The 112,619-nt window shown below is 44.7% G+C and overlaps 8 protein-coding genes, 2 long non-coding RNA genes and 1 pseudogene across 40 annotated transcripts in view; 8 read left to right on the plus strand and 3 right to left on the minus strand.

Annotated features, from left to right (window-relative positions):
• The first annotated feature begins 348 nt into the window (after positions 1-348).
• On the plus strand, positions 349-9,224 carry ECSCR (endothelial cell surface expressed chemotaxis and apoptosis regulator). 4 transcript variants are annotated; one of them, XM_058735157.1, is made up of 10 exons: positions 350-483; positions 3,671-3,715; positions 4,022-4,072; positions 4,234-4,293; positions 5,019-5,153; positions 6,570-6,683; positions 7,082-7,180; positions 7,400-7,436; positions 8,612-8,708; positions 8,877-9,224. In XM_058735157.1, exons 1-10 carry the CDS (start codon positions 423-425, stop codon positions 8,883-8,885), a joined length of 708 nt encoding a protein of 235 aa, XP_058591140.1. In that variant the 5' UTR covers positions 350-422; the 3' UTR covers positions 8,886-9,224. The 4 variants fall into 4 exon arrangements, with proteins under 4 accessions (XP_058591148.1, XP_058591163.1, XP_058591140.1 ...); XM_058735165.1 differs by lacking the exon at positions 3,671-3,715 and having other exon boundaries at positions 349-483; XM_058735174.1 differs by lacking the exon at positions 4,234-4,293.
• Positions 9,225-11,380: 2,156 nt separating this feature from the next.
• On the plus strand, positions 11,381-36,589 carry DNAJC18 (DnaJ heat shock protein family (Hsp40) member C18). 6 transcript variants are annotated; one of them, XM_058735120.1, is made up of 9 exons: positions 11,381-11,438; positions 14,332-14,418; positions 16,467-16,653; positions 23,821-23,966; positions 27,102-27,287; positions 27,932-28,047; positions 29,048-29,157; positions 31,404-31,576; positions 36,374-36,589. In XM_058735120.1, the coding sequence occupies exons 2-9, from the start codon at positions 14,379-14,381 to the stop codon at positions 36,496-36,498; spliced, it is 1,083 nt and encodes a 360-aa protein (XP_058591103.1). In that variant the 5' UTR covers positions 11,381-11,438; positions 14,332-14,378; the 3' UTR covers positions 36,499-36,589. The 6 variants fall into 6 exon arrangements, with proteins under 6 accessions (XP_058591103.1, XP_058591117.1, XP_058591095.1 ...); XM_058735112.1 differs by having other exon boundaries at positions 11,414-11,526; XM_058735124.1 differs by lacking the exon at positions 36,374-36,589 and adding an exon at positions 33,479-34,420 and having other exon boundaries at positions 11,414-11,526.
• Positions 36,590-43,795: 7,206 nt separating this feature from the next.
• On the plus strand, positions 43,796-45,822 carry LOC131514871 (uncharacterized). The gene is made up of 3 exons (XR_009263306.1): positions 43,796-43,883; positions 45,329-45,435; positions 45,643-45,822. It is a non-coding gene; the product is annotated as an uncharacterized LOC131514871 (long non-coding RNA).
• Positions 45,823-45,963: 141 nt separating this feature from the next.
• SPATA24 (spermatogenesis associated 24) lies at positions 45,964-51,158 on the plus strand. 3 transcript variants are annotated; one of them, XM_058735185.1, is made up of 6 exons: positions 45,964-46,113; positions 47,291-47,356; positions 47,584-47,714; positions 47,807-47,877; positions 50,803-50,905; positions 50,998-51,158. In XM_058735185.1, exons 1-6 carry the CDS (start codon positions 45,997-45,999, stop codon positions 51,140-51,142), a joined length of 633 nt encoding a protein of 210 aa, XP_058591168.1. In that variant the 5' UTR covers positions 45,964-45,996; the 3' UTR covers positions 51,143-51,158. The 3 variants fall into 3 exon arrangements, with proteins under 3 accessions (XP_058591168.1, XP_058591178.1, XP_058591184.1); XM_058735195.1 differs by having other exon boundaries at positions 45,965-46,113; positions 51,013-51,158; XM_058735201.1 differs by lacking the exon at positions 45,964-46,113 and adding an exon at positions 46,272-46,459.
• Positions 51,159-53,034: 1,876 nt separating this feature from the next.
• On the plus strand, positions 53,035-57,675 carry PROB1 (proline rich basic protein 1). The gene has a single exon (XM_058735028.1). It carries the CDS (start codon positions 53,116-53,118, stop codon positions 56,179-56,181), a length of 3,066 nt encoding a protein of 1,021 aa, XP_058591011.1. The 5' UTR covers positions 53,035-53,115; the 3' UTR covers positions 56,182-57,675.
• Positions 57,676-58,295: 620 nt separating this feature from the next.
• MZB1 (marginal zone B and B1 cell specific protein) lies at positions 58,296-60,753 on the plus strand. The gene is made up of 4 exons (XM_058735216.1): positions 58,296-58,543; positions 59,674-59,798; positions 60,168-60,278; positions 60,376-60,753. The coding sequence occupies exons 1-4, from the start codon at positions 58,340-58,342 to the stop codon at positions 60,530-60,532; spliced, it is 597 nt and encodes a 198-aa protein (XP_058591199.1). The 5' UTR covers positions 58,296-58,339; the 3' UTR covers positions 60,533-60,753.
• A 1,344-nt stretch (positions 60,754-62,097) lies between these two features.
• Positions 62,098-77,974, plus strand: SLC23A1 (solute carrier family 23 member 1). 6 transcript variants are annotated; one of them, XM_058735039.1, is made up of 16 exons: positions 62,153-62,443; positions 63,531-63,592; positions 64,233-64,367; positions 64,829-64,986; positions 65,728-65,816; positions 65,977-66,044; positions 66,348-66,529; positions 66,641-66,761; positions 67,052-67,208; positions 67,511-67,658; positions 68,447-68,552; positions 68,795-68,924; positions 69,024-69,167; positions 69,727-69,822; positions 72,317-72,580; positions 77,580-77,974. In XM_058735039.1, exons 1-15 carry the CDS (start codon positions 62,362-62,364, stop codon positions 72,559-72,561), a joined length of 1,923 nt encoding a protein of 640 aa, XP_058591022.1. In that variant the 5' UTR covers positions 62,153-62,361; the 3' UTR covers positions 72,562-72,580; positions 77,580-77,974. The 6 variants fall into 6 exon arrangements, with proteins under 6 accessions (XP_058591046.1, XP_058591065.1, XP_058591041.1 ...); XM_058735058.1 differs by lacking the exon at positions 69,727-69,822 and having other exon boundaries at positions 62,125-62,443; XM_058735071.1 differs by lacking the exon at positions 72,317-72,580 and having other exon boundaries at positions 62,134-62,443.
• On the minus strand, positions 76,035-98,048 carry PAIP2 (poly(A) binding protein interacting protein 2). 9 transcript variants are annotated; one of them, XM_058735270.1, is made up of 5 exons: positions 95,289-96,303; positions 92,133-92,171; positions 81,219-81,382; positions 79,393-79,572; positions 76,035-77,051 (listed from the first exon to the last, which is right to left on the minus strand). In XM_058735270.1, the coding sequence occupies exons 3-5, from the start codon at positions 81,354-81,356 to the stop codon at positions 76,995-76,997; spliced, it is 375 nt and encodes a 124-aa protein (XP_058591253.1). In that variant the 5' UTR covers positions 81,357-81,382; positions 92,133-92,171; positions 95,289-96,303; the 3' UTR covers positions 76,035-76,994. The 9 variants fall into 9 exon arrangements, with proteins under 9 accessions (XP_058591253.1, XP_058591277.1, XP_058591232.1 ...); XM_058735294.1 differs by lacking the exons at positions 92,133-92,171; positions 95,289-96,303 and adding an exon at positions 98,030-98,048; XM_058735249.1 differs by lacking the exons at positions 92,133-92,171; positions 95,289-96,303 and adding an exon at positions 96,662-96,962.
• On the minus strand, positions 82,305-87,281 carry LOC131514862 (protein BEX5-like; annotated as a pseudogene).
• An 8,642-nt stretch (positions 98,049-106,690) lies between the features above and the next one.
• LOC131503811 (uncharacterized) lies at positions 106,691-107,413 on the plus strand. Its single transcript, XR_009257635.1, has 2 exons — positions 106,691-106,826; positions 107,061-107,413. It is a non-coding gene; the product is annotated as an uncharacterized LOC131503811 (long non-coding RNA).
• Positions 107,414-107,915: 502 nt separating this feature from the next.
• Positions 107,916-112,619, minus strand: part of MATR3 (matrin 3) — a 29,582-nt gene continuing 24,878 nt past the window's right edge. For 7 of the 8 annotated variants that reach the window (XM_058704199.1, XM_058704973.1, XM_058700578.1 and 4 more), the window contains 4 exons: positions 112,503-112,619; positions 110,763-111,129; positions 110,165-110,286; positions 107,916-108,350 (listed from right to left, as the gene is read on the minus strand). The exon at positions 112,503-112,619 is cut by the window's right edge and continues 259 nt beyond it. In XM_058704199.1, the coding sequence (XP_058560182.1) occupies positions 108,300-108,350; positions 110,165-110,286; positions 110,763-111,129; positions 112,503-112,619 (657 nt within the window). In that variant the 3' untranslated portion in view covers positions 107,916-108,299. The remainder of the gene's footprint in view (positions 108,351-110,164; positions 110,287-110,762; positions 111,130-112,502) is intronic. The other variant, XM_058702682.1, reaches the window with a different exon arrangement.

Below are 112,619 nucleotides of genomic sequence, written 5' to 3' on the forward strand. Positions count from 1 at the left end.
GGACCTGGTCTGAAACAGACTGGGGAGGGATTGGAGTTAGACTCCAGGAAAACATCCAAAAGCCTCTAGGTGATAAGTGGAGGGACCTGATGGACCCCTCAGAGGGAAAGAGAGGGGTCACAGACCCACTTTGTCATCACTGATCTTTGTATAAAGGCCTAGAGGACACCATAGTGGCTCTAGCTCAGCCCACAGAGCCCCAGGCACAGTGCCTGCCGCTTCAGCCTTACATCCTCCATCTGGGCTGCAGGCTAATCAGGGCCCCTGGAGCCAGTCCCAATCTGTTTCCTTCTATTCTTTGACAGGAAGCTGCTAGAGAGCCAGCCCCCACCCCCCACCCCGCCCCAGCACTCCCTCTCTCTTTTCCACTATGGACAGAGCCACCGTGGAGCGGCTGCCTGCCCGCCACAGACCCAGCTGACATGGGGACCGTTGGAGCAATGCAGCTATGCTGGGTGATCCTCGGCTTCCTCCTACTCCAAGGTAAGAGGCATTTGCCACTCCGCTTCAGCAGTTCCCCTCCAGCGGTTGGCAGTCCCGGGTGACTGTCCCTCCTTCACAATGTATACCTCACATGCTCTCCATTTAGGCCTGTGCCCAAGGGAAATTCCAGACGCTTCTCATGAAGGGAACGAACGAGTTGAATTGGGGGGGGGGGGGGTCATTACCAGGCAAAGGTAAAGTAGACATGTGGTTAAATCCTTTTGTGGGAAAATTTCCAGGGTGAACTGGGGCCCCCATAGAGTCTGGCCTCCTGAAATGTGGGAATTGACTGTCTTGATGTGAGACTGAGGCCGGAAAGCTCCTTCCAGAGTGTTCTAGCACAAAACTGTCTGCACCTTGGGCTTTACAGGGAATCCTTTTTCTTCTTTCACATGAGGAGTAACAACCTGGGAATTCCAAATGTTGACTTTAAGCTCAAATCACAGCAAGAGGGATGCAGGATAGATACAAAGAACTATTTGCCAAAGAGGATGTATACAACATCCTCGGCCAGGGGGCTGGATGAGATGACCTCCAGAGGAGATGAATGGAAATACCTCTGAGACTGGATTCTGCTAGCTGACGAATGGTAAAGCAGCTCATAAGGGGTGTTCTAGTTAAGGAGCAGTTGCTGGGAACCATGAGAAATCCAGGAGATTCTGACTCACAGGGCAGCAACTTCCCTTTGGTCATCCCTTCCCCACCCCCACCTCACTCTCCATGAGGCCTCTGTTGAAGACTTAGGAGTCTGCCCTCAGAGTAGCAGAAAAGAGTGCAAAGTCCTTGGATGGGGAGAGAGGATGGCCCTTTCTTGGTGGGGGGTGAGGGGGGACTGAGTTCTGGTACTCTGTCTCCTGGAAAGGTCAGACCTTTCTCTGGAAGCCCATGGGCTGGGGGTAAAACTCTGATTGCCCCCCACCCCACCCTGGGGGTGGGCAGAGTCCCACGCTTGATCTGGGGCAGGGGCACCAGGCTTATTGTAGCAACTGCAGAAATGGCAGACGAGGAGATTAAAAGGCAAGATTCATGAGGGGGCACTGTCCCAGGCAAATGGCAGGTGGCAGGGCTGAGAATGCCCTGTGTAAACTCTACATAAACCACACTTGCCTCCTGAGTTTCCTTATCTCTCATCCCAAGATCACAGCATACCCACTGCCTCCCTTGAAGAATCCTTTTGAGGATATTCAGGTCCACAAGGTGACCTGACTTGGATCCACAGAGACTTGGAGGGTTGGAAAGAATGGGGCAAAAATTTAAAAAGTCTAGCATTTGAGTTTTCTTGTCCTAACAACCACTTTTGAGGTATGAAATTCATTTGCACGTTAAAGAAGAGAAGACTGAGAACCTGGTCAGACAGTATGTGGTAGAATCAGGACTTGAACTCAAACCTGTCAGACTCAAAAGCTGTGATTTTCAACTATTACATTATGCTGCTGAGGAAAACAGGGGAGGAGGATGGTGGAGGGGGAGGAAGAAGAGGCTAGAAGGTCGTGAAGCAGGTAGGGATTAGGGAGGGGATACGGGAAAATAAGAAATTTATGTGGCCGGGGTTATTCTGCCCAGTGGTCAGAGGCACCATGGCCTGTAGAAACAGATGTGCCTGAAGTTCCTCTTCACACAGAGGAATCTATTGGTGATGGAAAGTTCTGGTAGGGGGTCAGGGCCAGAAGACAGAGAACACAGGCTACTGGAACTTGGAGCTTGTCACTTTGGAACTCCTTCCAAGATGCTAGTTTTGCTTCCAGCTATGCGGGAAGGCACTGCACAGTGCCCACCCACTAAAAGCTAATGTTATAACTTTATAGGACTTAGATGGTACCTTAGATATGCTTGATCAGTAACTGATAGGTGTTTTTAAGATGTGACTTGAAAGGGTTCTTCCAGGGTCATTTTCAGCTGGGAAGAGTTCTCTCTAGCCTCGGACACCTACGAGTTTTAATACCCCTCTGACACCCCACCCAGTGAGCAGGTGGGGCTACCAGAGACTGGTGCCCTGGAAAAATACAGTCAGGGTTTGGGCAAGCTTGGGCTTGGAAATGATTAATTCCACACTGTCCGAGTGATAGCCCCATGGAGGGAGGCAGTGGCTAAGGAAAATAAACAGTTCAGCAAGCCGCCACAGGCTGTGCGGGCCCTGGCCCCCAGCTGCATCTGTTCACCCAGGCCCAGGCATGGAGCTTCCCTGTGGATGAGGGGCCTGGGAGCCTGAGGGCCAGGCCAGAGGCTACAGTCCCAGCAGGAGCAGAGGGACGGGAACCCAGCTGGGCGGCTCCACTTCCCCACGTTGTTTTCCTTTCACATTGTTCACAGGTTTCAAGAATGATTTCACTGTGGAAAATGAGCAAACACAACTTGACCTCTCAGGTCCCACACACAAAGGGGACGCACATATGGGCACACAAGCACACATACACATCTACACGGAGGCCCACAGACATACACATGTACATTAAAAAAAAAAAAGCCGATGATGGCTTCCGACAGGAGCCTCCTGGTAACTAGCTTCTTCCTGGGTTTGGCCAACAATGGCCATTTCTGAAGTAGCCTCTGCCTGTGAGGGTAAAATTGGCTGCTTGTTCAGAGCTTCCCTGGCTCCTATCTATACCTCAGAACTTACTTGCTGTGTGGACCCCTACCTCCAGCTGGAGGACCTGGTCCTCTTGCTGTGTGGACCCCTACCTCCAGCTGGAGATACCTACCCCAGTCCCTAGCCTCATTTTATTCACCCCATCTTTCCATCCCCTTCCCTTGGGGCAGGACCAGGATGACAGTATACACGGGGAAAATGTTTGGCTAAATGGTAGCGTAGCAGGAACGTCAGCCTACAGACCTGGAGTCCTAGGTCCTTTTCTAGATGTAGCAGGCCACTGGCCCTCTGTCCTTGGACAAATCACTAGTTTGAAATAACCTTCACCTGACCTCATGTCAGGTTGGTATAAAACCCACACGGGATTAAAGAGATGGAAAGGACTCTGGGACACTGAACCACAAGGTGGTGGTGATGGTGCTATTGAGTCGTGGTTAGAGGAAGCCAGCACTGTGAGCCAGAGCCACATTCTTCAGCCCTCTGCCAAGTGTGTCTGCCTTCCAGCATGGGAGGCTTGGAAAGCCTGGGTTCTTCTGTGGGCTCTGCACTGGGCAAGAGACTCACCAAGCTAGTCAAAGTGTTTTTTGCTTTCTCTTGCAGGCCACCATTCCCAACCCATGACAATACAGACATCTAGCCTTCAGGGTAAGACCAAGCTCAAAGGGCCTGCTCTGGCATTTAGGCCTGGCAGCTTAGGAAGGGCGAGAGGAGCACAGATCTCAGGTGATTAGAGCTGGGGCCAGGGCTCTCGGGACATCCAAGGCTGAGTTCATCTCTGGATGTATTTGAGCATGGCCTAGTCACATGTGCCTTGAAAGAGGAGGGAAATGAATGGATGGGGGTCAGGGGTGCGGCAAGGAGAAAGACTAGAAAACTCCAGTTACAGGGAAGAAGAGAGGGAGACAGAGCAATAGGAGGCAGCGACCCTCAGCCTCAGATGATTTGTTTCAGGAGGCTTCAGCAGTCAAAGTCTGACCACAGAGCCACTTTCTTCCAACACAGGTGAGTAAGTGTGGCTGCCGAGGGGCCAGTCCTTCCCCCCTGCCTGACCCCCTGCCCAGCCCTTCAGACCTGCTTGGAACTCAAGGGTTCTTAAATAGGTGAGGGAGTGTGGTGTCACCAAACCTGCCCCCCTCCACCTCCCACTGCCTCTGTCCTTTCAGGAGACAGCCCTTCCTCAGAGCCCAGCAGCCCAAGCCCTCTGGCCAGCACTGAGACCTCAGGTACTCTGCCGCTCAGATCCAGATGCCCTCCAGGGAGGGCCCAGTGAGGGATCAGACTAGTAGAGGAGCAGACAAGTAAACAGGATCTCATGTTGACAACCACAAAGCAGGATAGGAAGGGCTGTGATGAGCAGAAGGAGAAGGTGCTGCAAGAAGGGCACCTGAATGGCTCAGTCGGTTAAGAGTCCGACTTCAGCTCAGGTCATAGTCTCACAGTTCATGAGTTCCAGCCCTTCATCAGGCTCTGTGCTGACAGCTCAGAGCCCAGAGCCTGCTTCAGATTCTGTGTCTCCCTCTCTCTCTGCCCCTCCCCCACTCACACTCTGTCTCTCTCTCCTTCAAAAATAAATAAAACATTAAAAAAAAAAAAAAAAAGGTGCTGCAAGAGCCCGGACAAATATCAACCTTGGAAGCCTTTCCTTGGGAGCCAGGTTGGGAGCCTCACCCAACCATTCCTTGGGAGCCAGGAAAGACATGCTACAGTGTCCTCAGAAGCTAACACCCAAGAGAGAGTTAACCAGAGGAAGACTGTGAGGTAGACAATGCTAAGGTATATTCCAGGCAGTGGGAACTGTACAGGTAAAGGCCAAGGTAGAAGAGAGGATGGCTTCTTCTGGAATTGAAAGCAGTAAAGAAAATGAGAATTTTGGACTAAAGAGGGCCCCCTGTGTACACGCTGGCCAAGGCCCTGAGCAGGTCCACAAATGCTTCCTTATCTACGGCAGCTCTGGAGAAGGCCTCGCAGGTCTTCGATGCAGCCAGTAAACCCAGGACACAGAGCACGAGCACCGTGGATGGTCACTCCCAGTCCCTGTTGGGCCTGACTCAGTCCCAGCCACAGAAGTACACATCAGGACTTGGTGAGTACTTGGGGCTGGGGGTGAAAAGCACTGGGTCATGACTGGTTGGGGTCCTTCTCCCCCTCTTCAGGAGGCCCAGGTTCTGTCCCTCGAGGAGGCATCTCTGGGCCAGGGTCCACATCAGTGGCAGCCTGGTTTGGGAATGAGAGAGGTTTGGTGGGAAGTAGAGACAGAGCCTTGGACCTGATCACAATGAAGATAAAAGGAGCCTGGACTCAGGACTGATAAAGCCATGGAGGGGAAAGAGATGGGTAGAACTCAAAATGATGGAAAGGGAGGCAGAAGAGATTGGACATGGGCTACATGCTTCTGGGTTCACACCACAGTGTGGAGGAAGAGCTGGGAGAGAGTGGACGCCTCCATCCTGGCCCTGCTGTGTCATGGCATGGACCCAGGTGTCCCAAGCAGTAGCAGTATGTCCTGTCCACGCTCTCAGTGAAGAGCATTCTGACCCTTTCTGTCATCCTAACCCTTGGCTCTGGGATTATTTTACACTCATAAATTTATTTGGCAGTCAGGGTGTGGATAAGGAAATGGAATAGCTATCAGACCTGCAGTACAATGAGTGGAAGACAGGGGGCACCTGGCTGGCTCCACTGGTGGAGCTTCTGACTCTTGATGTCAGGGTTATGAGTTTAAACCCCACATTGGGTACAGAGATTATTTAAAAATAAAATCTTTCAGAGGCGCCTGGGTGGCTCAGTCAGTTGGGAGTCCGACTTCAGCTCAGGTCATGATCTCATGGTTTGTGAGTTTGAGCCCTGCATTGGGCTAACTGCTGTTAGCGCAGAGCCACCTTTGGATCCTTTGTCCACCTCTCTCTCTCTGCCCCTCCCCCACTCATGTGCATGCACTCTCTCTCTCTCTCTCTCTCTCTCTCTCTCTCTCAAAAATAAAACATTAAAAATAAAAATAAAATAAAATCTTTAAAAAAAAGGAGTTGACAAGGGGGAAGATATGGGTGATCATACTACCTTTTAAGAGGGCCAAAAACTTGTGCCCTTTGCCCGATTTGTTACATTAGTGCGTAGGGATAAATATCTAGTGTGCTTTTTCCTCCCACTTCAACCTTTGGCAAAACACAGATGGCTCTATCTTGCCCATTTTGGCTTCCTGTCTCTGGAACATAAATGGGCCTTGAGGGTATGGTGGGAAAAGAATAACAGGGGAAGCCTAGAGTCCCCTGGAACTAGTAACATGAGCAACCAGCAGTGCAATTCACCCGAACCCACATCACCCAGTTCTGACCTCCATCCTCCTTGAGAACTAGTCTGAGTAGCAAGGAGGAAGTCTTTTTGGGAAGGCATGACCTGTTCCTGCAATTCTTTACCTGGGGAAGTGGGAGGGGAGCTAACTCTCTCTCTGGTAGGCTATGCCAGTCCCTTCGCTGATACACCCATCCCCACTCCATTTTAGACACTTCTCAAGATGTTATTCCCACATCAACCACCATGAGCCTGAGGACAAGAGATGACTCGACCATCTTACCCACCCCCACATCAGAGACGGTGCTCACTGTGGCCGCATTTGGTAAGAGGGAGGAGAAGGTGCGGAGAGTGGCAGTCCATGTACTGACTTGGACTCTGGATCTAGATACACAAATTTAAATCTCACCTGTTTGTTCTAGGAGGGTTTGGCTGATGAAGAAGGCCCTGGTGGGAAAGAGCCTCCCCTGGCCCTCCCTCCAGGCAGCTCTTTGGGGCTCTGTTGAGTTCCAAGTTCTTATGGGAGGCTGAGGCCAGGCTGTGGGGCTCACTCTGGCCAGGATCAGCTGGCTGAGAGCTCATTCGTTAGGCAGAGAAGGGGAATTCACTTTTCTCTCAGAGCCTACCTACACAGCACTTAGCCGGGAAGGGGATTTGTACTCCTATCACCCCCTTCTGACCCCTCCTCTGACTCTCCTTTACCCTGTCCTTTTCCCTGTTCAGGTGTTATCAGCTTCATTGTCATCCTGGTGGTTGTGGTGATCATCCTAGTGAGTGTGGTCAGTCTAAGGTTTAAGTGTCGGAAGAACAAGGAGTCTGAAGGTACATGCCCTGCCACTCAGGGCCCCACTTTCCCCTCAGCTGAGGGACCCAGAGGTACATTTTGGGATGGACACTGAGCCTGTAGTAGAGGAAAAGAATGGCACATAGGCATCCCTAATGAAATGGGAGGGTAATCCACTTGGGTGGGCTTTGAAGGATAGGCTGGTCTTCTGGGTTGCAGCATGTGACTCCCAATCTGTGCCTTCGGATTTTTTACAGATCCCCAGAAACCTGGGAGTTCAGGATTATCTGAAAGGTAAGACTGTCAGAGATGGAAGGGAGGAATCATTCATTTGACCTCTCAGTCCCCCATTCTGAGAGAGAACTGATACTTCCTGACTTCTTCTTACACACACGCATAAGCACGCATGGAATCTTGACAGCTTGCACTGAGGCCAGGGCTAGGGGCGGGCAGGACAGGGGCAACCCTAAAATAAAACAATCAGGTGACAAGAGATGAACTGGAACTCTTCAGCCCCAGGGCTATGTCTCTATAACCCCCTCAGGAAAAGTATAGGAATTCAGATTCTAACAAACCTATTCAAATAAGAAAGCACTTAGGGGGTGCCTGAGTGGCTCAGTCGGTTAAGCATGCAACTTCAGCTCACATCATAATCTCACGATTCATGGGTTTGGGCCCTGAGTTGGGCTCTCTGCTGACAGCTCAGAGCCTGGAGCCTACTTTAGATTATGTGTCTTCCTCTCTCTCTCTCTCTCTCTCTCTCTCTCTCTCTCTCTCTCTCTCTCTGCCCCTCCCCTGCTTGTGCTTTCTCTCTCTCTCTCAAAAGTAAATAAACATCTAAAAATAAATAAATAAATTAGAAAACACTTTATTTAAGGAGCCACTTACTGAACACCTTATATGGGCCAGGCACTCTGGTAGATATTTTATAATATTATCTCAAATCCTTACAGCGATTCTTCAAAGAGGATATACTGTGTTTTGTATGTTTAAAAACATTGAGACTTGAAGAATTTGTAACTTGGTCAAGATCATACAAGTTGCAAGTAGAAAAACTAAGATTTTGCTTAAGTTTATTTATTTATTTTGAGAGAGAGAAAGGAAGAGAGAAAGAGAGAGCAGAGCAGGGGAGGGGCAGAGAGAGAGGGAGACAATCCCAGGCAGGCTCCGTGCTGTCAGCGAGGAGCCCGATGTGGGGCTTGAACTCACAAACTGTGAGATCATGACATGAGCTGAAATCAAAAGCCAGATGCTTAACTGACTGAGCCACCCAGGCACCCCCAAAACTAAGATTTATATACAGGTGTTTTGGGCTTCAAAGCACACTCCCATTTCATCATGTTCCACCACCAAAATAGAGGTTTATAGAAACAATGTTCAAAGTTCCAATGCTTGACCCCACAGTTCTTTGACCACCACATTGCCCTCCTGCTCCCCCACTTACAACCCATGTTCTTTCTTACCCCTAGCTGCTCTACAGCCAATGGGGAGAAAGACAGCATCACCCTGATCTCCATGAAGAATATCAACATGAATAACAGCAAAGGATGCCCCACAGCAGAGAAGGTACATTTTTCCTGGTTCTTTCCTCCCTTCTCCTCCTTCTCTTACCCTCAGGCTCTAGTTCCTTAGCCAGAAAGGAGATACTCTCAAAGACCCAGGCTCCTCTCTCCTCTTCCCTAGGCTGCCACTCCCGACAAGGTCCCCCTTTTTCATATTCTATTTATTTTGCAGGTTCTATAGAAGCAACGTTGGGTCTTCATGGGTCCAAAGATGACGCAGCTGCCCTGTGACCATAAAGAGGAAGGCGATGGGATTGGTAGAGGCAATGAATCACACATAAATTATTTTATTATTTCACACTTCAAGATCTAAAGGATGCTAGCATTCCTCCAGATCTAGGAGCAAGCTACCAATAGGAGAGACTCCCATATGGGCAGCCATTCTAGAAACATAGCCTGCTCCTCCCACCTGCTCGCAGTCACAGGAAGGAGGAGTCTGTATAGCAAGAGCAAGGAAAATGACGAAGTGGAGTGGTCCTTGCTACTTTGCATTAAAGTTATTTTCTGGCCTGCAGTCTAATTTCTTTGAAGGTCTATGCTCTCATGTGTGTTTGTTAACAGGGTTCTAGCAGCTTTGGGGCCTCTTTTCCTAGGCAAGGCATGTATCCAAGTTTCTGCCCCTGTAAGGAGCTCTTTGAGAAACCTGGGCAGTGGACAGAACATTTTCTAAGGTCCACCTCCATTTATCTGGATTATTATTATTATTTTTTAATTTTTATTTTTATTTTAAGTAGACCCCACACTCAACGTGGGGCTCAGACTCATGACCCTGAGATTAAGAGTCATGTACTCTATCCACTGAGCCAACCAGCTGTCCCTCACAGTTCACCTGGATTATTAAGTAGGAATGAGGTGACTAACTAATCACTTCAATACAGGGGAGAGAAAGGGAGCTGTAAGCAGTGACCAATCATTACCAGGAAAGAAGTTTTGAACCTGGAGGGCGAGAACATGAGAGGCACAGTGCATTCTGACTAGGAAACTCCAGTAGTGAGAGCTGAATAATATGAGGGCAAATGTCCTCTGCCTGCCCCAGGGTAGACATGCCTTACATCGGTCCTAAGCTGTGGGAATAACATGGGTGAGGTTTGCAACTAGGATAGGTCTGTGACTTCATAAGCCAAAATGCACCCACTTTACCCTATTATCTTTGTGTCCTAGAAATAAAATAAAGGGTAACAAACACTGTAAAGTCTTTTAAAGGGAAGGAGGAAGAGGAAGCAGTTACCTATTTCCTTAGTAACCTCTACCATGTCCTGGTTTGGAAATGTATCTTGGCTAGGGAAATTCAATGGAAGACTCATCTGTGTATGTCTGAACAGAGTGGTTAACTTTCTTTTCAAGTTTATTTATTTATTTTGAGAGAAAGAGAGAGAGCATGTGCATGCACAGGGGAGGCAAAGAGAAAGTGGGAGAAAGAGAAGCCCAAGCAGGCTCTGCTCAGCACAGAGCCCGGTGTGGGGCTCGATTGTGAGATCACAACCTGAGCAGTTATCAAGAGCTGGACACTTACCCTCTTACCTGACTGAGTCACCCAGGTGCCTCTGAGTGGTTAACTTTCTAAATATCTGCTAGCTGGCAATTCACAAAACAAAGAGAAGCAACAATATGCTATTTTCTTCTGGATTTAGACTCTGCAAACTGATATGAGAGAGAAAGCCTAGAAGAAAACGTTTCACTCTGTTTCATTGCAACAATTCAAGTGGACTGAAAAATCTATTGGACTCTAAAATCTTCTAGGGCAAGGCTTGAAATCTACTCACGTCTATAGTTCCTGTTTGGCACACCGGGCCCAACACATTGGAGGTCATAAAAACTGGCTCTTGAGTGCAGGAAATCCAGGCTGGGCTGTGCAAACACACTTGCAACTTGACTTGGCACAATCACTCCCCATTTCCCAGCCTGTTTTCTTACTTTTAAAACAAGGTGGCTGGACTATTTGGCCTTCACTATCTTTTCTGCTCCTCATATTATACAGTCTAGATGTAAGAAAAAATGAACACAATCTTTTGAGTAGAGATCATTCTGGGTGAAAACCAGAGACAAGTCTTAGGGGAGTCTGATCAAGTCTTCTACATTCTCCGAACTTAGATTTCCCTGTGTATTAAGGGAAGAATGATCCCTACCTGGCCCTTGGTAGCTACTTGGTAGGTAAATTGGAAGAGTAAATGTGGAGATACTTGGGAAGTAAAAATACTCGGCAACTGCAGCAGACAATGTGGAATAACACCATCCCGGTCCCATTTCAAGATCAGGGCACTTTTTTTCCAGCTGTTAGGAGTGTTGGCTGCCAGGGGCTCATAGCTGGTTGATGACTGGTTGGTGGGGGTGGCAGGAGGATGTGAACCTCTTCCCTCAATTTTCTCCTTTGCCCAACCTTGCTTCCCTCACTCCTCACAGCTCTTCTTCCCAAGAGCAATCACCAGTAAACCTTCAGCATTCAAATCTCAGAGTCTTAGAGTCTATTTCCAACCTATAACAGCAATACTACAGCATTAAAAATATAGCTCAGATATATTTATTTAAGCCACACTGCAAAAAGCACATGACTTCCTAGTCAGATCCAGTACAAAAAAACTCCATCATTGAGATAGAACGCTCCTGATGACATAACAATGTCTAGAAGTACTGGATTATGTTGGAACAGTTATTGTTATTCTGGCTGCCATGGACACTTAATTCAGCTGCTTATCATACTGGACTAATTAGGTCAAGAACATGAGTTTCACTCTAGGTAACTCAGTTGATGTCTCCATTCTAAGGCCACAAACTTCCCCCTGACTCTGGACAATGTCCTGCAAATATGAGCTGTTAGTCATAAGGTATTTATATCTGGGGGAGAGGAGGTGAACTGGTATTAATATGAGATTGCATGGCTTTTATCCTGAAACCGACATTGCCGTAATACATTAGCCATGTTGATTTTCCTGTTGCTAAATAGCTATCTTTTGAGAAGGTGTCAAGGATGAATTCACTTAATGCTGAATCCTGTTCTCTAGCAAACTATATTAGAGGGAGTTCTGCTGGAGGATCCTACTATTTATGCAAATACAAGACCCCACCTCTGACAGGAAATCTGAGCGCAGCCTCCTGCAGCCCCTACAGCTTCCCTGAGACAGTATCTCTTCCTTGATGTCTAGACAACAGGATGGTGGCCATTTACAAGATAGCTTCCTCCCTATTCTAACATAGGATTAGACGGGCTCAAAGCAGAAACAGGTGGTGGGATGGGTGTCTTTCTTTTGCTTCTTCCCCCATCTTATGGGAGGGCAACTGACAAATCAACTCAGGCACACAGGCCCAGTTGGACAGAGGGATCATTTACTCAGTATCTTTCTTCCAGGGCTAGATGGGGCAGCATCTCAATCATATAGGGCACAAGGCAAATCTCCAAAAATCACCACCAAAAATTCACTACAGTTCAACAAATATTTCTAAAAGTAAGTAGAGAAAATTGATAGATGTCTGAGGCCAGCCCTAAGTAAAATAGTTTAGCAGATAAAGGATCATCGCAGGCCTCTTGGTCTACTTCATGCACAAATTCCCCCAAGCCAGGTTACTGCTACTCAATTCTACTTGAATCTGTTGGAAATCATTGTGTGGCTCTGCTCAGCAGTCTCCCTCTGGATTTGTGGGTGTCCGTTATCACTTCTTTGAATTTCTTTCTACACTTACGTTGTCCTCCTTGAGAACTGCCTTAGAGATCCCAATTTCTCTTCTCTTATTTCCTTCCCAGTTGCTTCCTCACTCTTCCTGCTGGTTACTTTCCCCAAGCACCACCATCCTGAACCTTCTGAGCCCATAGCTTCCTTTTTTACCAGAGACTGAATTTGATAATGGGAATTATTTTGTTGAGTGGTTGGTGTGCTTCAGCCAAAGTTGGCACAGAAGTGTTCTAAATGTTGAGGTTTGGAGTTCTAAGTTAGTCCTAGTGCTACAGTCATAGAAAGATTCATCCAGAAGTGTTAATTGAGGTGTAAATGAGATAATGGGTACATCTGCATGGCAATATCTGAGAAGGTTGCCATGCTGAGTCATTTTTTACTGATCTAGGACTAAGTAAGTTGTCTAGAAAAGGAGTGGGGAGTGAGGTTTTAGAGAATAATGAGAAAGGTTGTTGAGGTATCAAACACTTCCAAAAAACTGCAGCTTTCCAAATCTTGTCCAGCATTCTTGATCCTGGACTCTACACCTAAGTAGGCCCATAATTCTCAATCCAATTACTCCCTACAGTGCTCTAGCACCCCCACTCCCAACCAGATACCTCTAACTTCATAGTACTCTGACATCTCTCAGTACCACCAGACCTTAGCCCTGTGCCCCCGGACTCAGAGGCATACCCTACCTTCCCCTGTCCATATTTTAGAGCAGTTTGTTTAATTTACCAAAACCAAATAAATAACCTTTTTACATTCAACCACCTAATGTATATCCCTGATCAGGTCCCTTGTCTGCAGAACACAAGTGGCTTCTTTAGGACCCACCCTTCTGTGAGCACACTGATCTCAAACACCCCAGGGCCACAGCTGACTGCACGGAATGCAGAGAACTCCATAGGACTGGAGCCTTTTACCTTTTCAGTTTGTGTCTCAGGCTGTTCATCTCCCTGTCCCGCCCCAACCTCCTAAATAGCTGCTGGTTGAAATCATAGTTGGCACACTGTTTTGGTCTTCCTGGTAAGATCTCAATGAATTCTAAGTAATATTTTGTTTGTGGATGTATATGATCACATTTCATTTTTGAAACCTGATCTTTAGCCATCCCAACTCAGCTGCAGGCATTGAGTCTGTAATAACACTGAGAACTGCTTTTATTCTTTGCTGGTCCCCATGCAGACCTGAGTGGGAAAAGGCAGGAATATTTCACTTGTCTTTTACTAATTTCCAAGGTCTTCTGAAAAGAAAGGAATGGCCAAGGAAATGACTGGGGTGGAACAGAGGAGAAAATCTCAGGGGTGCCCTGGAGTAGGATGGGATGGATGAAGGATAAAGAAGAGCAAAGATAGGGGATTTAACGCCGGCTCCAGTGCCTGCCCTTTTCTTCTTTCTCTGTCCCTGCCCCTAGAGGGTCCTAGAGGTCCCTCTAATGATGCTGTGCTAGACCAGATGGACGAAAAGGGGTGTATCCAGACTGCTCTCTAACTACGTAAATCGACCTCACTTTTCTATTTTCTTGGCTCTTAAATTATCAGGATTGGATTAGCATCCCCAAAACTTGTCTCTCAATCTCCAGGACCTAACACACTTTGCAGAGAACAGGCATTAGCGTATATTTTTAAAAGACATCCCTGAGATGAATAGTCATACTATCAACCCCTAGACTAGTTTGCAGCATCTTTCCCAGGCAGGATCTCATCGCGCCTCCTTGAATGTCCCCAGTGTTAGGCGACGCCGAAGCCATTATCCCCACTCCACAGAAGCAAGTGTGGTCCGAGTAGCCCATCAGCCAACCAGCAGCAACAAACCACCACAAACCTCACTTCCAAAGACCAAGCCCCTCGTACAGCTACAATTCGGCTGGCCCCTCGCGTGGAGCCTGCCGGGAGTTGTAGTCCAATGCACCGCAGCTCCTATGAGTTGGACTACAATGACCAGAATGCCCCGCGCATCTTGCCCCGTCCCTTTCAGCCTCGGGCGCCGGGGAGGCTCGGCAGACCTGCTGATTGGGGACCGATATGGCTGCGACTCTGGGCAGCGGGGAGCGGTGGACAGAAGGTACCAGGTCCTTGCCGGAGGGTGGGACAAGGCAAAATTCAGGACAGGGATGAGGCTCCTTAAGATGCCTGAGGGCTAAGTTCTTGGGCCTGAGGTAAGGGATGGAGGCCTATGATAAGATGCTGAGCCTGAGTAGTATTACGAATTAGGTGGGGGACCGCCAGGGCAGGGGCTGAGATCTGGAAATCAGGAGCGCTGACTCAAGCAAAGGCACCGTCCAGGAGCCCAGAGTCACCCGTGATGACATTTTTGCCTCCGGCCCCCAGCCCCGCCTCCGCTAGTGCCCAACCTAGGGCCCACGGTGGTCGGGCCCCGTCCGTGCTTAGGTGTCCAGAAGGTTAGCAGAGTGATGAGGACCCCCTCCGCCCGGACTTGCTTTTCAGGCCCTTATCCTCGCCGCCAAACTAGGCCGCCTGACTCTCCCTCTCCGTTTGGTCCTGTCCCTGCAGCCCGCATCAGGACCCGTAGGCTGACCTTTTCCATCCTGCAGTCAAGCAAAGAGTGTTGATTCAATACCTATTATGGGCCCAGCATTATGCTGATTGTGCATCAGGGATTTGACATCGATTTGGGCTCCTGAGATCACAGAACTCTGAGTCCACTGAGGGAGTATGATAGGTAAACAGACAATTATAAAACAGAGCCACTAAGTCCTGGGCTATACAGCAAGATCGTAGGTTTGAGAAGCAAACTGACAGCTTGGGTGTCAGCGGAGGCCTTATGGAGAAAGTGTTATATATGATGGCACGAAGGATGTGTTGGAGTTAGGCTGACTTAGAGGAAGAATGTTGCAGGCAGAGGGAACAGTATGTACAAGGCACAGAGGAAAGAGAAAGCATTGCTGATCTGAAAGGTGTTTGATCTGGCTAGAGCATAGACTGTAAAGGAGCAAGCATGTTGTGAGGGAGGAGGCTGGAAAGGTAGGCTGGGACTATGATATGAAATTTTGGGGAAGAGCAGTCCCTTGGGTAGTCACTAAGGGATTTTCGGCAGGAGAGATGTTTTAAAGCCTTTCCCAGATCTGCCTTCTTTGACTGGATTGCTATGGCCTTTTTTTTACATCCTCTCAGGTGTTAATTGAAACGTTTCCTTCAAACTATAACCTCTTTGTGGTCAGAAGTAAGTCTTATCTGTACATCTCCTTGATCTACCTAGCCAAGTGTCTTATTCTATAGATGTTAGTTTAAAAGAACTGAGGAGGGCCTGGCTGACTCAGTCGAAGAATGTGTGACTGTATTTTTTTTTTAATGTTTATTTATTTTTTGAGAGGGAGAGAGAGACAAAGCGTGAGCAGGTGAGGGGCAGAGAGAGAGGGAGACACAGAATCCAAAGCAGGCTCCAGGCTCTGAGCTGTCAGCACAGAGCCCCACACAGGGCTCAAACTCATGAACCATGAGATTATGACCTGAGCTGAAGTCAAACACTTAACTGTCTGAGCCACCCAGGTGCCCCTGTGTGTGACTCTTGATCTCAGGTTCTGAGTTCAAGCCCCATGTGGGCTGTAGAGGTTGCTGAAATAAATAAAACTTAAATAATAATAATAATAATAATAATAATAATAATAATAATAAAAGGACTGAACTCACCCTACTTTAAATCTTACTGGTAGGAGGCATTGCAACAACAAAAAACTATTTTATGAGCAGTGTCACTTCTGACCGTGGATCACAGAAAAATAGGCTTCTCCTGCACTGCACTAAAGGCAGAGTATTGGGCAGACACCTCCTGAAAGGCAAGCTATTGAGCACACGCCTCTTATGCTCCTTTTCTGGCTCGGATTCAAAATATTTGCTGAATATTTGCTGTGGACGTTATTATGCTTCATGTTTCTGGCATTGTGTGTTTTTCACGGTTGCTTTCATATTTACTATATTGTCTTCTCAAGGAAGATGTTTGTTCAGTTTTATATGGATGCTTAAAAGTCACTATGATTCAGAGGTTTGGCCCTCACACTCATGCCTACAGGCAGCCTCCCTGATAGTTAGGGCAGGTAGCAAAGTTGATTGCAGATCAGAATGAGACCTAATGGAGGGGCTATTGCTTTGCAGCTTACATTGACGCAGTTAGAAGAAACAAATACCCAGAAGATAGACCTCCTGAAAGTCATGACCCCTGTGGTTGCTGTAACTGCATGAAAATGCAAAAGGAAAAGAAGTCTGAGAATGAGTGGAACCAAACCCGGCAGGGTGAGGGGAGTGCCACTTACACTGAGGAGCAGCTGCTTGGGGTACAAAGGTGAGTCTGTGATGGGGCAAAATGAGTGATTTTAATGTAGAGTTCCTGACAAAATGTGTTATCTATTTCTTCTCAAGTATGCATGAAGCATTCTCCAGGATAGATCAGATGTTGGGCCACAAAGCAAGTGACAATAAAAGGATTAAAATCATACAGTGTATGTTTCTGAAATCGACAACAGAAGCAAATTTAGGAAATTCACAAATATGTGAAAATTAGTATGTTCGTAAATAACAAATAGGTCACAGAAGAAATCATAAGAAAAATTAGGAAATAACTTTGAGATGAATGAAAATGAAAATACAACATACCAAAATGTATAGGATACAGCTACAGCAATACTTAGAAGGACATTTATAGCTCTAAATGTTTAAAAAAAATTTTTTTTTCCAACGTTTTTTATTTATTTTTTTGGGACAGAGAGAGACAGAGCATGAACGGGGTAAGGGCAGAGAGAGAGGGAGACACAGAATCGGAAACAGGCTCCAGGCTCCAAGCCATCGGCCCAGAGCCTGATGCGGGGCTCGAACTCACGGACCGCGAGATCGTGACCTGGCTGAAGTCGGACGCTTAACCGACTGCGCCACCCAGGCGCCCCCTAAATGTTTATATATATATATATATATATGTATATATATATATATATATATATTTACATTTATATTTACATTTATATTTAGAAATCTCAAATCAATAAGCTAATCTTCTACCTTAACAAACCAGAAAAAGAGTAAAAAGAATAAACTAAATCCAGGCAAGCAGAATGAAGGAAATAAAACAGAGTGGAAATAAATGAAATAGAGGTTAGAACAACAGAAAATCAATAAAACCAAAAGTTTTTTTTCCTAATGTTTATTTATTTATTTTGAGAGAGAGAGAGAGTGAGCTGCAGGAGGGGCAGAGGGAGAGGAGAGAGAAAATACAAGCAGGCTCCCTGCTGAAAGCATAGAGCCCAACTCAGAGCTTGATCCCATGAACCCTGAGATCATGACCTGAGCTGAAATCAGGAGTTGGACGCCCAACTGACTGAACCACCCAGGCACCCCTGAAAGTTGTTTTTTTTAAACATCAACAAAATTGACAAATCTTTAGCTAGGCTAACCAAGAAAAAGAAGACTCAAATAACTAAAATCAGAAATGAAAGAGGGGACATCACTACCAGTCTTACAATAGTAGTAAAGATTTTAAAAGAATACTATGAACAAATGTATGTCAACAAATTAGATAACCTGGATGAAACAGACAAATTTGTAGAAAGGGACAAACTACTGAACTTATTCAAGAAGAAAAAGAAGATAGGGTGCCTGGGTGGCTCAGTCCTTAAGCATCAGACTTCACCTCAGGTCATGATCCATGGTTCATGAATTAAAGTCCTACATTGGGTGAGCTCGAGCCCTGCTTTGGGTGAACACAAGCCCCACTTCAATTGAGCCCCACTTCTCTCTCTTTCTCTCTTTCTCTCTTTCTACCCCTCGTGGGGTTCTCTGTCTCTCTGCCCCTTGCTCACTTACTACCCCCGCTCAAAAAAAAAGAAGAAGACTGATGTCTGGGTGGCTCAGTTGGTTCTGCATGTGAACACTCTCTCTCTCAAAATAAACAAATATTAAAAAAAAAGAAAAAAGCATATGGACCTACTACAAATACAGAGACTGAATTAACATCAAAAAATTTCCCACAGAGGGGAGCCTGGGTGGCTCAATTGGTTAAGCATTCAACTCTTGGTTTCAGCTCAGGTCATGATCTCATGGTTTTGTGAGTTCCAGCCCCATAGTCAGGCTCTGCACTGGCAGCACAGAACCTGCTTGGGATTCTTTCTTTCTTCCTCTCTCTCTGCCCCTTCCCCACTCATGCTGTCTCTCAAAATAAATAAATAAACTTAAAAAAATTTTTTCCTACAAAGAAAAACCTACGTCCAGAAGCCTTCACTGGTGAATTCAACCAAATGTTTGAAGAAGAATTAATTAATCCTTTATAAACTATTACAAAAAATACAAAGAGAGAGGAATACATCCCAAATCATTCTAGGGGGCCAGTATTACCCTATAACTAAAAACAGACAAAAGACATCATAAGAAAACTAAACTATCAATCAATATCCCTTATGGGTATAGATTCTAGCGACATATAAAAACGTATGAAACGTATGAAGAGGATTATATACCTTGATCAAATGGTATTTATCCCAGGAGGTTAACACATGAAAATCAGTGTGACGCACCATATTAATAGGATAAGGGACAAAAGCCACATGATCATTTTAATAGGCGGAGAAAAAGCATTTGACAAAATTCAACATTTTCTTTCTCTTTTCGAGCACTCTTTCATGATAACAGCGCTTAACACCATAGGAATAGAAGCTTCTCAGCTGACAAAAACCATCTACCAAAAACCCACAGCTAACATCATCATACTTAATGGTAAACAATTGCATGATCTCCAAATCAAGAAAAAGACAAGTATGTTCACTCTAGTCACTTCTATTCAACCTTGTAGTAGAGGTTCGAGCCAGGGCACTTAGGTAAGAAAAAGAAATATAGAAATCATCCATGCAGATTGGAAAGAAATAAAACTGTATTCACAGATGAATGATATAATATAGAAAATCCTAAGGGATACACATGCACACACTCTTAGAACTAATAAATGAGTTCAACAAAGTTGCAAAATACAAGATCAGTATACAAAAATCATTGTTTTTCTATACCCTACAATGAACAATCCAAAAATAGAAAACAATTTCATTTACAACACCATCAAAAAAGTATAAAATGCTTAGGAATAAATTTAATGAAAGAAGTGTAAGATGTACATTGAAAACTACAAAACTTCATTTAAGGAAATTAAAGATCTAAATAAATGGGAAGATAGCCTGTTTTCATGGATTGTAAGAGTTAATATTGGAAATATGGTAATACTACTCAAATTGATCAGTAGATTCAACATATCAAATTCCTCACTGCCTTTTTTTTAATGTGAAATTTATTATCAAATTGGTTTCCATACAACACCCAGTGCTCATCCCAACAGGTGCCCTCCTCAATACCCATCAGTTACCCACCCTCCCATCACCTCACTGCCTTTTTTACAGAAATTGACAAGCTCATCCTAAAATTCATATGGTAATGCAAGGGACCCAGAATAGCCAAAACAGTCTTAGAAAAGAACAAAGTTGGAGAAGTCACACGTCCCAATTCAATTCAAAAACTTATTTCAAAGCTATAATAATGAAGATAGCGTAGACTAGCATAGGATAGACATGTAGATCAATTGAATAGACTTGAGAGTCTAGAAGTAAGTCTTTATATTTAGGGTCATTTGATTTTTTGACAAGAGTGCCAAAGCAGGGACGCCTTGCTTGCTCAGTCAGTAGAGCATGTGACTCTTGATCTCGGGGTCCTGAGTTTGAGCCCCACACTGGTTGTAGAAATAACTTTAAAAAAAACAAGGCAAAAAAAAAAAAAAAAACAAGGCAAGGCAATTTAACAGAAGAAAGAATTGTCTTTAATAAATGTGTTGAGACGCCTGGGTGGCTCAGATGCCTGGTTAAGTGTCTGACTCCTGATTTTGGCTCAGGTTATGATCTCACAGCTGGCGAGTTCCAGCCTCTCCCAGGGCTGCCTGGGAGTCTCTCTCTGCCCCTCTTGTGCCCCCTTCGGAGCAGTCTCTCCCTCTCTCTTTATGCTTCTCCCCCACTCACGCATGCACCCTCTCTAAACAAAAAAAAAAAAAAGATAAAAATGGGCAAAGGATCTAAATAGGCATTCCTCCAAAGAATATATACAAATGGCTCTAAAAAAAAAAAAGAAGAAGAAGATATACAAATGGCCAATAAGCATGTGAAAAGTTGCTCAGTATCATTATCATTAGTCATTAGGGAAATACAAACGAAACCCACAATGAGATACCACACCACCTCATACCCACTAGGATGGCAATAATCAAAAAGATGGACAATAGCAAGTGTTGATAGGAATGTGGAGAAATTGGAACACTTGTATATCGCTTGTAGGAATGTAAAATTGTACATCCAGTTTGGAAAATAGAATGCCAGATCCTCAGAAAGTTTAAACATAGCACATGACCTAGCCACTTCCAGGTGTGTACCAAGAGAAATCAAAACATACTTCCACATAAAACATGAATGTTCAAACAGCATTATCCATAATACCCCCAGATGGAAACAACCTGCAAGCTGATTAATTGATGAATGGATAACAAAATTGGGAATATCCATACAATGAATACTGAATACTTTTTGGTAATAAAAGGAACCAAGTACTGATACATTCTACAACATTAATGAACCTTGAACATCATGCTAGTCAAAGAAGCCAGACACAAAAGTCCACATATTGTATCATTCCTTTTATATGAAATGTCCAGAATGGCAGATTTATAGAGACAGTGGTTGCTAGAGGTTGGGAAGTAGAAAGAGGCCTGACTAATAATGAGTACGAGGTTTCTTTTGGAGTAATGAAAATTTCTGGAATTAGATAGTGTTGATGGGTGCACAACTCTGTGAATATACTTAAAAATCAATAAGTTGTATATTTTAAAAGAATGAATTTTGTGATATATGAATTATAGATCAATAAAGCTGTTTTAAGACAAATAAAAGTTTATACAAAAGAGAGAAAGAGGCAGAGGAGTATCTGCCATGGAAGCAGGGATTGGAAAATGGGCTGGGAACCCAAAGGATCCCCATGGGCAGCTCTTGGGGAAGGACCATGACTGACATTCCAGACTCTGCTTTACAGTCCAGCCTGTGATGCTGACTTACTTTGAACTCTTCAGCAAGGCTCTGCCTAAACGGACTGTGTAGTTGCAAAAGACTGGAGACATCCTAAGTGCCCGTGATTAGGGGATATATATAATCCATAAAATACAATAATATGCAGCTTTTGAAAAGAATGACATAGATATACAATGGCCAATATTTATGTGTTACATGTTACCAAGCACTTTGATGAATACTTCATTTAAATCATAACAGCTCATGATGCATAGTTGACATTACTAGCCCATTTCAGAAGATAACACCAAGGCACAGAGGTTAAGTACACAGCAAGATAAGATCCCAACCAAGGCATCCTGACTCCAGAGTTCATGCTCTAATACAACATTTCTCTAAGTATGGCTTGGAAACCCCAAAACCATCAGGGGGTCTGCAAGTTTACAACAACTTTAATAATAATATAAACACATTATTTACCTTTTTCACTCTCATTCTCTCGTGATTGTACTGTGGAATTTTTGAGAGGCTACCTGATATGCAGTTATATCATCACCATGTTTTAAAATTTCTTGTTTTCATTTCTAATTTGATAAATATTGATAGATACAACTCATATAAACAAAAGCTCTTTGGGGAACTTCAATAATTTTTAGGAGTATAAAAACTTCAGAGATTGGGGTACCTGGGTGGTGTGCGACTTGATTTTGGCCCTGACAGTGCAAAGCCTGCTTGGGATTCTCTCTCTCCCTTTCTCTCTACCCCTCCTCAAGTCATGCTTTCTCTCTCTTTCAAAATAAGTAAATAAACTTAAACAAACAAACAAAACTTCAGAGATCAAAAAGTCCAAGACTTTGGGTGCCTGGGTGGCTCGGTTGGTTAAGTGTCCAACTTTGGCACAGGTCATGATCTCTCAGTTCATGAGTTTGAGCCCTGAGTCGGGCTCTGCGGACAGCTCAGAGCCTGGAGCCTGCTTCAGATTCTGTCTCCCCCTCTCTCTGCCCCTCCCCCACTCACACTCTATCTCTTTCTCTCAAAAATAAATAAACTTAAAAAAAAAAAAGTCCAGGACTGCCACTCTGGTCTACATTATTATCCTGTACTCGTTTCTGTATGTTATGGATCAATCTCTAAGATAAACTGTTGGTTTTTAAAATTTGTTTAATGTTTATTTATTTTTGAGTGAGAGAGTATGTGAGAAAGGGGCAGAGAGAGAAGAGGAGAGAGAATCGCAAGCAGGCTCCATGCTATCAGTGTGGAGCCAGATGACCCAGGGCTCAATCTCAGGAACCATGAGATCTTGACCCGAGCTGAAATCAAGAGTTGGTAGCTTAACTGACTGAGCCACCCAGGTGCCCCAAACTGTTGGTTTTTTAAAAAACGATGTATAGGGGTCCCTGGGTGGCTCAGTCGGTTGGGTGTCTGACTTCGGTTCAGGTCATGATCTCACGGTCTGTGAGTTCGAGCCCCGTGTCGGGCTCTGTGCTGACAGCTCAGAGCCTGGAGCCTGTTTCGGATTCTGTGTCTCCCTGTCTCTCTGACCTTCCCCCATTCATGCTCTGTCTCTCTCTGTCTCAAAAAATGAATAAACGTTAAAAAAAATAATAAAAAATAAAAAAAATTAAAAAAACGATGTATAAAAATAATTACAATATGCTCCTATTTAGGTTTAGAAAAATGTGGAGACGTGTCTATACACATACTCATGCTATACACAGCATTCACAGAAAACTTCTAATACTGGTTGTCCTTAGGGTGGGAGATTGAGGAGTAGGGAATGGGGAAGCAGTAAGTTTTTTTAAGTTTGTTTGTTTGTGTTTGAGAGAGCACGAGCTGGGGAGGGGCAGAGAAAGAGCAAGGAGGAGAGAGAATCCCAAGCAGGCTCCACGCTGTGTGGTGCCCCACGCAGGGCTGGAACCCACAAACCATGAGATCATGACCCTAGCCAAAACCAAGAGTTGGATGCTCCACCGAGTGAGCCACCCAGGTGCCCCTATATATTAACTTTTTAAAACAAAGTTTTAAAAGGTAGCCATAAGGAAAATGAGAGAGAGAGAGAGAGAGAGAGAGAGAGAGAGGGAAATAACTAGGGTGATTAGATGTTTCTTCTGGCTTTGCTATCCTGTGATTCAACTCTCAGGGGCTTAGCCTGCACCTTGATTCAAGGATGAGCATGTTTATTCTACCCACTTGCAGGGATTTAGGAAGAACAAAATATTAGATGTAAAAATACTTGGAAAGGCATTACGCTCTTGGTGGGAGGAGGACATTGTTAATCAATTTGAATGTTTCATTAATGTATTCACCAATTTTCTTTTAGGTTTGTTTTGGGTTTGTTTTGGGGCTCACATACCGGAGGATCAAGGTACTGTTTTACAGTGAATTGCACAAAAGGGGACTTTGTAGACATACATGTTTCTGATGTGTCTTTTTAGGATCAAGAAATGCAGAAATTACTATGAAATTTTAGGCGTGTCTCGAAATGCCAGTGATGAAGAGCTTAAGAAAGCTTACCGAAAACTTGCCCTGAAATTTCACCCTGACAAGAATTGTGCTCCTGGAGCGACAGATGCTTTCAAAGGTCTGATCCTGAATTAATGTTTAATTCTGCCCTTCTTATGATATTTGGTCACAAGTCATTTTCAGCCTCCCCTGTAATTGTTTTATAATGCTACAAACAGGGCCTTTTTTCCTTTCACCTCTTAAATAGTAATCATCAGCATGGCTCCCTCCTGTTTTCATTCACTTATCTTAATTTCTTTAGGAAAAAAATATTTGGTTTCTCTGTAACAATATGTTTTTATACTTAATACATAAATAAAAATCTTACTTAACAGCTTCACCCCCAGTGAAGCCATTGATTCAGTCAAGGATTATCAATGGTTGTTAAAACTGCTTGTGATGGGTTTTTGTTGAATAGGACCCATGATGTCAGAGTATCATCCTCCAGAATACTTACTGATGACAAAGCAGAAAAATTCCTTTACAATGGAGATATCTAGCTGTCACCACTTTAACCAAGTGATCCAACTTATTGTCACCAATACTGGCCCCACCTAACATTATGTGGTATGGCACCTCTGTGGTATTCTTGCCAAAATGTTTGACCTGAATCTAATAATGAAGAAATCACTGGGGCGTGTGGGTGGCTCAGTCGGATAGGCGTCTGACTTTGGCTCAGGTCATGATCTCACGGTTTGTGAATTCAAGCCCCGCATCAGGCTCTGTGTTGACAGCTCAGAGCCTGGAGCCTGCTTTGGATTCTGTGTCTCCCTCTCCCTCTCTCTCTCTCTCTCTCTCTCTCTCTCTGCTCCTCCCTCACTCATGCTCTCTCTCTCAAGAATAAATAAACATTAAAAAAATAATAATAATGAGGAAACAATCAAAATATGGGCCATTCTACAAAGAACACTGACCTGCTCTTCAAAAAAGTGAATATAATGAAAAGTAGAAAAGGTGGAGGGACTAATCTAGATGAAAAGAAATGAAAGGGATATAAAAGCAAATGCAATACACAGACCTTGCATGAATTGCATGAATTGATGTTAATTTTCTTAGCTATGATAACAGTACTGTGATCATGTAGAAGATTGTTTTAGGAGATACGTGCTGGAATATTTAGGGATGAAGTGCATAATATCTGCAGCCTACTTTCAAATGGTTCAGCAAAAGAAATGTATACATACTATATGTATTTATGTATGTGTGTATGTGTGTATGGAAAGTTGGGGGAAGCAATGTGGCAAAATGCTAACAATTTATGAATCAAGGGAAAGGGTGTTTTTCACTATTTTTTCAACGTTTCTGTTGATTTGGAATTTTTCTTAAGAAAAACATGATAGCTCTGAGAACACTTTAAAAGTCAACATTTATGTCAAAGGACAATCTCCCTGTATTGATGTGCCATTGTGAATCTTATCCTCCCCACAGTTTCTACATGGAAACAAATAGATAACCCACATTGTCTTTACATCTTCATGTAAAGTATCTCATAGATCAATGCCATATCTATGAGAAATCTGTCAGATTTCAAGGGATGTAATGTTGAAGCAACTCTAGTTAGCCTTTTTTGGTTTTTTTTCTGCTTAGCTTTTTTTTTTTTTTTTAATTTTTTTTCAACGTTTTTTATTTATTTTTGGGACAGAGAGAGACAGAGCATGAGCGGGGGAGGGGCAGAGAGAGAGAGAGACACAGAATCGGAAACAGGCTCCAGGCTCCGAGCCATCAGCCCAGAGCCTGACGCGGGGCTCGAACTCACAGACCGCGAGATCGTGACCTGGCTGAAGTCGGACGCTTAACCGACTGCGCCACCCAGGCGCCCCCTGCTTAGCTTTTTTATTGCTATAAACATTTAATATAATTCCCTCACTAGAAGAATCATAAAGAAATGTTCCTTCTGACTATGTTTCTGATAGTGTTGACTGAATTAAAGGTAGGGAGTGGGGATGTCTTAAAGATTTGTTTTTTGGGGCGCCTGGGTGGCTCAGTCGGTTGAGCATCCGACTTCAGCTCAGGTCATGATCTCACAGTTCATGGGTTCAAGCCCCATATCAGGCTCTGTGCTGACAGCTTGCTCAGAGCCTGCAGCCTGCTTCAGATTCCGTGTCTCCTTCTCTCTCTCTGCCCCTCCCCCACTCATGCTCTGTCTCTCAAAAATAAATAAATGTTAAAAGAAAAAAGATTTGTTTTTCAAGGTTTCTTTGATTAGTGGTATTGATTTTATGTTTAAGTGAAATTAGACAAAATTTGTATGTTTGTGCATAGGGAGATGATGGTCAGCATGTGTAATCTATTCAGTTTTTGACCCATCACTGAGACATTGGAGATATATTTCTTAATTTCGTTTTTTTTTTAATTTTTTAAATATTTATTTTTGAGAGAGAGAGAGGCAGAGAGACAGTGTAAGCAGGGGAGGGGCAAAGAGGACACAGAATCCAAAGCAGGCTTCAGGCTCTGAGCTGTCAGCACAGCCTGATGCGGGACTCGAACTCACAAGCTGCGAGATCATGACCTGAGCCGAAGCTGGACGCTTAACTGACCAAGCCACCCAGGTGCCCCTATATTTCTTAATTTCTAAAGACCACTTTCTAAAGTAAGCTGAAACGAGACTGTGATTAGTGAGGACTTTGCTTTTATTTATTTATTTTTAAAGTTTATTTATTTTGAGGAAGGAGGGGCAGAGAGAGAGGGAGAGAAAATACCAAGCAGGCTCCGTGCTGTGAGCGGAGAGCCTGACTCAGGCTCGATCTCATGAAGTCATGAGATCATGACCTGAGCCAAAATCAAGTCGGACACTTAACCAACTGAGTCACCCAGGTGCCCCAAGGACTTTGCTTTTAGCCAAGCTGTAATTGTACTGACTCTTTTATTCAGGAAACTGTTTGACTTCACGCTAGAATACCACTGCTTATGTATGAACTGTTTCCAACCATAAAGTAATTGCTCTCAAGTGAAATAAGGACACATTTTTGATGAATGATAGCAGTAGTTTTTAGCTCATTTTGAGTCCAGTATTGCTTCTGGCTTATCAAACTATATTGTGGAAAATGTCAAGGGCAAGAACTCTGGTGAACTCTCTAGGCCCAAGCACCTTTCCCTAGGCCCCTGTGAAGTCATCCAGCACCCAAAAACTCTGGGCTCTTCATTGCTGCTACAGTGATCACCCTCAGCTACAGCAAAGACTGTGTACTCAGGTATTTTTGGGTTTTGGTTGCAGCAATAGGAAATGCCTTTGCAGTCCTGAGTAATCCTGACAAGAGACTCCGGTATGATGAATATGGAGATGAACAGGTGACTTTTACTGCCCCTCGAGGCAGACCTTACAGCTATTACAGGGACTTTGAAGCAGACATCACTCCAGAAGAACTATTCAATGTCTTCTTTGGAGGACATTTTCCTACAGGTTAGTATTTCAAAATTATCACTTAAAATTTTATCTCTCTCTCTCTATCTCTATATCTCAGCAAGTTCCTGTGTAAGGATCTGAATAGAGAGACTATGGTATGGTGGGAAGAGCAAGAAATTGGAATCAGATGAGCTTGGGTTTGAGGCAGGTCTCCAGCCTCCAACTGTGCATGATTTTAACCAAATCACCTGGTCTCTCTGATCCTATTTCCTCACCTGAGAAATGGGGCGGATAACCTCTGCTTCATAGGGCTGCTGCGAGAATTAGATTTTTAAGTGCTTTATAAATAAGTAGCAAGATGCCTATTATCATTATTGTAAAATAGCGGTTATATAAAGATAAAAGTTAGAGGGGCGCCTGGGTGGCGCAGTCGGTTAAGCGTCCGACTTCAGCCAGGTCACGATCTCGCGGTCCGTGAGTTCGAGCCCCGCGTCAGGCTCTGGGCTGATGGCTCGGAGCCTGGAGCCTGTTTCCGATTCTGTGTCTCCCTCTCTCTCTGCCCCTCCCCCGTTCATGCTCTGTCTCTCTCTGTCCCAAAAATTAAAAAATTAAAAAAAAAAAAAAAAAAAAAAAAAAAAGAGTTGCCTGCTCTACCGACTGAGCCAGCCAGGCGCCCTGCTATGTTTTCCTTTCTTTTCCAGGAAACATTCATATGTTTTCAAATGTGACAGATGACAGTCACTATTATCGCCGGCGGCACCGACATGAGAGGATGCAGACACGGAAGGAAGAAGAAGAAGAAGAAGAAAAGCCTCAGGTACTGAGGGAGAACAGCAGAACTACTGCTCATAAACACTTGTACTGAGCTGACTTTTATGGTGCATATGATCAGGATTTAGAAGTTCAATGTGAGTTATGTTGTTAAAATGTGTTTTAGGAGAGCAGAAGCAGTGGTAGGAAGAGGTGGATAATCGGCTCAAATAGGCCCGAATGGTACCTCCTTCCCCACCCATCCTTTGGTGGCTGTTCCAGGAAATCAGTTCTCCTGTGGGGCTGTCTTCATCAAAATTTTCTTCCCTGCAGAAAATAGGAACCCCCTTCAAAATACTCAGAACTAAAGGGAATTTAAAGTAAGGGATCTAGGGGGTCTCATGAAGCTCAAGGGCAGGACGCACAGCTGGGTCTCATGACAGACAGGAACCAGAAACTAAGGTACAGTCAGGCACCTATACTGCCAGACTATTTGTGGCCAGATTGTCTCCACTTCTCCTGCCTCTCTGCATCTGTTTTATTCTCTCTAAGCAGCCTGGCTTGTTCTACTTCCTCTTGCAAACAGCAGCCTCCACTGCCTAAGAGTGTGTGTCCTTCAGGTGACTGCCTAGCAGTGAAAGGTGAATGTCAATTCCAAATTCCTAGGAGGGAAAATGTGATTATCCCTGCTGGGGTTAGATGTCCCCAGTCCATTCAGCTGTGGCCAAGGCATCAAAGCTACATAATACTAACATGGCCCTGTGAGGGTCACAGTCTGGGCAGACTCACCCAGCGTTGTCTGTTTCACTGGTCTTAGAAAACGGGGCTGCATGAAAATTACTGTGTGTCAATATAGGTTTTGGGTGGGTCTCCTTCAGCCTTCTCAGCACAGAGGACAGAGTGTTTGGTACTTCTCAGCAGAAAGTACAGACTTCCTAGAAGCCTTGGGCTTTGTGCAGTACATTGCAGTAATTTATTTGTATTTTCTTTGTGAAAACTATCCTATTTTCTGTAAGCTTTATATTAACGAAGACCACTTATACCAAATATTGTTTCCTCTTTTCCAGAATACGTATTCTGCATTTATTCAGTTACTTCCAGTTCTGGTGATTGTGATTATATCTGTTATTACTCAGCTGCTAGCTGCTAATCCCCCATATAGTCTATTCTATAAATCGTAAGTCATATATTTTTAAATCTTTCTTAACAACAATTTGGAGGGTGAAAGACTTGAACGTTTTGCTGGTACGATGCTAACATTTCATTTCCCCTTTGTAGAAAACACTGATTTTGTGTTTAAAGGAACAGCTGGATAGTAAAGAGCAGAGACTCAAAAATACTATAGGCAGTTTCCTGTGTGCTCAGGACATGGATTGTTTTGTTTTACAGCGACATCATCTGATCAGCCGAAGAACAGCAGCAACTGGTTTCTGAAAGATTAGTAGACTAACTTCAGTTTCAGATTAAATTCTTGTCATACCATGTGAGATTTAGAAAGGACCGAATTGAGCTTGTGATTGAATCGCTGGACCCCTCTGGGTCAGGAAAAGAGTATCTGAGATCTAGTGACTATTTTCTATTTAAGTAATTGCAAGAATAGGACATTTATTCATGACGAGGCTACAAAGTCAAACCATAGTATCACATTTCTTTGCTTTTACTGAAAATATAGAAATTCATTGTAATGTTTGTATTGCATGCAAATTATGAGCTCAGATAGGAATTTTTTGTTTCTTCAATTATTTCAATTAATTCAGCTTTCAAAGTTTGGTCCCCAGACCAGCATCATCAACATCAACTGCCAGCTTGTTAGAAAGGCAAACTCTTAAGCTTCACTCCATATATACTGAATCAGAAACTCTGAGGATGAGAACTAGCAATCTGAGTTTTAATAAGCCCTCCAAATAACTCTGGTCCATACTAACGTTAGAGAATCACTGGATTAATTATTTTAAGTTAAATGAGAAATGAGTCATTACTCATTATTATAGTTTAGCAGACAAAAACCTTACAAAATGGGGGCACCTTGTTGAATCAGTAGAGCATTAGATTCTTGATCTCGGGGTTATGAGTTCGAGCCCCAAATTGAGTTTAGAGGTTACTTAAAATATTTTATTATTATTTTTTTTAACATTTATCCATTTTTTGAGAGACAGAGACAGAGCATGGGCAGGGAAGGGACAAAGAGAGAAAGGGAGACGCAAAATCCAAAGCAGGCTCCAGGCTTCAGCACAGAGCCCAATGCGGGGCTCGAACCCACGAACCGTGAGCCAAAGTTGGACGCTTAACCGACTGAGCCACCCAGGTGTCCCTTAAAATAAAATCTCTAAAAAAAATTTTTTTAAAAACTTACAAAATGTGGAAGCCATGGGTCATAATGGGGAAAAAAAGGCTTTTCTGGTGATCACTGCAGAATGAAGACTGTATTCTAGATCAGTATCTTCATTTTACATAAAGGAAAGCTGAGAATCAGAGAGAAGTTATTACTATCAGGTCACACTGGCCTGATTCCCTCTATTTTCCGACTTCCCATGTTCCCATTTGCCATTGCTACCTCCTTTCTTGTGCAGCTACTGCGGCAGGGAGGAACTTGCCCTGCTAACACCTTCCCAGACGGAGGTGGGAGAAGTCATGGCCTAAACACTGAGACATTCAGCAAAATCCTTAAGTAGAGAGATGAAAGGAGGAAGCTGGGAAAATGTCAAATATACCTCAGTCGAGATGGAATTTGTCTAGGTTAAGTAAAACTAGCTTGGATTTTGCATATTGCTATCACATTGTTTTAACTTGAATTTGAGATCCCTTCTATACTTCCTTATGGTTAGTATTTAGTTAACCCAGACCTACTGATGTTTCTGAGCACCATATGCCATTGGACAGATCAGACCCACAGAGAGTTAGTGCAAAAGCATTACTAAAATCTTTGTCTGATATTTTTGCAGTTCTCACTTAGCAGCTATGTGTGAAGTACTTTTTACATGTCCTAAAAATTGATACTAGGTTGGTTCTAAGCTATTTGGTTATGTGTGAATAGTTTACTGTAACAATCAGTTCATTCAACCAACATTTACCAATAGCCCACTCTGTGCCAAGTACCATGCTAGGTCCTGCACAATATACAAAATTTTTTTAAACATTCAGCATTTAACTTTTAGCACAGAAAGCAATATAAGAGAGGTAAATCCTTTAAGAGAATAAAGTAACCATACCAAAGCTGAATTCACAGTATGACATGCTCATATAATGATGACATTACAGTCATTACTTTGCTAGGGAAATTATAAATGTTAGGTGTATTAGACATTGACACTTGTGTCTGCCCTATGAAAATGTGATTATGGTTATGACATCTATGCAGCCAGTGCTAAGAGTGATATTGCCAAATATAAAAAGCTTACCCGAGACTCTCTCTCCTTGTCTCAGGACCTTGGGCTACACCATCTCTAGAGAAACACAGAACCTGCAGGTGCCTTACTTTGTGGATAAAAACTTTGAGAAGGCCTACAGAGGAGCCTCTCTACGGGACCTGGAGAAGACGATAGAGAAGGATTACATTGATTACATCCAGACAAGTTGTTGGAAGGAGAAACAACAAAGTAAGATGTTCTAGAAGGGGCTTTCACTGGTGGTCGTACTTCCAACCCAAGGCATTCCCAGCTTCTGGGTCCATTCTTTCTCCTTGTTTGAGTCATACCTGTTTATGTGGACAGAGGCCCATTCAGGATACTACAAAAAAGTGAAGTTAATTGACAGGATCCATGTGGCCAGGACTTGGAAACCTTAGGAACTTAGTCATTCAGCCCTAGTTGCCTATCTTTGTGTCTCTGAGTGTCCACCTCTCTCTGTTCATCTGCCTGCCTGTCCTCTCTGCCAGCTGCCTGCCTTTGCTTCTTCAAGCTTTCCTTCTTCATAACCTGGCTTTGCCCTGGTTGGCTTTGGTTGCTGCCCTCCTCATCACTCTCCCAGCTTCCACAGCCCCACTAGTTATTGGCCCCTTTCTACATCACAAGCTTCCTCCATAAGTTCTCAGTCCTAGCTCGATTGGTCCACTTTCCTAATTCCACACTCCCTACAGGGAAATCTGATCGATCCAGACCAAGTTTTTGAGCCAGACCAAAAGCCAGTTCTAGTTGGCTGTGGCCATAGATCAAAATTGACCCCTCCTGGGTCTGCCCCTTCAGTAAGGGTGCGTTTGAGCAGGCCTTGAACTCTTTTCCCTCTCTGGAGACAGTGGGGGTAAAAGGGTCTGCCAGGTGGCTTCCAGTTCCAACCGAGTGTTAATGGGGAGTGCTGGTAGCAGGGGTAGTCCTGCCTCTCAGCCAACAGGTTCACTTTTCATCCCGTTTGAATTCCACAGATACACGTACACAATCATGTGCACACCACACACATGCATACCTTAATACCCATATCTTATAAAAACTTGGCTTTGGTTAATTTTTAAAAAGCAAACTAACTCATTTTTTAAAACAGTATTACTGGGTATTATTAAAGGTCTAACAGTGCCTGATGAAAGTAGCTCTTCTGTCACAGTGCTGCTAAGCCCTTGCTGACCCATCATGCATCCCCACCCTACCCCCAAGTTAATCTCTCCTTCCTGTGTGTTCTTAAAACACTTTGTTCATCCTGCTAACACAGTACTGTCTTCAGTGTTAGTGTTCTGTAGGTAAATGTCCATCTCACTGTTGGACTGTGGGTTCTCTGAGGATAAGAGCCATGGCTTACCAATCTCGTGTTCCAGGCCCCTGACATGGTCCTTGATTCAGAACAGGTGCCCAACCAATAGCTTTTGAAGAAAGGATTCTCAGGACTGGAAAAAACGAAAATGCTTGTGGATTAAGAATCACAGACGGGGGTTAATGTCCTTACCCTGGCCTTTAGGGACCTTGTCTCTGCCCTCTATTTCAGTAGGGCAGAGCCCACCTGAACCCTCACATGCACTAGGAGCTTGATAGGCAATTACCATGGGATGAAAGGGTAAATTAAGCAGGGGGAAGTTGCTTCAAAAATTTATTGAAAAATACTGAAAAACCTGAGGGGTCAGGAATTACCCTACCTCATGTCAAACTAGGTGTTGCAAGTTTCAAAAATCAGGAAAGAATTTTGGAGCAAGAAAAGGCTTTTGACAGAAAGGCATTTAATACATGGATCTAAGTCAGGTGACGGCCACAGTGTGTGTCCTAAAAGTCCCCATTGTACTGTGCCCTGGAGGGTTTTGCATTTGTTGCTTTGCACAAGAACTGGATGAAAACCTGTATTTCACATTCGTCAAACACACGCCCACCCACGTACACTCCCCAGCTGGATCTTATGGTAAGGATTACATCCAAGGTCGTTTTTTGGCTTATCTCCCCATCTCCATGAGGCTAGCTTCAGGCGTTTGGTCCTCTCTGAGTATAAATAAGAATCCAGTGGGTAAGCATGATGCATGTACCCACAAGTTCCGAACAGGGGGTGATCAGCACACACCCTTTAAAAGTCTATTTCTGGCATTTAAGGATGGTGGCTGTCCAGAGTCTCCGCACAACCCAAATGCCATCTGAGAATGAACGGCATCTGTCCTCCGGATCCAGCAGCAAGTGCAGCCAACAAGGTTAAATTTAGCACTTGGAGGTTGTAAAAATAAACCCACTTGAGAACAAAGTTCACTCTTGGCAACATATCGAATGGAAACTGTTTTTAGCAAAGTTAGCCATTGTCTTTTTAAAACTTTTGTTCATCTCTTTTCTCTGTTTTGCCTTAGAATGCTTAATCTGAGTGAATTTCTATGAGTAATCCCTTACGATGAACACTGATTGCCCTGTTTACTCCTTCACAGCTGCATCTAGATAATAAACCCAATGCCAGGGGAAGTGGCCATGCCACTGGGCTGATGGGACAAAAGTAACAGGCAGGATCTGCCTCCTGGCCTGACAGAGCTGAGCTGAGATCCTGGCCCTGCCTGGCAGAGGAGCATTTCTCTCCATGCCCTGGAGCAGGGTAGCACAGTGGGTAGAAGCTTAGGCTTTGAAATGGGGATAAAATGCACTTCCTCCTAGAGACGCTGTATGGGTCATAGAAGATGGTATGGGTATAATGCTTAGCATGGTATTTGGCACATATTAAATACCCGGTTCCTGATGGAGTCCAGGCCTTGCATAGTCTTGCTAGCCTGGATGCAGAACTGTCTCATGTGGCTGGATCCTGAGGATGGTTGGGATCCATTGTGGTCTTCCTGACCACATGACAGTAGAGTGTTCTTGGGAGAGGCTCTGGGATGTGCTTCTTAAGCAATTTGCCTGAGTCAGTTTCCCTGGAAGCCTCAATACTCTGTCCTTCTATCACAGGTCAAGGGAAACATTTTGTGAAGAAGAAAAGCTGTTCTCTTGATGCCCCTCCTACAGATTTTTTTTTTTTTTACTTAGAAGTTACTGAATTTTGACAAAGTATGTCAAAAGTAACATATTAGTTGAATTGACCTTTTACTCATTGAAGGACAAAAGCATTCACTGACAGTTTGGAGAGAAGTTTCTCTAAGCCTAGTAATGGGCATTTGGGACTGGTTCCTTGAAACACTGACATTGTTGCAAAGTCATTGCTCTGGAGCAGGGGTCTCAACCTCTGGAGCATTGAAACTTGGTTTTAATGAACCTTATGAAAAGCTGTGTGATGGTTTGAGAAAAGCATTCGTATATGTACAGTTCTCCTTTATCAGCCTCTTAGAGTGGGCTTCAGTGTAGAAAATAGTAAGAATCATGAGCCCTTAGTGTTTTGTAGAGTGAGATTCCAGGCAATAAGGCATTTAGGTAAGCTCAGCAAGCAAAAAACGTAAGGAAATCATTGCAAGGAAAAACAAAGCCACAGAAATCTGTTCCGTATACTGGCATAGCTGTGACTCCAGAGGACCAAAGGCATAGACTCATTTTACTGAGTCCTCCTGAACAGGTTTCCCACATGCCAGAGAAGCCAGAGAAATGGAGTTAGTGCAGTGGGCTGGCCTCAGGAGCGGAGGGCTCTCATTTGGGTGTGGCATACGTTCTCCAGGAAGCCTGCGAGCATGACTGTGCCAAGGCAAGCTCCTACTAGCAGGCAGTGCGGGCACCCTCGCCAGGGGGTGAGAGCGCATTGTTCTTGGGCCCAGGAGGCACATTGCTTGCCAAGCAACTGCTGGGCTAGGGCCCAGGCTCTGAGCCTCCATTGTAGAGGGAGGGTTCTCATGCGTGGCCACCCCTCACCCTGGAGTCCTGCACTTAATCTGCACTTTGGGCCTTACTTGGTGTAAATAGAATCATTGTGAGCAGAAATGCCAGACAGTGTTTTGTGTTGATAGAAACTTATTCAGAAACCAATGCCCATTGTTCCCCCTGGCTAAGTATTAATTCCTATTTCTAGTCAGTTTGCTGATTAATCAGAGACAGGTGCCTCTCGTCCCACCAAGAAAAACAAAATCTGTTGGCAGGATGACTCAGAATGGATAGACATATTTCAAAATGGTTAAAATAGCATTTTCACAAGTATGGTCCTTTAAACACGGAGTAGCTGCCTGCTGTCGGAGGCTTTCAGAAGCCACACGGCCCATCCAAGCGTTCCATCCTGTTAATACACAACACGTCTCTGGGGGTGCTTTTCAGGCTTTCCTTCCTAAGAACGTCTCTGAAACTTGACAAAGGAATGAAAAATAGAGGCAGCCAAACCACCGTTGAGTCGGGAAAGACAGCGGAGATTATATTCTGGTTAAAAATAGAATGACCTTCTCCACCATGAAGAGAAAATGAAATTCATTTAGTCAAGGAGCCAAAGGTCACTGGATCCAGATGATTTCACTTTTAAAAGAGCCCAGCTGCCTTTGGCCTTTGAGTTAGAGACCCCACATGTGGTGAGGGAATGAAGAAAGCCGCCAGCAACTTGGCCTTCTATAGAAGGCATACCCACTGGAGGGAGGCTCTGTGTCAGTTAGCATGTATGAGTTATGATCCAGCAACGCAGGGGACAGAATGGAGCAGCTGTCTTTGTTTCAGATGACAGGAACGGGCAATTGGCCTCCATTCTCTCCCGACTGCCATCTGAATGCCATTCGTAGGAAGGCCACGAAACGGAGTCTCCTCTTACTGCACACGTGCATGTTTCCTAAGTCTGGTGCCAAATGTTCTATTGATAAGAACTAAGTCCGGCGCTTTTATAATTGAGCACGGATACTGTAGGACTCTGGGACCACAGGTGTCCTTTAATCCTTAGCACCTGGTGTAGTATAGCTGCTGGATTCAGGTTTCTTGAATAAATGAGTAAGCGTTTCCTAAATTTAATTAAAAGAAAAAGCATGAAATAAAGTAAAAGGGGCTTTGACTCCAGAAATATTGAAACGAAACAAAGGAGGTTAACTCTCTTGATGAACTGTTACCTCTTTTATCTTTCAGAGTCGGAATTGACAAATTTGGCAGGATTATACAGAGATGAACGATTGAAACAGAAGGCAGAGTCACTGAAACTTGAAAACTGTGAAAAACTTTCCAAACTTATCGGCCTACGCAGAGGTGGCTGAGAGGATGATGGCCCTACACAGGGTCGGGGTTTTGCTACTTGTTACTATTTATGTTCCTAATTCCATTTTATAATACAAAATTAAGAAATGATGAACATTTTACAACTTGCTAACTTTGGTGGGCAGAGTTGAAGGCACTTGAGCATGGAGCCAGACTTGTCATCGCAGAATCTTTCCTGGGGATTGGCTCCAGGGGCCATGAACAGTTCATCTAAGTTGAATTAACGGCAGAGCATTTGATGTAGTCCCCTTGCTCCGTGCCTACCCTGCCTCTAGGATTGGGATTCAGGCATCCCAGAGCAGATCTACATATTCTTCCTCCTTCCCTTCTTCAGTTAAATCTCAATGCCCAGCCATTCCTAGGCATAGCCAAAGCAGCTTAATATTAGTTGTTTACAGTGTGCACGAAGAATGATCCCTTTCCCCTCATGAAAGTCATCATGTCCCCTAGCATTCCGCCCTTGGAACATGGGCCCACCATGCTTGCATTTTCTAAGAGGAATGTGGAGAGATGTCAGCTATTACGGACAATAGTTTTCCCATTTGCCTATCTCTGTTCAAAGTTACTAGCATTAGCAAACTGACTGATTTGAGTTTCTTTTACTTCCTTAACCCTTTCTCTTGTCGAGGGTCCAGAAAGTAAAAGCTATTGGGTGAAACAGTTCCATGGACAACTCAGCAGCAGAGAGCAGGGGTACGGAGATAAAGGTAAAAATGCAAGACTGAGTTTCCTCTTGCAGCATGACATTTGACCAGAGTCCCTCCACCCCAGAGAAGTCAGACCTAAGAATAGGCATTGCCAGCCAACCAGGATGGTTGCTCAAGCCTAGATCTAGAAGGGAAAGACCTGGTTTCTGTGGCTTTGGAGGTCTGGTATTGGTCCCAAGCAGTCACTGTGTTTAACCCAATGCCCTACATTTTGTTATATGAGATGCTTTTCCATGTAGTCAACATTTATTGAGTGCCTGGTGTGAAGCAGAGGCTCCCACATATAGTTTCTTACTTTAGCCTCCTCATAATGCTGTGAAGGAGACATGTTACCCTTCCCCCCCCCCCTTTTTTTTATGAAAGAGAACCTTGGCCCAGAGAGGATGAATGGTTGACCCAGTCATACAATTGGTAGTGGCAGAGCTAGGCTGATTATCAAGAAGGAAGTGTGAGATCATTCCCATTTGTCTGGTGATTCTAGCCAGATTGTTAAGGCATAATCTTAGGATGCCCTGGTCCCCCCTGACACTGTAACCCTGTATCCTTTTTATGGCAGTCCTGCATTCATTCAGGACACTTCTTCCTTGGTCTTTAGAAGCAAGACCCTCTCTAAAATAATTCTGTATACAAAGCAGAATAGCCACTCAAAGGCAGGTAGCCACTCCCACTGATGACAAGGAAGAAGTAAGCTGTTTCCTTGGCCTTGTGGTTCTGGGCCCTCTTGTCCCTCTTGGGCCCTCTGGGCCCTCTTGGCCCTCCAAACCCCACTGGAACATGGGATCCCTTAGCCTGGCCAAGGTGAGCTGCCAGGATTGAACCGCCTAGATCATTATGAACCAGAACCTGGAAAATCAGTAGGTGACTGTACTCTGGACTCCAGGATGAAAGAAAAGTTCCCTTATTAAAACTGATTTCCAAAGTAGAGTTTCTCCTTTCAGATTCATAGCCATAATTTAGGCAGATGTGTCTAGTATGGTTCAACATGGACATTCCACAGGGTCAGGAGATGGGTCTAGAGGTGAAGAGTGGATCTTTGGTGGCTGGTAGGGGGCAACTGCTCAGCTGTGGGAGGGAGCAGTTCTAGAAACGCCAGATTTTTCTGCCCAACTAGATCTATCTTCCTGGTTTGGGGGACTTCCTTGATCCTTTCTGAGTAATTGAGGGGATTTATACTATACAATATGCCTGTGAGCCAAACAGGCCGATGGAAAGTTTTCCTATACACATAAAAATCAAAGCTCTTCTCTCCCCAACTCCAATCTCTGCTAGAAAATGGGCCATAATTAAATTGACTTGACATAGATTTCATGGCAGAGATGAATTATCTGTGATGATACTAAATAGAGGCAAAACTAACTCCATTAAATGTCAGGTCTCTTGTCTGTTTTTAAAGCACTGATGGTAGTGTTGTGTTTATTACCTAATAGACTACAACACTCAAATTTGGCTTTCCTCAGTAGAACGGTATTTGCCTTTGGCTGAAGAATAGTTTAATCTACTTCGTATGGTCCAAAATATGGCTAAACTATGACTTCCTGGGTTCTATTTTAGATGGGTTGTCCACATGGTGGTAAAATAAGCGTCTTCCTCTTGCCTCCATCTTCTGGAAGGTTTCCTGATCACATATAAACTCTTTAGGTAAGGCTTATTCTTGCTGTCTTGGCGTGCAGCTCTACATGTTTTTGTGAGCATTAATGCAGAATGGGGATGTGTGAGGTGGGGAAGTGGGGCAAAGCAGGGCTCGTGGCTTAAGCAGAAGGTGAAGCTCCCATTCATGAGAATGAAAGCGCTCTTCACGCTGCCTGATCAGCAGTGAGGAGGGGAGGGTGAAAACCCTTCTCACAGAGGACACTGCAACTTCAAGGAATCCATGTCCCCAGATTAGCAACCCTGAGGTTCATCTGCTCATACCAGAAAACTTCTGAATTTCCTTGATCAGCTCCAGGCCTCACAACTTGGGACGAGTGACTGGTAAGAAAATGCCACTGCTATGCTTTGTGTTGGAAACTGTTAGAAATTATACTGAACTCCAAACCCCACTGGAACATGGGATCCCGCAGCCTGGCCAAGCCTTGCATTGTTCTCATTTTCATCCTCATGCTCAGGACTGACTTTGTGAGGAGGCATTGTTGGGATTCCGGAAGCTTTCTGTTACAACTGGCCACACCTGCAAGTTCATTGTCTCTGCATGCCCTGTTCCTCACAGAAGCTAGCTCTTAATTAGTATTTATTTTGGACTTATTTATGGTATAAGCTTAGTGCTCTAATATACTTATTTTGGGGAAGGGCCAAGTTACTCTACATCCTATGTTTGAGCCTGCATTGTTGATACCTCGTGCAGTGACCACCACGTAAGTATATACCCATGTGTTCGATATTGACGACGTCATTTGCATCACACTCAGTATTGGGAATTAAAGATGTGAATGTTCTGTGACCAGAGCCAGGTTTGACAGAGGTGGAATCAGCTCCTGGTGGAATACGAATCTTGAGAACTCTGGTCACCTGATCCACTGCATCTGGATTGAGTGTATTTTAACGGAGAAAGAAATTAAACGATTTTATATAAAAAGAATGGCTCTATATTTTTCCTTTGTTCTTTTACCCTTGTCCATGGCATCCTTAGGCACCACAGAATGCTGGACTCCCTTGGAGCTAGTTAGGACTAGAGAAGGCTTAGTGTCTCTCCTCTGCTACAGTCTTCCCTCATCCATCAGTGGAATTATTGATGTTTAGAACAATAGATAACATTGGTGGCATCACCAATTCTGTATTTCTTGTCTATCAGATGCTAGCAGCTGCAGGATATTATAGCCTACATACAGAGCTAAACTACTTAGCCCCCAAATCAGGTGTCCCAGTTCCCTAATGGCCTTGTTCCCAACGACCCATATTTAGGAAAGTCTTGGTTTAAAAAATACAGTACAGGGGCTCCTGGGTGGCTCAGTCAGTTAAGCGTCCAACTTCGGCTCAGGTCATGATTTCACGTCTAGTGGGTTCGAACCCTGCATTGGGCTCCGTGCTGACAGCTCAGAGCCTGGAGCCTGCTTCAGATTCTGTGTCTCCCTCTCTCTCTGCCCCTCCCCTGTTCAGACTCTGTCTCTCTCTCTCTCTCTCTCTCTCAAAAATAAATACTAAAAAAAAAAAAAAATACAGTACATGGGGGTGCCTGTGTGGCTCAGTCAGAAGAGCATGTGACTTTTGATCTCAGGGTCATGCGTTCAAGCCCCACTTTGAGCGTAGAAATTACTAAACAAAAACACAAATTCAAAATATAGAGTACATGGTTCATAACAATATCTTTCATTTGAAGAAAGATAGAGATGAGATTCAATTCAGCAAAGATGGACACTGTGTGTCCAGTGGGTTGAGCTTTGGGGATGGGGGTTGGGGAATAAGTGAGACCCAGCACCACAGCTCCAACTCCTGGAGCTCATATCTGAGGGCAAAGCTAACTTCAGACAAGTTAGCTCCCCAGTGGGATGAATGTCAAAGGGGAAATCAAGAAAACCTTCAGGTTCTTTAACAGGAATGTGATCCAGTTTGAGGCTTCAGTGAAATCAACTCTGAGGGAGAGAGACCTGAAATATAATCATCCTTCTTACAGAATGCAGTGATTTTTTTTAATGTTTATTTTTAAGAGAGAGAGAGAGTGGGGGAAGGGCAGAGAGAGAGGGACAGAGAATCCCAAGCACACTCCGCACTGTCAGCACAGAGCCCGATGCGGGGCTCGAACCCACAGATGTGAGATCATGACCTGAGCCCAAGTTGGACGCTTAACCGACTGAGCCACCCAGGCGTCCCTGCAGTGATTTCTTTTTTTAAGAGAAGACAGAAAAATACTCTGAGTGCTCCCATTTCCATGAATAACACCACCATTGATCCAGGTGTGAAAGTCAGAAAGCCAAGAAACCGTGTGGTAGACTTAATTTGAAGTCTCCCAAAGGACCATGCTTAATATTTGTGCCCTTGCATAGTCCCCTTTCTAATCTGGACTGGCCTTTGATCTTTAACCAAAAGAATGTGGCAAAACTAGCAGCTTCCATTTTTGCACTTAGGAGAAGTCAGCTGCCATGTAAGTCCAACCACCCTGAGACCACTAAGCTAACCACATGGAGAAACCAGGCAGAGGAGAGGAGAGGAGAACCAAACAAGTGAGCTGGCAGCAAGGACTAAGAACCCAGACAGAAGATCCAAGCTGCGCTGTTTGGGCCACCTTAGCTGATGGGCAGAACAGAAATAGCCTGTCCCACCAAGCCCTGTTCAAACCACCGAGTCATGAGCAAATGACAATATAGTTACTGTTTTAAGTCATTACATTTTGGGGTAGTTTGTTTGCAGCAGTAGACAACCAAAACACCTTGGCTTCCTTTTGTCTTGTAACCCCTCCTTCGTTAAATCCTATCAGTTTGACCTCCAGAACATTCTAAATCCAACTACTCTCTTCATCTCCTCTGACACCATCTGACTCCCAAACTACCAGCCGCTTTTTCTGATAAAAACTGCAATAGCTTCTTAAGTAGTCTCTGTGCATCTACTCAGGGCCACTTCCAATCTGTACACCTTGCTGCAACCAGAGAGATCTTCCCAGAGCATAAATTATGTCATCCTCTCGCTTAAAATATTTCAGTAGCTTTCTTTTGCTCCAAGAATAAAAACCATCAAAGTTCTTTGTGGGGTCTAATGCTTAACAAGGTTCTACCAAGTTTCTGGCCACTGACCCTGCTTGCCCTGTACATCTATCTTTTTCTTTTCTGCCAAACTAGCCTTTTTTCTTTTTTTGAGTTTTTTTTTTTTTTTTTAATTTTATTTTTTGAGAGAGAAGAGAATGAGATCATGACCTGAGCTGCAATCAAGAATCAGACGCTAAACTGACTGAGCCACCCGGGTGCCCCCATACTAGCCTCTTAATTACTACACTCTGCCAATCCCTTTTGCCCCAGGGACCTTACATATACTATTCTCTCTTTCTGAAACCCTTTCCCACTCACCTGCCCCTGCCTGCTTTGTTAAGTGCCTCCGGGTTTATCTTAATAGGTTTCAGCTCAAAATCCCGATTCCACACAGAAGCCTTCCCTGACACTCCAGACGGGGCAAAATCTCCCTTTAAAATACTTTCCTTCCAGGGCACCTAGCTGGCTCATTTAAAAGAGCATATGACTTTTTTTTGGTAATGTTTATTTATTTTTGAGAGAAAGAGAGCACAAGCTGGGGAGGGGCAGAGAGAGAGGGAGACAGAGGATCCAAAGCGAGCTCTGTGCTGTCAGCAGAGTCACCCCTAGGTAGAGCATATGACTCTTATTAATAGCAGGTCGTCAGTTCAAGCCCCACGTCAGGCCTGGAGCCTACTTAAAAAAAAAAAAATACAGGGGCGCCTGGGTGGCTCAGTTAAGCGTCTGACTTCAGCTCAGGTTATGATCTTGTAGTTTGTGAGTTCAAGCCCCACAACAGGCTCTGCTGACAGCTCAGAGCCTGGAGCCTGCTTCAGATTCTGTCTGTCTCTCTCCCTGTCTCTGCCCCTCTGCCGCTTGCGCTGTCTCTCTCTTTCTCTTAAATATAAGTAAACATTAAAAAAAAATACCCATTCCTCTCAGCACCTGTCATAGCTATAATGTTATTTACTTGGATAATGACTTAATTTAGGATTTAAGTAAGTATTTATTTGATGATTGTCTCCCCCACTAGACTAAGTTTCATTCTGGGTTTATCTGAGCTGAACCTTAAAGAAATGACAAGTCATCTGCACATTGGCTGGAAGTGCAGCCCAAATTCTTTGAAACTACAGTGGGATGTGTCCCCTCTCCTTGAATCTGAACCCTGAGGCCTCCTGACAAATAGAAAATAGCAGAAATTACACTGTACTGTTTTTTAGGCCTAAGCCTTAAGGAAGTGGCCATCTTCCATTTCCTTTTTTTTGTTGTTAGTTTTTTTTAACATTTATTTATTTTTGAGAGACAGAGAGCAAGCGGGGGAGGGGCAGAGAGAGAAGGAGACACAGAATCTGAAGCAGACTCCAGGCTCTAAGCAAGATGTCAGCACATAGCCCGAAGTGGGGCTCAAACCCACAAACTGTGAGATCATGACCTGAGCCGAAGGCGGACACTCAACCGAGTGAGCCACCCAGGTGCCCCGGCCATCTTCCATTTCCTATCACTTTGGATGCTTTCTCTTAAACCTAATCACCATGCTATGAGAAAGCCTAAATAGCCCATGGAGAGGGACAAGAAACTTGGTCCTCAGGCTCAAATGCGTTCCCTGCTGATAGCACTAAATTTGCCAGTTATATCAATGAGCCACCTTGGAAACATTTCTAGCCTCTCCTTTCCCAGTCCCCCCACCAAAATCCCATCTGATACTACATCATGGAGCAGAGATGAACTTTCACTATTGAACCCCGCCTAAATGTAAGATTCCTGAGCAAAATGATTTTTTTTTTAAGCTGTAAATTTTAGGTGGTTAGTTATACAGCAACAGAAAATGGGAACATCAACCAGAAGGATAACCCTGTGCAGAAAGGCAACACTTTCCGGGGCAGGATCACAGAGCTGTTTGTGATGTCCTGCCATCCTGAGTCTTACTGAGCCCTGGCCGGCCAGGAGCCTGGAGTGTTTGTTGACATACAGAGGGGGAGTCTGTGGCGGTCCTCAACCAGAGGACAATCCGTCATGTTCATGCTGGTATGCAGGGTGCAGACCTGGATCCAGGGTTCTCTCTTGCTCACAACCTTCCCTCCCCAGGGAATTGGCTGGTGGAGACTACTACACTCCAGAGTTTTGCCCTGAGGGGCAGCCTATTCCAGCTTCTGGAGGTGAATGTGAATGGCAAGGGTTATCAAATTAGCATTTCAGGGGTGCCTGGGTGGCTCTGTTGGTTAAGAGTCTGACTCTTGATTTCGGCTCAGGTCATGATCTCATGGTTTCGTGGGTTCAAGCCCTGCAGCAGGCTCTGCGCTGGGGATTCAGTCTTTTTCCCCCAACCACCGCCCCTCCCCTGCTCATGCTCTCTCTCTCCCCCAAAATAAAAAAATAAACTTAAAAAAAAGAAGTAGCATCTCATTAAAGACTTGAGAGAGAAGAGACAGTTCAAGGGGGGAATCCAGGTATTCCTGCCCCAGAGGAATGTGCAGCTTTGTCCAGGGTGATTCAGATGAACACTCACATTCAATAGACAAAACTCCAAGAAGGCGCTGTGCTGAGGCACACAACCTACAAGACACCTTCTAGGCCCTTGCTGTCCAACACAGTAGCCACAAGCCACTATGGCTATTTAAATTAAAATGTTAACTAACCAAAACTTTTAATAATTTAAAACAATTCCTCAAGTCTCATGAGCCACATTTCAAGTGCTAAACAGTCAAATGTGGCTAGTGGCTGCAGTATTGGACAGTGCAGATATAGACTATATCCATCACCTACATTTTATTGGATGGTACTGCTCTAGGCCCTTTAAGATTGGTCAACAGAAAAGGCCTTGCTCTCAAGGATATGAGAACAAAAACAAGAAACAAGGAAAGATAAAACAAGGGCTGCCACTGGGAGACTCACAGGAATGGTCACATTTATCAGGCCACAAATCCAACCCCAAAATATGTCCCTAAGGAGCTTTGGGGAGCAGCCTGAGTGGCCCACCTGAATTTTCAGCTTCCCTTCCTGGTCACTGATAACACTTTTTCCAAACTCCTTAATATAGTCATTTCCTGCCTGGGGGGTATCAAATTTCATAACTTTAGTATCCAATATGTTCAACAAAAATGTAATGCAGCATCATGGTTAAGAACATGGACTCTGAAATCAAACTTTCCGTGTTAAAACCCTGTTCCAGGGTTTCCTAGCTTGAGTGAACTTGGCAAGTTACTCATTCTCATAGAACCTGGTTAAGGGTATTATAACCTACTTCCCAAGGTTATTGTGAAGATCACATGAAAAAGCTTAATGGTGCCACAGAATAGTGAATACTCAGTGAATATTCGCTCCGATTTTTCCTAAGCTTATTTAATCTTATTTGGGTTTTGAAGAAAGCCTTCAATGGGGATGTGATGATCCCCCTATATCCTCAATGGGTGTGTGTGATCACTTTATCCTTGTCTACCTCCATTCTCCGTGTCTTTCATGCCCCTCTTCAGTTCTCCTGATCTCTCAGGGCCGTCCCCGGCACTTTGACATGGTGGCACCTGGCTCCAATGTGGCTACCAACAACCAGGTACCAGAGTATGAGGACTCTTCATCTTGAGTGAGGCCACTCTCATTTTCTGGTCTGTGCTTCCCTTCATTGCTTGGGTTCAGATTACCTAAATACTAAATGTATTCGTACTTGTAAAAGAAATCACAGGAGCCTGGAGTCTCATACTCTGGGTGAAATCCAGAGATTAGGGTGGGAGAAAGAGAGCTGTTAACGTTAAAAATGCAGGAGTTGCCTTAGCTGGCTCTTGCTTCACAGGTCTTGCAGTTTAACAGGCCCTGGGATAAGGCTGAGGGCCTTGTCTGAGTGAGGGCTGTTCACCAAACCGTGCCCCGTCTGCTCCTCAGGTCTGCGTGACGAACACAAGATAAAACAGGTGTGCAAATAAAGTATAAACTTAAATCCCTAAGGGTTGTTAGAAGTTCCTCCACGGGAAGGCTGTGCTTTTAAGAGTGTGGCTCCTTTAAGAGGCGGGCTCCATCCCTACTAACAAAGAAAGTCCCCGCCCCCGGTTGCCAAGGTGCTCTATGGCGTCCCATTCTCATTGGTGAACGTCGGTGGGTGAGGCGCCCAGAGACATTTCCAACGAGCTGGCGGGGGGGGGGGGGGAAGATGGCGACGCCCCTCGGGTGGTCGCAGGGGCGGTCAGGATCAGTGTGTCTCGCTTTCGATCAACTGCGGGACGTGATCGAGTCTCAGGAGGAACTGATTCACCAGCTGAGGAATGTGGTATGCAGCCCGAAGAGCTGGGGGAGGGCCGGACCGGACACCTAAATGGCGGGGGCGGGGCCAGACCCTGTCCCGACGCCGATGGCGAGCTTAGAGCACATTGCCAATGGCGTCATCAGGAGGAGGCGGGGCCCGAGTATGTTCTGGCTGGTAGGGGTGGAGCCAAAAAGGGTCAAGGTCTTCATGATAATTTTCCAGGGAATTTAAACAAAATTAAGTTGCTTTCTACTCTCTGTCTGGTTGTGTAAGGCCTACTAGATATCTCCCCGTGTATTCACTGAGCCTCACTTTCCCCACTTCTAATTGGATATGACTTCATTGGCTTCCCCGGGGTTCTCAGATGCAGGTATTGAAACTATAACGCGTTTTCCATTATGGACATCTCCTCCCCAGTGTCTAATGCAGCGCCATTTTGAGTGCAGTAAGCACAGGTTTGTCTCTTGCACATGTTAACTTAAGGGCCTGCGACCCTTTAATGCCCCTTTGCTTTTGCCTTCTGAGTCAAATCCTAGTTCATGAGTTCAAAGCATTGGAGACACAGATTACCTGGACAGGCATGGTAAAGTCTTGGGCAGCTGAAGTTCATGGTTTTTCTGTTTTTATTTTCTATCTTGATAAGACAGCTGGGAGATATCTCCATCTCAGAAACAAAACTGACTTAACATTTATTTCTCACCCTGAGGGGTGCGTGCAGCTCTAGGCATTCAATTACCTGCAATTCCCTGAGGGTACCCAGCTCTTCTTTGCAGCTGGCCTTTGCATGTATGTTCTCACCATCTAGAACACTTTTCTGTTTCACCCCCTCTTCTTGCCCACCCCTGTTTACCAGTCAGAGCTCATGTCTGATGACCCCTTCTCCAGAAGCAGGTCTGACCCTTCCCCAGACCAGGGGCCTCCTCTGGGCACCACAGCCTTTTGTGCTTCTCCATCATAGTGCACACTGTGTTAGAAGTACTGGCCATGGGCTATCTCCTATATCAAACTGGTTGCTCCTTGAGGGCAGGACCTAGAGCTGAGCCTCTGTGAATCTTATGGAACCAAATTCTCCCTGTTCAGAGCCCAAGTCTCATCCTAGGTGCCCTGGGTATCATCCCATTGTCTAACCTTGGTCCTGGTCCCTAGAGAGTACCCCTTCAACACCAGCCCCAGGCCCTCCCTGAGCCAGGCTCTGTTGCAGATGGTTCTCCAGGATGAAAATTTTGTCAGTAAAGAAGAGTTCCAGGCAGTGGAAAAGAAGCTGGTGGTAAGTAAGGGCCTCTGTGGGCTCCTGATCTTCCCCCATTTCCTGGGATCCCTGTGGATGGGCACAGTTATTATTGGCCTCTGACAGCTTCCTGCCCTAGTAGTGAGGACAGAATCTTCCTGTACCCTGGCGTCTATATGCCTGTCTGAGAAATGGAGCTGTTAATGGAACCTAGGAGACCTAGGGTAGCTCAGGGGTAATGAGGTCACTGCTTTCTGTTCCTGCAGGAAGAGAAAGCTGCCCATGCCAAGACCAAGGTCCTCCTGGCCAAGGAAGAGGAGAAGTTGCAGTTTGCCCTCGGAGAGGTAGAGGTGCTATCTAAACAGCTGGAGAAAGAGAAGCTGGCTTTTGAAAAAGCGTGAGTGGGCCTTTCAAAGGGTTGTGAAGGGTTGGGGGTCCAGGCTGCCTGTCAGCCTTCCCACCCTCTCTTGTCTTATCTTCTCCACCCAGGCTCTCCAGTGTCAAGAGCAGAGCCCTGCAGGAATCCAGTAAGAAGGACCAGCTCATCACCAAGTGCAATGGTAGGCGGGAGGCCCGTGCTCCCCCCCACGCTTACATACATGGGCTCTTCCCTAACAGCGCAGTGCCTGTGTCAAGGGCAGGGTTTCACCCCAACTTCTGCCCCCGGCTGAGGATACCAGGAGGCCCAGGCGGGCCACACCATCGCAAAGGCCTTCAGGGACCAGGCAGGCCACGGAAATGAGGGAAGCAGTTGGTGTACAATATTCTTCATGGCCATAAAGGAATGGGCTCGCTCCCATTTTTCTTGAAACATACGACCTTTTAGTCCAACTTTTGTTTTCCCACTTTTGATGGGTATTAGAAATAGTGTACTTCACTCATACCTTTTACAAGAGGAACAGCAGGGCAAGCACAGTCCTATCTGGGGCTGACTGCTAGGGACCCAGTAGGGAGGGGTAGGGACTGTGGTGACAGGAAGAGCCGTGCCCTCTCTCAAGGGCTTAGTGCCTCTGCTCTGGGGAGGAGGGGGGCAGTATTGTCAGATCCTTAAAAAAGAAACTGGAAGCCAGTTTTTCATGGAAACTTTTGTGAATTTTTAGTGTTGGCAACTGATTTAGAAATTTTAAAACTATTGTATAGGCTAAGTATAATATGCCCATAGGCCATTAGTTTTCATCTCTGCTCTGTGCAGATGTATGTGGCTCCTTGTTGGCTCACTTGGTGCCATGAGCTGTGCGGCACTTTCTGTCAGCCACCCAGTGTCTCTAGATCCCAGGAATGCCTTTCAGTTTCCCAGAACACTAAATTCCCCTTACCTGGTTTAAGGAACAGATCTGAATTCCACATGCAACATCTGCTTCATACATTGCAGCAGATTTTGAGTAGGCCAGAGACCAGAGCCCAATTCCAAAAGAGATTCAGAGTCCCTTCTGATGGACTGTCACCTGAAGTCTTGGGCACCCGTACCCACCAATCCAGCCCTCTCTCTCCCTTGGTGAGTACTCTTACTAATAAGATGCCAACAGGCCAATATCTTGATCTGACTAGGTAGGCTGACAGGCCTTGTGGCTGTTTGACCAAGGGCTCTCAGTAGGGCCTCCTGGGGCCCAGCAGGCAGTCACTGCCTCTGTACCCAAGGCCACCAGACCCCACTCCTTCCTGTCTCTCTGCCTGTCCCCATACTTCCCTAAAAGAAACCTAGAGTTCTTTTCTGGTGGTACTCGAGCATTTCCTAGAGATCAGCCAAAGCCACGGGGTTCTATATCTGCTTGTGGAAGCGGTGTGTGTGTGTATGTGTGTGTGTGTGTGTGTGTGTGTGTGTGTGTGTGTATGCTATGGGGATGGAACTTGGCTACCCTCCCCCAGAATGTCCCAGACCCCTCCAGTGGGACACAAGCCCTCACCTGAGCAAATCTCATGACCTGAGCCTCCCCCTGGCCTGTTGTCCAGGTTGGGAAACCTCCCTTTTTGTGGTTTTAGTTTGTTTTTTATACTTACATAGTTTCTTATTTTTCTCAAAGGGATTTTCTAACCATTCTCTCTGTGGGTGCTATTTATTTTAAATTCATCTCTAATTTATTTTAAAAGATTCACATAAATTTCTGATGCCTTTTCCCAAAAGAACTTCACAATCAATCAATCTGCGTGACCTGGGGAAGAAGGTTCAATAGGCATGGTCCTATGACCGAGTGAGCTCATTTTCATTCTCTTCCTTCTCCTGTGTCTTTGTCTCCTCTTTTCTATGCTGTGCATTAACTTTTTACCAAATCTTCTCTTCTGAAACCTTAAATACTTCAGCATTTCTACATTTTTTAGACCTTGTGTTCTAGTTAATATTTGTCTAATCTTTAAACGTGGTGGGATTTTCTTCCTAGGAGGATCAGAATTTTCCAGGGCTCCCTAAGGGTCAGTTTATGTAAATGAAGCACCGCCTCCCCCCCCCCCCCCCCAATCCCTACAACCTCTTTCGATTTTGATGCAAGACACAAAAATCATCCTTGCATCTAATGAGCACTTAATTTGGGGTAAGCTTTGTCACCACTGTCTCCTCTCACCTCACGCCCCTGTGCTGTCCCTGTCCTCATATTACAGATGAGAAAATGGGTCTAGAAGAGGAGGCAACTTGCCCAAAGTAGCAATACTGTCTCATCAATATTAACACTGCTAAAACATCACCCTCTGTTCTCTGATCAGTTCCTGAGTTTTAACTCTCTTTCAGGAGCTGCCTCCTTGAGGGTAGGGGCCCTGTCTTCTCTCCTTAAGCCCTAGCACAAGTCTGAGCATCCAGCTGGCCCTCAGTACGTCTGGTTGGATTGAGATGACTGAACTAAGTGATGTTTCTAAGTCCTAACTCCCCAGAGGATATCCTGGTCATTCATTCCACAAATAAATTTATTGTGCACCTTCTATGTGCCAGGTACGATTTTAGGCCTTAGGGTTAAAGCAGTAAATTTAAATAATATTTATCATTATGGATATCATGGATGTAAATCCTAGCAGAGAAGAAAAGTGAGTAAAATATGTGGTATATTAGATATAAGTGTTAAGAAGAAAAAGAAAGCAGGAAAAAGGGATAGGAACTATTGGGAGAGGTTGTACTTTAAACTAGGAAGTGTCTTGCCAAGGAGGTGATAGCTGTGAAGATCAGCAGGAGTTAGGGACAGGAGCCATTCATCCTCCTGCCTTTGGGCAGCACTGTCCACCACTCTGCAGAGGCCTTTTCCTGCCCTCATGTGAGTCACCTGGTCCAGAATAGAGTTGTAAAGTCACTGACACATTCAGCAGACATTGTGCCGCTCAGTCACCAACCTATCAAAACGCCATAATAAACTCATTCTTACCATGATGTTAACAGCTACTTGTGGAGAACCCCTGGGTCAGGAGAGCCAAGTTCTAAAAAGACCCATAAGGGAATGAATGCCTTATCTCAGGAAGGAGCCCTTCGGATGGGAACCACGCCTTCTCCCTGCCTCTCTCCCCCACAGAAATTGAGTCTCACATTATAAAGCAAGAAGATATACTTAATGGCAAAGAGAATGAGATTAAGGAGTTGCAGCAAGTTATCAGCCAGCAGAAACAGATCTTCAGGTGAGGTGTCTGGGCTAGGCTGGGGGTTGTTGATGGAAGTAGGGAGCCAGCTCTCTGGTCCCTACCCTAGACTGTCCCCAGCCCATGCCCAGCCAGCTCCATTGCAGGAATCACATGTCTGACTACCGGATCCAGAAGCAACAGGAGAACTACATGGCCCAAGTGCTGGACCAGAAGCATAAGAAAGCCTCGGGGACGCGTCAGGCCCGGAGCCACCAGCATCCCAGGGAAAAATAAAATTGTCTTCACCTTCCTGTTCTGTAGCTGTAATGCTGGACCTCTGCCTTCTCTGCTGTGGGGGTCCCCATCCCTGTGGGTTTCTGCTTCTGCCACGTCAGGCCTCACCAGTGCCCTTACTCCCAGGGAAGAGGCAGAAGGCACTCTTTTTTTTTCTCCCTGCCTGCCTCCGGGGCCTTCATGACAGAAGGGAGAATCAAGTTACCAGGGACTGGGTGGGGGACAGGCCTTGGACCACTACTTTCCAGGCCACTCCTTGGCTCAGAAAAGGATGCTGCTCAAGTCTCCAGCCCCTGCCACTTCCCTCCCTCCCTTGGATAGTAGGGGGAGTGAAAGTGTGGGGGTATAGCGTAGGGGAGGACTACTTTGTTGTCTAATAGGCACTGTCCTTCCTACTCTTGGTATTTAATCCCTCCCTATGTAAACAGCTCTGGTTACCCCTGGTTACCTGTAAACACCCCACCCCACTCCCAGTGCCTTGGTAAATTTAACTCTCCCAACTTGGCTATAGAGCAGGAAGGGCTGTGTGTGTGTGTGTGTGTGTGTGTGAAGTCCTGACCAGAGACATCAAAGATCATGGGTTCCAGGACCACGATGAATTTGGGAAATCAATTTCCATCATATAATGTTATGTTATACCTGTGAATCACACTTGGACCTTCTTACACTTCCCCCAAACAGAAGCTCGAGTCTTCCCAAAGGGAAGGAAGGGAAAAGGACCATGCTATGTCTATTTTTAAGGTGGGGGAAGTGTGCGAAGGGTCTAGGACTCGCTAAAGTTGCATATGCAGGGCTAGATGATAGGCAGGCTTGATCCTTTCACAAGCCATCTCTGATGGCTAGGTGATCATGGAGACATACCCAGGCAGGAGACCCACTCGGAGGCTGAGTCAGATTTGTCAAGTCTAGCCTAACCTGGGTCAGTGTGAGGATGAGTACAATGGGGATGGGGGTGCTGATGTGTTTGCTCCAAGGCCACCTGGAGCCTGAATCATAGTAGGAACTCGAAGCCAGAAGTTTAAGGGTAAAGGGTGCCCATTGTCATTGTCCCAGGGCTATGACAGGTGGTGACTCCTGCCCAATCTGTTCCTGTCCCCAGGGTGAGTCCTGAGGTGGTGGGGGCTGGAGTGAGGGCCTTGCAAGTGCCTGGGAGAGCACAGAGCTCTTTCTGCCTCAGAGTCTTTATACAGGGGGCTACAGCTACCCCCAGAGGTTCCTAGGAGACCCCACATAGGCATCCAGGGCTTGTTCTAGGTGCCAAGGCAGAATGGGAATGCTAGAGCTATGCACTCCAGCACCATCCAGGATGTTCCCACTAAAGGCAATGGGTCCAGCCAGGGACAGCACCTACCTGAGGCCCTGGCACAACTTTCTGGGTCGAGGGAGCTTACCAAGCAATGCTTTCTATCGGATCGTGGGCTGATGGGTCAAGGAAGGTGGTGGGTACACCCTTATGAACTCTAGCTAGTACAAGTGATAAGGCTGGGGAGAAGGGGTGCACTGAGGTGATGGGAAGACACTGGGGGCTAAGGAGAAGATGAAATTGCTCACAAGATCTGAGTTGCCTGGTCTGAAAGTGTGGTCCTGGCCCCCTGGCTCACATTCTAATCCATACCACCATGGTCCTTGTTAGGCAGACCCCTGCTCATCCTGTTTCCTAGCCTGTGGAGGAGTGGAGATGGGCCTAGCCCCTGGCTTCAAGTTGCACACCTGCCTTTCCCTCACCTTCATGTCAGCCAAAGCCTGGCGATGCACCCTAGGCTTCTGGCCCGCGCCAGGGGAGAAAGCTGGAAAAGTAGAGCCTAGGGCCCAAGTCTCTCCTGCTAGCGACGCCACTGCTTCGCGAAAGGACGCGGCCGCTTTAAGGCGCGGTGACCCCACGACACCCGCGGGCGGGGCGGGGACAGTGCGGGCGTCCGCGGCACCGGCGGAGGCTAACGTGAGGGAGGTAGTGCGCGGCGTCCAGCCCCACCATGCTGACCGCGCTCGCACCGCCAGCTCTGCCTGGGCTCCCAGGGCGCCTGCCTGAGGTCCCCGCCCGGCGCCAGGACTCCTCCGGTTCGTCAGGTTCCTACCACACGGCTCCGGGTTCTCCAGAGCCCCCGGACGTTGGGCCGGACGCGGAGTGCCGAGCGAATTGGCCCGGAGTGGCCCCTGCGCTGGGGGCGGGCGCGCAGCCTCGCCTGTCCGTCAGCGCCCAGAATAGCCGCCAGCAGCTCGGGACCAGCTCGGGTTTCCCGCGAGGCCCGGGCTCCGGCCCGCGGCCACCCCAGCCCCAGCTGCGCATGCTGCCGTCGGGGGAGATGGAAGTCATCTTCGGCGCCGGGGCCCTGTTCAGCCGCTCCGACGCGGCGGATAGCGAGGTGCAACAGCTCACCGCTCGAGCTTTCCGCAGCCTCTCTCCGCCCGGGCCCGCGACTCCTGCTCCAGCAACACCGACGCCTCAGGCCCCGAACGGTGGCTCCCGCTGGGCCACTTACCTGGAGCTGCGGCCCCGCGGGCCAAGTCCTGGGACCCCGGCGCAGTTCGAGTGTGTGGAGGTGGCGCTGGAGGAACGTGCCGAGCCCGCCAGACCCCGGACTGTGCCCAAGCGTCAAATTGAGCTGCGCCCCCGACCCCGGAGCCCCCCGCGGGAGGCGGGCGCGCCGCGCCCCCGACTGCTTCTGCGCACTGGCTCCCTGGATGAGTCGCTGGGCCGCCTGCAGGAAGCCGCGGGTCTAGTGCAGACAGCACTGGCCAGAAAACTAAGCCCTGCGGCCCCTGCCCGGAGCAGCGCCACCTTCGGGCCCACGGGGCGGCTGGAGTGTGCGACCCGGGAAACGGCCCGCAGTACCCGAAAGGTCCTGGAGGAGGCCAGGTCTCGGCCACCCCGCGTGCATCATAGTTCAGCCCCCGCCAGGGCACCACGGCCGTGGCCTAGCCTCCGAGAGCGCGCGATTCGGCGTGACAAGCCCGCGCCGGGGACCGAGCCGCTGGGTCCGGTTAGTTCCAGCATCTTCCTGCAGTCAGGGGAGAAGATTCAGGAGGCGCACAGTCAGGAACTCAAGACTCGGTTCCCGCGAGAGACTCTGGATCGAACCATCCTGAGAGAACCGTCTCCGCCTTTTGAGTCTAGGGACGCCCGGGAGGTTCCGAGTAAGGCTGGAAAACCTAGGAGCTCGTCCCCACTGTGGCAGGCTCCAAATGGGACCGTACGGGGTCCTCACTGCCCGTCCCCCCAGAATCTGCCTCCGTGGAATCGAGCTATTCGGAGAGTAAGTAGCCCGTCGTTTCCCGAGGCATCCTCTGCCTGGGGAAATCAGGATCCTGCTATCGAGGAAACTGTCAGCAGAAGAAGCCCTTCCCCACCGATCCGTTCTCAGTGGAATCAGGGTGTTGCCAGAACAAGAAGCCCATCCCCCGAAGCCCCTTCCCTGTGGGAGGTTCCGAAACCTGCAGTTGGGAATACCGCAGAAGGCAATAGGAGCCCGTCCCCGCCGGCCTTGTCCTCACTGGAGCCTCCAGATCGTACTAATGGGACGTGGAACCCATCTCCCCAAGAGACGTGGGATCCCACACTGCAGGGCTCATCGATAGTACCTACATCGGAAGCTCTAAATGGGATAGGACAGGAGGAGCTGGCGCTGCCTAGACCGTCCGCCCCCAGGACCCCCGAGCTCACAGACGCGCAGAGTCCGTCCACGCGGGAGATGCGGAATCTTGCCTTCCGAGGCAGTCAGCCGTCGCCAGAAGTGGCTGCACCCGAGCTGCCCCTCAGTCGCCTCGTGGGCACCTTGGATGCCGATGTGCACCGGGAAGTCTCGGGCTCTGGAGAAGCAGCCTCGGGACGACCGCGCGTGGCCATTCCACGGCCCCGCGACGTGCGCAAGATGGTGAAGACCACGTACGCGCCAAGCTTTCCTCCGGGAACACCAGGTTCGGGGCTGCCTGCGCCTCCCGCGGAACCCCGCGGAGAGGAGGGCGGCTCATCAAAGACACAAGAGTTCCAGGCGTTGGAGTCCCCAGCCCCAGCTCACTACACTTCTGTTTATCTGAAGGACTTTCTGCCAGTCGTGACGCACCCCTACGAGCCCCCAGAGCCGTCCCCCGACACAGTCCCCCGGGATGCTTCACAGCCCAACGGGGTCCTGAGGCGGAGAGCAGAGAACAGCACCGCAAAACCCTTCGCGCGCACTGAGATCCGCCTGCCTGGTGCACTGGCCTTGGGCCGCCGGCGGGAGGGACCTGGGGGAGTCCTGGTGCGCTGTTCTGGCGTAGAGAACCGGGATGCGGAGGTCCAGCGCCTGGTCCCTGACGGCCAGGGGCGGACCAGCCCTCTAGGAGGCGCTCGCACCTCACCCCAGCAGTCGCCCATAGGGCCAGCCGGGCCCCAACCATCCAGACCACCCTGTCCCAGCTCCCCTCAGGCGAACCCTAGCTTGAGCCCTGGGATAGCACCCAAATTGGAGACGCCTCGTGTGGCCCCAGAGACCGCGACTTCTGTCCAGTCGTCTCTCCCGCGGGAGCCCCAGGCGTCGGCAGGCAGAACGGCCCCGCCCCAGCCCCGCGCCGCGTCAGCGCCACCGATGGACCGGTCCCCAGAAGGCCCTTTCCAGGGGGCGCGGAAGCCACCTGGGACCGCGTATCCGGGGAAGGTCCTGGTGGACCCCGAGAGCGGCCGATACTACTTTGTGGAGGCGCCGCGACAGCCTCGGCTACGGCTGCTCTTCGACCCAGAGAGCGGGCAATATGTAGAGGTGCTGCTGCCGCCATCGCCCCCAGGGCCACCCCGCCGCGTCTACACCCCGCTGGCCCTGGGCTCCAGCCTCTACCCGCCCACCTATGGGCCTATCCCCAGCCTGTCGATGCCGTCATCCCCGGGCCCGCCGGCCTTCGGCGGCCCCCCGCTACCCTGGGCCTCTGAGGCGGGGCACCTGGACGGGATGTATTATCTGCCAGTGAGTGGAACCCCCAGCCCCGCACCCCCTCTGCTCCTCTGCGCTCCACCCAACAGCTCAGGTTCAGCCCAGCCCGGCAAAGGGTCCTTGTTCCCAGTGTGAGGTCTGATCCCCCATGGTGTTGGGGCCTGTTGGTAGCCCTGGAGGTTCTGGCATCCAGTCCCCTGCCCTTCTTTCCTTCTATCACCTCTTTCTTTTACTCATCGCATCCAATCTTCAGACCGGAAGTTACCTTCAGAGAATGTATCTGAAACTTTGGGACTGATGGAGCTGGAATTCAGAAAGTGGCTGCCTACTTCCTCCCCCAACAAAATTGTATACTCCTTTCCCAAGCATTCCCAGAGTGTAGTGTGTTTGTGTGTGTGTAAAAGTGAGGGGTCTCAAGAGTTGTCCCCAGGAGCCAATTTGAGGGGCTGTTGGGGTTTGCTAGGGGCAACAAGAAATAGGAGCAGCAGAGGGCTGGGCTGCTCCCAGAGGTAGTGAGCTGTCTGTCCCTCCCTGAATGGTGGACCCAGCTGAGATGGAGCAGGCTAGTGAGCACTGGTGGGATGGAAGGAGAAGGACTCTGGCTAGCAACTTCGTTATTCTTTGGAAGAGGGTGTGAGCCTTGGCCTGGGAGGCTGTGTGGGAAAGTGGCCAGTGCAGCCCCTAGGCCAGGCAGGGTCTGAGAAGGAGAGCTGTTGAGACAGCAGGTGGAGGCAGAGCAGGGAAGTAATATGGAAGTGGTTATGGTTATGGACAGTCAGCCTGGGGATGGGGGTTGGGTGGGGAGGCAGCTGTAGTCTCCAACTGGGAGCCCCAACTCTCATCCTCCCCTTAACCTCAGCATCTGACTTGGCTTCTCTAAGCCCTCAGAGCTGAGCTGGCTCATCCTAGGGCCAGGAGTGGGGGGGCTTAAGCCATCCCCACCCAGAGTGGAAAGCAGATGAAGTGAATCATCAGGAAGGACTTACAAGCAGAACCTCTTGACCATTCTGGGTTCTGGGTGTAATGGAGGATGAGTTAAGGCTGGCAGTAAAAGGGATGCCCCTGGGGTCGGGATGAGGGCGGGGACAGAGACATGGAGCCTCGACTGGTTCAACTGCCTCAGTAACAGTTGTGGCAACCATGCCCAGAGAGGGGGTGGCTCTGCAGGCTGGGCACAGCAAGGAAGGGCCTGTGTTCTAATTGCCCTGAGATTATAGAAGCCTCTGAGGAGGCCTGAGAGAGATGAATGGGGTAGGAGATGCTCTGCATGGGGGTCTGTGTGGAGTTCTGAGCTTGAATTGGCAGAAGCTTGTTGAACTGATAAGTGATGATGTGATGAGTTTGTGGAAGAAGAGTTCCCATTAGAAGCAGTTGTTGGGGACAGAGATGGATGCCTTACTTAGGTTCCAGGCCTCTGGGGGGTCTGGGTCCCTTGAAGTCTATCTGTCTGCCTCTCTGCCTTGGACTGGAAGCTGACCAGGAGAACTATGAGTCAGAATAACCTGAACATCTTCTTATGGCCACAGATGCTGGTTCTGATGACATGAAGGGCCCTGGGCTGCTCCTGGTCCCCTCACCTCATCCTGGTGTGCAATAAATCACTGACCCAATGAGCCATGATGGTCGGAATGACTGGTGTAACTTGTCTGATTTCTGATTTCCTATCACAACCCCTAACACCCCCCATAATGCTCTTCCATGCCTTGGTATGGCCCTCAGGCTCAGGGAAGGAGCCCATGTGTGTCTTTCATGTGCCGTGGCATCCTTGCCTCAGCAAACTTGCCTCCCAGGGAGGGAGCCCTAGGCTGGCAGCCATGCCCGTGACCTAATTCCTCCTGGTGGCTGAGTGGCCAGTGGCTTTGGGGTCAATCAGGTTTGGATTCCAGTTTCAGTATGGCCCTTGTAGCTGTATGGTCTTGGATTTGTCACTTCTCTCTGAGCCTTCATGTGCTCATAAAAATGACACTAACCAAGTACCTCTTCCCCCAAGGTACTCAGGACAGTGCCCACTGAGTTGCCAGATCCCAGGACATGGGAGGTATCAGTTCCCATGTGTTCTTGCCCACGCTCAGCCCCCCTCCTTACATCATTGTTCCCTATCTGTGAAATGGAGTTGAGTTGGCTGAAGCAAGGATCCCACTAGAGGAGGTGCACACGTGGCATCTTCAGGGCCCTGGGGGAAGGGAGAGAGTGGGAGGGGTGAGGTGTTGGTTCCCCATTGGTTGGGTCAGGAGTTCCGGGGCGGCCCCCACTGCACACATACACATGCACACCTGCACCCCAACCACAGCCCATGCTTACTGAGCCAGCTCCACAGACCATGAGGCTGTCACTGACACTGACACTGCTGCTGCTGGGAGCCTGGGGCATCCCAGGGGGCCTTGGAGACAGGGCTCCACTCACAGCCACTGCCCCGCAGCTGGACGATGAGGAGAAGTACTCAGCTCATATGCCTGCTCACCTGCGCTGTGATGCCTGCAGGGCGGTGGCCTACCAGGTGAGTACCTCCCCCCAGCAGTTCCCCTGACCCTATCCAGGCCCCTCTTGAAGACAGTCCCCTCCTTCTACCTCAGATTCTACTATTGGCTTTTGATTTCTTTTTCTTTTCTTTTTTTTTTTAAATATTTATTTATATATGTGAGATCATGACCTGAGCCGAAATCAAAAGTGGGACACTTAACTGACTGAACCACCCAGGCGCCCCTGGCCTTTGATTTCTAAACTCTCAATCCCAGGGTATCGAGTTAGATTCAGCTTTCCATGATATTTCCACCTTCACCTCACCTAAACCTCCATGCCTCAGTTTACCCATCTCTCTGCCCAACAGCGAGCAGATTATCTGGGACACCCATTCCACAATATCTTGAGACCCTAGGTAGTCACGAGCTTGTCCTCTTGGACTCTTTCTTTTCCAGGCTTATCCTCGGGTTGGGGCTCCTTCCCAAAATATGACCAGGGAGCACTGGTGTATATGTGCATGTGTGCATGTGGGTTGAGTACATGAATATATGAGTATGTGTGTATCTCGTGTTCATGCACAAGCCTGTCAAGCATGCCTGAATATCTCTATGGGGGGAGGGGAGCCTATGAGCACACGTGTCATTGAAGACTGGGCTCTTTTTTTTTTTCTTTTTTTCTTTTTTTCTTTCCTTCTTGTGGTTTAAGAAGAAGAATGGCTCTGTCAGCTAAGCATCGACTTTTGGTTTCAGTTCAGGTCATGATCTTGCATTTTCTGGGCTTGAGCCCCATGTTGGGCTCTGCACTGACAGTGGAGGAGTCTGCTTGGGATTCTTTCTCTCTCTCTCTTAAAAATAAATAAACTTAAAAAAATAAAATAAAATATCATGTGCTGATGGGCAGGTGTGCCCTGGGGAAGGAGGCCCAGTGCTCAGGCCTAACTTTCCACTTCAGAGTTTCCCACCCACCCCATTCCAGGGAAGTGGATCCTATCTCAGCAGACCCAGTCTCAGCTTTCCGAGCCTGTGGGAGGGCCATGAAGCCTGTTCACAGGAGTTTCCTGCTCAAAAGGCTCACCTCACTTTCTCCCGGAGACCCAGGCTCCTGTCTGCCCCTCTCCCACCATTGAGCAGTCCAAAAGTCCTGGCTCTCAGCTCCTCCTTGTTCTAGATGTGGCAACATTTGGCAAAGGCAGAGGCCAAGCTTCACACCCGGGACTCAGGAGGGCAGCAGGAGCTGAGTGAATCAGTATACACAGACATCCTGGACCAGAGCTGCTCCCAGACCTGGCAGGGGTGAGTCAAAAGTCTGGTCCCTACCACCCTCCCCCAGGGGAAGGGATGATGGGTAGAGGTTCTCATTCTCCCACTCACGCCAGACACACAATCCACTAGGGCTCTGGTCTAAGGTAGGGGGCTGGCTGTGAGGCAGTCTGAGCTCTGGAGCTAGGAGCAAGTAGAATGGTAGGTGGCCAGGATATATGGTTGCTGTGTGACCTTGGGCCAGGGGCTTTCCCTCTCTGGTCCTCAGTTTTCCATCAGGGAAGATCAGAATCTGGGCTCTGGCTTCAGCAAATGCCCAGTGTGCTCACCTTCATGTGGGGATGGATCCCTTGCTGGCAGGGCTCCCACTAATGCTGTATCTCTCCTCCCCACTGCTTCCAGCTACGGGGTCCGAGAAGTGAACCAGGTGAAACGTCTCACAGGCCCAGGACTCAGCAAGGGGCCAGAGCCAAACATCAGCGTGATGATCACAGGGGGCCCCTGGCCCACCAGGTGATGGCAGGAATGGGGGGTGGAATGGAGACTTTGGAGCCTTGATCAGCCCCCTGTGGGGCAGGCAAAGTCTGAGGCTCTTGCTGGGCTCCCGTAGGCTCTCCATGACATGTTTGCACTACCTGGGGGAGTTTGGAGAAGACCAGATCTATGAAGCCCACCAACAAGGCCGAGAGGCTCTGGAGGCGTTGCTGTGTGGAGGCCCCCAGGGGGCCTGCTCAGAGGAGGCACCTGTCACGAAGACAGAGCTCTAGTCCAACTGCTCCTTCCCCTTCCTGGTCAGCCCCTGAAGGGAGCTGGGCTTCCTCTGGATCTGTCCTACTCCTTTGTGCAGGCTGCCTGGAGGGCAGGGAGGCCATGCTTTTCTGTGCTGCCATGGCCACCACCCCCCTCCTCAGGCTTTAGAACACTGGGGCCTGGTGTGTGTGAGGCGAGGCCTTCCCTTCTGGACTCAAATAAAACCCAGTGACCTCCATTTCTTGATTTCTTCCCTCTGCAAAAGGTGCTCATGGGGCTGGAAAGTCAGACTTTGGTATTTCTGCTGAGGTTGTACCTAGAGAGGGCCAAATACACTTCCATACAGTTTTCCAGAGGTAGGTGAAACCTGTCATGGCTAGAAATGTGAGCAAGCTGTCAAAGGCATATGGAATCAGTTATATGAATGATAAAACCCAGATCCATCATGAGAGAAAAGGAAAACTCCATGAGCAGACTACCTGTGGACACGCCTACTTAGCACTGTGCTATCTGTGCGCCTCCCTGAACACTGGTCTAACTGGGTCTATGCCCAGCAGCTGTTCAGTTTCCGGACTCTACCTCTGACCCTAGCTGGCATGATTGAGCCCTAGGTGTCTGCCTGGGACTGGGGAGGGCAGGGTTCCTGGAACGTGCTGGATTCAGTATCTTGATTCTAAGTCCTGCTCTCCCCAGAAATTCTTCTGGCCTGAGACCTTTCCTTAGCAATGGAGGAAATGGTTCCACCTGGGCCCCACCTAAGTCTGGGAACCTGTGGACAGGCAGTGCTATACCTTGTAGTTTCTTTTGTGGGTGTCTCTCTGATCTGCTGGAGCCCTGGGAGGTGGACAGAACAGACACTCTAATCCCCAGTTGACAGACACCGAAACCAAGGCTTAGAAAATAAAGGAGGCTCAAACCAAGTCCAAGTTTGAGTAGTGACAGGGCTGGGAGGGGATTCAGATTTGGGGAATTCGGGGGGAAGTCATTGCTGGAGGAATAGGGGTGCCCCAGGCAGGACCTGACCCCTCCAGATTTTATGAGCTATACTGCAGCCTGGTCCCCTACATTCCATTACCTGGTCCCTATCTGCCTGAGGCCCCTCCTCCCTGGCCTTCACCCCAGGAGAGAACCCCTAGTCACCAGGAAGAGAGCCAGGGCCCAAGGAACCAGCTGAGCTGCCAGTGTATTGGGTGTGGAGATGGGATCCTATGACATGGATCTGTGTGGCCCTGTGATTACATGGAGTGATTTTGTTTTTTTAAGTTTTTTTTTTCTAATGTTTATTTATTCTTGAGACAGAGACAGAGTGCAAACAGGGGAGGGGCAGAGAGAGAGGGAGACACAGAATCTGAAACAGGCTCCAGGCTCTGAGCTGTCAGCACAGAGCCCGACGAGGGGCTAGAAACCACTGACTGTGAGATCATGACCTGAGCCGACGCTCAACTGACTGAGCCACCCAGGTGCCCCTACATGGAGTGATTTAGATACACTGCAGCACAGTCTGAGTGCAGTGGATCCATTTGTTTGTGTATCTGAAACCATGTACAACATATCTGCCTTGTTTCTGTGTGTGTGGCATGTGGCTGGGTTGAACTGAATGTCTGTGGGACTTGTGCACCTAAGTGTAAGGGGTGGAGCTCTGTCTCCATAGCCCCCTGGGGAGTACTGGGGTGGAGAGAGGCAGGTGGGGAGGAAAATGCTAAGAAGTTTGGAAGCTTCGAACTGGTCAGACAACTTTGGGAAACCTGGGAGCAAGAGCCAAGAAGGGAGAGGAGAAGATAGGCAGACAGCTGGAGGAACAGCTGGGGACTGGAGAAGCTGACGACGACGGATTCACGGCTGTGGGATGAAGCTGCTGCTCAGGTGGAGAGCACTGCTGCCTGTGGGTCCTTGGAACAGGGCCTGGCCGTGGGCACAGCAACCCAGAAGTAGGTGGGCCCTGGGGGGCTGGGGCTGGGGCAGCCCAGAGGGAAGCAGAACCAGGAACTTTAGGTCCATCCCCACCAGCTGAAGAGCCTTAGCTCCTCAGACCCTCCCAACCACCTTTAGCCCCCAGGTCCCATGATCAGGCTGGTAGGCCTGCCAGGAGGAGAAGACAGGCTGAGTTGAGGGCAGGTTTCAGTGACATGCACTCACACAGAGCCCAGTGCTTAGAAAGGCCTTGTATTTGGTTTAATATTCTACTACTGCTGTGTTAAAATTCATAATGCTTTTGGAACGGGGGTCCCAAATTTTCATTTTGCACAGCGTCCTGTGAATTATGTAGCCAGTCCTGCCCGGGAGGGGGAGGGAATCATTGTCTTGACATAGGGAACAGGCAAGGCTGGCCCATCTGTTTTGGGCCTCTGAGAAACTGAGGGATTAGTGGCTGTGTGGGGAGGGCAGGCCTTTATCAAATTTAATGGCTGATTTATAGCATGAGCTCCGGAGTTCAGGCCAACCTGAGTTTTTGGAATGTTTTTCTAAAATCATGCACCTATGTGGCCTTGGTCAGATCACATCTCCTAGATCTGTTTCTTCAGCTGTAAAAGAGGTTAATACCGCCTAGTGCCTGGGGTTAAACACGGCAGTACATAGCAATTGCTTGGCATACAGTCATTCCTCATTAAAGACAGTGATCATGGTAATGATAATTATTAACTTGTTATTAATAAGTGGGGAGGAAGAGTCTTGTTCAGAGTGTGACCTAGTAAATGCCCCCCGCTACTACCACCTCACCCTGGGGTTGGTAAACTTCCCAGACTGCCCACCCCTCACCAGCACTCTGACCCTCTCTTGGAAACAAGAACAGGTCCCATGCCCAGGCTCAGGTGCAGTCAGGGAAGGGCGTGCTCAGACGGCAGAGGCTTGGGTGGCCTTTACCACCATGGCCAGAGTTAATACGTTATCTCCGCCCAGGTCCTCCTTTCGCAATCAGAGCTGGGGATCTGGTTACAGATTTACTTCAAACAATGTCTGATGTGTGGACTAAAGTCCTTCTTGGCCTTCGTAAAGCCAATCCCCTCTTTTCCTCAGGAACCGCTCACACCTGTGCCCAAAAGATGAGGGCCCAGGAGGACCCCGAGGGCCAGACACAGGTGCTGGGGAACGGGTGGGACCTGGGTGGGGGGCAGGGTTGGGTGGGAGCTAGAGAGCCTTCTTAGGCCTTCTCCCCGGGAAGCAAGAGACAAAAGTTCTGATGAACTTGATTAAGAGTGACTATCCCAAGCTGAACGTAGCAATTGGGGGATGGTGTGTGGGTGGCAGTGGGTGCAGGGGTCATCAGCTTTAGGACTGGCGGACTCCAGCTTGAGGGCCAGCAGGGACCCAACCTCTCCCACCGCCAGGGAAACCCCGAGGACCTCCAAGGGGGCAAGAGTGAAACCACAGTGTGCCCAAGAGGGCCTGTCCACAGACTTCAGCCTTCTTGGTCCCCTCCTCTGTTGCTCCCCAAGGCATTCTGACTTAGGGGCCCATCCCCTTGGTTGGAATGCCCTGGTCCCAAGCCCTCCAGGAGCCAGCAGAGTGGACTCATCCCTGCACAAAGGAATGTGAGGAGCGAGCAGGGAGTAGCCAGGCCAAGTGGCAGTTGGGTGGCTGAACCGAGAGGGAGGGTGTGGTTTGGACCTCTTTCTGAGGATCTGACAGCCACTTGGGCTATCTGATTGATTCTGGAGCAGAATGGACTTAGCAGGTCCTCATCACTCCACCCTGAGTTCCTTCTCTCTGCTGCCCCAGCATGAGTCCCTGGGCTCAGCAGGGACCTCCACGAGGGATCCCACGATGTCCCTGCCTACAGAACCCAAGTTTGACATGTTGTACAAGATTGAGGATGTGCCACCCTGGTACCTGTGCATTCTGCTGGGCTTCCAGGTGGGCTTCTCGGGAGGGCTTCCCCGCCCCCACTCTGCATGCTCCCCAGAATCCCCACCCCTTTCCGGGCCAACAAGTTTATTTTGGGTAATAGGAAGAGAAACCTAAGGTCAGCAACAGTGACGGTCACCAAGCAGGGGTGGGGAGGAGGTCTGATGGAGCCTGAGAGATTATCCCCAGGAACATGTCACCTGCCAGGCAGAGTGGCAGTCACAGGGAAGAGGACTCACTCCACTGAAGCCACAGGAATAACTTGGAGGCAGATTACTAACCCAGAGAGAGGTGAGGCGTAGGTCTCTGGGAATCCCTTGCAGGAGTATCAGCCCTGGGTGAGCTGCCAGGGGCAGCATGGGTTCAGGTCCACGGAGGCAGGCATAAGGATGGTTAGGACGCCCCTGTTTCCCTTTGAGCCCTATGGGCTCCACCTCATACACTCTCCCCCCACCCCCACCATCCCCCAGCATTACTTGACATGCTTCAGTGGCACCATTGCTGTGCCCTTCCTCCTGGCTGAGGCACTGTGTGTGGGCCGCGACCAGTACATGGTCAGCCAACTCATCGGTACTATCTTCACCTGCGTGGGCATCACCACCCTCATCCAGACCACACTGGGCATCCGGTGAGCTGTCCTGCCTCTGCCTCCCCACCCTCAACACACACAGTGATCCACACAGTGGGAGCAGGTGTTTTCTCTGAGGGCTGTTTCTTTGGGGGAAAAAGCTGCTATCTGTCACCACCTGCTACTCCTACTCCCAAGCCAGCCTTAGAGCCCGGAAGCTGGGATCCCACGTTAGGCCCCTGACGTTCCTCAAAGGCAAGAAGTCTGCGGGTTTAAGGGAATATACCCTAGCTGGGCTCTCCTCCTGTTAAGCCCTACTCTGGGTAATCAGGACCACCCACTCCTCCCTTTTAGGGCCTGTGTGGTCTTCTTCAGTGGCCTGTTGTCCAGGGGCCCCTGCCCCTGTGTGCACAGCTCTAGGCTTGGGTGGCCACAAGATGGTTGTTTTTGTGATGGGGGGATGGAGGAAGGTTGTGAGTGGGGCTTGGATGCAATAGCTGAGCTGTTTGCTTCCCTGTACATGGCCCCTCACAGTGCAGGAAGTGGGGTTGGGAAGGAAAGGGAGCATGTTGTAGGCCAGAGACTGCATTTGTTTTCTCCCTTGGGCCCCCAAAACGTTAGAGGCCTGCCTAGGGCCACAGCGACTTCTCTCAGCTTTGCCCTGCCCTTGTCCCTGTGTCTCTGTCCCTGGATGTGATTCTCTCTGTCCTTCTCTCTGTGCCCCTCTCTCCCCATCTCCACTGTCTCTGTGTCCCTGCCCTCCCCTGGCCCTGCCCTGTTGCTCTTTGCCTCTCCTTCCAGGCTGCCGCTGTTCCAGGCCAGCGCCTTTGCATTTCTGGTCCCAGCGAAAGCCATCCTGGGCCTGGAGAGATGGAAATGCCCCCCAGAAGGTGGGCACACTTCTGGGGTCTGTGCTGGAGAGGGGAGGTCCAGGAGCCTGGAAGTCTGGGCCACTGTCCTGAGTCCAGACACCAGACTGCATTCATGGCAGCACCTTCTCTTCTTCTCTGTGTTCCCTGGCTATGTGTGTGTCCCTGTTTCTGATCCCAGAGGAGATCTACGGTAACTGGAGTCTTCCCCTGAACACTTCTCATATCTGGCACCCACGGATACGTGAGGTGGGTTTGTATCTGGGTAGAAGAGACCTGGACCTGAGTAGGGGGCTAGTTGGGAGTGAGGGCCGATGATGAGTTGGAGGATTCAAGGAGGTGGTCCAGGACCTTTTTTCTTTCTTTCTTTCTTTCTTTCTTTCTTTCTTTCTTTCTTTCTTTCTTTCTTTCTTTCTTTCTTTCTTTCTTTCTTTCTTTCTTTCTTTCTTTTCTTTCTTTCTTTCTTTCTTCTTTCTTTCTTTCTTTCTTTTTTTAATGTAGAGGTCATAGCCTCTAAATAGTGACTTATAATACCATTATTTGCTTTTCCAGGTTCAGGGTGCAATCATGGTATCCAGCATGGTGGAGGTGGTGATCGGGCTGATGGGGCTACCTGGGGCCCTGCTCAGCTACATAGGGCCTCTCACGGTCACCCCCACGGTCTCCCTCATTGGCCTCTCTGTCTTCCAAGCTGCTGGCGACCGAGCTGGCTCCCACTGGGGCATCTCAGCTTGGTGAGCAGGCATTAAGCCTGATCCTTTCCCAGCCCCACCCCTTTCACCCCTTTCGTGTCCTGGCCCCAGTCCAGCCTACCAGCCATCTTTCCTTTGTGCCTCTGCCCCCAGTTCCATTCTCCTGATCGTCCTCTTCTCCCAGTACCTGCGTAACCTCACCTTCCTGCTGCCTGTCTACCGTTGGGGCAAAGGCCTCACTCTCTTCCGCATCCAGATCTTCAAGATGTTTCCTGTGAGGAGCTGACAGACACCTGGGGCTGGGACTAGGGCAGGGGCTGGACCTGGGGCCAGGGCAAAGGTCGGGGGGCGGTCAGGTCCAGGACAGCAGAGGAGCTAGAGCCAGAGCACAGGTGAGGTCCTAGTCAGTGGCTAGAGTAGGTATTGGGGTCCAGGTCTGAGCTGGTGTGGGGGCGAAGGCTAGGGCTGGGGCTGGAGCTGGAGCTAGGGCTGAGGTAGGGGCTGCTTAGCCTGGACCAAGACTTCCAGGGCCCTCAGTGCTCCCCTCACCCCACCCCACTTCAGATTGTGCTGGCCATCATGACCGTGTGGCTGCTCTGCTATATCCTGACCCTGACGAATGTGCTGCCCTCAGACTCCACAGCTTATGGATTCCAGGCACGAACGGACGCCCGAGGGGACATCATGGCTATTGCGCCCTGGATCCGCATCCCCTACCCCTGTGAGACACCCCACCTGGGCCCTTCTGCTTCTAGCTAAGACCATCCATGATGGTCCCTGATGATCCCAACGCAGCCAGTGATGCACTTGGCATTAGCTGTACATTTATAGTGTGGCAGGCAGAGTGGTATTTTCCTCAAAGCCTCACTCCAGCTTCATGACTCTGAGTGATCCCAAATAAGCTCTGACAACTGTATAGCTCCCACCCCAGCGTGAGACATCTTAACCCCCACATACTGCCTTGTCCACTCCCTGCATCCCAGAGGTTACTGCACCCATCCTCCCTTCTCCCTCCCTATCCAGGTCAGTGGGGCCTGCCCACAGTGACTGCGGCTGCTGTCCTGGGAATGTTCAGTGCCACACTGGCCGGCATCATTGAGTCCATCGGAGATTACTATGCTTGTGCCCGCCTGGCTGGTGCACCACCCCCTCCAGTACATGCTATCAACAGGTATGGCCACCTGCCCTCTCCAATATCTGATCCCTCAGGGGCCATTCAGGAAGCAAATGTAGGGACAAGGTTGAGTCTCAAAGGTGTGGACTTGGTCAAGTCACTAATACTTTCCAGACCTCATTCTCCTTACTTATGAAATGGAATACTCATTGGGGCGCCTGGGTGGCTCAGTCGGTTGAGCGTCCGACTTCGGCTCGGGTCACGATCTCGCGGTCCGTGAGTTCAAGCCCCACGTCAGGCTCTGGGCTGATGGCTCAGAGCCTGGAGCCTGCTTCCGATTCTGTGTCTCCTTCTCTCTCTGCCCCCTCCCCCGTTCATGCTCTGTCTCTCTCTGTCTCAAAAATAAATAAATGTTAAAAAAAAAAAAAAAGAAATGGAATACTCACATCACTCACTCTGAGTGTCACCAGTAGTTGAGATAAAGACGCCTAAGGGAAACTGCGGTCATTGACCACCTTTCGTGTGCATAGCCCTCCATGTGTATTCTCTTATGCAATCTACTAACGACTCTGTGAGACAAGGTACCCTTATTATGCCCATTTTACAGATGAGGAAATTGAAGCCCAGAGTCGCCTAAGGGAGTAAGTTCCAGGGCCCTGGGACTAGCGCTCGGACCTGGGCTCTTGGCTCCCAGACCCACCTCTGGCCTGGAGTGGGGAGTACTACAAACAGATAGTTGCAGCTTGCCCAGTCCCCAAGAAGGCGAGCAGCCCGCCCAGGGTGATGGAAGGACATAAGCCAGGGCAGAGGCTGGACTGAGGCCCAAACTCACCCTTTCCTTATAGGGGCATCTTCACGGAAGGCATCTGCTGCATTATCGCAGGTCTGCTGGGCACAGGCAACGGGTCCACCTCGTCTAGCCCCAACATTGGCGTTCTAGGGATTACCAAGGTGCCAAGACAAGCCAGAGCGGCACAAAGCCCCACCCCCATTCCCTGTGCCACAGACTTGCCCCAAGCTTCCCCCCACTTTGGCCTAGCCACGTCCTATCTTCGAGAGGTCCCGCCCCGCATCAAGCCCCGGCCCTTTTGTGCTCACTTTTATAACAGGCCCCGCCCACCTTCCTGTCCTCTCGACTCATCCCGTCAGGCTTCGCGCCTGGAGTCTAACCCTGCCCCCCGACTCCCTTGCAGGTGGGCAGCCGGCGCGTGGTGCAATATGGTGCGGGCATCATGCTAGTCCTGGGCACTGTTGGCAAATTCACCGCCCTTTTTGCCTCGCTCCCTGACCCCATCCTGGGGGGCATGTTCTGCACCCTTTTCGGTGAGTGCCGCGTGTGCGCCGTGGGTCTCTGCGCGGTCGCGGAGTGGTGGAGCCCATCGGGCCTGCGGGACGCCTTCAGCCGTTCTCCTGCGCCCTCAGGCATGATTACGGCTGTGGGGCTGTCCAACTTGCAGTTCGTGGACATGAACTCCTCTCGCAACCTGTTCGTGCTCGGATTTTCCATGTTCTTCGGGCTCACGCTGCCCAATTACCTGGAGTCCAACCCCGGCGTCATCAACACAGGTGCCTCCGCTAGTCTGAGTATCTCGGTCGATAGGGGAGGTATGGTGGGCTCGTGCCTCCGCTAGTCTGAGTATCTCGGTCGATAGGGGAGGTATGGTGGGCTCGACTCTGGGCACAGCTCCCTCGGTCAAAGGCACCATACGACAGAACCACAAATCCTGCCCAACTCTAGATGTGAACCAGAAGCTGAGAAGTGATTAGCAACTGTCCTTTACTAAGACACTTTCTATGGACAGCTATGGAGCTTTACATGTGCTCATTTAATATTCACAACAGCTCCAGGAGACAGATAGTATTATCATTTCCACCTTACAGAAGAGGAAAGTGAGGCTCAGAGAAGTTAAATGATTTGTCCCAAGATAAGTAGCAATTGGCAAAACTGGGATTTGAATCCAAGGGTGGGACAGGGTACAGATAGGTTAGAAAGTTGGGGTTTGTACCACTTCATCTCCCTGCCCACTCAAGGAAGTCAGTAAACTCCACAAGTGGGGAGAAAGTCCCTGACCTCTGGTCTTCAGGTGAGGCCAAGATGTCCACTGGCCCTTGACCTATTCCACAGGCATTCCTGAAGTGGACCAGATTCTGACTGTGCTGCTGACCACAGAGATGTTTGTGGGCGGGTGCCTCGCTTTCATACTGGACAACACAGTGCCAGGTATGGGTCACCTCTGGGAGGGAAACAGAACTAGGCTGGGCTCACATGCACTCTAACAAATGGCCCCTCGATCAGAAGTGTGGCCAGGACCCATGCAATGCAGGACGTGCAAGGAGCAACAGGAAGTTTGGGCTGGTGGAGTGCCCACTGGCTGGAGAGAGAGACTAGTGGCTAGACAGTGGTACAGTCATGCCTCATAGGTCTTGAAGAGGATGGGTCTAGAGAAGTCATTCGGGGCCCTGTGAGTTGTTTCCTTCCAATTCGTGATAGCCAGGTTGAGGGGTGCCTTTGGTAGCCTTTGCTTTCTTAGATTAGGGCAGATACAAATGAAGCATCAGTTTGTTGGCAACACCCACTACCAAATAATACTAGCTACTAGAAGAGCCCCTAACATTTATTTCTCTTTGATGTTAGGGCTTTTTGCAGGGATTGCGGAAGATAACTTAGTGAGTCCCTGAGAACCCTCCTGGCTCATGTTTATGTTCCCTGTAAGATATAAAAACTGTCACCAGTTGCTTAATGAGTAACAAGCACAGTTAACGTTTACCAAACGTCTACTATGGGTCAGGCATGAAACTATGTGTCTCATTTCATTCTCAAAGACTATCCTGGTAGATGCTATCAACACCATTTCACAAGGAAACAGAATCAGAGAGATTAAGTGACTTACCCAAGTTCACAGCATTTGAAGATTTAACAGGTTGCAAATCTGGGATTTTTACCAAGTCTATTTGATGCAGTCTAGGACTTGTGTCCCAACAATTGCACCATACTGCCTCTGTAGAGGGTTTCGGGGGATCTGGTGAATCAGGGAAAGCCCCATGGAGGCAGAGGTTAAAGGCTGCATCATTCCAGGAAGATGAGGGATGGGAGTAGAAGGATGATGGCCCTCCATCGCCCACCACTTCCCAGCCTGAACACAGCTGCAGGGTTGGAAGGCAGGCAAGGCCTAAGTGCCATGGCACTTTTAGAAATTCCAGACAGCATCAGATGATGAGAGAACTCTTGGTAGCAGTTACCCCATGGACTAACAGGTTGTACCTGCTCCTCCCCATTTAGAAGGCTGGCTGTGGACATGAGAAAGAGAAGTGGCAGCCTCTATGCTCATGGAATCTGAGGAGGTAGAGGGCATCAGCTGGACTGTATACTGACAGACTTTGTGGTTTGGGTAGCTGGATTAAGCTACCTCAGATTTTAATAGCCTCAGACTGCCTTGCTGAGATTCTCACATTCCCATCCTTCAACCCAACTCCCTATCAACAACCATCACTACCAGGGATCATTATACATGTTATGCCCCATAATCCTTTTTTGTTTTAATGTTTGTTTTGAGAGAGAGAATGCGAGCACACAAGCAGGAGAGGGGCAGAGAAGGAGAGAGAATCCCAGGCAGGTTCTGCGCTGTCAGCACAGAGCCTGACAAGGGGCTCAGCTGCACAACCAACTGTGAGATTGTGACTTGAGTCAAAATCAAAGAGTTAGACACAACCGACTGAGCCACCCAGGAGCTCCATAATCGTCAATAGTCCTTCAGTGTGCATTGTTGAGGAATCTGAAGCTGAGTGGTCAAATCATTTGCCTAATTCAAGTTGCCTAATTGCCAACCTGAATTCAAACCCAGGTCTGGTTAAACCAGAAGCCGGTCCTTAATCATGGAATTACCTGTATACAACTTTCTTCTGTGTGATGCACATTTTGCTGATGGGCCGCCTTGCATTTTCTTTCTTTCCCCATCCACAGCAGAAACTTAAGAGGGGTAATTTAGTTCAAGAAATGCTAGTGGGGCTAGTGGAAATCTCTTTCTGCTCACACTGTATCAGTCTTCTCTAACCTCAGCCCTCTTGTAAAAACCTCAGAGATCTCACGCACTGCTTTCCTGCCTCTTGACGAAATACTCCCCTAGATGTAAATAATCTTTTATGTATCCATACTACCAACAAAGATTTTACTTAGTAGCTTGACTTTCTGAGGTTTGTATTATAAAAGCAAGTGTATTTCTAAATATGGAATCATAATATTGAATATTAATAATGATTATAGCCTTTGTGAATATCCCTGCTTGGCCCCAAAGCGGGTCTGGGCACTATCTGGTCCCCATCAGCTTAGCACACACTAGCTCCACACTAGAGATGTAAACTGACCATTACTTAACCTTTCTGCCTGTTTCTTCATCATATAAATTTGTATAATAGTACCTGTATACTTCCCACAGGAATGTTTTGGAGAAATGAGATAAAGAAATGAAAGCACTTAGCACAGAGCCTGGTACACTATAGATACACAATAAATACGAAGTATAACCAGTACCTTTTAGGGTTTCCTCGAGCTCTTGCCAACTTAGGAGCTGAGAATTGTGGATTCAGTAACTTTTCAGTCCCAGAAAATAATTGAGAATGAAGACCATGGATTCCAGAAGTCTGCCTTAGGACTAGGTCATGGGAAGGGGAGGTAGTGGAGGGTTGCTGGCCCTGGTAATTTCTCTGTCCTCTTCCAGGGAGCCCAGAGGAACGAGGTCTAATACAGTGGAAAGCTGGGGCCCATGCCAACAGTGAGATGTCTACCAGCCTCAAGAGCTATGACTTCCCCATTGGGATGAGCATGGTAAAGAGGATTGCCTTTCTGAAATACATTCCTATCTGCCCAGTCTTCAGAGGATTTTCAAGGTCAAAAGCCCAGCATCCAGTTCCAGAAGACACTCCAGATAATATACATACTGGGTCTGCGTGCACCAAAGTCTGAAAAATTACTCCTAGGAAAGGTAGGATGTGTTAGATGGTCTTTTGTGGGAGGGTTGAAAAATCATATTCTTATGCTTTAACCAAAGAAAAACAAAACTACTCAATTTCCACTTTTGTGACCTATTTCACAGTCTTTAAGGGGAAAGTAGATGGGTACAAAGTGAAAATATGGATTCTGAATGGAATTCCTTAGTTATTTCATAATGAGAGTAGAACTTCCCAACTGATGTGGGTCACTAAGAAGTTACAAGTATGCTGACATACTGACCCCTTCAGCAGTCTGAGTATCTAGGCAGGAAATGGGTCAACTGCAGCCCATGAACCATAAACTCTAGCCACAGATAGCCCCATCCTTGCACTCCAGTATGCTAAAAAAAAATAATACTTTATGACATGGAATAGGTTGAGAAATACTGACAATGCACAAGAACACGAAAAATCCTCTCAGGGGCACCGGGATGGTTCAGTGGTTAAGCGTCTGACTCTTGATCTCAGCTCAGGTCATGATCCCAGGGTTGCAAGTTAAAGCCCTGCGTTGGGCTCCTCTCATATATGCTGCCTTGTTTCAATAATGATCATAAAATAAGAACCCCAAAATCAAAACAGGATGACTTCAATTACCTTAAAACTATGACACACAGGCCCTAATGGGGTGATCTGTCCAAAGGGCTTCAAAATGGAATAGCTGATGCTCTGAAACTTTCCATCTCTACCTGTAATGCAGATGTCTGATTCCAGTTAAACAGCTAAGTAGTTTTAATGTGCAGTTTCCCTGACAAGAAAAGTTCCAAAAGGAGCTAGAGTGTATTATGCTAAGTAAGTCAGAGAAAGACAAATACCATACGATTTCACTTATATGTGGGAGAAACAAAACATGAACATATGGGAGGAGGAGAGAAAGACAGAGGGAAACAAACCATAAGAGACTCTTAACAATAGAGAATAAACTGAGGATTGATAGAGGGAGGTGGGTGATGTGTGTTAAGGAGGGTACTTATTAGGATGGGCACTGGGTGTTGTATATTAGTGATAAATCACTGAATTCTACTCCTGAAACCAATATTGCACTGTATGTTAACTAGCATTTAATTAAAATTTGAAAAAAAAAAGTTCCAACAAAATTAGAATACTCTAGGGATGCCTGGGTGGCTATTTGGTTAAGTATCTGACTTTGGCTCAGGTCATGATCTCGAGGCTGGTGGGGTCGAGCCCCACCTCAGGCTCTGTGCTGATAGCTCAGAGCCTGGAGCCTGCTTTGGATTCCGTGTCTCCCTCTCTCTGTCTCTCAAAAATAAACATTTTAAAAAATTAGAATACTCTTTTAATAGTAATAATAATAACAATCACTTAAACAGAACTTTCTATGTGCTGAGGACTATCTTAAGGGCTTGATGTGTATTAACGAATCACACAATCCTAAGATAGATACTGTTATTACTACCGTTTTAAGAAATTTTTTTGTACTCCTTTACACCCATTGTGGGGCTCAAACTCACAACCCTGAGATCAAGAGTCACATGCTTTTCTGACTGAGCCAGCCATATGCCCCATTATTTCTATTTTAAAGATGTGGAAACTAAGGCATAGAAAAGTGACTTGTCCATGATCAATGGATTCACATCTAGGAAGTCTGGCTAGTCTTTGCTTTTTTTTTTTTTTTTTTTTTTTAGTAATTTTAGTAACTGTGGGGCGCCTGGGTGGCTCAGTCAGTTAAGCGTCCGACTTCGGCTCAGGTCATGATCTCACAGTTCATGGGTTCGAGCCCCACGTCAGGCTCTGTGTACTGACAGCTCAGAGCCTGGAGCCTGCTTCAGATTCTATGTCTCCTTCTCTCTCTGTTTCTCCCCTGCTCACACTCTGTCTCTCTCTCAAAAATAAAGATTAAAAAAAAAATTTTTTTTAATTTTAATAACTGAACTTCTATTTTTTTTTAATGTTTATTTATTTTTGAGAAAGAGAGAGAAAGAGAAGAGCGTGAGCAGGGGTAGAAGGGTGCCCCATAGTCTTTACTCTTAATCATCAGCTTACATCATTACTGGAGTTTATAATCTCCAGTTATACTGCACTATGATAATTTGGCATTATGTAGAAATGAACTCATCTGCCCCTGTCTAAGCTTAGAGAAAAAAGGATCTGTAAGCTTCATACATTTGGCAGCCAGCTGTGCCACTTGTGGTACTTAGCTATTAAGAGACATAGGGGACTGGCTGTATCAAAGCTCCAAAAAGAAAGAGAGCCAAGTAGAATCATTTCTGCTTCAGAGTTTCTTAAAAATCCACTTGTTTTGGGGTGCCTTGCTGGCTCAGTCAGTAGAGCATCTGACTCTTGGGGGTCATGAGTTCAAGCCCCATGTTGGGTGTAGAGATTATTTTTTGTTTTTAAAGTAAGTTCTGCACCCAATGTGGAGCCTTAACTCATAACCCTGAGATCAAGAGTTGTATGCTCTACCAACTGAGCCAGCCAGGTGCTTGAGATTACAAGAAAACCACAAACCACAAAAAAACAACAACCTACTTGTTTATTGTCTTTTAAGGTAGCTATTAAAAAAACACTGGGGTGGGGCGCCTGGGTGGCGCAGTCGGTTAAGCGTCCGACTTCAGCCAGGTCACGATCTCGCGGTCCGTGAGTTCGAGCCCCGCGTCAGGCTCTGGGCTGATGGCTCGGAGCCTGGAGCCTGTTTCCGATTCTGTGTCTCCCTCTCTCTCTGCCCCTCCCCCGTTCATGCTCTGTCTCTCTCTGTCCCAAAAATAAATAAAAAACGTTGAAAAAAAAATTAAAAAACAAAACAAAACAAAACACTGGGGCATTTGGGCACACCAAAGGATCCCCCACAAAGAATGTGAACCAGACTGACTATATGGCCTTCTCAATTCTGAGCCCAACAAACTCAAGAAAAGCATAACTGAGTAGGGCCATAAGGTAGAATTGTATGTAGAACCAGGGAATTGCTAGTTGGCTGACAGCCTGTCCCAAGATAACGATTATCCCAAAATAAAGTACTTCACCCCAGGAACAAACTCCTTTAATACTTCACCTCAGGAACAAACATATAAATAAGCTTGTGAGGGGAAAACAGGGATGGTCCAGGTGAACCAAAATAGCAAACCAGTCCAATCAGACCAGCAACGGCTTGTGAAGGGCAGAAGCCAATGGAGATTATACTAGAGTAAGGTTACCATTACACTGGTTAGCCAAAAACCTTCTTAAGGTGGACATCCATAACTGCCCTGACACTGACTGCAGCCTGAGGTAATCACAGTGGCTTACAGAAGGGGAGATCAGGTTTGTTTTACTGCTACATTTTGGACAGATACATGCGTAATGACACACTTGACACTATGGAATTTAATAAAGCCTGCTCTCTTAGCAATTCTTGCCAGTAGGGTTGTCCTGAAGTACTGAAACCACAATACAGTGAGTATCAATCACCACAGGAGAGTCTGCACTCAAGCACCAATAAACACAACCATCAGCTCGGTTCTACTATTATTTATTTTTTTAAATATTTTTGAAAAAATATAATTTTTTTACAATATTTTCAACTTAAACACTATTCACACTGAACACGTATGGCAGCTTAACCTACCCAAGTATGAAGTTTAAGAAGCCAAAACTGTTCTAGCTTTGTTAAAAGAAAAGTTGTGCTGCAGACCATTGTAGTGATGGTTAACAAAGCAAGGAAAAGCACCACTCAAATCATGTTACAATTTCTTTGTTCAATTGGATTATGGTGGGTCAAATGTTGCACTTCACATAGGCATGGCTATGATGCAGTGACACCTGAGAAGATGCAATACTTCCTCAGATCTAACACTAGGAGGATTCACATTTCTTATGTGATAACATACCATAAAAGTCAGGGCTAGTTCTCATCATGAGCATTACCTTATAACCTCAGTAACCAAAGACTTACTTGTCTATAATGAATTGTTTCAAATTAATTAACAAGGCCTTCTTCAGAAAACGGAAATTCTTCTTGATAGTGACAAATGCAAATTTAGTAAGTCTGAACTGAGAAATTTGCCTAACAACTTGAACTTAAATTTACTCGTTAAAAAAAAAAAAAAAGTTTGGACATTAACAACGGTTAGCTAACGCTAAGGGACCAGTTTAGCCTCAAAAAAGGCAATTCACGAAGATTTAGAGGTCATTTTAATTTGGCGCTTTGTTACATCTTGACTGGTGCTTCTTTCCTCGCTGTCTTCACATCAAGCCATGGGGCCAATTCTATTTTCAGTAAATGTTTGACAGCTTATTACTTAATAACAGTCTCAGCACTTTTATTAAGCATGCAAGACTAACAAAACTTTGGCAATGCATAAGTGTAACACAGTGACAAGAGAGAGCTTTTACAATTAAGTCTTCTAATACTGCCTTCACAGTGTGGAAATTGTGCTACATCCACCAAAAGAGGGCCCCGTCTACTCAAATATTTTAGTACTTCACCCCAGGAACAAACTCCTTTGCATTTGGATTCAGATTGCTCTTGACCTGGAAAATAAGTACATAAAAAATCAAGTTCATTAACAGATGGCTTCAGATACTCAAAAGCATTCAACCCAGATCCACATGCAAAAATATCTTCCAAAAAACGTAAGACAAAAGAACTCAGATTGTACGGTTAAACTTAACCCAAAAAATCTTATCTATAGAAGGGAAAGAAGGAACCAGAAGTAAACTATATATATTATGTATGTGTATATACATATACACATACATAATATATGAAAACTTATAGCCTTCTAAAGAGAAAGAAAAAATTGAAATTAAATTTGCTTAAGTGTAATCAGAAACCCACTATCTACACACAAACTAAAAAGGTGTCACTGAATAAGGAATTCTGTTCATTTAACTATAATATTTGATTTTAACAGTTTCATACTATGCAAAAATATTAAACAAGTATTGAAATGATGATTAAAGTGGATTGGGGAATTGTTTATGGATTAATTTTGCTTATGATCCTCATTGAAAATATACAGTTGTCTTTCTAAAACTGCTGTATTCTAATTACTACAGGAAGCAAAGTTTGTAAAAGGAAAAGAAAACTACATGGGGAATGAGAAGACCCTAAGATGGAATTCCAGCTCTGCTCTAAACTAACTTCCTATGAAAGCCTGGATAAGTCACTCTCTTTGGAACCCTATTTCTGCATCAGTTAGAGGAAGAATGGGCCAAAGTCTCTAAGAGCCAGTATTCTAGATCTCTAAATCTTGACTTTCCTAAGCAGACATGTCAGACATTCCACAATGTGGAAATCTGCCTCCACCATAGTTGTTAAAGATGAAAAGAAATCAAGATGTATTACAGGGCCTGAAATGTCAGAATACTGGTAGGCTTTTAGATTGAATATGATCCCCCTATGCCACTTACTTCATGACCAAAGTATATTAAATAACATCTTGAAGCAACAATTTAATTTTAATTTTATAATTTATACACAGCCATTTCCTTGGACAGGACATACTCTCACTTCTCTCAAAGGAAATCTATCTAAACTTTAAAAGTGTGAAGTTTAAATTAAAAAAAGCATTGTTCTTGAATGTGCAATCTTTTGGCAGCTACAAAAGAATGATAAGGAATTAACATAATCTCAAATAGACCAAAAAGAACAAGCCAGTTTCTAGACAATGAAATTGTATTGGGTCCAGATTAAAGTTATACATTATGACCAGCAAAGGACTTCACTCATCAGAGCAACCAGGATTATTTGTGGAATGACTAATGTAGTCATAAGCAAGCATATCACAACAGACTATTGAGATCACACATCTGCTCAACTGGGTTGTCATTTACTACAACAAATCTGTACTACAATGTAAATTTCAGTGTTCTCCATACAGCCCTTTAGAAGAATGGTTCCCAAATGCCTGATGGGGCAGGCTGGCAGTATGCCCTAGGAGTGCTTTTTATGCCTAGACAACTGGTTTGCAAGTCTGGGATCTAGCTAAGGGACTTATTTTTGGTTTTAATCCTTCACAGGTAATTATGATATATCGCCAGGTTAAGAAATCAATGCACAGTGAACAAAAAATAACTGCAAAAAATATTTGTGAGTCTAGGAGTAAATCCCAGAGAACTATATTGTAAAAGCAAGTAGAGACTGTCAATATGGACAGAAAGGTCACCATTATGACTTTAGATCATTTTATCTTAATTTTAGCAAACGATTCATCACATTCTATTCTAGCACTGATGCCTATTTATCTTAATTCCTGAAAAAATTTACTGCAAATTACTGCAAAAAATTTACTGTACCTACCATCCCCAGCAATGAGACATAGAGAGTAGGTAAACATGCAAATAGGTTTTTGTTCCTTTTCTGCCAAGAGCTTGTAAAAGTCCATATTAAATCCCAGTTCCAAATGGAGTTAGGGTAACTCAATGAAAATCTTGGGGCAGGAAAAAAAAAAATCTCCAAATTTTCACCTTTCAGATAAAAATGTGCAAATTGTGCCAAATGTTTAAGAAAAAAATTAATGAGCAAAACTTCTTCATCAAGCTACTTTTGTATAGGCAAGTCACATGGACATACAATATACTTCTTTTGGATTAAAGCTTTAAGATATTTACATATCCTAGGGTAATATAGTTATCAAAACTAAAAGCAGTGGCAAGAAGTCTGTTAGCAGCCTCAGACTAGCTCCAGAGTGTTGCCAGAAGTCACTCTAAGTCATAAGTGAGACTGAGAGGCCCCTGCTTCCATAGAAAGAAGCAGTACAATTTCTGAAGGGGAAGAAATGTAGAACTCTTGTTAAACAGATACTGCTGGCTTTTCCACTTATGGGAAAGATGAGCTAGTTTTTTAAAAAGATGAAAAATAACTTTTTACCACAAGATCTTCCAGAGAAGAGCCATCACTGATAACAAGGTCATTAAATTGGTCTTGGATTTGGTCCATAGTTTGTGGGAGATCTCGAGCTGGAATAAACCACTCATGTTCCTCTTCTTCTTCCAGCATTTCTTGGAAACAGCGTTCAATAAATTCTTCTTCCCATAACTCCTCTTCTATCTGGATTTATAATAAATAAAGGATCACTGATAGCACACTTGGTAATGTGTCACTAGGAATGATTTAAAATATCCTGAATTAAGGCATTTAAGGTGTGCCTGGGTGGCTCAGTTGGCTGAGCATCCAACTCTTGATTTCGGCTCAGGTCATGATCCCAGGGTTGTAGGATCGAGCTCTGCACTGGGCTCCGTGCTGGACGTGGAGCCTACTTAGGTTAGGATTCTCTCTCTTCCTCTGCCCCTCACCAGCTCATGTGCATGCTCCCTCTCTCAAAAAAACAAACAAACAAACAAAAACAAAAAACAAAACAAAACAAAAAAACAAAAAAAGCAATTTAAAGCATTTAAAAACACACTATTTTAACCTTCTCTGCTTCTGTGCCAAGAAAAAAAACGTTTACTGTAAGACTAGGGAGGATATGTTTAAGGTTTTGCTGTCTTTATGTGTCCTAGCAGAAAGTGGGGAAGTATTAAATAAAGGAGTGCTTTCATTGAGGAATGCCTATTGAAATTACCTGTGATACTTTACAACTACGAAAACCCTAAACCCAACCAAAAATGACTAAAATTCTGTACAGGGTAGGGTCAAGGCATGGGTAATTAAAAACAAATCCAAACCAACAAAACAGCCCAAATGATTCTCACTGAATTAAGACTACACTGTTTTACTCTAGAATATCCATTACTGGATATGGTGAAATCCAGCTGACTACTGATTACCAAAGCCATGATCAGGGAGGAACTAGACAAAAGATGGGAACAGATGCCAGAAATATGGAAATAAAAGACAACATTCATCAATGTCTGAGCATTCTCTAAAGAGAACAGTGGTGGCAGATTTTCAGGCTCATCAGATTGAGAACCTCAGGTGAAACACAACACAATTCTGTACCCTAGTACCTAGGACTATCTGCTCCTGCTTTCTACTCTTTTAACAGCAATCTGATTGGTGCATGGCAAAGGATTCCAAACCTAACTGTACACTGGAACCAACTTTATTTTTTTAAGTTTTATTTTCAAGTAATCTCTACACCCAATATGGGGCTCAAACTCACAACCCTGAGATCAAGAGTCACATGATACACCAAATAAACCATCTAGTTGCACCCTATCTTGGAGCTTTTAAAAAACAAGTTTCCTGGGGCGCCTGGGTGGCGCAGTCGGTTAAGCGTCCGACTTCAGCCAGGTCACGATCTCGCGGTCCGTGAGTTCGAGCCCCGCGTCAGGCTCTGGGCTGATGGCTCGGAGCCTGGAGCCTGTTTCCGGTTCTGTGTCTCCCTCTCTCTCTGCCCCTCCCCCGTTCATGCTATGTCTCTCTCTGTCCCAAAAATAAAAAAAAAAAAAAAAAAAAAAAAGTTGAAGAAAAAAAAAAAAAAAAGAAAAAAAAAAATAAAAAACAAGTTTCCTAGGCTCTACCCTAGTCCTCCTGAATAAGAATATCTGGGGTGGAATGCTGAAAAACCTCCCTATATTATTTCAGTGAGCAGATAAACCTGGTAGTAATCAGCATCCAAATAAAAGAGGAGTAGTGGCACATTAATCCATATATTTCATATATAAGGGACGAAATAAAACACGCTTCAGGGTCAAGTACTGAGAGCTGTTATGGGCTACAAAAGAGAGAGTATGTTTGTACATAAAACTAACTTGTCTGTTGAATTCCTCTTCATTTTCCATCCACATGTACTCTGCAAATGGATTGTCATCTTCATGAGAATGACCATTAATAATCACATCTTCATTGATGATGCTTGGGCTAGTACTGCTGCGACTTGGATCTTTCATGGTTGGCGTTAGTTGTCGTTTTTAACCTTAAAAGAAAAACAATAGTTAATTGTGTTAGTCATTCTTTCGGTTCTTAGTGAGCAGCTATTATCTCCAGGAATCATGGTTAGGTATTACATGCACATGATGTATTAAGGCACATGATAAACCAAGCAAGTGGAAAGTTTCATTTTTTTTTTTTTCTCAAATGATCTCAATATTTAAGAAATTGCTGAGAATAGCCTAGATTCATCTAGTGCTTTCTGGTAACAGCAAATGACGGTAATCAACAGCTTGAACGTAATTCCCAAATCAACCAATTTTTTAAATACTGGATATCTCTTGCTTTATAAAACAAGGTCTGGAAGATCTAAATCAAGTGACTTTATGAAAAGCAAATTCTACTTTTAACAGGTGATATTAAAAAGCTCAGAGATTGCAAATGAAAACAGACTTTTAATAACCTCTTAGTTCCTCAGTCCCAAGGTAAAGAATGCTGTGGATCTCTAGACTTCATAGCACGCTCTCTATTTGCTTTGTATCTCTGGGTCCATGTCGAATTTCTCCATGTCTGGATCTGTCCACTGTACAATGATTTGCAAGCCAAGTAATCTCATATATATATATGTGTGTGTGTGTGTGTGTGTGTGTGCGTGCGTGTGTGTGTATGTATGTATATATATAAATATATATATATAAATATATATATAAATATATATATAAACATATATATATAAATATATATATAAATATATACATAATATGCGTGCTATTCTTTTTTTTTTTTTTTTTTTAAGAAAGAGAGCACAAGCTGGGGAGAGGGGCAGAGAGAGAGGAAGAGAGAGAATCTTAAGCAAGGGGCTCAATCCCATGACCTGGGACCATGACCTGAGCTGAAACCAAGAGATGAACTCTCAACTGAGAGAGCCACCCAGGTGCATCTATTTTTAAAGTTTGTTGAGAGAGAGAGAGAGAGAGAGAGAGAGAGGAAATGAATGAATCCCAAGCAGGTTCCACACTCCATGCTGAGCCCAACTTTGGGTTCAATCTCACAACTGTCAACAGTTGGATGGTTAAGTGACTGAGCCACCCAGGTGCCCCAATATGCATGCTTTTAAATGAGAGAGTTTATCTACAGACTGCTTTTTAAACTGCTTTACTACCTTCACAGTATGTAATAAACTTTTCCATGCAAGTTTCTGAAACTCCCCTGCTGACAGAAAAACTTCCAGACTAACTCAAAATGAAATATCCAAACAGAAAAATGACAGCCCACTTCGGATCCTCTGTTCCCCCTCTCTCTGCCCCTCCCATTTTCTCTTTCCAAAACAAAACAAAAACAAACAACTTTATTAAAAAAAAAAAAAAGAAAGAAAGAAATATGACAGAACACCAGATTCACAGCAAAGGGTACATCAAGAAAACGTTACTTTGGGAAGCAGGATGTTTTATTATTAATATTAACCTCAGCATTCAAGGCATAAGATAAAACTCATCACGATAGGATGAGGGGGATGTCCTATAAGAATGTGCAAACTGCACCTCAAATGAAGCTCCCTAATTTTCCTCCTTATCTCTCTCATCTCCTCCATGAACCGTTCCATATCATCAGCAACTCCATCTATCATACCAAGGTTACTGACAAGCCTATTGGGCATATCCTGTCTAACATCATGGGCAGGTGAGGCCCAACCTGTTCTAATACTTCCTCCAGGCCCCTGGCCTTCACCACCTCCCAAAGAATGGGCTTCTTCTGCATTCTGCACTGCAGCCTGCTTTTCTCCTATGCTTTCCTGGGAGACCTTTTCCATGTTGAGATTTCTTTTCCTGCTTCCTCTTCCTACAGGGATCAGAAGCAGTCTTCCTCTCTTAGCTTTGAAATTTGCTGCACCAATGGACCTAAAGACCTGTTATGGATAAGTCAGCTTCTATGACTTCTTCCTTCCCATGGCTACAGACTCACCCACCTTCAAAGCAACAGCAAGCAGGTGCACAGCCACAAAGGACTACCAGACTCCAACTAGTTCAAGCATCTAATCTCTTTCTATGTGAGTAAAAACACAACAATATCTAATACAGTAGACTGGGTTTCTTATATACTATTCATTAAATGATAACATGATCTAAACCAGTTGATACACTGCTGGCTAAAAGTGTGAAACTTAAGGGTCAGATTCTACAATATTCTACCAATTCATTAAGTATGAAATTGCTAAAAATGAGTTTACATGAGTCACTTGTACATAAATTCAAACAGCAGTGTGACCTGTGCCAAACGAAGAAATCAGCATACCTAATATGAGAAGAGTGTTTAAAAAACTTCAGGTGTTCTTACTCCAGTTATAATCAAGAAAAACACTAAAAACTAAAATGTCCCACCACAAATAGTTTTTTCCTTTGGTAAGGTTCAGGGAGCACTTGCTCTATATGTATTGCCAGTCCTAATTCATTATTTTTTTAAAACTTTTTTATCAAAGATATTCATTCTCTGTTTTCTGTCCTGTCTGCTTTTATAGTGCCTTCTATTATTTTCATTGTACCCACACCTTAGCACATAAATCTCAGTCTGTCTCTGCTTCTCTTTCACATGTATACATACAATAATAAATAACTAGGGCAGCAGTTCTTAGTAACTTATATTTGAGGACCTCTTAACAAATACAGATGTCACTACCATGATGCTACTGTCAGTAGTATTCAGTATTTCAGAAAATACCTGTGTGTTTCAGGATATAAACACCCCAGCCCCAGCCTAAGAGACTAAATTCACATTATATTAAATAGTATGAGTTTTCATTATACATACATACTCTTAAGGTTAAGTCCATAAAAGGAATCTAAGAAAGGGGCACCTGGTTAGTTTAGTCAGTAAAGCATGTGACTCTAGATCTCGGGGTTGTGAGTTTAAGCCCCACACTGGGCTGTCTGTTGTCAGCGCACCTGCTTTGGATCTTCTGTCACCCCCTCTATTGACCTCTCCTCGACTTGCATGCATGTGCTCTCAAAAAAATAGCAAAACAGGGGCACCTGGGTGGCACAGTCGGTTAAGCGTCCAACTTCAGCTCAGGTCATGATCTCACAATCTTGTGAGATCAAGCCCCGCACTGGGCTCTGTGCTGACAGCTCAGAGCCTCAAGCCTGCTTCTGATTCTAGGTCTTCCTCTCTTTCTGCCCCTCTCCTGCTTGTGATCTCTCTCTCAAAAATAAACATTAAAAAAATAAAATAAAATGTCTTTAAAAAAATTTAAATATGCCTCTGTAATCAAATTATATCTACATGTAAAGGCAATCTATTTTTTTTTAAAAGTCCATTCAATTTATGAGCACAAGCTTATGTAAACCATGAAAAATGTGCCTCAGGAAATTCTATAGTCTGAGAATCCCAAAGGACTCCCCTCTCTCTTTGATGCCTACCAGTAAACAAAGAAAATATCAACAGTGCTTAGCAAAAAAGGGCCCAATCCCTGTATTTGACAAGGCTCTAGGTCAGCTTTTTTGCTCATTATCACTTCATCAAACAAGCTGTGGCTTTGGCATAAATCCTAGAGAAAGAGTCCATAAAGGACTAAATAAAATTATTTTATTAAGCAATATTTGGGAAACAAATCATAACTGAAACCAAAAAGAACAAACTGGAGCCCAAACACTAATCTTGTATCTTAGACAGCTGAGGGAAGGAACAATTGCTGACCAAATTTCTGGCTACAGCCAGCCAGGTGAAAGCCAGAGGGGTAAGGATCATTTTCTTTCAGAATGTTGACGACTTACAATTATTGAACATAAGGTATTCTAATATAATGTGATGTATCCAATTTTAAATTTTTTTCTATGACTTGTTCTTGACCCTTCTTGGACCACATTCTTTATACTGGATCCTCTGCATGTTCTGCTGTTTTTAAAAACTGGGTATAGGATGGGGTGCTTGGGTGGCTGAGTCGGTTGAGTGTCCAACTCCAGCTCAGGTCAGGATCTCATGATTCGTGGGTTCGAGCCCCATGTTGGGCTCTGTGCTTACAACTTGGAGCCTGGAGTCTGTTTCAGATTCTGTGTCTCCCTCTCTCTCTCTGCCCCTCCCCAACTCACACTCTGTCTCTCTCTCAAAAAGTAAACATTTAAAAAAAAAAAACTGCGTATAGGATCACCTAGTTGGCTCAGTTCATATAGCATGTGACTCTTAATCTTGGGGTCCTGAGTTCAAGCCCCATGCTAGGTATAGAGCTTATTAAAAAAAATTGGGGGGGGGGGCGCCTGGGTGGCACAGTCAGTTATACGTCTGACTTTGGCTCAGGTCATGATCCATAGTTTGTAAGTTCAAGCTCTGCATTGGGCTCTGTGCTGACAGCTCAGAGCCTGGAGTCTACTTCTGATTCTGTGTCTCCCTCTCTCTCTCTGGCCCTCCCCTGCTCATGCTCTCTCTTTCTCTCAAAAATAAATATTTTTTTAAAAATTGGGTATATAAGGGGCGCCTGGGTGGCTCAGTCGGTTAAGCGGCCGACTTCGGCTCAGGTCATTATCTCACGGTCCGTGAGTTCGAGCCCCGCGTCGGGCTCTGTGCTGACAGCTCAGAGCCTGGAGCTTGTTTCAGATTCTGTGTCTCCCTCTCTCTGACCCTCCCCCGTTCATGCTCTGTTTCTCTCTGTCTCAAAAATAAATAAACGTTAAAAAAAAAAAATTAAAAAAAAATTGGGTATATAGTTCAAATACCATAAAATTTATGATTTTATTTTTTTTAATATGAAATTTATTGTCAAATTGGTTTCCATACAACACCCAGTGCTCATCCCAACAAGTGCCCTCCTCAATACCCATCACCCACCCGTCATCAACCCTCGGTTTGTTCTCAGTCTTTAAGAGTCTCTTAAGGTTTGCCTCCCTCCCTAACTTTTTTTTCTCCTGTTCCCTCCCCCATGGTCTTCTGTTAAGTTTCTCAGGATCCACATAAGAGTGAAAACAAATGGTATCTGTCTTTCTCTGTATGACTTATTTCACTTAGCATAACACTCTCCAGTTCCATCCATGTTACTACAAAAGGCCATATTTCATTCTTTCTCATTGCCACGTATTCCATTGTGTATATAAATTTATGATTCTAAAGTGTCGGATTGGCATTTGTTAAAAACAGTTAAAGGCAAATATAGCAGCCAAAGCCACCTAGGGCAAGGAAGAAGAGATGTGGCAAACAAAACACCAAGAAAAAAGCATGGGAGGAAAGATGGGTGAAGTAAATACTTTGGGCATAAGGGCTTTGAAAAGCTCCTGCATATTCTAGGGAACCAAGGCCCTGGGCAAGTCCAGTGCTGGGAGCATGCTCAGAAAAGACCTGAGGGGTGCCTGGATGGCTCAGTCAGTTAAGCGTCTGACTCTTGATTTCAGCTCAGGTCATGATCTCATGGTTCATGATATAGAGCCCTATGTCAGGCTCTGTAGTGACAGCATAGAGTCTGCTCGGAATTATCTCTCTCCTCCTCTCTCTCTGCCCCTCCCGCAAGTACTCTCTCTCTCAAAATAAATAAATAAACATTAAAAAAAAAACAAAAGACCTGTGAAGGCCCTATACTCTGGCTGACCTTCAGTATATGCACATAAAGTGAGGGCTGAGAAAGCTGTAAACTGCTTGAGTGTTGAAGGTATGCCTCAACATAAACAAGAAATCTACCTACAAAGACTGAGAGAATTTTTTTGTTCATAGGTATTTAAGAAACATATGTATTTAAAAAAATTTTTTTTCAACTTTTTTTTTTTTTTTTTTTGGGACAGAGAGAGACAGAGCATGAACGGGGGAGGGGCAGAGAGAGAGGGAGACACAGAATCGGAAACAGGCTCCAGGCTCCGAGCCATCAGCCCAGAGCCTGACGCGGGGCTCGAACTCACGGACCACGAGATTGTGACCTGGCTGAAGTCGGACGCTTAACTGACTGCGCCACCCAGGCGACCCTAAAAAAATTTTTTTTTAACGTTTATTTATTTTTGAGAGAGAGAGGGAGGGAATGGGGGAGGGGCAGAGAGAAAGAGGGAGACACAGAATCCAAAGCAGGGTCCAGGCTCCGAGCTGTCAGCAAAGAGCCCGACGCAGGGCTCGAACTCACAAACCACAAGATCATGACCTGAGCCACAGTCAGACACTTAACCGACTGTGCCACCCGGGCACCCAAAGAAAAATCTTTTAAAGATTTTTATTTTATTCTATTTTAAGCAATCTCTACACCCAACGTGGGGCTTGAATTCACAACTCCAAGATGAAGAGTTGCATGCTGTACAGACAGAGCCAGCCAGGGACCTCAGAAAATCTCTTTTTAAATAACTATCTGACCACTAAGCTAAAAGGCTTCAACGGCCATACACATACAAAAAGAACTCAAACTTTTATAAAATTAGTTCAGAAAAATCACTAAACAGATCCATAACAAGCAGAACAAAAACCCTGCAGAAAGGAGAATCTGATTTTTAATGGCACTACATTATAATATTAATGTCCAGTTTTCAACAAAAATGAGGAGTCATGAAAAGAAGTAAGAAATATGGCCTATACACAGGAAAAAACAAACTTCCTTGAGGAAGCCTAGACATTGGACTTACAAGACTTTACATCAAGTACAAAATAATTAAAGGAAACCATAATAATAAGGTCTCATCAAATAGAGAGTATCAGGAGTGATGGGATGGCTCAGTCAGTTAAGTGTCTGTTGGTTTTGGCTCAGGTCATGATCTCATAGTTTGTGGGTTCAAGCCCTATATCCAGCTCTGTGAAGACAGTGCAGTATCTGCTTGGGATTCTCCCTCTCTCTCTGCCAGTCCCCTGCTAGTGCTGTCTCTCTCAAAATAAATAAACAAACATTAAATAAAAGTGGGGGGTCACCTGGGTGGCTCAGTTGGTTAAATGTCTGACTCTTGATTTCAGCTTGAGTCGTGATCCTGCGGCCGTGGTATCAAGCCCTGCATTGGGCTCTGCGCTGAGCAAAGAGCCTGCTTGGGAGTCTCTCTCTCTGTCCCTCTCTGCCCCTCCCCTGCTCATGTGCTCTCTCTCAAAATAAATAAACATGAAAAAAATAGAGAATATCAATATAGAAAAACTAAAAAGAAACCAAACGGAATTTCTGGAGTTGAAAAGTACAGTAACTGAAATGAAAAATTTACCAAAGGATTACAACAGATTTGATCAAGGAGAAAACAAATCAGCAAATTTAAAGATAAATCAATTGAGATTAATGAGCTTTGGGAGGGAAGTAAAACAATGAAGAATAATGAACAGAACCTTAAGACCAGTGGGCAACTATCATACAAATAATGGGAATCTCAGAAGACAAGGGGCCAGAAAAAATATTTTAAGAAATAACGGCCTCTTGGGATGCCTGTCTGGCTCAGTCAGTGAAGCCTGGGACTCTTGGTCTCAGGGTTGTGGGTATGAGCCTGCATTAAGTGTAGAGATTGATTAAAAATATATACATATATATTTTTTAAAGAGAGAATAAGTAAGCAGGGGAAGAAGGGCAGAGGGAGAGAGAAAGAATCCCAAGCAGGCTCCATGCTCAGCACAGAGCCCGACGTGGGGCTTGATCCCATGACCCTGGGACCACAACCTGAGCTGAAATCAAGAGACAGACGACTGACTGAGCCACCCAGGTGCCCCTAAAAATAAAACCTTTAAAAAAAGAAAATAGTGACCCCAAACTCCTCACACTTGATAACAAATCTGTATGTATTACTCTACATATCCAAAAGCTCAACAAATTCCATGCAGTATAAACTCAAAATGATCCACAATTAAGACACATTATAATCAAATTACTGAAAGACAAAGAGAAGAGATTATCTGCAATACAAGTGTCTCTTTACATACAAGGAATCCTCAAAACAAGATTAACAGTTGATTTCACATTAGAAACCACAGAGGCCAGGGGTGCCTGGGTGGCTCAGTCGGTTAAGCATCTGACTCTTGATTTTGGCTCCGGTCAAGATCTCATGGTTCGTGAGTTTGAGCCTGTGTCAGGCTCTGCATTGGCAGTGAGGAGCCTGCCTGGGATTCTCTCTCTCAAAAAAAAAAGAAAAAAAAAAAAGATAAGTATTTACAAACCAAGATACAAGAGTCAAAGTGCAGAATATCAAAGGGAATTTTTAAAAGACAAAAAACATTATTTTCAAAAAAATGACAAGAAAAATCATATTCTCAGTAATAAAAAGCAAAAAACGAAACTGAAAGAAAACTGCTAGAATGCCAGACCCTGGCAGAAAACAGCTTACAAACATAAATGAACTAGAATATTTCCATTGTTATTATTCAGGAATAGTTTGAATAATAAGAATGATGGGATCCTGACATACGAATCTAAAGTTACATGGGCTCAGTGCTCTTAAAATATCTTTAACAACCTTTAATTTTGTTTTTCTTGTTATGATTAGTGTATTTAGGTTTTTTACCTCTTTGGTTAATTACAGTAATTTATATTTCATTAAAATTTCATTTTCTCCGCAATTTTAATTTTGTTATAAAATTGCAAAGAATGTAACTATTCTAACTTGTTTCATTACATATAATTTGATTATATGTTCCTTTTCCTCATTTAGAGATTTATCTTAGAAAAAAAACTCCAGGTTTGCAATGTGCATACCCGTGAGTCTAATAAACTCTTCCTATATATGTATTAAGAGGAAGATCTGTGCATTTCAAATGCACAGAATCTCTGAGAACATATAAAACAGAGAAGCAAATCATATCTGATAAGGAACTTGTATTTAGAATATATAAAGAACTATTACAACTCAATAAAAATGACACAATTTAAAAATGGGCAAACAACAGTTTTCCAAAGAACATACAAATATCAATAAATACATGAAAAAATCCTCAAAATCATTAATCATGGGGGAAATGCAAATCAAAATCACAATGGGATGCCACTTTACACTAGAATGGCTGTAATAAAAAAGATGGTAAGTATTGGTGAAAACGTGGAGAAATTGGAACCTTCGTTTACTGCTGATGGGCATGTTAAAATGATGCAGCTAATTTGAAAAAGTCTAGCAGTTCCTCAAAAGATTAAACATGGAACCCGATATTTATACTAAGTATACATCTAAGAGAAATGAAAATATATGCCCTACACAAAACTTGTACACAAATTTCCGTACCAGTATTATTCATAATAGCCAAAAAGTGAATAAAACCCAGTGGTCCACCAATTGATAAATACTATGTGGTATCTCCATACAACAGAATATTATTTGACAATAAAAAGAAATGAAATACTTGATACGTGCTGTATCATGGATGAACACTGAAAACATTATGCTAAGTGAAAGAAGCCAGTCACAAAGCATTACATACTGTATGACAGCTAAGGAGTATGGGGTTTCTTTCTGGGGTAACAAAAATGTTCTAAAATTGTGGTAATGGATGCACAACTCTCTGAATATCCTAAAAACAACTCTACCGTATACTTTAAATGAGTTACAGGCAGTGAATTATAGCTCAGTAAGAACTGTTAAGGGGTGCCTGGGTGGCTCAGTTGGTTAAGCATCCGACTTCAGCTCAGGTCATGGTATCACGGTCCATGAGTTCCAGCCCCATGTCAGGCTCTGTACTGACAACTCAGAGCCTGGAGCCTGTTTCAGATTCTGTCTCCCTCTTTCTGCCCCTCCCCCATTTGCACTCTGTCTCTGTCTCTCAAAAATAAACAAACATTAAAGAAGAAAAAAAAAGAACTGTCAAAAAACAACACTCAATGCCTACAGAGATAACTGGGTGGGGAGAGACACTGTTACATTCATCCATTGAATTTTGAATGGATACCTATTAAAAATTCAATTTTAATAAACAAAGCCCCTACTTTAATTCATTTTTTCTACATATTTTTATCAATTTGTTTTTTCACTTTATTTTCCCTTCACTAAATTTCTACCAATTTGTTACCCTGATTTTTAAGTCGACAAACGTTTATTTTCAACCTTCCATTTAATAAATGATTTGTATCTATAAATTTTCCATGTATTTTGAATTTAGTTCTCATCAAGTTTAAGTATCTACAAATTATTTAATTTATAATGAGCCAGAGATTATTTCGAAGAATATTTTTACATTTCCAAATGGTTCTTTTGTTTACCCTTTGATGCCCTGATTTCTAGTTTGACTTCATTATGTTATAAAATGTACCCAGTGAAGCACCTAGGTGGTTCAGTCAGTTAAGTCTGACTTAGCTCATGAGATCATGGTTAGTGGGTTCAAACCACAAATCAGGCTCTGTGCTGACAGTTCAGAGTCTGGAGCCTGCTTCAGATTCTGTGCCTCCCTCTGTCTCTCTGCTCCTCCCCTGCTTGTGTTCTCTCTCAAAAATAAACATTTTAAAATGCAGCTAGAAAAACCTTCACTTTTGGGGCTTATTATTGTTTTGTTTGCAGACAACTATGGTTTTTGCAAACCCCTTGGGTCTAAAGAGAGAAATGTGTGACTTCTATTTCTAAGGTACAAAAAAATATATATTTACATATCTACGTTTATATCTAAATCTAAATATAGATACATAAATGGTTTTTTTTTTTTACTTGATCTGTTAAATTCTGAAAGTGTTCTATTCAAGTCCTATACTCTAAGAGTTAGACTATTTGAACCAGTCTCAGAGATTTATCATTTTTGATAACTGATGGTTGGTTTTATGTCTTCCATCATAATTTTTAAATTTTTCTTATAGTTTCTCATATTGTATTCCTGTAGTGTTTATTTTCCTATTTTTAGGAACTCTGCATACTGGTGAGTGTAATAAACTCATATTTTAAAAAATATCAGATTTATTTTCTGTGACTTACAAACTACTAAGGAATCTCAGTTGGTTTTCTCTCCCGTGTCTGAAATATAATTGAGATCAGTACTGTAAGTTTAAGGTGTAGAGCATGATAATGTGACTTACATCTACTGTGAAATTAAAATAGATTTACATAGATTCCTATTCATTAAAAACGTGCTCTATACACCTCCAAACAATTCAAGACATTTAGAATGCTTTTCCTTGTTCAGGGCCTCCAACCCATCCCTGCTCCCAGACAACGAAAGAACCTTTAGAATGATTTTACTTATCCCATTTCCTTCCTCCCACTCCATCTCCTTTGTTTTGTGGAAATAATTTAAGCAGTGTTAGTTCCATACTGTTTGGTTTTCCTTTAGGTATAGATCTTTTAGAATTTTTTAACCAAACACAATTAACATTATTGTCTATATTTTTACTAGATTGTTATCATTGTTTCTTTTATTCACAATCTTCCCCTAACTTGACATCTTTAATATTTCTTCACAAGGTCATGCAAAAGTATTAATTTCTCAGCTGCTGCATGTCTCAAATTGTCTTTTGCTTTTCTATTTAAATAATATTAAATGGGACAGACGTAGACTTGTGTCTTTTCTATTATCTGCAAATATTCCAGCTTTCATTGTGTTAGTTTTTCTTTCGTAAAGATCCCGCTCATGGAGCGTGTGGTGGCTTAGTTGGTTAAGCATCTGACTCTTGATTTCAGCTGAGTTCATGATTTCAGGGTTGTAGGACCAAGCCCTGCATCCAGCTCTGCGCTGAGGGTGGAGCCTGCTTGGGATTCTCTCCCTTTCTCTCTCCGCTCCTCCCCTGCTGTCACCCTCTCTCTCTAAAGAAATAAACATTAGGGGCGCCTGGGTGGCGCAGTCGGTTAAGCGTCCGACTTCAGCCAGGTCACGATCTCGCGGTCTGTGAGTTCGAGCCCCGCGTCAGGCTCTGGGCTGATGGCTCGGAGCCTGGAGCCTGTTTCCGATTCTGTGTCTCCCTCTCTCTCTGCCCCTCCCCCATTCATGCTCTGTCTCTCTCTGTCCCAAAAATAAATAAAAAACGTTGAAAAAAAAAATTAAAAAATAAATAAATAAATAAATAAAAACAATAAACATTAAAGTAAACAAATAAATATGGTTTCCAGCAATGTCCATTCTTTTATATTCTTTATGAAATTTTAAATTATAGAAATCTTTTAAGTTTTAGAAACTTCTCCCTAGTTTCATCTCTAAAGTATTCACATTAAAATTCAAATACAGTTCTCTCTTCTTTCCTTAATCTGACTCCACAGACACCTTTTCTTATTCCATTGAACTCTATTTTGAACAATTGTGACTCCTTAACCTTACTTGCATACATACATTACTATAATTAGTTGTCTCTCCAGCAGTGAAAGAGGATAAAGAAACCTCTGTTTCTGCTTGTTTTCCACTCAAGTTTGTAAGCAGCTTTGAATTTTTTGTTTTAATGTTTGGCAGTATATATTAATGATTAAAAGCAATGGCTCTGGAACCCAAGGGCAAGTTATTTAACCTTTCTGCGTCTCAGATTTCCCATCTATTAAATGGTAATAATAATAGTATCTATGCATAGAGCCTAGCACATAACAGTATTACCTATTTTGGGGCTTAGTAAACATTTATAGCAATTAAAGGTTGTTAGAGCAAGGTATAAGGTAAAAAAATCACATGTCCAAAAACCTGTAGGAGTGAAACAATGTGACAGAAGGAAGACTATAATCGTAATCTTAACAAGGTATAACAAAGGTGATCTGGTGAGAGTAAGGATGGGTCAGCACTGCCTATCATCACTACTGGATAAAAGCTCAAAGAACATCAGAAACACCAGCCTTATTTATAAAAACTGACACAAAAAATAAGCAGAAGGAATTCAAACCTCTATATCCACACTATCCAATGTGGTGGGGCCAACAGCTATGCATGGCTAAATAAAAATAAATTAATTCAAACTCAATAAAATAAAAAATTTAGTTCTTTAGCTGCACTTGCCACATTTCAAATGCTCAACAGACATGTGCTATTAGTACTTATTGGACAGCACTGCTCTAAACAGTAAGGAAATCTAGAACAACAAAAAAGACTGTTACTGGAACTGAAACTTAGGCTGTATCACATGCAAATTACTAATGTACCTATGCAAGAGGGTGGTCCAGATCACAAGGGGTATAGCCTGGGCAACTTTAATCTTGCACTGGGTCTGAAACTAAGATACGCCACTAACAACCTACCAGATCCTGGGTATGTCACTAAACAGTAAAATGGTTAAGAGCACATAATCTCTGGACTACTTGGGTTTGAATTCCAGCTCTTACTAGCTGTGTACACTGGACAAGTTAATTCACATCTCTCACTTGTTAGCTTTATTTTACAGTTGTACTTACCACCTAGGGAGGGTGAAGATTAAATACTTGTAAAAACACTTAGAACAATACTTGGCATTACTAAGTGCTGTGGAAATATGTGCCTAATAAAATAATTTCTCAAACTTCTATTTCCTCAATTTCAAAATGGGCAAGATAAAACTTGCTCTGCCTTTTTCACAGGTTATAATAAAGTCTGTAAATCACAAAAATGTAAAATCACAAAAGAAAGGGGGCTGAAGCCTTATTTTCTACCTTCTTTCACCTCCCACATTATCAATGAAATTGCTATGCTAACAGCATTTTATAAATGTTCACGTTTTCTATTAAAAGTGGAGCATCACTCTCTACAGTCAGAAAGGGGGAAACCTGAATAAGGTGTACAGTGCCTACTGAAGGAAAAGCCTACGATAAACTTACTCTGTTCCAAAGAGGGTAGAGATCATCTACCCTAAGCAGTAATATACATTATAATAAAACCCTCTAAGCTCCCAGGACTTTAAACATTACTTCCATTGCTTAACAACCATCCTTTAAAGAAAGAGATAAATAGGCAGTAATTTTTGTAGAGTTACCTATCTTTATTTATCGTAGACACTTATTTGTGAGAAAGAATTAAGTTTTGTACAAGTTCACAATTAACAAGCAGCATAAACAAGCTAATTTGCCCCAAATATCCTTTCACAAATTGGAATCAGAAGCACAAACCAGCAAACACTGGGAATCAAATTTAAATCCTTACAGAAACCTTTTTCTTATTTATAAACGTAAATTGAAAATGCAAACCAACACCTGCTCAACTGCAATTTGTGAAAAACCATGCCACGAGACTACAAGATTAGCCAGCGCACGAAAATGGGAATTTGTCTTCTGTTGTAACGTCAAAAGCTGTCAGCTGTTAGACTTTTTCCCACGGCAAACTGAAAGCCAAATTCTTTCTAGAGTTTGTGGTTTCCATGAGGTGATGGGGCTGCAAAATCAGGGAGTGCAAGACAACAAAAGGAAGCAGAAAAGGCCTCTTTTTGAGTCACCAGAAAATACCACTGCCGGCTGCTTCAACAAATGTTTTGAAAAAACAAACTTCACCGCAAGCCATATAATTTTAGTGGCAGTGGGGAGTAAGCATATAGTGGAAGAGAAATTAAAAAGGAGGACCGGAATGTGATTAGATGGGCCGTTAAAGTTCATCTGGTTTCCAATACTCCCGGAGCACGGATTCCAGCCCTTCTATCAGGAGCATGGGAAACAATATAACTAACAATAAGGAGTAAGGAAAGGTGAAGAAACGGGAGAAAGCAGATCCGAAAGGTACTGGCCAGTGGACGGTTGTAGAAAGCTCCCCTCGGACGCTCGCCAGCCCGCCAGTCCCTCCGCCCCTCTCTTCCCCAACCCCGGCGACGGGAGGAGCGCGCACGCGCAGCAAGTATGGGCTGCGCGTGGCGACGCGCAGGCGTAAACTGGGGAGAAACAATGAGCTTTGTTGCCGAAGCGGCAGTGGGGGGCAGGGGAAAAGGGTACCCGAGGGGAGGTGAAGAAAGTGGAGGGAGGAAAGGAGGCCACGAGAAAGTGCTATCCCGGCAACCCTCGCGCGCTACCGAGGACCCGGATAGAGTGCTGCGAGATCCAAATCATAAATAATAATGACAATGAGAAAAAAAGCGACGGCCATTTCTCAAAGAAGAAAGAGTCTGAGTCGGTCCCAGCTCATCCCTCAGATCCGACTGAAAGACGCAAGGAGTAAGGAAGCCATACAAGGCTTGGTGGCCAACAACCCAGGGGACCCTCAACCGTCGCCAAGGTGCTGCTGTCCCTCGACCGCCGGGGACGCCGCACCCTTCTGGCCGCTCCGCCCGAGGGAACCCCTCACCCAGTGCACGGCAGCGGGGACGGCAGCCAACGAATCCGGTCGGCCTCCGCGGATCTCCACAGGCACCGCCGCTCCCCCGCTCGTCGCGCGCTTCGCCCGCCGCCTCCCTTCTCCAGTCCAAACAAACACCCCAGCCCGGAAGTGACTTCACTTCCGCCGCCGTCGGCTCCGCCCCCTCGTTCTGTCAACGCTGCTCTCTGAAGCCACTAGAGAGCGCGCGAGAGAACGAGCGACCCCAACGTTCCCTTCGTATCCCAGGCTGCACACTTGTGCATGCGCAACGACCTCTTCTGCATACCTGGCACACGGGTATACTGGAAGTCGGGAAATCGTGTCGCATTCTTTCTGGGAGACTGGAGCTGGGCCGAGCCTGTGCCGGACACCCGTCTTTCAAGAATGTTGGCATGCAGTGAGTGGGGGAGCTGAGGACTGAAGAATACACCTTACAGACTACGTTACCTCCAATCCATTGACACGAAACAGGAATATCTAATCTAGATAACAACAGCCCATTTGTTGGGTGTATGTATGTGATACACAGTGTCACACTAACAGTGACACCCACCCAATGACATCCAGAGATCCTGAAACAGAAACAACAGGGGCGCCTGGGTGGCTCAGTTGGTAGGGCTCCTCACCGACTGAGAAGAACCTGCTTGGGATTCTGTCCCCCTTCCTCTGTGCCCCTACCCCACTTTCTCTCGAAATAAATAAGCTTAAAAAATATATATATGAAACAATAAGCTAAGACAAACTAACAGAAGGATACCAACTCATCTACAAGCACCTGCATTTAGACAGGTTCAGGCACACACATACACACACTCTGAAGCTAGATCTTTGCGCACAGTTGCAAATTATGTATATATGATCCCCAGGCAATATATGAAATCTTCTTTGTAGCTAATGAAGGAAATATTCTGTCCAGAGATAATATAGAAGAGTGGGACCTCAAGGTCCAAGAGTTTCCTCTTCCATTATCCTGGTTGCACTGCCTTCCATACATTAATCCTTGCAATCATCATTGGCAAGCCTCAACATACATATTTTTACTGATACTAATCAATGTATAGTGTATAGTATGTGTAAAAAAAATTGGATGTTTGAATAGGTATACACTGTATTAGAAAGGCACAAAAAGTAATTTCTTACCTTTGGGGAAGGAAGATAAGGGACTGAGATTTACTTTTTTACTTTTGTAAAATTTGAATATTAAAAGCACAGACCGGGGGCACCTGCGTGGCTCAGTGGGTTAAGTGTCCACCTTCACTCAGGTCATGATCTCATGGTTTGTGGGTTTGTGGGTTTGAGCCCCGCGTTGGGCTCTGTGCGGAACGCTTGCTCCGAGCCTGGAGCTTGCTTCAGATTCTGTCTCCTCTCTCCGTCCCTCCCTGCTCATGCTCTGTCTCACTCTGTCTCTCAAAAATAAATAAATGTAAAGAAAAAAAATTTTTTAAGCACAGACAGGCGCCTGGGCTAGTTTAGTTGGTAGAGCTTTTGACTCTTGATCCTGGGGGTCTGGGGTCATGAGTTTGGCCCCCTGTTGGCATAGAGCTTACTTAACAAAACAAAACAAACAAAAAAACCTCAACATGCTTTTAGTATCTACTAAAAGTAAGAAAAAAAGTTCCCTCCACGGGAAGGAATCTAGAAGAGGGCTACTCACGTTTAGGGCCATTTCACTCATTGAAGATCTGCTTAAGAAAAAAAAGGTGGGGGGCACCTTGGTGGCTCAGTTGGTTGAGCGACTGATTTTGGCTCAGGTCATGATCTCAGGGTTCGTGAGTTTGAGCCCCATGTCGGGCTCACTCCCATCAGTGTGGAGCCTGCTTTGGATCATCTGTCCCCCTTTCTCTGACCCTCCCCTGCTCATGTTCTCTCAAACATAAATAAACCTTAAAAAAAATTCTGTTTTTGGTCAATCCAAAACCCCAAAGAAGTGAACACAGTTGTTCTGCCATAGCCTCTGGGTGAACGTCTTTGGCTCTACATTTTCAGAACTATAGTCTAAACTGGGAGGAAAGGTTTGGCTTTGTTGCTTGCTGGGCAAACATCTCTGGGAAGAAGGAGATGGTGTGGTTTTACAGGTCTGTGGAATATGATTCATCCGAGTAACCTGAAAGATAAACTATCAACCTGAGACTGGAAGAGGCATGAACAGGTGAAGAGAACAAAACCAAAATAGATATTTATATAATCTGTACTTGAACCAGAAACTTAGAAGCCAATCACAAAATATTATAATTTGTGACTTTGTATAAACTACTTGATTATACTGGCAACATTGAAAAGTATCTTTGAGGGGCGCCTGGGTGGCTCAGTCGGTTAAGCAGCCGACTTCGGCTCAGGTCATGATCTTGCGGTCTGTGAGTTCGAGCCCCACGTCGGGCTCTATGCTGACAGCTCAGAGCCTGGAGCCTGTTTCAGATTCTGTGTCTCCCTCTCTCTCTGACCCTCCCCCGTTCATGCTCTGTCTCTCCCTGTCTCAAAAATAAATAATCGTTGGGGCGCCTGGGTGGCGCAGTCGGTTGAGCGTCCGACTTCAGCCAGGTCACGATCTCGCGGTCCGTGAGTTCGAGCCCCGCGTCAGGCTCTGGGCTGACGGCTCGGAGCCTGGAGCCTGTTTCCGATTCTGTGTCTCCCTCTCTGCCCCTCCCCCGTTCATGCTCTGTCTCTCTCTCTGTCCCAAAAATAAATAAAAAACGTTGAAAAAAAAAATTAAAAAAAAAAAAATAATCGTTAAAAAAAAAAACTTAAAAAAAATAAAAAAAGAAAAGTATCTTTGATAAATTCCCATTTATTTTAAAAGTTTGAGAGAGACAGCATGACAGTGGTGGAGGGGCAGAAAGAGAGAGAGAGAGAGAGAGAGAGAGAGAGAGAGAGAGAGAATCCCAAGCAGGCTCCATACTGTTAGTGCAGAGCCCGATGTGGGGCTCAAACCCACAAAACATGAAATCTTGGCGTGAGCCAAAATCAAGAGTTGGATGCTTAACCGACTGAGCCACCCAGGGACTCCAGTAAATCCTGGTTTATTTTAATCTGAACCATTTAAAGGCTTGCACTGTCTTTCTCACACAAAGGGGTTAAGATTTCAATTCCTGGGGCACTTGGCTGCCTCAGTAGATAAAAGCATGTGACTCTTGACTGTGATTTGGGAGTTTGAGCCCCATTTTGGGGATAGAGCTTACTTAAAGACAAAAAAATTGGGAATATAGTTCAAATACTATTCCCAGCTCACAGTGAGCATTCACCATTGTGGCTGAGGAGGCTTGACGGGCCCAGAGTACTTCCTTGGTATATTCTGGATATCCTTCAAAGGACCCTCTGCTCATTTGCAAAAATGCTCATGCTATGTCTGGATAGTGGTGGTGATGGTCTGTCTATGAATGCAAAGTGCTGTTAGTAGAGCAGACACTATCAACATTTTGCCAATTATAAGGACAGACACTTCAATGAGACTATTTAGAGGTCCAGTTCAAATACAGTGCAGAAACCTATTTGGTTTAGTTAGTAAAATGAATACTAACTTGAGATGGAGATCTAAGTAGGAATCAGAAGAGAGTATAGTAATGAAGTCCCAGGATGGCTGTAAATAAGCTCCCACTCTAAACTTCAAATGAATTATGGTGTAACAATAAAACATTAGTTATTAAAAAGATGCATATATCCCTTGGTAGGGTTTGATACTTGATTTAAAAAAAAAGGCTGCAAAATAGCACACATAAGCTTCTAAAATTATATATTTAAGAATAAGCATATGTGGGTATAAATGCAAATATCTGATGGCATAGCAGTATCTGTAATAGTCTCTCTAGATTTCAAAACCTTAGAATAAATAGTACCTTAGATTTCCAAAGATTTACTGTCTTCTGAATTAAAAAAAATTTTTTTTAACATTTATTTTTGAGACAGAGCATGAACGGGGGAGGGTCAGAGAGAGGGAGACACAGAATCCGAAACAGGCTCCAGGCTCTGAGCTGTCAGCACAGAGCCGGACGTGGGGCTCGAACTCACGGACCGCGAGATCATGACCTGAGCCAAAGTCAGACGCTTAACCGACTGAGCCACCCAGGCGCCCCATGTCTTCTGAATATTTTTAAAGATTTTTTATTTTAATCTCTATACCCAACGTGGGGCTCAAACTCACAACATGAGATCAAGTTGCAAGCTCTACTGACTGAGCCAGCCACGTGTCCTTATTTTTTATAGTCTGAATTATTTTTTTCTATTAAAAAAAATTTTTTTTAACCTTTATTTTTGAGACAGAGAGAGATAGAGCATGAACGGGGGAGGGTCAGAGAGAGGGAGACAGAGAATCTGAAACAGGCTCCAGGCTCTGAGCTGTCAGCACAGAGCCCAACGCGGGGCTCGAACTCACGCACTGCGAGATCACTACCTGAGCTGAAGTCGGACGCTTAACCGACTGAGCCACCCAGGCGCCCCTTTTTTCTATTTTTAAATGTTTTTATGTATATTTGAGACAGAGAGAGGGAACGAGTGGGGGAGGGGCAGAGAGAGACAGAGAGAGGAGACACACAGAATCCGAACCAGGCTCTAGGCTCTGAGCTGTTAGCACAGAGCCTGACACGAGGCTCGAACTTACAAACTGAGAGATCATGACCTGAGCCAAAGTTGGGCGCTTAACCCATTGAGCTACCCAGGTGCCCCATATAGTCTGAATTCTCAATTGCATTATAAACAGAAAAAAAAAAAATCACACCTTAAATAAAATCTATCTTATGTTCCTTTAGCAGTTTGGTAATGGTCTTGTCCCTATGCTCATTTGTATCGTGTGGAAGCTGGGAAAAGTATGTACCCCAGCATCACCGAGTCTTTAGAAAGGACCTAGCACTGTACTGTGGTGGTTAGCAATGGCCCCTGCTCTAAATATTTATAATTCAGATGAGGACACAAGAGCATCAGGCAACAAATTATGAATACCTACCATGTGCCAGAAGCGTCCTAGACATAGACATCACATGGCAGTAACTGGCATGATCTTTTCCTAGAAAAGTTGTTGATACCACCTCACACCCATTAGGACAGCTACTATCAAATAGGCAAAACGTAGTAAGGCAAGAATGTAGAGAAACTGGAGCCCTTGTGCAGTTGGTGGAAATGTAATATGGTACAGCTGCTGCGGAAGACAGTATGGAGGTTCCTCAAAAATTTAAAAATAACATTACCATATGATCCAGCAATACCACTCCAGAGTATATATCCAAAACAATTGAAAGCCAGCTCTCAGAGACATATTTGTACACCTATGTTCATAGCATTACTAACAGTTAAAATGTGGAAAGAACCCATGCCTATTAACAGATTAGTGCATAAGCAAAATATGGCATATAAATACAATGAAGTATTAGTCTCTGAGGAGGGAATTCTGCAATATGCTACATCATGGATGAAACTTATGTACATTAAGTGAAATAAGTCACAATAAGACAGATACTGTAGGATACCACTTAAACAAGATAGTCAAAATCCTAAAAACAAGGTAACGATGGTTGTGAGGGGCCCGGAGAAGGGGTGGAGAGTTATTGCTTAATAGATAGCTTCAGTTTTACAAGATGGAAGAGTTATGGGGATGGAGGACGATTGCAGAAGAAAGTGAATGTAACACCACTGAACTGTATACTTAAAAATGGTTAAGATGATAAATTGTTATATAGATTTTACCCCTCCCCCCCCAAAAAAAACCTATCCTTAGTTAAAAGGAGGATCAAATTTGTATAGGTTGAATAGGCAGGATGAACAGGAGTTAGAAAGTAAGGTGAAGATGCAGAGTAGGTAAATGTTTTTGCAGAAGGTGGATGTGTGTCTACATACTACAGAATACTGGAAGTTGGAAGGGCAGAGGCAATTCCCCTGACTGGCCAAACCCATTGTGCTTGGTTTACACAGCTCAAAGCTGCTGCTTAAAATGACAGGTCGTGGGGTGCCTGCGTGGCTCATTTAAACAACTGACTCTTGGTTGTGTCTCAGGTCATGATCTCATGGTTTGTAAGTTTGAGCCCCGTGTCAGGCTCCATGCTGGCAGTGTGGAACCTACTTGGGATTTTCTCTCCCTCTTTCTCAATGCCCCTCCCCCCTGGTTGTGCTCTTTCTCAAAAAAAAAAAAAAAAAAAAAAAAAAAAAAAAAAAAAAAAGCCAGGCCAGAGATACACCTGCTGCTTGTGAGAAGTAGCCACAATCAGAAAAATGAATTCAGAGGTATCACTACAGCTTCACCATCCATCACACTAATGAACTGCCATACCTTCCCACCCACAGGCTCTCATGACACTGCAAAATAAACTACAGAAAGCACATAAAGAAAGGATAAACTGGGGATTATCCTGATACAACTGGAGGAATAAAAATAGAAAACGAAAGTCCATATAGATTTGTAGTTGCCAAGAAAGTAGCTGTAATCCAATTGCTAAAGCCTTTTGATGTTTATAGCCAACTTAAAATATTTATTGTTTTATTTTTGTGAGAGAGAAACAGAGCACAAGTGGGGGGGAGAGGGGGCAGAATCAGAAAACAGACTCTAGGCTCTGAGCTTTCAGCACAAGCCCTAAGTGGGGCTTGAACTCGTGAACTGCGAAATCATGACCTGAGCCGAAGTCCAATGCTTAACCAACTGAGTCATCCAGGTGCCCCAAGAGATTTTATTTTTAAATGATCTCTACACCCTTGGGGCACCTGGTGGCTCAGTCGTTTAAGCGTCCAACTTCAGCTCAGGTCATGAACTCACGGTTCACGAGTTCCAGTTCCACATTGGGCTTTGTGCTGACAGCTCAGAGCCTGACTCTGCTTCAGATTCTGTCTCCGTCACTGCCCCTCCCCTGCTCGTGCTCTCTCTCAAAAACAACTAGATTAAAAAAATTTTTAAATGATCTCTACACCCAACGTGAGGCTCAACTTTAACAACCCTGAGGCTAAGCCTCGTATACTCTACCGACTGAGCCAGACAGGCACTGCTATAGCCAACTTTTATTTATTTTTTTTTTAATTTTTTTAAATGTTTTTTATTTATTTTTGGGACAGAGAGAGACAGAGCATGAACGGGGGAGGGGCAGAGAGAGAGGGAGACACAGAATCGGAAGCAGGCTCCAGGCTCTGAGCCATCAGCCCAGAGCCTGACGCGGGGCTCGAACTCACGGACCGCGAGATCGTGACCTGGCTGAAGTAGGACGCTTAACCGACTGCGCCACCCAGGCGCCCCAACATAATCTTAAAAATTAGTATTACATTCCAACAGTCCTCACCCATAATTTTTTCATTTTAATCTGTAATCTGATACCTGTTTTTACCTTCAGATTTTTACCTAATAATGAGCACTTTGAGCCTCACCCAGTATCAAAGACAGTTAATCAATCAGCAAGTTATACATACTTGAGGGACTGAGGTAGCTATGTTCATTTTGCTATTCACTTGAAACTTCAACAAACTAGTTGTTATTAAGCTTTTTCACTAGTTACTATGTTGTAATTCACAGTGGAAAAAGAGAAAAAAGGAAAAGAAACATCCAGTTAGGCAAAATAGTGAATTCCCAAGACTTTGTTTCTGCCGTACTAGCTTTCCTTGAAATGTGATTGTACCAAGTCCTCAGAAAATTACGACTCGAATGTTCTGAGCAAAAGATAAAAGACACACTTGGGAAAGCAGTATCTAGGGTTCTGAAATGGAGTATCTCCCATTAGTTTTTATAAAAATGCTTTGCACAGGCTTCCAAATGGTGATTATTTCCCACCATTTCCTGTAGTTGTTTGCAACAGTAGCAAAAGCAGCACTTCCAAAGGAGTTCCTAAAGCAGGCTCGATTACAACTGCTTAACCAAAAAAACTTCTGTTCAGCTACAGGTAAGACAATCATTCTCAAAGTGTGGCCTCTTTATGTGACATCACCATCACCTGGTAACTTGTTAAAAATGCAAATTATCAAGACTACCCCTAAACTAGCAAATTAGAAATTTAACCCAGCTAGTGCCTAGTGACCCAGCCACATTTTATTTTCAGACAGAGTACACGACAGCACTTGAGTGGGGAAAGGGTAGAGTGAGAATCCCAAGCAGGCTCCAAGCTGTGAGCACAGAGCCTGATCTCATGAATCCTGAGATGACCTGAGACAAAATCAAGATTCAGATGCTTAACCAACTGAGCCATCCAGGTGCTCCACAGCCATGTCTTAACAAAATTTCCAGGTAATTCTGATGCATGCTAACATTTGAGAACCAAACTAAAGGAAAATAATTCACACTATCATTTTGTTACTAGTATTGACTCTAAGCATCTTTTTTAAAAATTTGAGAGAGAATCCCAAGGAAGCTCTGCACTGCTAGCGTGGAACCTGACACAGGGCTTGTTCTGATGAACTGAGACCATGACCTGAGCTGAAATCAACAGTCGGATGCTCAACTGACTGAGCCACTGAAGTGCCCCTACTCTTAAAAAATCTTGATCTCACGCCTAACAGTCACAGGACTTGCATCAAAGTGAAGGGCATTCTGCTTTTAAAAAGGTTTTAAGTAACGTCTATACCCAATGTGGAGCTCGAACTTAAAATCCCAAGATCAAGAGTCACATGCTCAGGGGCACCTGGGTGGCTCGATCAGTTGAGCTTCCACCTTTGGCTCAGGTCACATCTCATAATCCGTGAGCTCAAGCCCCACATCAGGCTCTGTGTTGGCAGCTGAGTGTGGAGCCCGCTTCGGATTGTCTCCTTCTCTCTTGCAAATAAACATGGGGGGGGGGGGGGGAGTCACAAGATCTACCCACTGAGCCAGCCAGGTGTCCCTGGAAGGGCATTTTAACCCCAGCTAACAAACAGCTCAGGGTTGCCAGAGAACACAATCCCAAACTCATTAACATTCAATACTTGAGCTTTCAGCTATACTAAGCTATATTCTATAATGGAGACTAATAGAAGAGACCACACAGAGCTGCTCCCAGCCCAAGTACAAGCGATCTTAACCCACACTGACTGGACCTAACATTTCATGATTCAAAATTTTTAATGTTTATTATTTTTGAGAGACAGAGCATGAGTAGAAGGGCAGAGAGAAAGGGAGATAGAATCAGAAGTAGGCTCCAGGCTGTCAGCACAGAGCCCAACGCGATCACTTGAACTCACCGAGAGATCGTGACCTGAGTTGAAGTTGGATGCGCCCCCACCCTTTTTTAAGATTTTAAAGGAATCTCTCCATCCAAAGTGGGATCTGAACTCACAACCCCAAGATCAAGAGTTGCATGCTCCACTGAGTCAACTGAGGCACCCCGCTGTTTTTAAATAATGTTCTGCAGTGTTCCAGCAGGTTTCCACTACACATCATTCTCTTTACTCAGTAATGTTACATTCTACTGTTCAAACCCACTGAAAATCCATCATGAACAAAACGAGGCAAAAAATAAAGTCTATTCCTCTTTGATAACTCTAATACCTGCCATTAACACTTAACAGGCTGTATTTTGTGTTCCCCATCACCCTAAAAGAGGGGCATGAGGAAACCTCCAAGAAGGAATTCAGGGAATAGGGTACCTTAAATTTTTCCTTAGAACCTTATTTAGACTATAGGAGATGGTGTAGTTGGTGGCCAGAAATTCATTCTGCTCATTAATAAAATTTCAAGTGAAACTTTTAGGTACCCTAATCAGTTTTACAGCTAGTCAATGGAAGCCTTATCAGAGTCACTCTGAGATCCCACATTTATGAGCTATAGAGGCTTAAAAAATAGTACTACTACAAATTCAAGGGTTTCTAAAATTTTCCTTCACAGAGGATTTACCTAAAGGCTAAAATGGTGTCAGGCAAAATGTTCTTAAACTTGACAGCAGGTTTACGTGGAAACATTCCCATGAAAAAAGCTTTGCCATAATCTGGTAAATAGCTGTTACAGATTTATCTATCACTGGTAATTTATGTATGAGAATTTCTACTTCCTAAATGTTATCAAATGAAGACATTAAACTTTTTTTTTTTTTGTACAGCCTGGTACAGCCAACAAAGTAGGACCTACGGAAAAAAGCTATCACTGACAGGAAACAATTAGGGATTCTAATGCACATAAAATACTTTGGGTTGCTTGCTGTTAGTTAAGTTGGAATTAAAAGCTGGTAATTAGTAAAGGCCAAAATTAAACTATAGAAGTAAACTGGCAAGGATTTTTTGTGCATGTCACATTAGAAAAACATTAACTGCCTCTGAGAAGTATACCATAAAATTTTGATTCATCTTTTAATACATCTGGATCTAAGAGTTTCAAAGAATTCCTAGAAGTTCTTGTATTTTTTAAAATTAAAAATTTATTTTTTAACAATAGGTAATAAATCCCTTATACCAAGAATCCCAACAGATTTTGAAAAGCTAGTAGAACTAATTCTTGATATTCCATGTTATTCCCAACTTTACTGTTTTATACTTAGGCCTAAACACAAGCTTTTACCATTTCTTCACCCTTAGCATTTTAATGTCCAAAGGTTTTTTTTTTTTTTTTTTTTTATTTTTTTATTTATTTTTGGGACAGAGAGAGACAGAGCATGAACGGGGGAGGGGCAGAGAGAGAGGGAGATACAGAATCGGAAACAGGCTCCAGGCTCCGAGCCATCGGCCCAGAGCCTGACGCGGGGCTCGAACTCACGGACCGCGAGATCGTGACCTGGCTGAAGTCGGACGCTTAACCGACTGCGCCACCCAGGCGCCCCTGTCCAAAGGTTTTTAAAAGCCCCATTCCACACACCATTTTTTGTCATGTAACAGGAACAAGAAATCCACCAGCACCAAAAACTTTAAAACTCAGTTCTTTAGTAGCAGTCTTTAGAACACTCTAGATTAAAAATGTAATAATTTGTTAAAGCATGCAAAAGAGTGTAACAGTGAATAAAAACCACAACTGACAAAAATATTGGTTAACATTCCAAATATGTATAACCAATGAACTTGGCCTAGGTTTTTTTTTTTTTATTGGTATTCACTTCAGAAACTTGAATCCACAGATATAAGCAGTATATTACCAGAAAGTTACAAGTAAACACAGATTATACATGCAAATTTCTGTTCACAAAGGTCACATGTGCAGGTATATGAATTAGAAGCGTGCGTCTAGTTTATGGCCAAACTTTTTAAAATGCAGAAATGTAAAATTACATCTTGAAATATGAAGAGATGGTCTACACACTTCAAAAATCAAATGTTGCTTATACCAGATGTATGACAGCTACAGGATTCAAGTGACAAGCAATAAGATCTCAAGAAATTAATACTGCTCAAAGGGAATGGGAATATTTTTACATTTCACTGAAAATACATTGACTACTAGAATACGAAATCTAGCAGGAACTTAGGGGAAAAAAATTACAAAAATCTAAAGCCAATTACTTAGTATTTCTTATTACCTAAACAACAGCATGACATTAAAAGAAAACTGCACCTGCATTATAATTGCCAATCTCATATTAATGAAGATATCCAAATAAAAAGCAACCAAAAACCTTCAAACTCCAAATGATGAGAAGTCTGCAAAAGGCTCAGATTAAAATGCGGAATGTTTCAGATGAAAGTAATAAAAATACCATTGGTTTTGTTCTTTATTGAATGGAATCAAAAGTTTTGACATTTCTTTGAAGCGTGGAACTAAATTTCATTTCTCTGAATGATTCTAGGTATCTTTTTTCTTAGTGGTGCAAGTTGTCTTAAGTAACTTACAGGTCAGTCTCTACAAAGTACTTCTGTCTGTTACCATTTTGATAAAACAAAAACAATTCTTCATTAACTTAACCGTATATGTATTTTTGCTGTAACACTTAACACATGAACAGACATCTAATATTTTTCCACTAAAACAAAAGAGTACAATAGTTTTCTTCTAACTACCAGTATTGTATTTAAAAAAGGTTAACATTAAAAACAAAGAACCATTATTTTCTTTGAAATTGTTAAGCTTCTTGCACATCTTAAGCTTCCTTCTTCTGCCTGCGTTCTTCTGCCAATTTATTCAGAAATTTCTGAAAAGGAAAAAAAAAATTACAGGGATTAAATCACATAAGAAACACCTAAGTGAATTCCAAAATGAAATATTCTATCCAAGTTTATTCAGAATTTGAGTGTAATTTAACTACAACCTTACCAATATTTTACAAATTCAATTATTCTTGTTAAGTCAGTGTACAAAACTAAACTAGTTCACAGTACACAAGATATGGGGGAGAATAAAATGTGAAAAAAAGATTATTTCAACTTGCAATTAACTCACACAGTTAAGAAAACAAAGACCATACTTGTATAGAAGAACTGCCACTGCTCCAAAAACAGATTCGTTAAAATAACATGCATTTATTCAGTGTGCCTTCCATTAAACTAACATTTTCTTAAAGGGCCAGCCAGCAGTATTTATTTTAAGTCTGTGGGCTGTTCTTTATTTCATCTACTCAATTCCGCTGTTACAGCAATAAAACCAGCCATAAACAGTACTTAACTGAATGACTGTGACTGTGTTCCCCCAGAACACCTCATTTACAAAAGCAGTGGCCCCTGTATTACACACCTGTAACTTCTAGGGTTCTTGGACATACTAAAACATTAATAAGTAAACTTCCCTCAACAAATCTAAAAGATCAAAAGTTTTTTTGACTTTTGGGTAGAATTTCTCAACTCTATCACAGTTTCTCCAAATTGCTGAGAGGGTTAAAAGCCACTATATCCTAAAGGGAAAAAAAACCTCAGCAAAGTATCAAGTCATTATCATAATTAGCAAAAATGTAGTGCATGGTAAATTTTAATGAAGTTGACAAAGTTCCTTTAGAATAAAGAGAGCCACCTCTCTTTAGAACACCTCCAATAGAACAAATGTCTAGAAAATTATAATAGCTAGAAAATATTTACAAGTCTATCATTTATAAAGTATCAAATACCAGGATACAACTTGTGTCTTAATACTCTTCTATGTAACAGTTTCTGCCTCCATACAGCTAAATACCAAAACAAGTATTTTTGTTTGCTGCTACTAATGGGATTAACCACCATTCTTTTTTCATAGGCATAATGGGAAGATACATACAGGTAGCAAAGAACATTTACATTTAAAACTAGTGACATAGCCAAGAACTGGATTTCCTAAATTCAAGCCTATCTTTATCCATCTAAATCAACATACAGAGCACATTGACTGAGTATACAATGAGCTCTGTATTAGAAAGCAGTGTAAAAAACCAGGTTATCTGTAATTCAGTTCTTTAACTTCTTTCAAGTTTTATACCATTATCTGTTTCAATAGTCCTTAAAAAAAGTCACTAAGAGCAACACCGAATTTCAAAATCTAGTTAAGAGAAATTTGTTATGCTTATTATTTATTCATTTATCCTTTTACCTTTATCTCTCATTGGTCATATAACTCACAAAATATCATTATTAATAAACAACTTAAAGGTGATATAAACATCATTAAGTATAAAGAGACATGGCACTTTATAGAAGTTGAAAAAGCTTTTCATTATTCCACTTGGGATTTCAGGCCTCCAGGATCTTCCCAATTAGCGAAATTACACTCTCACAACGCTTAGTCAAGAATATTTAGGTAACTTTAATTACATGAGAATTTTAGAACATGGCTAGAAAATTATTCAATTGAATGTACCACAGAAAAAGGCTCAAGAGATGTTTCTAGAATCCATTAAACTGTTTAAGGCCCATCAATAAAGAAGTAAATGTATCGTCTCTAGGATGGGTCTACAGAAAGTACCACACACATTTTACTTTATACAAATTTACATTATTTGTTAGTTTTCATAAAAGAACTCTTCTCCTTTAGGTTCAGCCTTACCTTTAATTTCTGATAATGAGGAAGGCTGCTGCAATGAGTATTCTTTGCAACTTCTTCATTTGTATAAAAGAGTGAACACAGCTTACAGTAAAACCCTGTTTTAGGTATCACATAGTCTATACCTAGAACACAAACATACATTCTTACAAATTTAGTAAACTGAAGATTTAATTAGTGTTGTCAAATCTCTTTTTCCGGTCAATGTAATTTGAACGAGATAATATTGGTGAGAAGTCCAATATAACCTAAGCTAAAACAAAACAAAAGCCATGATATCAGTAGTTAATTGTACTCAGTTGACAGTTAAGGTCCCACCTAACTGCATTCTTAAAAAGGCAGAAATACAAAAGATAAAGAAAAAGCAATGTGAAGTTCTCAGAAACCTTTACGCGGAGAAAGAATATATTATGAAATGGTAACAAAAGAGAATACAAAATGAGAGTTGGTTAAGTGGAAAAGAATGTATTAAGATTTACAAAATGTTCTGCAGAGAAATAGATTTAAAATGGTATCAGAGTTATGTAAGACCAATTTAAAAATCTTATTTAATAAGAACTTGGGGAGGGTGAGAGGGGAAGAACAAAGCCTTAAATCTCACCAACAGGAACATTGGGCTGGTATGGTCCAATTCTATACTCATCTGGGATTGTATAGTCCTCCTTGTTTTCATCACTTTGGCCATCCGCATTTTCACTTGTATCTTTGTTGGGATCATCAGCATTCTCAGCAGATTCCGCACCTGGTTCTGTATTTTCCTCATTTTTAATTCCATTTTCCAACGCTGCTTCGTTTTCTTGATCAAGTTCCTCGATCTTGTCCACCTTAATTTCAACCAAACCATCATCATTTTTGTCACCAGATTTAAATGTCATGCCCGATTTACGAAGTTTCTGACGTTCCGAATCTTCCTCATCACCAACCTCATCTAGAGTGACAAAACCTTCCATACTCCCTGGGAAACGACGCTGTTAAGAAAGACAAATTTACTCTGCAACAATTATCCTGCAGCATCCCTTCCATTTGCTTTACTTGAAGGGAAAGGGATAGCGTCTTTGTCTTTATTTATTCTCTCAAAATACTGTCTTTCTCCCCCAAAATCACTGGTTTTTTAAACAAAAAAACTTAGTTTTAAAACTAAATAAAGGCTTGCCTCACAAAAAGAGCAGAAAATAAATGAAATAAGGATATTATATTCTACACTTGCTGTAACTATTATGCTACAAGGGATTATGTATCAAAAATGTGATTTGATAAAAGTAGTTCAATGGTATCCTTTGGAAGACAGTATCTTAGGATACAACTGTTGTTTAGAGAATATGCAGTCTAAAATAGTGTAGTGGTTAAAAAAAAAAAAAAAAAAAAAAGCAAGCTCTAGAGCATGACCTATGTTTAAAGTTTAGATTCTGCCACTTACAAGCAGGATGACTGTAGACAATTTATTAAACTTCTCTATGCCGAATTTATTCATTCACGAAATGGAGTCAACAAAGGTATCTACTACTTAGTTACTTTGAGGACTAAATTAATTAGCATATAAAAAGACCTTACAAAATTTATAGCATATAATAAATGCTCAATAATTATCAGCTCTTAAGACTGCAAATGGATTCTGCAACAATCCACTTCAAGGAAAATAACTTTATCTGACCTAGCCATCAACATCTGGAGATAAAAATTTGTTTTCTAATAGCTGGAACGTTGCTTACAAAAACCAATGGACCAAGATTACTGAGATCTCATTGTAACAGCCATTTAATGCAAGGGCATTTTAATACTCTAATCCTCATCATAAGTAATTCAGTACACCAGTCTCTTGTTTTACTCCTCTTTATGCTATGCATATGTTTGTCTATTTGAGTTCACTTTAAATGCTTTTATGTGTTCTCAAAAAAGGTCTTCAAATATTGAGTATCTTCAGATATTGAATTATCTGATCAAGCTTTTCGTTCTCAAATAGGAAAATTCTTCAAGTCTAACACTTTTTAAATGAGTGGCTGAATGTTTTAAGTATCTTGGGTCAGTTAACTTAAACTCATATCCCAACTTTTTAAAAGTTCGACTACCAGGCTGCCTACCAGTCCTACACACTACCACCACAGTACACAAATAAAAGTCAATTTCCTTCCTTGCTAAAAATTTCCCTGTGAGTTGACATTTTTTTATATCTATATCTATTTTAAAAGTTACTTAACCTACTTATTGCAGAGTTTACTTTTAAAAATTTACCTGATTTTTTCGAATATGTGACTAATTCTCTTTAATCTGACCCTGCTAATTTAAATATGAAACATTGATCTAGTTTTCTGTTCAAACAGGTCAATATACAATCTCCCTTTACCTTTTTAAGCTTTTTCTTTGCAGCTGCTGAAGCACTGGCATTTCCATCTTTTTTCACGGCTTTGTCTGAAGGTTCCTTTTTCCCATCAGAAGCCACATCACCTAAATTAGCAAGATC

Source organism: Neofelis nebulosa, chromosome 1, assembly GCF_028018385.1.
Source record: "Neofelis nebulosa isolate mNeoNeb1 chromosome 1, mNeoNeb1.pri, whole genome shotgun sequence".
Taxonomy (NCBI): domain Eukaryota; kingdom Metazoa; phylum Chordata; class Mammalia; order Carnivora; family Felidae; genus Neofelis; species Neofelis nebulosa.

What these genes read in the sequence shown, in the direction of transcription:
- ECSCR (XM_058735157.1), top strand. Translation starts at nt 423, where the DNA reads ATGGGGACCGTTGGAGCAATGCAGCTATGCTGGGTGATCCTCGGCTTC. An exon ending in CGGCTTCCTCCTACTCCAAG is followed by an intron (nt 484 to 3,670) that starts GTAAGAGGCATT and finishes TTTCTCTTGCAG; the next exon opens with GCCACCATTCCCAACCCATG. An exon ending in GAAGTACACATCAGGACTTG is followed by an intron (nt 5,154 to 6,569) that starts GTGAGTACTTGG and finishes ACTCCATTTTAG; the next exon opens with ACACTTCTCAAGATGTTATT.
- DNAJC18 (XM_058735120.1), top strand. Translation starts at nt 14,379, where the DNA reads ATGGCTGCGACTCTGGGCAGCGGGGAGCGGTGGACAGAAG. An exon ending in CGGGGAGCGGTGGACAGAAG is followed by an intron (nt 14,419 to 16,466) that starts GTACCAGGTCCT and finishes ATTGCTTTGCAG; the next exon opens with CTTACATTGACGCAGTTAGA. An exon ending in TATAGTCTATTCTATAAATC is followed by an intron (nt 29,158 to 31,403) that starts GTAAGTCATATA and finishes TCCTTGTCTCAG; the next exon opens with GACCTTGGGCTACACCATCT.
- SPATA24 (XM_058735185.1), top strand. Translation starts at nt 45,997, where the DNA reads ATGGCGACGCCCCTCGGGTGGTCGCAGGGGCGGTCAGGATCAGTGTGT. An exon ending in CAGTGGAAAAGAAGCTGGTG is followed by an intron (nt 47,357 to 47,583) that starts GTAAGTAAGGGC and finishes CTGTTCCTGCAG; the next exon opens with GAAGAGAAAGCTGCCCATGC. An exon ending in AAGCTGGCTTTTGAAAAAGC is followed by an intron (nt 47,715 to 47,806) that starts GTGAGTGGGCCT and finishes TTCTCCACCCAG; the next exon opens with GCTCTCCAGTGTCAAGAGCA.
- PROB1 (XM_058735028.1), top strand. Translation starts at nt 53,116, where the DNA reads ATGCTGACCGCGCTCGCACCGCCAGCTCTGCCTGGGCTCCCAGGGCGC.
- MZB1 (XM_058735216.1), top strand. Translation starts at nt 58,340, where the DNA reads ATGCTTACTGAGCCAGCTCCACAGACCATGAGGCTGTCACTGACACTG. An exon ending in GCAGGGCGGTGGCCTACCAG is followed by an intron (nt 58,544 to 59,673) that starts GTGAGTACCTCC and finishes TCCTTGTTCTAG; the next exon opens with ATGTGGCAACATTTGGCAAA. An exon ending in TGCTCCCAGACCTGGCAGGG is followed by an intron (nt 59,799 to 60,167) that starts GTGAGTCAAAAG and finishes CACTGCTTCCAG; the next exon opens with CTACGGGGTCCGAGAAGTGA.
- SLC23A1 (XM_058735039.1), top strand. Translation starts at nt 62,362, where the DNA reads ATGAAGCTGCTGCTCAGGTGGAGAGCACTGCTGCCTGTGGGTCCTTGG. An exon ending in ATGGAAATGCCCCCCAGAAG is followed by an intron (nt 65,817 to 65,976) that starts GTGGGCACACTT and finishes TTCTGATCCCAG; the next exon opens with AGGAGATCTACGGTAACTGG. An exon ending in CACTGGGGCATCTCAGCTTG is followed by an intron (nt 66,530 to 66,640) that starts GTGAGCAGGCAT and finishes CTCTGCCCCCAG; the next exon opens with TTCCATTCTCCTGATCGTCC.
- PAIP2 (XM_058735294.1), bottom strand. Translation starts at nt 81,356, where the DNA reads ATGAAAGATCCAAGTCGCAGCAGTACTAGCCCAAGCATCATCAATGAA. An exon ending in AAGAGGAATTCAACAGACAA is followed by an intron (nt 79,573 to 81,218) that starts GTTAGTTTTATG and finishes TTATAAATCCAG; the next exon opens with ATAGAAGAGGAGTTATGGGA. An exon ending in CTTCTCTGGAAGATCTTGTG is followed by an intron (nt 77,052 to 79,392) that starts GTAAAAAGTTAT and finishes CTTATTTTCCAG; the next exon opens with GTCAAGAGCAATCTGAATCC.